The sequence below is a fragment of the Taurulus bubalis genome (assembly GCF_910589615.1).
Source record: "Taurulus bubalis genome assembly, chromosome: 12".
NCBI classification, from domain to species: domain Eukaryota; kingdom Metazoa; phylum Chordata; class Actinopteri; order Perciformes; family Cottidae; genus Taurulus; species Taurulus bubalis.
In genome coordinates, this window is record NC_136600.1 from 20224671 (window position 1) to 20350074 (window position 125404).

At 40.4% G+C, this 125404-nt stretch overlaps 6 protein-coding genes across 7 annotated transcripts in view; 2 read left to right on the forward strand and 4 right to left on the reverse strand.

The window, feature by feature from the left end:
• cyp21a2 (cytochrome P450, family 21, subfamily A, polypeptide 2) overlaps positions 1–651 on the reverse strand; it is a gene marked incomplete at both ends in the record, with an annotated part of 3537 nt that extends 2886 nt beyond the window's left edge. Inside the window, 3 exons of the mRNA XM_079227325.1 lie at positions 1–30; positions 136–324; positions 531–651. The exon at positions 1–30 is cut by the window's left edge and continues 60 nt beyond it. Of these exons, the coding sequence (XP_079083451.1) occupies positions 1–30; positions 136–324; positions 531–651 (340 nt within the window). The remainder of the gene's footprint in view (positions 31–135; positions 325–530) is intronic.
• Positions 652–1048: 397 nt separating this feature from the next.
• Positions 1049–6253, reverse strand: tnxba (tenascin XBa; the record flags this gene model as incomplete). Its single annotated transcript, XM_079227326.1, has 15 exons — positions 1049–1478; positions 1576–1739; positions 1829–1990; positions 2076–2172; positions 2265–2416; positions 2515–2647; positions 2746–2858; positions 2935–3090; positions 3180–3299; positions 3400–3543; positions 3664–3786; positions 3869–4366; positions 4703–5113; positions 5283–5381; positions 5476–6253. 15 exons carry the CDS (start codon positions 6251–6253, stop codon positions 1380–1382), a joined length of 3249 nt encoding a protein of 1082 aa, XP_079083452.1. The 3' UTR covers positions 1049–1379.
• Positions 6254–11732: 5479 nt separating this feature from the next.
• c4b (complement C4B (Chido/Rodgers blood group)) lies at positions 11733–24750 on the reverse strand (the record flags this gene model as incomplete). Its single annotated transcript, XM_079227044.1, has 41 exons — positions 11733–12152; positions 12236–12368; positions 12477–12560; positions 12650–12754; positions 12866–12955; positions 13049–13151; positions 13233–13307; positions 13799–13889; positions 14015–14186; positions 14271–14361; positions 14435–14494; positions 14585–14743; positions 14860–15053; positions 15424–15586; positions 16773–16862; positions 16979–17171; positions 17315–17390; positions 17734–17940; positions 18025–18114; positions 18217–18268; positions 18646–18861; positions 18980–19119; positions 19210–19280; positions 19573–19687; positions 19810–20022; positions 20134–20199; positions 20578–20701; positions 20803–20946; positions 21187–21378; positions 21475–21642; positions 21747–21902; positions 21990–22102; positions 22463–22604; positions 22722–22845; positions 23310–23397; positions 23484–23566; positions 23663–23751; positions 23839–23909; positions 24023–24197; positions 24290–24479; positions 24689–24750. 41 exons carry the CDS (start codon positions 24748–24750, stop codon positions 12011–12013), a joined length of 5112 nt encoding a protein of 1703 aa, XP_079083170.1. The 3' UTR covers positions 11733–12010.
• Positions 24751–32769: 8019 nt separating this feature from the next.
• On the forward strand, positions 32770–41082 carry LOC306744768 (retinoic acid receptor RXR-beta-A-like). 2 transcript variants are annotated; one of them, XM_079227451.1, is made up of 12 exons: positions 32770–32897; positions 34175–34368; positions 34547–34697; positions 34909–35088; positions 35498–35551; positions 36872–37032; positions 37228–37357; positions 38605–38731; positions 38815–38856; positions 38980–39071; positions 39172–39277; positions 39399–41082. In XM_079227451.1, the coding sequence occupies exons 2-12, from the start codon at positions 34228–34230 to the stop codon at positions 39544–39546; spliced, it is 1332 nt and encodes a 443-aa protein (XP_079083577.1). In that variant the 5' UTR covers positions 32770–32897; positions 34175–34227; the 3' UTR covers positions 39547–41082. The 2 variants fall into 2 exon arrangements, with proteins under 2 accessions (XP_079083577.1, XP_079083578.1); XM_079227452.1 differs by lacking the exon at positions 35498–35551.
• A 3182-nt stretch (positions 41083–44264) lies between these two features.
• Positions 44265–118725, reverse strand: fhod3b (formin homology 2 domain containing 3b; the record flags this gene model as incomplete). Its single annotated transcript, XM_079226891.1, has 27 exons — positions 44265–44347; positions 44463–44624; positions 45845–46031; positions 46594–46617; positions 47873–48065; positions 48283–48473; positions 48597–48758; positions 49531–49650; positions 50027–50209; positions 50847–51005; positions 51488–52413; positions 52501–53052; positions 53826–54016; positions 54719–54769; positions 55185–55319; positions 55462–55581; positions 56056–56118; positions 59476–59723; positions 59901–60044; positions 60490–60584; positions 61499–61610; positions 62133–62227; positions 72251–72356; positions 73529–73596; positions 106274–106338; positions 112300–112406; positions 118561–118725. 27 exons carry the CDS (start codon positions 118723–118725, stop codon positions 44265–44267), a joined length of 4707 nt encoding a protein of 1568 aa, XP_079083017.1.
• Positions 118726–120775: 2050 nt separating this feature from the next.
• On the forward strand, positions 120776–124754 carry slc6a19b (solute carrier family 6 member 19b; the record flags this gene model as incomplete). The annotated part of the gene is made up of 12 exons (XM_079227327.1): positions 120776–120974; positions 121830–121970; positions 122052–122189; positions 122278–122459; positions 122544–122654; positions 122989–123101; positions 123170–123298; positions 123403–123559; positions 123684–123888; positions 123969–124128; positions 124296–124458; positions 124587–124754. The coding sequence occupies 12 exons, from the start codon at positions 120776–120778 to the stop codon at positions 124752–124754; spliced, it is 1866 nt and encodes a 621-aa protein (XP_079083453.1).
• Positions 124755–125404: the final 650 nt, after the last annotated feature.

Genomic DNA, 125404 nt, shown 5'->3' on the forward strand with positions numbered 1-125404 from the left:
TGACTTCACTGCTATTAAGTACAACCATGGCTGAAAAAAACACAAAACAAGGTGTTGTACTATCTACAAAAAAGTATTTTTTTTAAGTCAGTGTTTGATATAACAACATCTATAAATCTGAAATGGGATGATTACTTGTGTTTCCACATTTCAGGCGGTAGATGTTTCCGTACCGCTGTGCCAGATTGGTCAGGTGGATGGGCAGATGCTCATGCGTCAGCTCCATCATGTTGCCTATAAGAAAGAGGCTGCGAGGACCCGGGAGGCGAGGAGACGAGGAGCGGGGCAGGAACTGACAGAGATACTGCAGCAGTCCAGATTCAACTATTGAAGGAAGGAGTTAAGTTAAGAAAGACAACGGTAAAACAGAGAGAAAATGAACACTTATCATACAAATCCACTAGTTTTCCATGTGTTGAGAAAATGTCCCATTCATTAGTCATTATATTTTGAATGAAAATATAACACTTGATTGTACAAACAATATGTTTAAATACAGACAACAAATAGATAATTACCTGCAGACTTACTTCCCTTGTGGTCTTCCTGTACAGATTTGTCTCTCTGACCAGAAATGCAAGTCAGTACCATCAACAGCACCACAACTAGGAACACAGCTCCCACAGTGATGAAGGATATTTCTAATGACATTTTGTGTCTTCTCGCTGGTGTCCCCGTTCAGAAAGGTGGTCGGCACACTGCTTGCCCCATTTATAGTCTCCTCATCTGTCTCTTGGCTTGTCGGCTTGTTTTCACTAAAATCAAGGATGTCTAAACATTTTGTAGGTCAACATATCTGATAATAAGATGAATGCACCACATACACATGGCCAGGACTTGCTGAAGGGCATGACAACATTTCACAGTTGACATGACAGTCGGTCGTGGTTTTTCTTTATAGAACAGGGAATGAAGAAACCGTTTTTCGTCAAAGGATTTGGGTGTTTTAATTCACTGTAACAAAACCAAAGAATCGACACTTCAGACCTACATCAGCCACATTTATTCCAATGGAGTGAGACAGTGCATATTCAATGACAGTAGTAGTGGGGTGGCATACCATGCTGGTGCACAAGAACGTAATGGAGTCAATACAAAACTGTGTTGAAATGAAAGGGTCAGGCAGAATATTAGAACAAAATACAAAAAAAGTAACGAAAGACGTTTCTGCTCTCTTTTGGTATATTTCCAGAAAAAAAAAATGTGCTCATTGAATCAAATGTACTGATAGTTGCTGTTATAGCTATCGAAACCACTGTACATGCAATTTCATTTAAACTTGAAAAGTGACATGCATCAACTGATGAGATCCACTGTCTTCTGGATTTCTGGAGCTATAATAGTCTGTCATGAATGAATGAAGGACGACTGATGTAATCTTAGCCATGAGTTGCAGGAGAGAACCTGGACGGTCTGAACTTCATCTCAACGAAGGGAATGGAGGAGTCTTTGCCTTTCCAGTCTATCCAGACTACTCCCTGATTCAAAACAGAGACAGAGAAGTCATGCTATTTGGTTAGTGTGTTGTATCATAGAAGATACAAGTGTTAAATGTCCCAGAGAGGTGAATTGTACCTGATTATTACTGCTGATGCCATACAGGCCATTGAGGTTGGCTTTGTAGCAGTTCTTGTACCACCAGCCTCCCATGTAGGCCTTGGCACAGTGGATCCCCATGGGATCAGTGTCCTTGTCCCGGGCTGAGAATGGGCGTCCATTGTGGTACCTCATGGAGTCACCTGACCGAGAAATAGTGACATTGATGTATGAATTGTCAGACCCTGACAGTAATATCGTATGAACTGCTCATTTCTAGTAGAGTTTTCACCTGCAGTTCCAGTGTAGCCAGACACTGCAAGAGTATAGTGCCTCTCCAGTGAATCAACGGAGAAGTTTGCGTAGTGAGCGTATGTGGTATCATTCCCAGACCGCATATCCACTCTCAGACTCACAGGGCCGACACTGGTCAGGTTGTGAAGGAGATCGTTTCCTAATAGTGATACAGATGAGGCCAATTTATTTAAAATATATGTTTTGTGCAGATGTGATGGTAGTAGAATTTGCTTCAACTGTACCGAGCCAGAAGTCTTCGCTGAGGTTTCCAAAGCCGGCCCTGTATTCACTCCATGTTCTGTAGAAATCTGTCTTCCCGTTCATCCTCCTCTGGAACACCTACAAACACACATCAGATTGGTGTCCATTATCCACAATAATACTGGCATTTTCTCTGTACAACTTTTTCAAATAACAGCAGTTTGTCTTACCGTCCAGCCGCCTCCATCAGTCTCCATGTCACAGTAGACTCTGGCTGCTTGCCCCTCTTTTCCTTGCGGGTAGATATCCAGCTCTCCTGACTGCAGAGCTCCATTCAGCAGCTCCTGAGAGCACTCAGTGGGGAAAGGGAAACGCAGTTTTCCTAAAGGATAAACAAACAAATAAGAATATATGTATTGTGTTCAAAGTATTGGTAGGACAGATTAATGAGCAAACACTGTGTGACATGATATACAACACCTGTAAGGAATTCTGTGGTGACAACAGATGTGTATTGTCCATCTCTCTCGCCTTGTACCAGAACAATATACCGTGACATTGGCAACAGCCCTGTCAGCTTATACTCTGTGATGGACTGGTCCAGGATCACCTCCTAATGTATACACAGAAAACACACACATTTAGGCTATTCTGTAAATGTTGTGACTCTCTTTGTACTGTATGTAATAGTGACGAGGAAATATGAATCACCTTTGTCTCCTCTCCTGCCACCTGGTAGATCAGCCTGTAGCTGTAATAAACAACAGTGGACGTTCTCCATGTGATCACAGCAGAGCGGGTACCCACCTCACTGGCTTTAACCACTGAGGGACACAAGCATGTATTGAGTTCACACACTTTACCACACAAGCTCTATATTTTACTGCAATCTTTACTCACCGTTAGCTGTTGTAAATGTAGTTGAGATGACCATGCTCTGCAGACTGTCCTTCTGGCTCAGGACCTTGACTGTGTACAGGGTGCCTCTCTGCAGGCCTCTCAGCTGGTGCTCCACAGAGTTTCCAGACAGCATCACAGTCACTGTCACATTCGGAGCTGTGGCAAGAAGGGAGAATTAATAACGTAGCGTAGCATAGTCGTTAACGCGTTGTCATTATTTATTAAGGTGATATTGCCACACTCACTCTTGGAGGACTCATAGCTGATGATGAACCGGTCTACCTTCCCCAGACTGGGTGTCCATTGCAGCACAGCCTTAGTATCTGTCACGTTGACAACTTGCAGATGCGTTGGAGGACCGGGCACTGCAGTCGAGACAGAATCCGTAGTGTGTTTCTTGCGGTTTTCACACATTAAGAGAAAACAAGTAGATGTAGACAATAGTACGCTTATCTAACTGTGTACCTGTGGTGATAAGGGATGTGAGAGCATCACTCTGGGCTCTGCCTTGTGTAGTAGTTATAGTGATAATGTAGGAGGATCCAGCAGACAGCTTGGACAGAACCACATAAGATTGCTGCGACTCCACTGTCACAAAGCGGCTCTCCCCTAGCAGGATAACACATCACACATATCACACTGACACAATCAATGCCTCCCAAATTAACATAAAACACTCTAACTGATATGAAGCAAGAGGTGCAGTATAGAGGCAGGCCTTAAACAAACCTGTGACGATGTTGGTGAACATGACCCTGAAGCCAGAGATTGTTGTCTTTGGTTTGGACCAGGAAACAGTGAGAGAAGACTCTGTTACATTGCTGAAAACCATCTCTGTGGCTGGCTCAGGACCTAGTTAGAGAAATCAAAGAGATGTTTATTCAGTTGTGGAGAATATATGCTTTAAAGAAAAATGTAATGCAACTTGAGTTACCTGTAATCGCAGTTGCTCTATGAATCTTTGATCTCCTCTCAGTTGCAGTGCCATACACATAGAGGGCATAGCCTATGTTCGCCCTCAGGTTACTGAACTCCACAGAGCGCACGTTGCCAGGGACCACCATAGAGATCCTCTTTGTTTCAGCTTTGCCTTTAGATCCAACAGCTTTACCGGAGGAGGCAGTCGTGTTGGTGCTCTCACTCTGTACGTGGACTTCAGTTGTGTTCTTAACTGTGGAGGCCTTGTCTCCTTCAAGAGCTTCGTCTTCAAATTCCCCTTGGTCATCTTCGTCACCCCCTGTCCCTGGCTCTCTTCTGATCACCGTGAAGTTCTTGAACATCCCTTGTGGTGCTGACCACGTGACAGTGAAGCTGTAGGAGGAAATGTTCACAATCTTTACAGAACCTAATCCAGTTGCTCCCAGCCTTCTCACGCTCCCAGAACCATGGGTGGTTGTCTTATTCGGCAAAACTCGAGTCTCGACTGACGTTGCTGTAATGGTTGAATTGACCAGATACTGGCTCCGCTGTGTAAGCTTGTCTTTTCCAATTTTTACAGTTTCAGTATTTCTGTTGTTAACAGATTGCACATTTGTAGTATCTGTCTTTACCTTCTTGCTGCGTTTATTTCCAGATGATTGAGTAACGTTTTTTTCAGCCATTGTGGACTGCTCCAAGGTCTCCTTTCCTGTTCTGGTTTTGTTGGTTCCCTCAACTTTTGTCAGAATGGTCAGAATTTTTGCCGTACCACTAGATTTCTTCACATGACTCTGGGTTACATTGGTTTGAGGTTCGTCTTTTAGTTGGTCAGATCTAGGATGTGTTTTACCGGCAGTTCCTTCCTTATCAAGTTTGAAGTCATTTTTTTGGATGCCCTTTTTCGAGATCAGGACTGTTGTTTTGCCTTTACGAGCCTCCTCCTGCTTTCTTCCCTCATGTTTCAACAGAACTTGAGCAACAGTTGGGCGACTGGTCTTTGCGGCACTTGAAGAGTCTTTTGTAGTAATTTTCTTCACAGAGGTTTCTTGTTTTGTTTGTGTCTTAACAACGCCTGCTTTAGCATTAGTTGACACTATGGGTTTGGTGTCAGTTTCTTTGGCGTCAGACCCTTTTTTCTGCTCCTTCTTCTGGAAGAGTGTGTGCTCTACTTTGGTGGTTTTCTCCTGCATGCTTTCCTTGTCTTTGTTCACCTGCAGGGTCACTGTTTCCACGGTTACCTTGACTTTTCCTTTGGCGGTTTCTGAAATTGTAGAGTAGAGGTTACGTTTAAAGTATTAATGAGATATTAGTCAAAGTACAAGTAAAGGATAACTTTATCTCACTTAAAGATATGTGTCTTTAATCACATCCAAAAAACAGTGCAGATTTTCACTTACTTTTATTACACTCAGCTCCTTGTGCACACTTACTGCAGTCTAGACCCGTGAATCCCTGTTGGCAGATACACTTCCCCTTCTCACATTCCCCATTGCCACTGCAGTCATTTTGACAATTTGCAGAACATGGACCTGGGCAGCAACAGAAATACACAAAATTACTAAATCCACATCTCTAATGAGTTGTGTCAAATATAATAATCTGGAGAATATGACAGAATTATACATTTCTCTCTTAAAAAGGACATCTCTTTTTCCAATCGGGCCACACGTCCTTTCAGCGCAGACATGTCGGCCTCACATCCCCCACTGCATCCACCGGGCATCAAGCTGATCTTATGCGTCATCACCAGAGGAGTGCCAGGCTTCAGCTTCAGCTCGTGCTCCTTGGCGTTGCTGGAATCGCAGCCATTACTGATGACCACCTTAATTGGTTGTGCAGGGGCTGCTTTTTCTTTGGTGGTGGTGGTGGCGGCGATGGGAGCTTTGATTACAGCGCTCCGATTTTCAGAGGATGTGACTTTATCTTTGTCGGCTGCAGAACCACCAAGTGTAGCAGTCTTTGCTGGAGTTGACGGAGCAATTTGAACCACTGTGGGGGCAGGCTTGTCTTTAGTGGAGGGAGATTTAGCTACAAGAGTCTGATTCAAGGAGGCCGTGGGCTTGTTTTTGGTGGTTTTAACCCCACTGACGAGAGCAGACTTTGTTGACTGAACATTTAGAACTCCAATGGGGGCAGGCTTGGCTTTGGTAGCCTTCACTTCACTGACTGCAGAAGCCTTTACTGTTGGAGTGGATACAATTGTCTGATTGACTGTGTTTGGCTTTGGGGTTGGGCGAATGGTCTGTTTGGCAAGGGCAGAAGTGGTTTTTGGTTTTGACGGGGTGAAAACAGCATTGGGTTTGGATGCGTCACTTCCTGTGGAGTTTCTCCTCTCATTGGTTGGGGATTGAAAGGAGGGAAATGGGGTGAGAAGGAGGAGAAGTCCCAGAGTAAACAGCATTTTGAGCCAGAAGCAGTAGCCAGCACTGGGATTGCCTTTGGTGGATCTGTATGTATGTTACTGTAGAATTATGAACTCCTTCCTCTGTATTTCTATGACCACTTTATGCCAGGTTTCTCCTAGAAATGAAAAGAAATATGAAAGAGTTGAGTTGTAAACATTTTTTATGCATGACATTTAATTCCAAATCATTTTAGAGCTTTTTATTTTCCCCCCAAGAAAGGCTTTGCTGAGCATACATGCCCTTTCCCTCCAGTTTCACATATTGAGTTCCTATTCACACTTTGATGTTGCCTTTTACAAACTCCTGGCTATTAAGACACTACACTTAGAGCAATGTCAGGCTCCGTGCCTGACTTAAAAGTGTTATTTCAAGACAACCTTCTACCTGACTGAAAGGTTATTGAAATAAGTTTCTTAAACTGAATTAAAAAAGTAAGTAATATGATACAGGTTCCCTAAAAGTGATATGCAGTGATCTGACATTTGAGAAGGTTCACTGTGCAAAATAATTTGTGGACTGATGCATAAAAGCACATCAGAATATTTCTAAGATGCGGTTTTGCATTGGACTACATATACCTGTTTCTTTTATATGACCCTGTTTATTGAACTGTCTTAATTTAAATTTCGAGACGCACCAGTGCAAGACATTGGAAACAAATAGAGAAAGCATCGTGGAACAAATATATTACTGAGCAGAAATATCAAACTAAACACAATATTCATGAAAAAACATTGAACCTTTTTTTCAATTCTAGATGGAAGAATTGCAGCAGTGTTCAAATCAGCCAAAACCAACCAGTAAAAATCTAAATGAGTTGATTCTGAACAGGAAGGAATAAGGTGACTTCAGCAGGAAGTGCAGAGAGTCTGCTGGAGGGACTATGCAGAGAGGCAACAGAGCGTCACTGTATAGAACTGTGGGACACTGTATGTCTTTCACTATGCAGAAGGTTACATAATCCTCTGCACCCACAACTCATAAAACCACTGAAAGAAATAGGCCTAGTCTTTGGTTTCAAACTGCAGAAAATCCAATAAATCATGCAGCATGTAAACAAATTAGGAGGCTTTGCTACACAAGGCAACTTGTTTATGTTGCATTGAAGTTCATGGAATAGCTGCATAATTGGCTCAAGTATTGATTGAATTAACGGCCACTTTTTACTTGTAGAATATACAATGTCATATTAGCAAAGTATTCATTTTGACAGAAGGAAAAATAATTTAAACTAATACAAATTATTGAGGTAAATGATAGCAGGTATAACCATACCACATTATATGTGCAACCTGAAAGTTACACATCATGTCCACCGGTACAGTCCAACTGTTTTGGCCTTTTTAGCAACTAAAACACATTTTTATACAACAACATGACCTTTTTCCACAGTTGTACTTATTCAAAACCCTGAGAATAAATCCAGCCATGTGAAAGAATATCAACGGACACCAAAATGCAGGATATGAGTCCATTCAATAAAATAGTTACCACACTGATTCCAAAATAAATAACATAAAAAAAATTAACTCACCAGAGTAATGATTTAGTTCTTAGCTTTATCTCTTTCTTTGTGTTGCTCCCTCCATCTAGCTGGAAAAGCTCACCCAAATAGCTGGATATGATCAGGGAGGAGAGAGGAGAGAGAAAGGACCACCACTAGAAAGGAGGAGAGTGATAGTCAGCTCCTACTTAAGGACACCCTCCCTCCCCCTTCCTTCCTCCACGCCTAGTGGTCCCACTCTCTCAAACACTATGGAAAATATTTGTATTGGACCAAAAAGTATGGCATTTTTGCAGATGTTGTCTATATGTCTCTATACATTTTGATGGTAAGAATTTAGCCTCAATCATTGATAATGTAAAGCATACATAGTTTGTTGTGTAATATAATGTAATCAGACTCTTTAGTCAGCATACTGAAATTGCAGTTTTGCTCTGAAACTATTCTGCACATGACATTTTTCTTTGTTACTTCATGTAACACAAAAATGCCCCTCATTTTGTAGCTTTGCATGGCTGATGACAGTAATTCCAGTGTCTGCTGTATGTCACTTCACTTATACTGGACATTAACACCTAGACACAGCTTTGATTGAATAAAGCCCTCGTCTGAGAATCATGATTCAGCTGGAATACATAGCATAACACTGCAGGTATTCAGTGCAGACTCTGGGGGACAGGAACCTTCTCGCTATATGAATTGGCTGTTTGTTGGAAGTAATGAGATGTAACTACGCGGGAGTTATGTAAGTGACCAAGTATCCACCAGATTTAAGGAATGCTCTGTGAAGGCTCTGAATCTCTGACCAAATGGCCACCCACCATCCCACCTTTTGTAAACCACATGAAGACAAGCAAATCAAGGTCCAGATCAAACAGGGCACAAGTGACATTTTCCTACTTTTACAGGAGCAAATCATTGAAGCTTTTTATTGTAAGACAAACTGACATTTATTAAGATTCACATATCACACAAAATGTTTTGTATGAGTTGCTCCTGTGTCAGTTAATTCACCAAATGCAAGCCACAATTAATAAAAAAAAAAATTAATCTCTAATAAACAGTTTTTTAAATTAAATATCCAATGAAAAGCTGCACTGATAACAGACAAAAAAAAATGTTACAGCAACTTCAAACATTATTCATGTGTTTTATGAGGACCGTGCCTTTAAGAATACAAAGTGCTTACTAAGATTAACACATTGAAACTGCTCCACAGTAGTGATGGTCACTCACCCAGTATTAGTTATGCATAGCTATTGTTTACAACCCGCTGCCCATTTTGAAATGGCCATAATAAAAACATTTTTAACTACTAGAATATGACTTGAGCATATTTCTAATAAAAAAAAAACAGCACATCAACAACATTTTTTCTCCACATCAATACATTACTGTAATGTAATGTACACATTTCACTGTTGAGTAGTGTTTATGCAGTTCTTTTTTGCATTGTAACTGGTTGAAAACACATTTACTATTGTTTGGCCTGTGACTCCTTGTTTCTGTGTTTGGCATTAAGTATGGCCCACAATCAAAAATAGTTAGGCCACTATTGTCTAATCTATACATGATGAAATACATTAAACCCTCAACTGATTTAGTCACTAAGACCGTGAGCATGTAAAACCATTTTGCATAACAGTTGAGAGACTGTGATCAATGATGAAGAAACCACTCTCTCATAGTCTATTACTGTTACATGAACTCGCTCTATATATGTTACAGTGTCTGTGTGTATATGTAAGAACCCTCACAGTAAAAATATGTATTTACCTGTAGATATTTTTGTTGCAAATGTGTTTTTCTTGGCACGTACACCATGTTCTGATACTGAAAGACAGCTAACCTACAGTGCATTACTGCAGCATTGCAATTTAGTAGACAATAAAGTGGCCACTAGTTATTATGGTTCTTCCAATTGCCAGTCAGCACTATATAACGTACAGCAAAGGGCCTGGTTGCTAATGGCTATAAAAGGGAATGGTATTTGAGGAAGGGTTGTTTTTTACATGTGTAAATGTCTGATTTACACCTGGATTTATGTCAAAGCTTGATTGATTAAATAGTTTGTGGATGCCATTAGAAAAGGACGGAGACAAAAAGTGACATACTGGAAGCATAAAGTGATGCACATCTGGCCATACCAAGGAAACTGCTCTTATCCAGAGGAGTAGCCTTGCATGCATGCACATGCTCAATCCCATACACTCCTTCATTGGGACAGGCTATGTATCTGTATACATTTAGGGCTGAATTCAGGAGGAAAAAAAAGCCACTTCTTATCCTGAAGTGATACTTGCTTCTCTGGCAGAGGCCTTTTTCACAGCAGACATTTTGTCTTGTCATAGGAAAAGCTTTTGTGTTGCTAATTACATTAACCTAACGGTTTTTAAGTGTCTCAGTAATTCCTGACAGTCACAGTGAGCCAGCATGCCAAGACCCTGAAACTGAAGCAGCTAAACGTAACCCAGCCATCATTGTATTAATTATGTCTGGGCTTTTTCTTACTGCGATATCTCTCAGATGTCTTCTGTGAAAAATATCCAAATAAGACCAAGTCACCTTGATATTGAGATCAAACAGTAATTGTTACTGTAGTGTGGACTCCTGAGTGGGTGGTCCTACTCCATCAGTGCCTCCATCTGCTGGCAGCCTCCAGAAACAGCTCCGCCCTCACTCAACTCCTTTCTGCACCTTAGACCACCCTCAAACCACTGACCCTGTGATGGCCTTTGGAAAAATGGCTCAAAACACACCTTCAACAACTAAGGCTACTGCACACCTAACAAAATATCCTCTGGTCGTACAAGCACATTTCACAATTCCCCAGGCAATTTCACAGTTGATGCTCAAGCATATTCCGTGTGTCAGAGTAGGTGAGCCTGTACTCGTGGAATATGTGTGTTTACGGTAAATCCACACATTTAAAGTATAAAACAAAATACCGATGATTCACTCTGTCAATCTGTCTTTGTTGAGAGACTGTAAGTATCATATATTGTTGTGCTGCACAAATAGCCTGAGCAATAACTGTAACTACTGTTGATTGATTCTAATCGAAAGCAGTCTACACTGATTTGTCATGTCAAGCCATTGATTACTTTGAGAAGGTTACAGTAAAAAGAAGACTTTCTCCACTTTAATGTGCTGTTGCTGTTGGCTACCGCCGGGGTACTAAAGTAGATCAAAATGTGTGATGCTGAAGTCTGCATATTTATTTACCCTTTATTGATGCAAATTTAATGAAATGTCTAATAGCAAAGGCTGAAACAGTGCAGGCATTGATCTGGCTGTGATTGAAGTGATGGCCAGTACTCCCATGTTGCTTACTTTGGACCCGGCCTCAGAGATTAGAATAATATAAGCACATAAGCCCTTGCTTGTTCCTTGCCTCTCCACCCATGCCTCTCTCCTCCTCCTGCAGCACTGCTCCCTCCCACTACCCCTCCTTTTCTCCCACAACTTCTCTCTATATCACACAACATGAGTTATATAATTGCACTCTTCTTCAGCAGGTTTCTAAGTGGAGAAAATTTGAGAAGAGGACTGTTTGCTCTTGAGAGCAAATACAAATCTATTATCATTATGAGCTGATGATTGATCCAAATCCTGTCACTGTGTAACTCCACTGGCAGCAAGTCTCATGTGCAGACTGTTATGCCACTTTATGTGTAGTCACTGTGTTGCTAACCCCAAACCACTCCCCTTCTTCCTTACCTTGCAGATGTTAAGTTTGGAGGGGGGTAACTTTGAGGGGGGTTGCATTGAATACAGAGACCCCTCTCAGAGCCGTTACTGCCGGTAAAAGAAGAAAAAAAAACATACAAATATTCAGCAGAAAAGGCTCAATCAAACCAGTACACCCGACTGAATCACACTATTTGGAGTGACATAAAAGAGCAGACGTTTTTTTCTTTCTGTTGCTGTGAAGTTCCATTTTAAAATAATGATACCAACACATACAAAGGTATTAGCAAACATGAATTTATTTAAACACTGTAGCTGTATTGGACATAAAACATGATTAATGGTCCCATTGTAAGTGACGAAAACGTTATACTATAGTGGAGTCAGTCAATCACTTAGTGTCTAGCATGCAATGATGCCTCAGTACTTATGTATCTTCTTATACTATGCTTTCATGATTATAAACGGTAAAAAAAAGTGAGTTTTAAACATCCATGCTGACTGTGCATCCCATGGGAAACTACTACAATGAAAGTTTAATTCAAAGGATTTGTCCGTTTCACTGTCTGCAGCCATCTATCTTGTACTCATCTGTAAACATCGTAAACCCTCTGCAGGCCGCTTTATGTGCAGATTTTTTACATTCTTCTGCAGAAGGCTTTCTTTCAACCCAGGTGTTTGACTCCAACAGATACTGCATCCTACAAAAAAGGGAGAGAGTTAAGATAATGAGAATCAATCTTTGTAAAATAATACTTCCATTAATATTATCAACTACACTTACCTTCCATTAGAGTCCGTTGTGGAGCCATCTTTCCCCATGAAGAGATACTGTTTTCCCACATCTAAATGTCCTTTACACTGACGCCTCTTAGCAAACACTCGAATAGAATTCTCATTCAATTCGATATCTCCATCTGGTAGACAGATGATTGCAATTATATTTATGATAGGTCTTTCAAGCGGAGACATTTAAAAGTCAATGCTACAGCATCTCCTAAGGCTTGTGGTTACAGTTTACTTACTTGATCTGAGTATCTCGTTTACATTAATTTTGTACAGCTCAAAGTTACTCTTCATGGACACATTGAGGACTTCAACCATGTATGCTGAAATAAAACAAAGTGTCATTTATGAAAGTATGGATTGGAGATTTTCAAGGTACTTTACACCATAATGTCTTTTGTGCAGTACTGACCGTAATCTACTGTCGGGAAGAAGCAAGCATGTTGTAAACGGGCATTCTTTGTGATTCCTCGACCACTTTCTGATAGGAATGTATTTTTTATTTTATGACACGGTCCTAAAGAAAAGATCAACATTATGCCATTTTAATTATTTATACAAACCTGATGGGTAACGCTACATTTATTCATGGATGTTTATCTATATGGGTCTTAGTGGAATGGCCTACTTTCTGCACATTGACACACATCCTCTGAGCACAGTTTGGAGACCATGTTGCTCCTTTTGGGGGCGGAGTAGAACACAGTACACTTTCTGTCTGAAAGGAGGCACAAATAATTCAGAAATTCCTGATGAATTAAACAAAGATGTCCCCTTAATCGTGACAAAACATATCAAATAAAAAGCTTACTTGGTTCATAATAATCATAGAACACAGCTGAGGCAGGCTGTAGAAGACCAATTGGTACTCTCTGTATAGCATCAAAACGAATACATTCCTTTGATTCATAGAGCTAGAGTGAGAAAATACATCTGTTAGTACTGAATATGTAAAATCTGTGTGTATTGTGTATGTAAATAGATTTCAGCCTTACCTCATTGAAGTAGATCAGCACTCTTCCATTTGAGACCTCATAATGGGAAATGTATTGCTCAGGTGACTTTGTTAGCTACAAAGAGATAAGATTTTAAGAGTTCAATTTTTTCTTTTTACGATGTCCACTCTTAAATCATACACTTTCATGTTTGTAGGTTAAGAATGAAGGCTCACTAAACGTAGCTTATAGTCATTCTTATGGTCTATTTGAATGGAAAGGGACCATCATTTCTGAATGAACATCATGCTGCTTTAAAAGACTTGAAAATACAGATTGATTGAGATCATAAACTCAATGTTTACTGAGGTAATCAATCAAGAGAGAAGTACGGGCATTTTCTAATAGACTTCGCTGGTCAGAAGAGAGAATGCAAGTTTTAATACACTTCTGCATTGGCTTCACTCAGCAGAACCGGAAGTCCCGCCTCTTTTTATTTGTTTGCATGTGCCAAAAACACTTCCGCAAAGGATACACATATCGCTCATAGATCATTCGGCAAACGTGGCACAACATATTGGGAAGTAAGAAAGACCCAAAGATGAAGTGGAGGTAGAGCCACTAACCGCATCCAGGTCCTCAATTACAGCGTCAAATCCACTCAGAAGTGTGATGTCAGCAATAGACATTCCTGTGAGATTGCTGTTCAGGCTGTAACTGCACATACAAAAACAATGGAAAAACAGGCTGAGAAAGACACTGATTTATGACTTCATGCTCATCTCTCATGTCTCATGGGTACTTATTAAGAGCGAATGTGATGTGAGTCTCATTCAACTAACCTGACACAGACTGTGTAGGTGACATCCTCGTCTGAATTTAAGTTGTTATCGAGGTCTCTTCTGTTTCGGGTGCGAGCATCAAACCACTCAATTGCTGATCGTGGCACACGCACCTCCTTTTCCTCATTGTTTTCATAGTCATCGTAGTATTCATAGTTTTCTATGACCTTAGCTAGGGAGACAGGTTTATGTAAATGAGTAGCTTTTATTTTGAAATACATGTGGTTGTGACTTCTTATCAGTGTCAAAAGCTCACCGGTGTACTTCACTTTCCCCTCCACTGTGACGCTGATAGACACTTGGTCACAAACGTCCTTGGGGTCCAGCAGATAGTAAGCCTTTTCAATCTGCCAAAGAGATTGATGATTTGTTGTAAAATACGGATCCCTTTCAGCATATACGGAAATTAATTAAACTTACTTTAAGCTTGGTTTCGCCTATTCCTGTTAATTCCAACACAATGTTGTTCCCTGAAAATTTCTGGAACAAACAACACAAGAACTGTATCTATAAAAAAAAGATTACATATTTGTGTGTATTTAGTGCAATCTTGATGATGCTTATTGATACCTTAAGGTCTGTTTCCACCTTGTCCTTCTTATTTTCCAATGCAAGTTTCACAATGCCTTGCTTTCCTGGGACTGTGAACTCTGCTATTAGATTTACTTCAGGGCTGACGGCCCTCTTTAGCTCATACTCTGCGAGGGCTTCTAACGCCATGATGGTATCCTTTGCATGGTAATAAAAGATTATTAAGATGTTAATCTGGGCTAAACTGTAAGACATGGGACCAAATAAAGATATTCTTAGGGTTCAACTGATTCTTGATGCAGCATCCTAATCACCTGTGATGATTTGAATCCTCCAAAATAGTTTTCTTGAGTGGTTAACCAGCAGGCTGTTTGGTCTGCCCACTTGGTATGCCCAAGTTCCACTGCTGCTAGGAGGGCATAGGCTGTGGTCTCTACTGTGATGCCATCTGCTTGCGCTTGATTCTGTACGTCTGCATTTGCTGTCCACAGATAACAGCCATTTGTCCCTGATAATTAGAAATAGGCAATATGTAAAAATTGCAAGAACAATAGCAATCTGTGATACACATTTTGGTTGTCTCTTAGGGTTGGGCGATATGTAAATATGAGGTCATATAAATTGATCAACTGACAATCACTCTGCCACATACTGTTAACATCACTTGAATATCTCTAGGTTTATTAGGCATTGCTGTAAATCAATTAGAAGGGCAGCTTTATGGCAACGTTTGATTGTTGCATCAATGCAATTAAATACTTTGCTTTCATTTACCGGATTTACTAAACATAGTCAGTTTCTCAATTGATTATACTCAACTGGCTAAATTACATATTTTATCCATTTCGCCTATGCTTATATGCTTTGATTGGACATGCCTTTAGTAGCCAGTGTTTGAAGCTTTGTCCAGGCAGATGAATGATTTGTTCCCTGTGGCAGGCAAACTGCAAGGCAGTAGGCTGTAATGGCAACAGCAAAGGGATGCTGAAGCCCCTCAAGCTGCGACAGGAGATATGTTGTTGATCTGGCAATGCTTGCTTCCTAGAAAGTAGCATGAGGGCAGTCATTGTTATTTTACATATAATCTTCTTTGCAAATTAGGCATACAGTCAAAGTAGATTCATAATAACAAGGTTAGTCGACATCCACACTAGCAGATCTATGAGGCTGCAGGCACAGCAGTGCTTTATGCTAAATGATAATGTGTTCTCAGGGCATTTTTACCATCTTATTTTAGCTTGTTAGCATGCTAACGTTTGCTGATTTGCACATAGTACAACTAGGCTCCTGGGAATGCCTTTGGTTTTGCAGGTATTTGTATGAGGGCAAATCAATGTCAATAGCCGCAAGAACAAATTAGATCCACACGCATGCATATGTAGAGGTAAAAATTTTTAGTACAATATTTACCTCTGAGAGGTAGTGGAGTAGTGTTTAGAGGCGAATTGTAGACTACCTTTATACCGCCACCTTGCTACTGTGTCGGGAGTAATATCCGGCCAATCCAAAGATTGTAACCAATGAAATCAAGTGGTTGAATGGTGACTGGATCAGCTAACTTAGTGTCTAAAAGAAAAACCACCTGCGAGCAAGCAGTTGGAAGTTTTGCGAGAGGAAGAGCAGTGACAGAAGTCTCACGCAAGGCGAAGCACTTGCAAAGGAAATATGCGTGTGCGGCTGTTTGAGTTGCGCGCGCGGGATCTACACATACGCGTGCGTGGATCAAATTTGTTCTCGCGAATACTGACTTTGATTTTCCATCACATATTTGGTAATAAATCAAAGTATTGAATGAAATTTAACTATAGATTTTGAGCTGATTATGGTGCTCGACAAAAGTCACAGGATCACCATAGTTATTACAATTCATCCTGAGGGTGTTACATAAATATCTGTTTTAAATTTTATAGCAAAATCCACACAAGGATTTTTAGGATAATGTAATTTAGAAACACACATGTTAACTTCACTTTGGCGCTAAAGGAAACGGCAGTTACCCAAAATTGTTAGGATGTATATACAACCCATTAATGTCTGTAAATTTGCGCAATAGGAAAATCATGAGGATGCATCCTTTGGGTAAAAAGTCTGTCTTTACAAAATTGCATGACAATAATGGATATCACTATCTATATAATTTAGTCTGGACCAATGTGTCTCACAAGACTGAAAAACACTGCAAATGTGGCTAAAAACAGTCACCAAGGGCAATAAATCGTTCTCTCACCGCGTTACTTCTCAATTGGGGATCCAGGAATTGAAGCGACCGGTGCAGTGCAAGATTTATGAACGCCGTCATGGATGCACTTTGGTCTTTCTGTTTTGAACAAACAGAGACAATACTGCATTCAAATTACCGCTATTGAGTTTGTTGACACATTTAATATTGTTCTATGTATATGCATGTTCTAACATGAATGCAGTAGAGGTTACCAGAATTTCTCTGTGTAGCACTGGATGTGGGTCACCGAATGACCCGTCAGTCTTCTGGACTGAGAGCAAGAAACTGACTGAGTGCCTGATCTCATCTTCTGGTACAACCACAGCCTTCCTGCCCTGCTGTCCAAAAGCCATTGTCTGACGCTGCGCCACCAACGATAGCACTTTCACTACAAGGGCAGTCACCCTGCGGACAAGAGAATGAAAAACCCAGGAGAAAGGGGTTGGAAAATAAATTGTTTATTATTTGATATACTTGGAAATGGAGAACGTTGATTTACGATGTGAGACATTGAACGAAAATATCATTACAGCATAAAACATACTCACCAATTACTAGATGGCACATAATTCCATGATCCATAAGAACCGTTGGGTTTCTTTTTTGTTAAAATATTTATGTAACCTGACAAAGAAAGTGTTAGCGTTAGCGTTGTTATAAACAAAAATAAATATATAATGTTGTTTGTTAGTGGCCTGTAGATTTGGGTCAGGGTTATACCAGCACTGTGTCCCTGCCTAGGTAGGGGGTTCCTGTACCGATGTGAGGGTTGTGGGATAGAGGATGTCGTATGTGTAGAGATTGTAAAGCCCTCTGAGGCAAATTAGTCAATTTGGCTATGCATGTGTAATGGGAAAATATGTATATGCTGTATTTTGATACACATGTCCTTAGAAATTATGACAGAATTCAGGTTTGGCTAAAAAAAAACATCACTTTCAATTTGTGTGAATTGACCACTTCCTACCTTTCTCGATTTTATCAAGGGCATCGTCTCTGGTACCAGCAGGCATGTCGAACCATTGGTCACTCAGGTCAAGGTAGCGGAGGGCTGCCAATGTCGGGGCCAGTCGTACCATCGTCTGTTCTAAACATCCTTTCGGCAATACAATCAGTTTAGCAACCTTCTGAGGAGAAAGAAGGTTCCTCGCATGTGAACTGCCAAATCCATGCCCTGTCAGATAAGAACATTGAAAGGGTGAGACGCTGTCATTTACAAAGGTCTGTGAATTGTATGTCTGTGTCTAACAAAACATACCTTCCATTGAAATGAACATATTGGAGCTGGAGTCGGGGACTATGTCATCTGGTAAAATGCCGTTAATATTGATAGTTTTTGTGCTCCTCCCTATTAAGATAGAAATAAGTAAATTGATTAAAGTAAATGTGAAAAAAATAAGAATAACGACTGCCATGCAAGTATCACTAAAAAAATACTGAAACAACTCACCATCTAATTTAAACACTTCGGTTTTGTGTACTCTCGTTTCTAGTCCTTCTGCCTACAACCAAATAGATAGCTGATTACTGTGTGTCCCTTGCGTTTCACTTGAAATTATGCAAACGGGAAAGCATTTAAATTTTTAAGTTAACATACATTTGAATGGATACTCATAATCAAGTAAGACAGTAAGCCTTTAACACACAAGCAAATAAATACAAATGCATAACTATTAATAACATAACAAAATACAACTGACTGGCCATTAAGTGAGTTGTGATGAAATGCTGATTTGGGATTTATGGAGGGTTAATACAGGCAAGTGATTTTTACATAGGTTCAGATCCAATATAACTTCCAATATGTCATATGTCCATATATATTTTGTCATTATAAAATAGTTTTGCATGGAAGTCAAATAATATGTTTGTCACTCACCAACACATTCAAAGTCTTTTCAACTGCATCTATTTCCCACTCATTCTCTATGTCATAGAGATATATTTTGATGGGTATTGAGCCGGTTACCATGGGGACAGCAGAGAAGGAGACAAACTGGGAAGACGCTGGCTTCACAGTAATGTTAACAAAAGATGTAGTCGTGGCTGAGCCGGGGGAGCAAAGGCCTTCAGTTTGTCCCATATGAACTGCAACCTATAAAAATGCAGGCGTCCACACAGAAAAAATAACATCAAGAATTTAATTTCAATTTGTACAACAGGTGGTTGCTGTTTTAGTGCCACTTAATGTCAGTCAATAAGGTGATTTCTACCTGTAGATCTTGATTGCCATAGTTGTAGATAACAGGCGAAATGGATAGTTGCTCATATTTCTTCACTGAGTAAGGCAGTCGCAGAGAAACAAATGCCCTCTTAAATGCTTTGATCTCAGACGGCTCAACTACACAGAAACCTGAATGAAACATAGTGTAAGTGAATTGCAGTTATTATTAAAAAAACCCTCAAATTATCCAAAAGCAATTGTGGAGCGGGAAGCATCTACCAGTGGCTGCAGATAAAGTGATGACCTGGATCTCCCATGTGGTGATGGAATCCGGTAGAGTCAAAGGATAGCTAAGGGGTTTCAATTAAGATCAAAAGAATTAACTGATTATAACATGTTTCTGTCTACTTGTAATTTATACAGTAGACTTAAGGTGATGCATTTAACTAGATTAATTTACACTGAACAATAGAAAATGCAGAATTCTCACATTGACAATATTAGAAGCAACAAACAGGAACACATGCAAAGGATACAAACAGAACTATGTCGTAGCAAAGGTTTTAACAGCTGTAACCAGCCACTGTCTTTCACTGGAAAAGAACATATTACATAAAAATATGAAAACTGTCCACTTATTACCTTCCTTTCCCATCTACAGTAAATTCTTTGAATACAAAGCTTGGGGGGAAATATCGTCGAATGTACTGATCAGCAGTGTCCCAGAAGAACTTTTCAAGGTCAGCTAGGTCAGCAGCTAAAAATGAGAAAATGAGACGTTTGTAATTACACCTTCTGAAAATCGTGGCATACTTATTAGACCCTATCTAAGTAGCTGTGTGTAAAGTATTTAATGTTCATATGACAATTTCCTCTCACTCCTGCCAAGTCCATTCTGGGCGTCCTCTTGTATCTTTTTTTGTCTCAGACCCTCTCCTTCAACGCAGCATTTTAAAAAGACGTCTGCACAGGCAGGATTTGCCTCCACCAGTAAGACTCTCTTCTTTCTTTCCTCACATGTTAGTCTCATAGGGATGAGAGAAAACCCGCGAACACAACAGTCTTGCAAATGATCATCGGAAAAGTTTGATTCTGAAAGTGACATTAACAGAAGAATAAACAACCTATTTTTATAGCATATTCTTTGCAGAAGTATCTCACATTAGCTCTGACCAGAGTCATAATGCCAGAATGTTGTCTTACTTAAGGTCATCATTTCTTGTTGAAGGTCCACTGCACGCCTTTGTCGTGCAGCTTGTGAAGCACAGTCTGGAAAAGTAGGATAACAGCATTACAATTCAGCTTGGGATAAGGAAGTGGATAGTCGCTACATTATAATCACCGCCTTGTACTCTTGCTCAATATTCTCTCCTAGACTCCTACTACCTGTAGTAGTATTTACTTTCGGTTGTATTTAGTTTTGGACAAATGCAATATTATTTGGATCCCACTGCAATAGCCTACATCCCATTATATAAAGCTTGGGATATATTAAAGTGCTTTATGTACTGTAAACTTGAGACCATCTTCATTAAATATAGACAAGTGTAATATACTGTATAAGACAATGTAAGCTAGATACATAATGTATTTGTCTTGTTAACATTTTCAAGGATTTAAGGAAGAAAAGTTGTGTTTCTGTCATACTCGCTTTCCACATTGATTGGGACTGGGATACACAAGACAGGCCAGCATCTGTTAGTACAGATGCTGGGTCAGCTCCTCCGCTGTATGAGCAACCAAGGTCATACGACTGCATGGAGGAAAACACCTGAAAAGTTGGAAGAAGATCTTGAATTACTGTGTCATAATGTATGGGTTGAATAGCGTCAGTGTGTTGTAAGAGACAGAGAGTATGTGTAAAGGTGTTACCTGTTTGGCTGTGAGTTTATTATCGGCATTGAGAGCGTAGAAAGCCTTATCTACAGCCAGCAAAGCCACTCTGGCTGTCTGACCATGCAAATCAAATTCTATCCCACACAGTTTTCCAGGTGTGAACGGGCCTTTTGGTTCTACCTAAATATACACATGTAACCACATGAGTTCAGTAGTTGAAACTAAACTAGACAGAAAAATTGTGTTGACAAAAAAGAATGACAATGATAATGATACAACGCCAACCAAAGCAGTGTTTGTTACTTTACAACATTAGTTTGTCGGCCATCCCAAACATGAAGCGTAGCAGGCGACATACAGACTTACTCAAACACAGCAAGCAGAAGTCAGTCTGCACTTGTATCTGTTCTGTTTACTCACCTTGACCTTTAGCCCACATTCATCCTTGACATCTACCCACACCGAGTCCGCAATGATGTTACCACCCTTGTTATGGTAGTAGCCAATCAGACGGAAGGATGGCACCATATCAGATGTTATTTGCAGGTTCTTTGTGACTAAAGTTCCAATTTCGAAAGAGCCCTTTTTTATTAGGATCCCACGACTTAAGACCTACAACATAGTCAATTTAAATTTGTTACAATATATTAAACTGTTGCTTCACTTTGTCAAAATAGACCATGTTGTATTCAATCAGTTATGTCTCACCATGAAGTATATAAACCCAAGTTCTGGGCCATTGACGGTGTGGTACTTTACTTTTAGTTGTTCGTTCACAGAGTACATCTTGTTAGTAATACTCAAGTGAAGGAAGCTGTTACTCGGAGATGAAGCCCTTGGAATGACTTTGCTTTGTTGCAGGCCACCTGCCGACACCTAATGGAGTCAGGGTGTTAGAGAACAAATCAACTGAACCAAAGGAAAATCCAGTGGTTTATCAATTTGATAATACATCGTGTTAGTTGAGTAGGGATACTAACTTCAACAGTAATCTGAGCTGCAGAGAGTAAATTAAAGACAGGAAACACTGCCCCCTCCTGATTGGTGTTTCCTTGCCAAGATTTCTCTGAAGATGGTACATCAACCTTTACTGGCACACCAGCTGCTGGGGACCCATCTGGAAGACGCACGACCATCTATTATGACAAAAAACAAGATATTTTACATGCACAATCATCATTCATTACATATAGCCGTGTGCCCCCTGTTAGTTTCATGCATACCACCACATCTAGCGGGTATCCAGGAAGGAAATGTGAGCGAGTCCGAGAAAGATCCATGGTGTATTTGTGGGCGACGATGGGAAGGTAAACTTCTGCCTCTTGTATTTCACCGCCTGGGTCATAAAATGCAGATATCAGATGTAAAGAAAAATCACAATAGTATCCTCCTCTTCTTCGTATTCTTCTTATACCCGCTCAAATACTAGATGGTGCATCGCATAGTGTTTGTCATTCAATGTTGTGATGAATTATCATTATTAAGAAGTAGTATTAGCATTAATATAGTTGTTTTTATTTTCTTTGTGACAGTACTTTCTAAGATTTGCATAACAAGAAACATAAACATTTAACAGGAGAAAACATCGTACTTTACTGTGCAGAGCACATGCTATTTTAAACATAGCATATATTGTCTCTTTACATATGGTTGTTATTTCAAACATTGGTTTCTAGTGTGACAGAGTGTTCTTTACTTTGGATGTTGGTGACAAATACTCTCAAGTAGAGTTGCGCTCCACTCTGCTGTAACTCGGAGAGGGTTTTCTTCTGCTGTTTTTGGAGGTGCACCATTAAGTCTTCTATCTGAAAAGAAGCTGCTGCAGCTCCATCCTGGACCTGCAAGAAGTGGCATGAATTGTTAATCGTCAAGTACTGTAACAGATGTAAAATATGACCAGATTATCTGATCTCAGATCTTGAAATGACATTTTGTATAGATATCTGTTTCCTCACCGAACCAGTTAACTTCAGCCCCCTGATAAACATGGGCTTCACATCCTGGCTACGGGTTTTATCTTTTTCAATCACTCCAAATTGACAATGGTAAGCCCCTTTAACTTGCTCGCCATATGAATACCTAGAGAGAAAGTTAATACAAAAAGAGAGTCTGAAAATGCAACAGTTATGGTAAAGTTTCAAACAAGCAACCTAAAGATTATAACGTCATGCTGTATTGTAAAATACATGTAAAAAAGCATTACACTTTTCTTCAAAACAGGGATTTTTGCCACTTTAAACTCATTTTGGGGTTTTATGATAATCTATGAAGCTATTGAGTTAAGGGAGGACCTATTATTGACATTGACATGGACATTAATGTATTTGGTTGTCTGACTGCACTTTTTATGGGTTGCGATAGCCTATTTATGTAACATTTTATTTTTGGTTATTTGATGCCGATAAAAAGCTTTGTATGGTTGTGATGTGTTTTCTATAAAATTGGGCAGATTTTTAATTGTATTTAGGCTGAAAACTGTCAATCTGATTAATGCTGTTTTCACACAAAAACTTGGTAGTAGATGAAGAATTAATAACTCTTACCTTGCTGAGATGGAGAAGTTAAACTGTTCTGCCTCCAACAAAATATAGCTCTGCTCCATTGCAATGTTCACCTCAAAACTTGGTAAAACTGTAACAAGGAAAACATTTTTGAGAGGTATAATCTGTTAATATTAAACAAGAAGAAAATGTTAAAATCAAATAAACCTAGTTTACCAAATTGTTGGACTTTGAACTCTCGGGAAGCAGCATTTGCTGCATCATCATCATAGTATGCTGTGATCGTCCATGTGCCCAATCTGTGTAAGCAAAACAAACATGTGTTATTACAGTGTATCAAAGTTGCTTTTGCTGTTATGTAAGAAGCTGTTTTTTGTAAATCTGTGTTGACATACTTCGATACATCAGGTATATGGAAATTGCCTTGGAGTATCCCTCCCTTGGCAGTCTTTAAGGTATGCATTACTCTATTTCCAACAGCATTCTGTAATTAAGTGATAAAAGCATGAATCATGAAATTAAACCATGAAATCATTCATGCAGACCTGCCAAAGTATTTTCAATTACTCACATATACTGCTATATGGAACGCCTCCTCACGAGGCCTCATCGTGTGGTCAAGTGTGAACATCCTGTACCTCACTAGAAGAGAAATAATCAACATAAAATGGCTTTAAAAACAATTCCTTGATTATTTAGTGGAGCATTCTTTCACATGGTTATACCTTTCTTCTGATTTTTTACTTTTCTTTTACCTTTCTGTGCTGGGTTGTAGATTGGCTGATCCGTCTGAATGAAGATATAGCCCCTGTGTTTTGATATCATAACTTTGGTTGTCTTCCTGGTACTGAAGGAGGGGCTCTCTGCCACCAGCAGCAAGTATCTTAGCTCATTATGTCGAGGCAATCTTACCACAATCTCCCTGTCTATCTGTAAAAATGCACATTAGAAGTTTGGGTCAATGACATCTTAGTCCCCTCTAAAATGTATACTTTTGGATGAGTGGGGGAAGTTTCTTATACCATGAGCTCAACCGTTTGGGTCTCCCCTTCTATAGCGCACAGAGTGGTTTTCTTCCCAGACACAACAGTATTGGTACTCTCATGCTCCAGGTAGAGAGTGACAGGACTGTTAAGATAAGAGTTTCCCATCTGGACAAAAACGTTCTCATTAACACCCACATGAAACACACGGGGGGCTGAGATGAAGAATCTGCACAAAAAGAGGAAACATAGCACCTTCATTGCTATATTTTGCATTCATGGACTTCTATGCCTATGCAAATACACATCTGCAATGTTGCATATTGTGTTTGAACTATTACATTATCGCAAAATGATAATAATTTAACATCATGCTAAAAACACATGTTAACTATTACGTGTAATGATCGCAAATATTGTAGCTATTTCTATATTTACCGGCTTGCTGAACACTCCATAGTCAAGATCAGGAACATAAAGGAAAATATATAGCACTCCATTGTGCAGCTTCTATTTCTTTGCCTCCTCCGATAGAGGCTTTTGGTTAACTGGGGTTTTGTTATTTATATACCCCTGTATTTCTCAATCATTTCTCAATAACCTCCCCCTTTTTCCTTTTTTTCCTTTCAAAGATGACTTGGAAAGAAGTATCATTCCTCATATTTATGTTTAATGTATCACATGCTAACTAGCAATACATAAACTGAGAAAATCATCATACTGGCAGACATAACATGTAAACTGATGTGTACAGATGTGTGGACTGACAGATGCTTTTCAGACTACAACGTGTCTGATTTGATAAAAGTCTGTTTTTAATCACTTGGCTGGCTGCATGGAAAGTGTTTGTTTCTGTTTCACAATGTGTACCCATTCCCTCATTGGTTAGTGCAGTCAGCCAGATTTCCCCAAAATCATGTGATTTACAAGAAATCAAGTTTAATCTCATTGGGAGTGGAATGGAGGGAACACTGTTTACTGGTTCAGGAAAGTAGAGCTCCAGTATTTCTGTAAACAATTTCTTCAGTTTAGTGAATGTGATTTTTAGTATATCTTATCAGTAGGTACAAGAGCCTCCTATTTTTCCTACATAAAGGTCCTGGGTAGTTTATTTGTAACTTTATAATTTACATATGTGTGTTAACCAATGAATTGATGAATGTGTTATGATTGGGAAATATTTAGCAGTTTTATGACAACGACACAGACTATATTACCAGGTTGTGATCTCAGCAATGAACAAATATATACAGAGACAAGGTCACTTTATTTTTCTCCACATGAACAACTTGCAGCAACAGTTACAAAAACAATAACTGATCTTTTATTTCAAGTGCAGCAGCATACATTATGCAATTCAAGATTAAACACAGGGATTCAACTGAGAACATCATTATTTTTCTTTTAAATGTACATTTAACATGAATCAAACCTGCATGTAAATGCATCAGCTATGTCAGTATTTATTGATAATTCACTTTATACTCTTGTGTAAATATCCACACCATCAAATACTTAGGTGTTGATTCCAGAAATGTTGCCTCAATTTTTCCAGCCATCATTTCTAATCGTAGATGCAACATGTTTGTGTTTGGAGATTTCATTGGCATTTAAATTCCAACTTATTTGTTGTCAATATTTAACCAATAGTACAAATAACTTTCAACTTACTTCATGATATTCATTAAAAAACCTTTTGAATTGCATTTTCAGAATATCTTCCATGTGTTTCAGATTAAATAATACATAGTTGTACCATCAACATCTACAAGAACTGAAAATACTGGCTCATGTTAAGTTATAATCAAGCTAATACACTTAATGACCCTGTCATGGCCCTGTTTAACCCAACGACCTATTTGGCACATTAAAGAAACATCTGTCAGCCTCCGTTTCACTTCACCAACTACAGGTCATATCATTGTTTGGTTTACTTGTTTCAAAAATATATTATAATATTCACACGTCTACATAACAGCAATTTCAGTTTTTCAAAACTTTACAAAAAATCAACAAAAAAACATTCCTAAAGGGAACTCGTAGAATTGAAAAGGACGGAGTCCGGAAATTCAACGTGAAATAAGACTTGAATAATGTGACTTGATTGAGATTTTTGACTTGATTGAGATTTTTGATTGAGAAGCATATTTGTTAAAAATTGTATTACATTTTAAAATGTTCCTTACAGATCTCAACTTCAACTTCAATAAATAGTTTACGATCCAGTATGAGCCCTTCAAAGTCAAACTCTTTTGTCACAATTAAAATGCAGTCCCTTCTTTGAGCACAGCTACTTGATATGTAATAATTGCAAAGTTGTTTGCTGTATTATCTCAGTAAGAAGAATAGGCAGTGAATGAGAACCGGGGGCAAGATGTCCATGCACAACTCCTGGATATGGAGAAGTAACACAAGAATTGCGTTTGGACAATCAACACCAGACTCTCTGTCAAACTTGAGATGAACAGCCACATAGCCCTGGAGGAACTCCTGCAGAAGATAGTTGGTTTCATAAAATAAATTCTGCAGAAAAAAAGTTGCAGAAATATATACCAGCAAAGTGTTCTAACATTGTTGAAAGTTTGAATGACCTGCCAAAGGAAAGAAGGCCACACATTCAAAAACACAATCAAAGAGTAGCTGTTAAAAAAAGATTATATACAATCCATGTTCTAAAGGTTTGTACCATTAAATGCTTTTAAGAAATGGACAAATTGTTAATCTAACAATTCCCTTAATTTCTCATCTATAGAATGACATATTAGTGAATTGACTTGTACTAACAAGTGAAAAAGTAAATATTCCCATACTTACATCATGCACCATCAATAATACGGTGATAATAGTCCACGATACACAGCTATTAATGCATATGAAATAAGCATATGAAATATCAAACTCTTGCTCATTCTAACTTCTTTAAAATATTGGGAAGTGCACTCTCTGCATCCGTCCTCGTCCGCTGCTTGTTCAGTTTGCCTGTTCATGTCCCCCTCTCTATCTCTTTCCTTCTATCCATCTCATTTCATGCAGGAGTGGGGTTACCTAAGAGACCAGGCCTCAATGGAGAAAATCCCTTTTCTACAATTAACTGTGAAAGTGACAGAAGGAAAGGAAGGGAGGGATCTATGGAGGGGGTGCTCACTCAGAGAAGAGAATGAGAGAGGGTAGGACACAAGTGTGCAAGGCAGGTAGAAAGACGTAAAGTTTAAACCTAATATTTATACTCATTTTTTTTATTTCACCATCAGAAATGACAGAATAGATAACTATAAAGATAATTATATAATTAGTTTTAATGTTTAGGACCCTCAGACAGCAGCCTTTTGCTTCTGCATTTACGTTTTTGATTTAGTAAATACATTCTGCATTGTATTTAGTGAGGCTAATCCTTTATATAATAATAATATAATAATATAATAACTAACATATACATTTTAGGATATATTTTGTGTCATATATTGATAAGATTTTTTCACACACTTTCTAAATAAATACGTACATTTCAGTTTTGGAGCACCTGATACTTGAATTGGGATTAGGCATAATTAGGTTGCATTACACTGATCCCAGTGAAAGTGAATTATGTCCATCACCATAATCTCTAAATATGCAGAGGGAGTGACCACTGGGTTTCCATGGAAAGATGTACACAAAAGGGTGTGGCGTGGGAATGTCCTCAGGGGTCAGGAGTGAGGGTGAAAGGGTCAGAGGCCAGAGCCAGCTGGACAGCACACAAGAGGAGATGAGGGTGAGAAAAGGAGGTGAGGGGGTAGTCCAGAGACCGACTGACTGACTGGACCCAATGGGACATTAACATTGAACTGATGGGAGGCTCACTGACCGAGGCCTATTCAGGGAGAAACTAAGCTATGACACACTCATGTGTAATGGTCCGTGGTAATTGACAAGTGACAAGACCCTCATTGTAGATGCAAAAGCAGTTATCAAAATGCAGTGGTGGATTACAATCTATGCGTACTAGTATTCGGTGGTTATATGGGGTTATTTGATTCAATGATGAAAACATACTCATATACAAAAACCATTTTTACAAGTGATATACATTTTACTAGATAACGTTGAAAGTGTTGAATAATATTAGGGCCACTCCATTCCAAAAAGAGGCCTGTAGGCATATTGGGATATACATATATATATATATATATATATATATATATATATATATATATATATATATATATATATATATAACGTTATCAGTTTGGGGTTTAAAGACTCACTTCAGTATGCGTCAATTATCACCGCTTGTTTTCCAATACTTTTCACTGACAGCAGTCAGAATAGTTTACAGTATTAAAACCAGTTTATTTCCTGTGGTGTGTTATTCTTGACGCAGTTTGTTCTTTTTCCACCTCAAGGAACATAGACTTTAACATGCAAATGATAGTTAAAGTCCATTCATATTTCAAAAAAGAAAGGACATTAAGACTCTATTGTGAAAAGCGAAAAAATGAATGAAAAAATACAAAGGTGACCACATGATGTTTCTCCAAAGATCAGTTCTATGTAACCAGCTGTCTGTTAACAGTAAAAACAACCTATTCACAGATGCATTTTTGTAAATTTGAGATTGACAAATCAGTGAAAATGTTGTACTATTTCTAGTTCCCATGGTTATAGATGCTCCCTGTACTCAAGGGTGCAGACAGGAAGGTGAATGTCTGTGAGCTCTGTCATCCATGTGGCCGCTAGTGAAGGTCAGGTCAGAGAGGGCAGCAGGCAGTCTGGATCGGGGCCACACTCTGGTGGTCCAAAAAAGACAATATTGGGGCCCAACCCAGGGGGTCAACATGCAAATAGTAACCCCTGAGTGAAAGGCATAGAACGGATCAATGTTCTCACATTACTCTTGCTGCCCATGACTGTGAATGTGCACGCCTACACACCACATGAGGTTTTCATATTTAATGAAATTCAGTCTCAACAATAGTGAAGGCAGCTGTATTTCAACAAAGGCAGAAGAAGTATGACGTCATACGTTAGCGTTAAAATAAGCACGTCTTTATTGAAGTTCATCAAAGTCCGCTACCTTGATGCTACCATCGCCAAATAGTATATATTTAATGATGAATCAATAACTGAAAAATATAAATAAAACATTTTTTAGAATTTACAGTGTTACAAAAGCTGCAACAAAATCATAGTCATGTTTGTGACTCTGGCCTTCCACACTCATCCAGTGCATGTGGAGCAGATGAAATTCAGTTGTTCTGTCTCAGGCAAGCCAACCCACTGCTGCCTCCCAGTGGCCTCAATGGCACCTGTAACACCACACTCATATTTCCCTTCAGATCCTTGTCCCGGGGCCCAGTTGTGGTAACAGCCAGAAGTGGACTTCGTCCAGAACCAAAAGTTAAATTTACAAGTGTACCGTAGACCCAGCCAAACATGAGGAGATGTGGCGTTCTTTAATGTTTCAGCCACCTTCCCCTGAATGTCTTTGGTGGTAATGTGAACAAGGTCAATATGGCGGTCCCTGCAGTAACCCATCGCTTCCATCCATGTCATGTTTTCCTGGATTAGTATCAGGTTTTCTTTGAGGAAAACAGAGAAATAGTTCCTCATTCATCATGGAAATATATGCACAATGAACACAAAGGCACGTGGTAATTTGAAACATACCTGAAGGAGTACTTTGGCTGTTTTCAGTGGGTTTTGGAGTTGAGGACGGTGTAGTGGTCTGGGCTGAAGTCCCCATCGGTGTTGTGAGTGTAGAGGTACTGCCTGTTGTCACTTGTGTAGTAGTATTGGGAGGTTGCTGTGTCGGTGTCACAGTTGACATTTCTGTAGTGGCGTTGTTGAGCTCAGTATTTGAGGTACTTGACACAAGAGCTGTGGCATTTGGTGTCGTCGGTTCATTGGCAGTTGTAGCTTCTTCGGTGGTAATATTTGGAGTGTGTGATTCATTGGTAGTAGCCAAAGTAAAATGATATGTTATTACCACTTCTTGAGTTGAAGTGCTTTGAAGGGTTGTCATATTTGCTGCCATCTGCTGTGTACTTGTTTGATGAGTGGTTGTTGGAACTGATTTCCTCGCTGTAAGAGTAAGTAATGAATTAATAAACACAGATAATAAATGCAGCTCTGTTGTGTCTTGTGTAAGGTTACAAAACATAACATTATAATATAACATAAAGATCACTATGCTGACAGAGAAATAAGCGTGTGATAGAGCAACTTACCTCCACGGCAAACACAAAAGCGCTTGCCGCCGCATTGCAGGTCATTCCACTGCCCTTTATCTTTGAATATAGCAGCAGCACAATTCTGCCCAAGATAGTTGTTAGGCTGACTAGGTTTCCAGTAACGAAATGAGGTCTTGCTCCCGTCAGACCACTTCCAGGGATCTTTGAAGAGGCCTATCCACACACTTTGTGATCCAGACACACTACGTACTGCCTCATTCTCTACTGCTGAGTGTATGCTAATGAGCTCCGATAACAAGGCCCTGCAATGATTCTGAGCGTCCCTCCATGATTTGGTGTCATCCACAAAAATTTGACCACTGGTATCGCTGTTGCCTGCAATTCCAAAGATTTGACATTTTAAACACAAAGATCATTGCAACTTCCTGCATTTAAACATGATTTGTGTCATCTGAAATAACTCAGACTTCAATATTACCATTTCACTTACCACGACAAACAAATCTTCTTCGGGTCCCGCAGTCACTTTCAGTCCACTCTCCTCGTTGATCCATTGCTGCGCATGCATCTTTATTCTTCATTTGAGGTTCGCCTACCTTCCAGTTTGTAAAATCCAGTTTCTGATCAGGCCAGGACCAATGCCACATCCACACATCTCCAACCTCCAGGCCTATCCAAGCTCTGGCAATGGTACTTGGAACTAAAGTGATTAAATTATCCATATCAGTTGAGTTGTGAACTGCTGCTAAATCAGTGTACATCTCTCTGCAATAGGTCTTTGCTTCTGTGTAGGTCATGCTCTTGTTAATTAGGTGAAAATCTGTAGATCCCATAGTAAAAGAGCAAAATCCTGTAATAATAAATTATACACAATTATAAAAACAACAATAACAAAAACATTCTTGTTTTCACAAATAGCCGACCGCATCTATGCATTTTAACTATACATTTACAATTATGATACGAGGAAAACATGTAAGGTTCAAACCTGAGATAAAAAGCAGATACAGTGTTTGAGTCCCTTTTCTCACGATCCATCTGTTTTCAGGCATGATCGTAGCAAACCACAACACAAAAAGCAGGTTGTAACTAACTAGTAAGGTGGTACTGCAGCTATATCAGCAGCACAGTGTTTTTTTGTAAGAATGCCACTCGGCTTGTTAAGAGACACTTCTTCAGCAGCTACAGACAAAGCAGTTCTTCCAGATTCTTTCCCCTCTTGCACATACTGTAAGGCACATGGCCTATTGAGATGAAAACAGTTACATTCAACAGGTTGCGTCAAAAATATTACTACATTTCCTGCACTAAAATCACTGATCAGGTCAGGTTATGTAAAAGTGACTGAGTGATTAACCGAACACATTAACCGAACACATATACAGTAATTAAAATTGTCTAATTTGTTGGAGAGCATTTTAATTACTGATATGGGTGGTGGTTCAAGTGTCCATGATCACTACACTGAAAAACGCACCCATATATGTGTATATCATTTGTTTGTGTCTATTCATTACAATATAAAATTAATCCACCTACATTTTGAACAAAATCAATCCGAAAACAAAAACAGTGTTGTGATATTGGGGTGTGTTGGATCCTGTTGACTGGAAAATGTTAACTTTTCAGGAGGCTGCGTCAGACCAAAAGTATCAGACTATGGTGAGAAAAAAATAATATTTTCAAACAATTTAACCATGTGTTAAGAAAAAAAAGAGTAAATGCTGCTAAATAGAAATTGCATTGACATTTCTGTTCCCAGGGGTTTAAAAAGTGTTGCAATTAAATAAAAAAAATCATTCTTCACCCCGAAAACAAGGAAGTTCAACTAGAACACTGTGTGGTTGTAAAAAACATCACTGGAGCATGAACAAGTTGTGCAATACTGTATATTCCCCTCCTGTCAAAGGAAGACGCATTCCTTCTTCTAGGCGTGGCTGTCCAAGAGTTTCATCAAATTAGGTCTGCTCTGCCAAAACGAGTTACCTGGGAGTTTTCCACGTAGGTATCCTGTGTCAGTGTATAATGCACATTTGCTGTACATGTAATTTACCATTACTTCTTCCTGAATGCTTCAGCGATATACTTGCAGCATGTTTGATGCCGTGTGCAGAGCAGATTTTTTTTGGAGGTCCATTTACATAACAATATCGTTACAGCAAACAGTAAATATATTTTGTTTTCGTCATAATTTCCATGCATATGTTTAACTATTTCGCAAAGAACAGAAATCATCGTAGCCACAGAATAAATCCAGACGACCATACACTGCAGTGTGTCATATGACAGCGCTGGTATGGGTTGTGCCATGAGACGTTTTGGCTCAAGGGATCCTGGCACTGAGCCACCATGGCCTGTAAACAACAACAGCGTCAAGTTGAAGTAAACTGGATCTAAGTGTCGGCCTGTTGCCTTCTGGGTCTAACTACGACGAGTACAGTGAAGTTGTGTTCAACAATGCGTCGAAGGTGTGTCTGGTAAGTAATCCCAACCTTCAAACGACCATGAGCTGTTTTGTCATCAACCGCTTCTTCAGACGAGCAACCTGAACCGAGCATTGTGCTAACGTTAGCTACGCTAGCCACGTTAGCTTTAATTGCAGCTCACAAGCTAACGTTAATCTGGGCTCGTAATCACGCAGAAAACACTTCGCTGATTTACTGATGTTGTCCGGTAACCGTCGAGCGAACGAGCCCCGCGTTTCGTGAATATTACCCGGGTATGATTAACGTTATGTCTCAGTTTTAACGAAACGCTACAGAATGTGATACAAGCCAGACAGACGCCAAAAGCTAGCGTTAGCTCGGGGGCTCCGGGTCATTTATGGGTTTGCAGCTAGCTGTTAGCTAGCTGCCCGTAAAAGCAAATGTAGGACATTATGTTTCACGGTCACTCATACGCTGTGCCGATATGCATGTGCATGAAAAGAACCACGGGATCGTGTCCTTTTTTTTATTTTGTGCGGTTTTCGTGAACTAAGCTCATTTCGTTCTCCACGTTACTGCGTGTGGCTACATTTAGTAAACGTGTAACGTTGTTGCGATGCCACCGGGGCTAGCAGACGTTAAAACACCGACTAATGTCTGCATTTGTCGGTGCATTTAATGGATTTGGATTAATGCAAAAAAACGTCGGTACATCTGAATGTGTTTTCCTCCTATTTGACCAGTTTGAATGAGGAGGCACATCTTGTAAAACAGTTTTTATGTTGGGCTTCCTTTTAGCTAACGTTAGCTTAGAAATTGAGAGGTTTCAACCATATTCGATCACCACTTGTGTCATTCAATAAGTGTCACGTTTGTTTTGGGGTCTTGGTTTGGTCGATGTCTTAGCTACAAAAGGTGATCGTTGACGTCACAGTGTCCTAAACTAGGGCTACAACGCACGAGTATTTGTCGGGTAACGTTAATCAATTGGTCGATGAAATGTCAGAAATTAGCGAGAAATACCAATAATATTTCCTGAAGTCCAGGGTGATGTTTTGTCTGACCCCACAGTCTAAAAGATAAGCAAAGATATTCGATTGTTTTACGATTTAAAACGTCCTCTGAGCCAGAGACTGGTGTGCATCTGTGCTTGAAATGTGTCTTAAATTATTGATTTAACAAAATAGTTGACAGGTTAAACTCTGACATTGACATCTCTCGTGCATGTTTTCAGCTCTACTTCCAATCACAACCAGTTACTATAAAGACAGATTTGATTTACAAGTTCGATCACAAAAAAGAATAATGTCCTTTTGTGTCACCCTCAGATTGATATCCTTCAGACGGGACCTCTTCCTCTCCACTGGGTAGCTTACTAGCCATGTCCTCACAGCAACCCAACAGCTCAGCCTCCAACAGCCCCACCAACATATTGGGTTCTCCTTTCTCTGTCATCAGTCCCTCACTTAACTCCCCAGGGGTCTCACCCTCACTCGGATTTGGACCCATCAGCAACAGTCAGGTAACTGACTGCCATAATAGTCTGTGAATTCATGTTATGGTGGATTAATCTGCTGTGTTTGTATGGTATGGGTGCATGGGCAGTGATTTGCAAAAATGGATAATACAAAAGGCAGTGTTGTAATTTAATGACATACAATTAACCAAAGACATTTTTTTGGGTTGCTTTGTGGGTACAGATCTCTTCAGCACCTATATCAGGGATGCACTCAATCAGCAGCTCTGAAGATATCAAGCCTCCATTTGGCCTGAGGCCTATGCCATCGCACAGCCCTGGAATAATGTTGTCTCAGAAACGCATGTGTGTCATCTGTGGAGACCGCTCTTCTGGTGAGTAAGAGCAGGATTAGCAGGAGTGAAACATCAGCTGTCGACAGTGATTTTGCCTGTGTTTCCTCAATATTTTAACTAAATGGATCTCACTCACCGTTGCTAATAAAATTATAAAATGTTTTGTCAAACTGTTACCTTCACTTTGGTGTTTTGTTTGATTTTCCCCAACAGCGATTAACTTTGCTTTTTTTATTTGTGTAATTTACAGGCAAGCACTACGGAGTGTACAGCTGTGAGGGTTGCAAAGGTTTCTTCAAACGAACTGTGCGCAAAGACCTTAGCTATACCTGCAGAGATAACAAAGAGTGCCTGGTCGACAAACGCCAGCGCAATCGCTGCCAGTACTGCCGCTACCAGAAGTGCCTGGCCATGGGCATGAAGAGGGAAGGTATGCAAGGAGCAGGGTTGCATTAGAGGTTAAAGTTCATTTTGAGAGCCTGTTTGGCTATTGAAGGTTTAGGAACATGTTTTGTTGCGAGTTGTCATACATGCAACTATACAAAGGTGACATACATTGGAGTTTTCAGCAACATAGAGTTAATATACATTTTTAGAACGATTTAAACATTGGCAGTCATTTAGATTTCTTAGAGTAACTAATTATGCTAAAGGAAGCCCACTTAAATTGATTAGGTAATATTGGATTACTACTATTTCTGGCATAGGTGAGGGTGGATGCTAGATTAGATGAGATAAAGAGTAGAGACGAGTGTATTGGGGCTGGTTTATATAACTAACCCCTCTCCATCTCTTCTCTTCATTTTCTCCTATTCTACCCTTTCTCCATCTTTCAATAGTGATCAAACATGTAAAGTGGATAAAAGAAGATGGAAAAGATGAGGGATGGATGAGTATGACATGAAATCTTAAAGATACTGTATTTTTATGTTACTTATAGAATTAGCCTGTTGTATTAGACATGCAAAATTGTCGACTGGCAGATTTGTGTGAAAACGTACCCCAGAAATGATGGGCGTGGTGCCTTGTGAGGATAGACTACGCTGTAAAACAAGCAGCCAGGCAGCAGTAATTCTTTGCTGTGTAACTGTATTTTAAATCTGATGGAGTGGATTGGTGTTGAAGCAGCATAAGATGTAATAGATCGTTCTAGTTGAGGCCCCCCACCGGCCACACTGTCAGTTTAAAGTATTTTATGTATTATGAGAAGTGTTGGCTCTTTACTAGGTCTGTGCAGCTCCAGATTTAGGCACATGTAGTTTGTACACTACTTTGCCACCAGTTAAATCACTATGTCAGATTGTAATGGCTGCACTTTGATCAATGTCTGCTCTGTCAGTGAGATTGGTAGATTGTAAATTTTCAAAGAGATTCTGTCAGTGCTGTTGTTTTTTTTTCCTGATTTGATTGAGAGAAGTCAGAATATATTGGATTAAACAACAGCTTCTGTTCTTCCACCTCACTGAGATCAGTCTCCTTTTTGGGTTGCTGTAGACGCCATATAATCTCTTTTCCCCCCCTATTTTTTTTTTTTAAACTGCCATTTAAGTTTTTAACAAACTTCACTTGCTAGTGCCTGTTGTCCTCATTGAGCTTTGTGCTGTTAAGACGGCACCACTCTGGAGTAATGCTGCTATTTCATGTGGAGTGGGAAAAACAATCGATTTTTTTTTTAGATGCATTGGTATTCTGTCTTTAACACTTTAGTATGCATGTTAGCTAACTGGAAGGCATGCTAATAACAAACTCATGCATGTAACTTCAACCTGCCAGCTATACTTCTGTTAATAATGGAAGTACATTCATCTGTCTTTTGTCATGATGGATACTAATTATGCTATTGTGAGTAGTATGGAAATGAAAAATGTTCAAAGATACATAGAGAAACATTTCATAATCAGTTATAAACTCCCTGAATCAGAATGAAATATTGAGGAATGTACCAAAGATTGCCCACACTTCAGTATTAATTGACAGCAATCCACTGAATCTATTTTTGCTGTCATGACTATAATTGTGTCAAGACGGCAGAGGATTTGAATAGGACTTTGTCAATGCAGCAAAAACCCTGCAAAGAGACAGGGTATTTTGCATAATATCCCTCTTTAACCCATAAATTCATCACTTTTCATTTTTTCATTCTTCAGTATTTATCATCATCTCATTTCTTGTATCCCCCCCACCACTGTTTCCTTATGTTTTGTCTGACGCAGCGGTCCAGGAGGAGCGCCAAAGGAACCGAGAGCGTGAAGGCGAGCTGGAGTTCAGTGTTGGAGTGAATGAGGAGATGCCTGTCGAGAAGATTTTAGAGGCAGAAACTGCTGTGGAGCAGAAGACTGAGCTTCACTCTGATGGTGGTTCTGCAGGCAACTCTGTGAGTGGTTACAACATGGCAATCAATAGATTTATATAAGTCACTTTGTCAGTCATCTTGTTTCGCAAAAGCATGGCGGTTTTAGGTCTCATGTCTTTAAAAACATGCTCTTAAGTACAGGCTTACTGTTTATTGCTGGAAGTATTATTTTTGGATGTACAACTTGGGAAAACATGCTCTATTGTTTGATTTCAGCCCCACGATGCAGTGACCAACATCTGTCAGACTGCGGACAAACAGCTGTTTGCCTTGGTGGAGTGGGCAAAGAGAATCCCTCATTTCTCTGAACTGCCCCTTGATGACCAGGTCATCCTTCTGCGTGCAGGTACAATTGAGCAAAAGAATGACCCTTTTGGTACCGGACCTTTTTAAAATCAACATGGCGATCAGCTTCACATTATGTCTTTGCAATTTTATCAGAGACAGATTATCAAAATAGTCTGTTTTCATGTTTTTTGTATAAAGCTCTCATACATTTACACTATCTAAGATTGTTTAGGATGGCTATCGTTAGGATCTTATCAATACCAGTGTATTGCTTATACGTTCGCGTCCTTATCGATTCTCTTATTTTTTGTATTTAAACAAATGGCCATTCTTGAGCAGCAACAACAGCAATGTTTAAAAGACTCACTATTGTAGACTATACAATTTTTTTTTTTTGAAAATGCCAACAACAAATGTAAATAAATAAACAAATATATAAAATACACTATATTCTTAGGTCACCTCTTACATTACCTGTCGTGGACGAGGATGGGCGGCTGCTCGCCAAGTAGTCGAGTACTGCATTTCTGCACATTTATGTTCGGCGCGTTTGCCAAATGTTTCGGTAAATTGCTGGTTTTTGCCTGTCTTGTGAGGGTTTTATTGCATTTGAGACAACAACAGTTATCAGCATATAATCAAGTAAAATGTAGCCACACTTTCAATCTTGCGTGTCTATGTGAAGCACAACTCCAACCCTCGTATAAAGACAGGCACAGAGAGAGGAGGTTTGCACCGCTGCTTTCCCCCCCCTGGCGATCTCATTGCGTAACCTCTAAAGTACCGACAGCAGAACCGTTAACTCCGGACCGTATCGATACCCCGGGTATTTACTACCCTGTCTTATCAGTTCCTGTTTAGAACTGGGTTTCGGTTAATACATTTAATTTGCACATATGGATAACTCAATTCTAAAATTAACCGCAAAGTGTGAAAAGTAAAAACGCAAGGAAATGCATAAATCCTAGCCTGTTGATTAACCTTTTGCTGCCCTTTACATCAATTCTAGCATAGAAAGCAACTACAAAGCAACTTGAGTATTCAGTGAAAACGCCAAGCTATGGTAAAATTGTTAACCTGAATGTTGGTATTTGTGCGTGGATGGGAAAGCCGAAGCCCATGTTAATTAATGCACAGTAAAATATATTTGAAGATGGCAACAGGAGTTCTTTTAAGTTCAGGTTTCAACCAAAGACTTCTCCTTTTTGAAACAGCTTTCCATCGTGAGTGTAATTTCGCCGTAAGAACCACTGAAATGGTTTGACTGATATTATTACATGACAGTTGAATTGTATCTTCTTTCAGGGTGGAATGAGCTCCTCATTGCCTCGTTCTCCCATCGCTCCATCGGTTTGAAGGATGGCGTTCTCCTGGCCTCTGAGCTGCAGCGCGACAATGCACACAGCGCCGGAGTTGGAGCCATTTTTGACAGGTGCAAAACTGAAAACTGCCAGTATACTAAAAATGTTTTCACATGTGTAGTGTCTGTATAATAACTGTATTTATTTAACACAGGGAGAGTGTGCAGAGTGCAGAGGTCGGCGCCATATTTGATAGGTAATCTGACACTTTTGTGATATTTCCATTTCTGTTTGAGTCAACAAAATGTGTGTAATTTTTCCATTAATGCTCGTTGTATTTTACACTCTAAAGCCTTTTCCAAAATGTGTCATCATTTAGGGTTCTTACCGAGCTCGTCAATAAAATGAGAGATATGCAAATGGACAAAACAGAGCTGGGCTGCCTCCGAGCCATCGTCCTGTTCAACCCAGGTTTCTATGCAATGCTGATATCCAAAAAGAAAGCGTTTTTTACAAAATAATATGTATTGTTATGCATCTGATTTAATATATTGTCTATATTTTTATGCAGATGCCAAAGGGCTCTCCAACACCGGTGAGGTCGAGCTCCTTAGAGAAAAGGTCTATGCATCATTGGAAGCCTACTGCAAACAGAAATACCCAGAGCAGCAGGGAAGGTAAATGTCCTCAGCCATCACAAGTCCACTGCACCCATTTGATAATGTTGAATGTCAACGTTAAACATACTTGTTTCATCGTTCATGTTAAACTAAAGGATGCCTTTTTTACTCAATGCAGGTTTGCTAAGCTCCTTCTTCGACTGCCAGCACTGCGATCCATTGGCTTGAAGTGCTTGGAGCATCTTTTCTTTTTCAAGCTGATCGGTGACACACCTATTGACACTTTTCTCATGGAAATGCTTGAAGCTCCCCATCAGTTGTCATAAATAGGAAACGCGTACGGTGGTTTAGGTTTAGATGGCTGAAGTCTGGGACGCTGGAGTGGGACTGGAGTGGCACTTTAAGTTCTTTGAAGATTTGTCAATTTGTCTCACTGCTGTCTGGGTTACACTATTTTAGTGCAGCACAGATTTGCTCTTTCGACCAAACCCGAGGCTTGGCATGATCTACAAGCTGGTGCTATGTGTTGAAATAACTTCATGAGTAACTATGGTTTTAAAAAAAAAAAAAGTATTTTTAAAAATGTAAACATATACATATTTCCCTCACAGGAGCTATAATTTGGGTAAACATTTTTATATGAGCTTTTTAGACAAAGTCTAACATCAATATTCAGTTGTTTCTCCAACTGAACGGATCCCCAAAACCTATTTTTTAAAAGGAAGGCCACCTGAATCATGTGTATGCATTAAGGAAGTAGTCTTCTTTTAATAAGTTTGAATTCAAGCCAGCTCTAAAAGAATATAATTGTACCAAACAGTCACCTTGAACTGTGTCCAACCACAGCGCTGAGTTTACTAGTTTCCATTGCAGAAGATTAAATCCCAACAGTGAGTCTGTGATAGAAGAGAAGTGAGTGGTTGACACCGTCAGGTTTGACTTGTCTGTGTTGATTGAGGATCAGCTTTATGTGTCTGGTAATATACAGTTAGTGTTGTTTACTTCTTTGCCATTTTATAAATCTAATCACTTTGTGGTTAACGATTAAACTGCACTGCACACTTGCTATGTACTATTTCTAAAACACTTTTAAAATATTGCCTGGCCGTTAAATAGTCAGGCGTCTGTATTTTGGTGCTATTTCAGTAATAATTTGACATAATTGCAGATGCACACCAAACCACAAACCTAAGAAAATATGCAAAACTGAAAAATCCCTTTGTTAATCTTTGTTAAAAATGTAGCAATATAAAATGTAAACTGCATAAGAGCTTTCTGCCTGTCAGTCATTCAGGGGTTTTACAAAGTAAATCATGTCTGGTGGAAAGGGAATACTCCATTTTGTAATTTATCTATTCAATTCAAAGGTACTGTGCAAAAGTAATTGTTCAGGGAAAATGTATATTGACAAATTTGAATTATGATCAGGATACAAATTATATAATTCTTAATATGTGCCCTTGTCTTTAGTTATCAGCTAGTATAAAGCAGAACATGTCTTGGGTTGCACTGGATTTGCTGAGACTGTTTCAGCTGATTTTTATTTTTTTGTGCTTTTTTTTTTTTTTATGCTCAATTGTATTTCCCCCCTCCCCCTCCCTTCCCCTTTTTGTAGGTAGCTGTCTTGTTTGTCGTTATGTCTCTGCAATTTATTAAAAGCAAACCATAATCACATTTAGATCCATAACACCTGTGGAAGTATAGGAATTTTAAACAAGACCAAGTGAGGTCTGTATGATGGCCATGCGTAAATCCCAGATGAGCTATATTGGTAAGCTTGTCATCGACCTCTATATGCTCTTGAACATAAAGTGACTTGAAGCATGGGTGGTGTGGACTGAGAATAAAGAGGCTTAAGTTTTCTTTTGTCTACTTTTTTTTTCTTCCCCAACAGTGTTGGATAATTATTGACTAATTTATGCAAATCCATTCAATTCAAAGATGTTTTAATGAGCCTGTTACTGTATTATTATTGTTTCCCCCATTGCTGACAATTTGCCAGTGGATAGGTTTTCCTTGCCATGATATGAACTGAAATTATATTTATTAATTTAGCCTAGGCTTTTTCAAATTGATAGCACATCAATTGTTCAAAAAGGTAAACTGGGAAATCCGAGTGATAAACTGGGAATGTTATTGAATTATATGAATGCTACACGATGACATTATTTTGACAGTTTATGCTTTTTGTGATATACTCTGCCTTTTTTTTTTTAACCTTCTAAAGTTACTTTCTTTGACATGTTATACTACGACTTTTCAAACAAACTAAACAAACTTTTTCCCACATACTACACCATAACCTTTATTGACACGCTATACTAAAATTATGTCATGACTATTTTTTACTTGTTTTAACATCTTGTATATACTATGACTTTATTTTTTTACTTAACCATATATTGCCAAGTTTTTCGACACTAGGCTATTTCTTTGGCCAAAAGTCAAAATTTTTTCAATTATGACTTCTTTGTGAATTTTTATGAAGCTATCCAACGTACCATACTAGATATACTTACAAAATGTCAAAAAGAGGTTTTAATGAGCCTTTTTATTGTATTTGTTACATGTTTTTCTTTTTGCTGTGGGCATAGACACAATAGAAGCCTTGGTTGTAATGTACTTATGTCACGTTCCACAGTGATGTTATGGCACAGGCAGCTAGTGTGTGTGGTTGGCTAATGTTAAATTAGAAGAAGAAGAAAATGCTGAGTGCAATGAAATCAAAGGCTTCTAAGGGATGCCACAGGACTAAAAGGTGAGTTTCATTAATACGTGTTTCACCATGTTTGTTACAGTCTGTGAAGTAAAAAGGTGAAATACCACAAACCCTACTGAGAACCTAAGTGAACCTCCTTTTGTATCAAGCAGAGGAGACACAAAACCATCCATGGCTTAGTTTGCTTAAATTATATTTAGAATAATACTGCTTTTAGTCTATGACACACTATTCTACACATGGAGCAAAAAACAACAGAGAAACACAAAGACATTGTCATGACATGTACATCATTTTTGCAGCATTCCCCCTATATTACTTTACACATCTATTCTGTCTTTGACAGAAATCAGTACAATCTGGGAAACACAATGAGCTCTTCCTCCATAACGTCAGTTCTTAGAAGAGTTGCATGCTACACATAGTCTAAGGTGCTGAATAATTTTCAGTTAATTCGTAACAAAACAAAAAACATACTGCTGGTGTGGTTTTATGTCGCTTTATCGTAATGCTGTGCTAAATTCTGGTTTCTCTCAATGGCCATCTTTCCATCACAGTGGATTTGCAAGTGAATAAGTGTATCTAGCCATGATATAAACTGAAATGATGATCATAAACATAGCCAAGGCCGATGTAAATTAGTAGCACAATGAGTTAATCAACAGTTCAGAAACAGACCAACATAATCAAAACGTTAAACTGTGGGCTCGTCTTCTTCACTACAATACAGATTTACATGTTTTAAAACAGATAATAGTGATTTTATATTTGTCCATATTACTTATTATCATGTAAACCCCGATGTTCTTTATTCATAGTTATGGAATGAAGCTCCACGTCCTGTGAATAACAAACGAAGATCTCCAGTGATGCCAGTTGAACTACACGTTCATTTGGCCTGGTCTATTTTCAACTCCTACATTTGACATAGATCTCGACTAGAGTGGAACAATGCATTTCTATATTCTACAGTAAGACAACACAATACAGCTTATGTGCATGACCAATCCTAAGTTATCATAAATACTTTAAAGCTATCTTCATAACATACTATTTGATCCAAAACATAACATGGGAAAAAAAAAACATCTTTTTGCCAGGACAAGTCTAAAAACACTGGTTAAAAATAAATCACAGCTCTTGAATGATGCACATTGCAGCATTATCCTCTCGCCCCTCAGACTGCACATCTGTAGTAACATTTTCTTGATTATATGTCCCTGAAAACATCTTAATAAATAAATGTCTCTGAAAGGCACTCTGAGATGTGCAGCTCATAGTTTCTAGAAAATAAAACTACTGATCTCTGAAGATTGCTCACTTGTAACGCTGTGCCTTTCCTCTTTAAACCGCCTCCAGCTGTTCAGTCAAGTGGTGAGAATAGGTTGCATGATGCCACTTGTTAAAAAAAAATGCTAATGAGCATTAGTATGAAACGAGTGGTATCACCAGTCTCACACACAATAACTGGACCGTTGACTGTGATCTTTAAAATATGTCTTTGCTACATTTCTTCTCGTCCAGTCAACTAACAGACATTTGACAAAGCTTTTGATGTTCATCAAGCTCGAATGTGTCCACTTTGATTAGACATTACAAACTGTGCAACTATTGATTTGCCGGTTAAACTGTTGAGTATATTTTCAGATGTCAGTGGTTAATCAGTGTCAAGGATTTCAAATTCTTTTACATCCAGTGCAATTGTTCCTTATTTAAGCACCTTCTTGAGCAAAATGAAAATAAACATGAAACTACCACAGTAGTATATAACAGAATAACCCTCTGCACAAAGCCATCTATTCAACAGTTAAGATCTCTTTCTATTGGTCTCTAAAGCTGCAGGGCTGGCACTAAACATAAGCAGCAGAGGGTGGAGCGTCTGGACCACACGTCTTGCCCTGTGGATTCAGTCAAGGCCACTGAGATTGAAGCAAATGCACTGCCAACTGTTTTGATGCCCTCCACCTTTTGCGAGACACTTTAGCGCGGGTGTTTGGATGCGACGTCACGTTCGAAGGATGATTGCGATTTAGCCTTGTGAGGGAACGTCATCGGTGTTCATCCAGCAATAGCAACATTTAGTGGTTTGAATGCACGTTCTGGTTCCGCTCTCTCTGACCATCAGTTCATGAATAAAACCTTTTATCCACTCTCTTCAGGAAGCACTTGTGTCAAGCCTATGTGAACCAAAATGCATGAAGATGAGATCAACTCATCGAAGCTGTGAGGGAATTGTAGTGCCAAGCCAGAGTGAGTTGCCAGTTTGGGTGTAGGCATTGGAGGGGCAGTGAAAGGGCTCTGAGACGTCCTGACAGTGCGTCCGGGTCACACCTGCATCTCTGAACCACTGGACAAGCCGAGAGCATTTGCCTCCTCTGTTGTCAAACCACTCTTCAGTGTCCTCCTCACTGTGCAGCCAGGGAAAAAAAGTGTATTATTACAGTGCTTCCACAGACAGGTGATTATATTGATCTGTGCATGATAATAAATGATGCCACTTGGCCAATAGCTGACGTGACTCACGTGATTTTCGGTTGGCTCGGGACCGTCTCCTCTCCCGAGGTTGCGTCCGCTGGCTGGGCCCCTGAGTGGCTGACCTTACAATCCTCTCCATGATCTCATCCGCTGTGTCATCTGTGCAGTTTACTGGGTCGTCACTGGCAGAGCACCATGGGGCAACACGCCCTAAAACAGTGAGGTCAGAATGAATTTGAAAACGACAGATAAAGTGTATGATAGGGCAGGTTTAAGAAAACAAGACAAAGCTGTGTAAGGGGTTCTGTGAGGTTAACACATTCTCATAATAATTCTCAGATGCTAATATTAATAAGCTATAATGTTACGTTACATGTTCGTGCTTGTTGAACAGATGTATTGATAACATATTTGCCAATTACCCGTGAACGTTTTAATGCAGTAATAAGCGTAGTTTTCAACTCGAGTAACTTTTACTTCCCCTGGTTCACGTCAGTGTCTCCGCCGCAGCCTAGTTGCGTGCATGTGTGTGTGTGTGTGTGTGTGTGTGTGTGTGTGTGTGTGTGTGTGTGTGACTGTGTGACGCTGATGTAATAAATTACACCAAAACATTGAATGTACTAATGAAAAACACCAGTAATGTCGGAGCTTATCAATACTTTGGTCTTTAATATTTTAGCACCAGGGCCCATTTAATACCTGTTGTTTGTACCAATCCCTAACTTTAAATAATATAAAAACGCAAAACGCTCTCGCTAGTTCCAGTTTTCAGTTTCTCCGTTTCTGGGATGCTGTAGAAACATGGCAGGCTACATGATGTTTTTTTTCTAGGCTAACAAAAACATTACAATCTGTAGTTTCAGGGGATTATACACTAAGGAAAACATTAGTTATTAATATTATAACCATTCATATTATATTCCATTTCTGCCAATTAATCCCCCTAAATGTCACAGTGCTCCTTTAATGACAGTTCTTTTCTCTTGTGTTCCCACCTTGTCTATCTGAATTGGATTCATGCAGTGGTCCGAGTAGTTATCACAAACTAAGACTGTTGAATTGTGCTATCTTACAACCAATGTAAGTTCAAGTATTTTGCTGGTGTAATGGCTTGAAGTGGCAATGGCGTTTTATAATCAGGATTCCTGCATATACCCCTGCTCTGTACACAGTTTCACAGCAAAGCATCCTGTACTTGTTAGGATATTTCCGTCTGGCCCAAAGTCTTAAGCAGCCATAAATACAAGTCCTACTGAATGAACTTAAAGGATTCAGGGATTACTTCAGTATAAAACGGAAATACTTGTGCTGTGCTCCTGGAACAACTACTATAACCACACAACAATGTAAAATTGCAGTATACTGGATGGATGGTGATGATATTATAATAAAAAGCTATGTAGGGGTTAAAACATGTTTATGAGACTGACCTCTGGTGCTGCTAGCTCTGGTGCGTGTACGGAGGCCGGGCACAGTGGACGCCACGCTCTCTCCGCCCTGCAAGCTGCTCTTTAGTATGGCCTTCATGCTCTCATGTTCAGCTGCATCTTCAGCATACTGGATACCCTGAGCCTGAATCTCCTGTGGGTCTGATGGGGCACCGCCAAATTTACCACTCTGGAGGGGGAGGACAAAGGATTACATTGTATTAATAGGAGAAAGAGAAACCTGGCTTGTTCTGGAACTTTTAGTATTTAGGAAAACAAGCTTTCAATATGAAACGTCATACAGTTTAATATCTGCTTGTGGAACAGCACTTCTACAGCCTTAATGAAAAACATTTTGAAGAGTTGAAAGTTTCGCATACACATTAAAAGTGCTGTTTACTCTGTGACACACATTTTGCAACAATGCAGACATGCTAGGTTGCAGAGTACAGCTTCCCTTTGGAGGTCCATTCATTTATACCAGGAAGTAGCTGCAACCAGTGAGATTTTCTCAACACTAGCTGACATCATGCGAGCGTCTCCTTTTCTCTCCGTGTCAAAACCGTCAAGCTTTTCTCATTCCAGTAAGGTCATCCCCACATAGAGCCTGTCAGTGTTACAGATGACTTGTCCATTGTTAATTCTCGTAAATACACCCACTTTTGTAAAGTTATGACAGCACAGTCTGGTTGAATGTTAGTCACAACAGGAAGTTCACATGCACTTGTTTGCACACAAATTCACCCCCCTACCTCACTATCATCGTCATCCTCACTCTACAGAGATGAAGGAAATGGAAGAAAAAAAAATGGCAAAAGGATGTGTTGTGAATACAGTATAGTGCTGGTGTCGTGTGAAAACGCTTCATATACAAAGTGACACATTCCTAGGGTTTTCAGATTGATAAACACACAACTGATTTGTCTAAATTAGCTGTTACAACGGTTGTAGCATTTTGTCAAATCACTTTAACTGGTGCAATATAACTAAATTGTATTTTTCTGATTAATATAATATTGCTATTGTGGATTCTTTACTGTTTTACTGTTTACTTATATTACGTGTTTTTTTTAAATGTTACTACTCTTGTGTGCACTTTACCTGTCTGCTGCTGTAATCCTGCAATTTCCCCACTGCGGGACTAATAAAGGTATATCTTATCTTAAATCATAAAGAAGCCTGTAATACTTGATTTAGGTTGTAAACGTCCAACATTTTGGGAACTGAAAGTATTCTGTTCAAAGGCACTAGACCTCATTGACAAATACAGTACAGATAAGTTTTCCTTTCAGTTCAGTTCCCCACTGCAAAATATTCCAGCGCACACTTGAATTTATAATCGTTTTTTCTAGGTGAGCCTTGATTTTAGGTGTCTAAAATACATTTTACTGCTGCAGCCCTCCACAGCAGTACTGCTTTGCTTCCATGCTCGTACTCTTCTCTGCTTCTCCAAACTCGGGGGTCCCGTCCTACCCAGCTATCTACTGTAGGTAATCCACAAACTATAGATACATACCTTATACAACCCACTTCAAATACTCCAAACTCTCCATTTAAGGCGTTGGCCTTGTTATTTCTCCTTCAGGGACATCCAAAGGTTTGAATTTTCACACAGTGATTGAATTAGGGTCCTTTTGAAGAGCGAGGGGCCCCTGCCAAGGCTCGCTGTGGAGTCCGCTCTGAGTAGCAGACTCCTCAGGGTTTAAGGGATTTTAATCATGCAGGGAGGTGTTTGCTCTGGCCTTTCTTAGTCTGCTGCAGCTACAGAACGAGATACACTAAAAACAACTCACTGATTGTTGTTACAGTAACCTATACATGTGATTACCTATGCTGATGTAATTGCAAATGTATGCCATGTCCCTCAGACATACCACGTTTGGTGCTTTGACCAGATTAAGGTTATAACTAGTGTCCAGGGATTTCTCATATTGTCTCATAGAATTGAGAAAGTACAAACTAAACAAAGAGGAGGATCAGGAAATGGAGAAAGTGTACGTGCGACCCTTGCTCGTGGTGAGGAGCACTTACATCTGTTATCATTTTCCCCCTGGTCTTATTCCTCTCTCGGTGGTTGGCCCTCTTCTGTTTCTGTTGTAGCACGCGCTCTCTTGTTGTGCGATACTCCAGGGCAAATTCGCTCAGGATCTTGCTAAAGCGATGAATGCTGACCTCACGTACCGCGTATATCGGATGGCCCAGGAACAGCAGAAAGGCATGAAACCTGCAGATGTTGAGAGAAACATCGCATCACTTTACTGAGATCCTTTGGTGGAAACAAAGTTTAAACATGCCTCAAAAAGTAACAAAAGTCACCATGAATGAACAACATACATTATTGTAAATTCCATTGAAAGAGATACAAATATAAAATAAATGTAGTTTTGAAAAATGCAAGAAATACGTTATCTTATCCAGCATTGTGCTACGCCTGAGCGTACCTGTTGAGTATTCTTCGATGGACAATCTTCAAAATAATGATTCTCTCCGCACAATCTTTAAGGAAGTCGGACATTTTTTGTTTCAACGGTGGTTTCATCTCGTGTTTCGCAATGACCTTGAGGTGGTCCCATGATGCTTTGCACCTTCGCTCCATCTGGGCCAGATTGTCTTGAAGCTGGTCAAAGTCCACCTAACAAAAATATCACAGAATTGTTGTCTCTTCGGTGGATACGACATTTTTCACGTTCTGATACACGTAACAAACTGATGCTTTGGACAAATTGTTTAATGAGTTTTTAAAAAGAAAAACAACCTTGGTCAAGCGGGTGATAGCTCCTATTTCAGAGTAGAGATCAGTGCTGTCTGGAAACTTCTCCACCACGATGGAGCAGGCATGGTGCAGCAGGGACTGCTTATGAACTGTGTCCTTCACCTCCGGCACTTTCTCCAAGTAATTTAGCTCAAAGCCTTTAGCCTAGAGATGCACGGATACACAGCAACACAGTCAGAATGTGGGACGGAAACAACTGTCTGAAATTAAAAATAAAGAGCCCCGAGTCAAGGAGCAAATTGCAGTGAATTTCCTTTTTGGCACAGTCAGAAAAAGGGGCTCAATGGAGTGTGCCAAGCGTAGATTCATTAGGCTGGTGATTATCAAAAACCACAATCTACTTCAGACCTGGCTGATTGTTCTGCAGCGGAGCTAAAAGAAGCCCGGGCATATCATGAAAGACATAATCCCAATAAGATCTCCCTTGTTCTGCTGCCAGTTTTAAATGGCTTACTGCAAAATATAAATGCAGCCATTATTTACGGGAACTTCTTGTTTTGATATTGATGACTTATGTTTTCCCTGTTGCATTTTTGGCTCTCAAATCCCATTGACATACAGACAAAACCTCCATCGCAAAGTAGAACAACAAAAAAAGTTCACACGCAAGCAACCAAACACACACTGTCAGAAACACACAACCCCCCCTTCATTTAGTTCTTCTCCCAGACAGACAGAGCCAGGTTCAGCAGAGGCCTTGATGAGCGTTTTTACTGTAGAAGGACAGTGTCTGGTGCAGACAGTCAGGCAGCACATTCTTCTACACATAGAGAGTCTACTGTTATCCATTCCAAATAAATATGTGCGGGGGAGTTTGAGAGGGTGGGGGGGAATGGAGGAAGTGAGTAAAAGACAGAGGGAGAGAAAGTGAAAAAACTGGAGCCTCTGAGCCATATATGTCTTGAGGCTTACTCACATTAGTGCCGTTGAGGAAGTTGCCAATGGCCAACAATGTGGTCAAGATGTAGCGGAGTGTCTTGTTTTTCTCTAACTGGTCCATCCCTTCCTTGAGGTCCTGCAGAGGCTCTGCCACTTCCTAAAAGAGCATGGCAATGAAGTCAAGAATGATGTTGTCTACTTTGGCCTGTTCAGGTTTCTGTCAATTGATTCTGCTCTTCTTTACCCCTGATAACAATGTACAATAAACTATATATATATATATATATATATATATATATATATATATATATATATACATAATCACATGTATAAATATGTCTGTTTCCCACTGTTCCCAATCGGTATGCTAAATTAAGCTAAGCAGCTGCTGGCTGTAGCATTATAACTATTGTACAGGCATGACGGTGTACAACTATTCCTTTAACACCTTTAAAAGTAAAAAAAAATAAAAATGTTTGACTGTAATTCCATAAGGTGTGCTCGTGATTGAAATAGACAGGGATGTGTCTGACCTTCTCAATAAGCTCATAGTCCATCTTGAATGCCCACAGCTGCAGGCGAGCAGACAGCTCTGTGATGGAGGAGAGGGTGAGAAGGAACTGCTCAGCACTGCCCAGGGGGATATCAGGGTTGACCAGCTGAGCCTCCTGGATCCTCTGCTTCTCTTCTTCCGTGGGGATCATTGTCAAGATTTTCTAGGAGAGTGAAGAAGAAACCAGAGAAGGCGACGGGAAAGGATCAAGGCTTATATAGAGGATCATTCATCAAGTAAACCTATCAGCAGTTTGTTGTATTTCGGGGAGTTAATCATAGGCGGGGATATGAAAGAAATTGATTCTGACATTTCTCGCTCTGTTTATATATGATGTTCCCAATTTTCCCCCAAAACTTGTATGACATCTGAACTTTCAACCTCATTTTTGTTGTCTGGCTGGAGAGATCTCATGAGAGACAAAAGGTGGAGAGGAATACTCCTTTTTGCTGAGAATGAACTCAAGGTGAAGCTCTGGAAACTACATGTTATATAACCCCAAAGGGATGCAATATTAAACATTATCTGCTGAAAAGCCTGAAAATATGCATGTGGAGCTAATCTTAAATCATAACTGTGATTGATTACATAAGAACCGCCAAAAAGCCAGCCATGAAATCACATGAAATGTCAACACTGGGGGCCATCCCATCTACAAGTCTCTCTTGTTTGTGGAAGTGTATTTTGTTGTGCTGCTGAGTAGATATCATTCATAATTTTTGTATTTTTATTTTGGACCCAGTGAGCTTAAATACTTTATTTGATAGACTATACAGGATGTATCTTTAAAAAAAGCTTACCTCAATGCCTTCCTTGTTCAGTGCGTACTCATCAAAGTTGAGAATAGCGGTCTTAATGGTGCGAGGAGGAGGCAAGACAGTCAAGCCAATGTTTATGGCATTGCTGCGTTTTGAGTCCAGGACTATGATTTCTTGTCGTTTACCATCAACAGATGCTTTCTATAAGAGAAACAAATCATAATTAGATTATGTTGTTTTGTGTAGTGGAATCAGCTCTTACAGGGTTAAAGATGCACAACACAAAATATATCAGCCTTTATCATAAAGTAAAAAAAGATATGACCGAGAGCACCTTGCAGCCTATTCCCCACAATAAAGCTGCTATAGGTCTACAGACTAGCTGCTAGCTGCTATAGGCGTACAGACTGTAAAGCCCTCTTTGGGCTATACTAAATAAATGTAATGTAATTTAATTGGGTATTTCGCCGAAATGATTCATGGACAGGACGTGATTAAACTAAACAGAAGATTTTCTCCTCTCACTCACAAAATGACCCATTCTTATATGATATCGGATAGGAAGAAAACCTGAGCCGTGGGGGAAAAAACCAAGGCAAATTAGGACTGCAAAATAAACCCTTTCAATAGTATACAGTAATACTGAATGGTTCTACTGTAACGGCAGCACAACACTAAGTTACCTTCGTGACAGCCAGCTCCTTGGATTTGGACTCAAACAGCTGCTCTAGCTTGGATGTGTCCAGTTTAACCGGATCCAGCTTGGACCAGAGAGACTCCTTACAGAATTTATGACTCTTACAGTGCCAGTCCACGGGACGCACTTCGTTCCAGAAGAGTCGGATGGTCTTCTTTTTTTTTTGGAAGAGAGGCATCTCTCCTCGACTCAGCTGAGGGGAGGGCGGAGGAATGGGGGCCATGAATGGTGGGGCTGGGGGCATCATTTTACCAAGGATGGGAAGAGGAGGAGGAGGAGGGCACCCAAACAGGGGCGGGGGTGGTGGCAGTGCAGCATTACATGGCAGAGGTGGAGGTGGTGGTATGAGGTCACCCGACCCCAGTACACTGTCCATATCTAAAATGTCCATGTCATCTTCATCCCTCAGGTCCGTGAAGTCCATTTCTCTGATCCTCAGCTCTCTAGGTTTGGCCATCAGCTGATCCCAAATATAGTCAGACTCTTTCTTAGGAGGTAAGGTTGATGGGGCAGCGATGGATGATTTGTCAGTATGCTGCTGCTCTTTTGAGGCCTCGACCTCAGTAGGAGGCGTTAGGCCTTTGACCAAATCTCCAAACTTCTCTGCCACTGCTCGGACACTGCCCTGGTTATCCAGATGTCCCACCTCCATTTTTTTCACATTTTCTTCTCTGGCCTGTCGGTGAGCCTCCAATGTGGAGATCCTGCTGGCCAAGCTAGCTACAGAGGAGTCATTGATCTCTGCATCCTTCTCACATTTACAGTTTTCTTTCTCCGTTTCTGCTACATTCCCTTCATCCTTGCCGGTTGTCGCCTGAGCATAGAGCATGTCCAGCATGAAGCGCTTGCTGTTGAGTATTTTGTTGCACTGGTCGTTCACATCTGCGTCTTTAATGCACTGTGTCCATTGGCCTGTTGATACGGAAAGAATTTTGACATTGACAAAAATATACATAGTTGATTATCAAAGTAGGTGAGTACAATTAGCATCCATCATACCTGCTTCAATGTCATTGGTGAGTTTCTCCTCCCGCTCCTCCCTCTCCAGAGTGCTACTCGTGGAGGAGATGCTGGATGCAGAGCAGTTGTCCTTTTCATTCACTTCCTCGTTCTGTTTCTCCTTCTCACTCAGCAGTACACCGTCTTCGACGTCCCTTTCCGGCTGCTCCTTCTCAAACTCCTCCTCTAACTCCACATTCACCTCCACATCTGGCTCTCCCACTTCTGCTACATCTGCTACCTCTGCCTCCTCTACCTGCCTTTCCACTTCTACATTGTCCACGGGCTGTTTCTGTTCCTCGATCTTCTCCTGCTCTTGCCTCTCTTCCGTCTCCATGCCTGGCTGTTCATCCGATGCTGGCTCTGCCACTACATTCTGGTCGTCCTGAGTCTCGGCAACATCCTCTGTCTCTGCAGGCGACTCTGTCTCAGTCTGCGGCTTGTCTGGTTTGGAGGGAGGTGTGGGGGAAGGTTCTGATTCTGTTAAGTCTGGCGCTGGACTTTTGGTTCTGGTCTGTGGGTCAAGGTTTGGCTCTGAGACGTGTTCTGTTCCTGGAAGAGAAATAAAAACAACGCAGCTAAATTGTTACTTGAAGTACTTAGGTTATGTGTGTTTATATTATCTGATAGTCTTCAGAAACATTCTTTGTTTATAATTAAAACAGACTTAAATTGCTTCCTGACATGTCCTTAATTGCACTGAGTGTACATTTCCAGACTGTAGAAATCATTCACAAAGCAATCATCAAATTCTGAAACCATAGCTCATGCTCACACACACACACACACACACACACACACACACACACACACACACACACACACCTACACACACACACACACACACACACACACACACACACACACACACACAGAAGAAAAACTAGTTCAAACTATTGAAGTATGTTTTACAAAAATAACTTACTGTCCAATAGTATTGAGAGAAACGGCCCGTTTGATTGCAAGCTAGCTTTAAATCACTGAAGCTGCTTAATCAACCTATTTAGATACAACACATACGTTTAGATAAAACATCAACCTATCTATTTTCCTCAAATCTTACTATACCACTTATACATTTTAAAACACATACATAAGTCAAGTAGTTATTTTCAATAATTCCTTTCAGCAGAAGTGCAGCTGAATCTAATTTCTGTGCGATAAATCACTCGTCAATTGTTCATACCAAGCCCAGTGTGTGGGACAGGTGCACTGGCAGCAGCCAGTATAGTCTCTGCCAGCTCTACAAGCCAACATTACAGTATATTAATGCTCATATCACTCTGGTACTAATGATGAATAAATGGTTGGAAAATACCAGTTACCCGATGTCTGGTGTGCAGTGGTGACTGTGTCTTCCTGTGAGATGATGGATGAAGGTGTGACACAGCGGGACACCGAGCGGCCGGCAGGGTTGGGACTCAAACACAGCGTGATCTCTGTCCGTCCTCTTGTTGGCACCCTGGGGCGCTCTCGCTCAAACTCCTCTGCGGCTAGCCTCTCCACAGCCTTGTACCTGTAATAACGGAATGCATCTTTTAGAAGTCTGTACCTTTAGGTTTCGATGCATGCTGATTGGTTGTAAAAGCTGTTTACAAACTGGCCATAGTTGTGATATAATCACATAGAAACATACATGCAAAGAATTGCAAATCATAATTTGACTATATTTTCTTCGGGTGAAAATGTTACTAAAAGTTGTCTTTTAGGGGTGGATAAATATATGAATTCAAACCCCTGAAAATATGACATGCTAGAGATATTAAGGCCACATCAAACAGTGATGAAAACGTCAGTTAAGTTTTAGTGAATAATAGCCATTATGTCAATATTTTAGCTGTGAACACATATGTCATATTTGTCTTGATTCTCAGTATTTATAGAAACATTGAGCTGTAATCCCATTACTCAGGGAGTCAAATGATGATAAATGACTGATCTCCAATCACAGATTCTTTTACAGGGGTAAAAAATGCAACGGAAAAAGAATGAGATATACATTATTATACAACCGGACCACATTCATGCCAAAAGGGCATTACACACTGGTCCTGTTTGGGATGTCTTAATGGGGAGCAAGGAGCTCTAACACCTATAATTTACATCTGTTATTGATGTTACAATAGAAATAGGGATATTTACAAACCTCCTTATCTTTATCTTATTGGCAGCATTATTGTCTGATCCACGTGAACCCATGAACTAAAAGTAAACTCACCTTTCCTCTCTGGCTTGCCTTGCTTCCTCCCTCTTGTCAACATAATCTCGACTGAAATAGAAATACAGAAACAGAGTCAGAATTTAGTGCATGTACTCACAGTCTGTGTAATGTCATATTTCAATTGCTGAACTGAAATTGATATATGGTGAGTGCAAATAAAGCAAACTGAGCATCATAACAAGGTATGACAAGACATCAGAGTAGAACATATGCTTTTGCAGATTCTTCCTGCCATGATTCGGTATTTCTCATAATCATCATAAAGAAAGACAGCCCAGCTTTTATCTGACTCACTGGGGATTTGTGAACATCACTCCAGAGTGAAAACTGTAAGCACCTGTTTCAAAAAAATACCAGCATGTCTTTATTGGCTGTACAGCTCCCTACAAATTAAACAAAAACTACATTCTCTCTGACATGAGGTCATATAGTGTTTTTGTCCGATTCGTTGGGTGAGACTAACTTGAAGCGGTTCCTCTCTTCTCTTTCGATTCTCTGCAGACGCTCTTCTCTTTCCATGCGTCTCCTCTCTCTCTCCGCAGACAGAGACTCCTGATGCTGTCTGTACGATGAAGTAAGCAAGCCTCCTAGAGCAGGTCTAAATGTCAAAGAGAAAACACTGATGTGAGTGATTGGTTTGTATTTTGATTTTGGCATTTTTTTTAAATGGGAGCTTTACATATGATCAACTATGTAGACAAAATGTTCCGCATCAGCTGTGGAAGAGTTGAGATGCCAACCTGTCAACTGGTTTGGACTCTGGTGTGGAGGTTGCTGAGGTTGCTGAAGTCGTGAAGCGATGCATGGGTAATGTCGAAGCCTTGTGCCTGCCAGGGTATGGACTGCCATTGCCACTGATTCTGTTAAAAGAAGGAGAAATAAATGCTTTGTTCTCCCATAAAACATTTTCCACTGAAAGACAGAGAAGAACAATGGAGAACACTTCAAGAATCTGTGATGTGAATTCCAATGTCATACTGCTGGACAGCTGACACTAAGACATGACTGTGTTGAGTGCTCTTAAGCACTTCCCCCTCTTCCTGTGAGGAAAGCATCAAGCTATCAAAGTCTAAAGGTATCTGAAGGTGCATTGCTCATCCACGTCTGTGCATGTAGACACTCTTTCTTAAAATGTCTTTTTACTAGACCTGCTCTTTTCTTTGAGGCCTTGTATTTATTGAAAATGTACTTGTGTTCAACAATAAACCTTTCAGGCAGGTGGAATTATGTGCACATCTCCCTGAGATGAATGTAAACCACAAGGCCTCAGAGCCATCATACATACGGTCCCTGCACACTCTTGTTACTCTTGACCTGTTGACACCTGGCCTTACCTTTCAGCCCAGCAGGGCTTTCTAGCTGTGTAAGATGTAGGAGAGTTGTTTATATCTGTCAGACTGAAGATGGAAGTCAGAAAAAAGAGAGTAACAGTCAGATCAGACACTCCAAAGATCAAATAATGATATGTTAGTCATACAAACAAGACAGTGAGAAAGCAGTGAAAGGTTGGAGGGCTGCAAGACCACACGACAACAGAGCCGATGGGGGCAAGACATTATCTCTGACTGTCTTACCTATTTAGAAGGGACTAAGACTGCCGTAAAATGATAATAAATACAACTATTTTAGAGGCTTTTATTTACTGTCAACTGCATTGAGAAAAGGTCATAATTTATGCTGAGATGGCATTCAGCATACAATGCTAAGGAACTGCTAAGTCATTCCAGCTTTGGTTAACTATCATGTTTCCATTGCTACAGAAACACGAACAGCTAAGAGACAGTGACTCATGTTGGAAACTTGTAATTCCTTAATGCTTTGAATGAATTGTTTAACTTGTCTGTGGTGCAAAGCCACAATGGAAGACAGGTGAGTAGTAAATGTCAGCAAACATAATGCAACTTAAAAAAGAAAGTAATTATGACTTTCCTTTTTCTGGTACAATATGTCTTTGTAGATGGCAGATCATGCAACATAAATCCCATTTGAGGGGTAATAAAGGCAACTATGATCAAGAATTTTGTTTTCAAAGGATGAAGAAGGTAGAGAGGAACTAAGCCACAGCATCTCTTACACAAATAACCTGCTGGGGCGCAATATAGAATAACCTATTTTTAAGAAAGCATTTTTTAGAATGACTACATTTGCTTTTTTCATTTATGGTGCTTGCATGTGTCTTTACTGAGTGTACAGTGAGCTACAAAGAGACACAGACACCAGTAATGGGCATGATGGTGTGTTTCCTCGTTAGGCTTAGGGGTAGGGAAGAGGGGGTGAGGCTGGGGTAGTCTGACAATAACGGTGTGCTGAGCCTGGCACTCCACTCAGAGCAACACGGACGACACAGTCAGGTGGCCGGGGAGGAACCCACCAAGGACTAAAGGTCCTCTTTTTAGGTGCAACGGACACAGGAGACGATATCCTGCTCTTGACGCTGAGATATTCTCTCTGCCCTGGCTGGTCACTGGCTTTAGGGAAGACGTTGCCCATACACTTTAAGTTCAAACACATGTTAGGAGTGTCTGCTACAGCCGGGGCCACACTAGGATGACAAAATACAACAGAATAGGAGTCCAAATGGAAGAAAAACTAGGGAGAAACTGTATGAGGAAAAGGGGAATCACGCTTGGAACCAGTTGGCCTAAAATACCTGTGAATGCCCTGTCTAGAGGACTCAGAGACTGGATGACTTTCATAATCTGCCTCGTCCTCCTCATCCTCCTCCTCCTCCTCCTCCTCTTCCTCCTCCTCCTCCTCCTTCACTCCTTCCTCCTCTTCTTCCTCGTCCTCATCTCTGTGGCGAGAGAAGGGATCAAGGGTAGAAAGGAGGAAAGGGAGGATGTAGGCAGGCAGGCAAGAGAAACGAGAAAATGGACAGAGACAATGAAAACACAGAGCAGAGGAAAGCCCGGGCGACACAACACACAAACATGACAAACACCAAAACCATTAGAAGTAGAACAACAGAGACACACACATTGAAAGGTGTGCAAAAGGGTTAGTAGGTTTTGACAACAGTCGAAAAATTCTTAAAATTTTAGAAACAGATATGCATTTACAGTTACAACAATTTAAGTGTAATTCCTATGGCAGCATTAAATAAATAAATATGGAGAGATACCTTTTTTAAACTAAATTGGTCGTGTATTGAGCGAGAACGCTGCAGATGTCAGCTGCTAAACAGGCTGCAATGTAATTGCTCCGATCAATTCTTCACCATTAGTTTGAATGTCTAACAAAATTATGGAAACCGAAGGAGAAATACAAATACATTCTTTACCTTTTGTTGGATTCTGTCTGTTTGTTATTGTGTCTTGTGAACAGTGGAAATGAGACTGAGCGTTGTACAGGAGAGCTGTCGTCAGAGTTTATTGTGTTGGAGTACACAAAACGGAGCTTAGTGTTTTCAAAATATATTTTTGTCATGGCTGAATATTTAGCTGATTTTGACGAATCAGAATGAAACTTCTCCTTGAGCAAGACTCTGTTAGACACAATACAAACAGGCTGCATCAATCGAAAGGTTAAGAAAACTTGATTTCCATTTTAGTTTCCTGAGCAATTATATTGCAGACTATTTAGCAGCGGCCGTCTGCAGCTGCTAAATACACTGGAAAAAACACTGGACCAGTTTAAAGAAATGTGGGAAAATGTGTTAAATTGGAAACATACCTAAATTACCCTTTAATCAAAACAATCTCCTTGTGATTTTAATTGAGAAATTGAATAACAAGTGTTGGGGATGTGGACGATATGTTGTTTGCTTGAGCAGATACTCTGGGATACATTGTCATTCACAAGTCTGTGGCCACTTTGCTTCTGGATCCGTCTCGGATGTCTGGATTTCATTAACAATATGGAAAATGGTGATCTTCAAAGGCAGCTTGGATTTCCTGTGGTGGACTGGAAGAAGCTAGTCCAGTAAGGCGGTATCATATGACCTGCTGGACTGAATTTAAGTCTACCTGAAGACCTGGGTGCGACCAAGAGTATTATGGGATATGCTCCACGACAAACAATTCCTAGTTCAAAATTCAAGCCTAATTTTTATCTTCACATGTATGGCTTATAACAAAAAGGTGAAATAAAGGGTTGACATGACTTCCAAGAAAAGTCATTGTCTGACTAAGTTTTTCTGGTGCTTTTATAGGGCATAGTCCAAGCTACTGCCAAATTAAACAAGATTGCAATTTTCTTCTTGCCTGAATCACCAGTTATGGTTTCTCTAAGTGTGTGTAGTCAGAAAGGTTTGCTGTATAAAAAACAGATGGCATTGTGTATTATTTTGAGTTAAATGCACTCTCACTGAAGGAAGCATGACTTGAGACAGAGCAGATAGTTCATATCATGTGTGTACTGAAGCTTCCAATGTCCATCTGAGGGAGGGGAATGTCTTGACAGTGGGGAAATTAATTCAAATGTCACTTTGCAGCAACGGTCTCCTCTCTGCCGCTCTTTAAATTACTATATAATAGATTATCTGCTTTGGCTCTGGACAGAATAGACGCATATCTCTCCAAAGCTAAAAATATAATACAACATTGCAGTCAAGCTGTTTCCTGTGAAACAGAGTAAAACTCCATGGATTTGTGATTCCATTTTAGCTGCAGCTATCTCTCAGGGCTTCAAATATACCAGATCAAAACAAGCCCTCCTGGCTGAACTTTAAAAACAAGGATCGGATCAAGTTCACACTAAAATGGAAGCAAGGATTACGTTTCCTTTTCCATTTTTGTGTCCTCCGCCGGCCTCACCTCTCACTGATGTCTTCAACACGTTGGCCACCGAAGGGCAGGAAGCTGCTCGCACGAGAGTGAGCGCTGCTCGGTGACGCCGGGGCAGAAGCGTGGCCTCTGCTATTCTGGAGCGAATGTCTTCGGCTGCGTCTTCTCTCCAGGCCTCGCCTCTCGTTGGTGCCACCGACGCTGGCCCTTCTGCGGTCCTTACGGACGCTGGGAGGCAACTGGGTTTCATCGTCTCCGTCCTCATGTCGGAGAGTCATCTGGATCAAAGGCATCGCGGAGAAACTGAGTAAATAAACTCCAACCTTGGTCCACACTTGATTGCTCGCTGTCGTATGAGCGCGTGAGAAGTCATGTGACCTCAGTCGATTGTGAGACACACATGCCCAAAAAAATACATTAAGGCTAGTGGCAGATAATGTGGTATGTTTTCTGACCTCGTAGATGTTGAACTGTTCTACGAGGTCGAGGTCAGTGCCTTTCCTGCTCAGGTGTCTCTGGGCCATGGCTTCAATGCCCTGCTCCTCGAGACAGTCCACCATGTCGTAGTATGAGTCCTGGTCTGGGAGGCCTGCCAGGGTCTGAAACACAAATGCATTCAATAACAAAAACACAATAAGAGTTCTAACCTGTCTATGCAACATTCTTTATTAATTGTGAAAGAAAAAATGTATTGAAACAATAAAGAAAGATCGCCTGAGAGAATGAAAGGAAGTACAATTTCTTCTAAAGTTGTTTTGTTTCGACCTCGTATTGAAATGTACAAGACAGGTTCTTTATACACATGATACTGTACAATCCATTCCTATTTTTAATTGAATATGTTGTTGCTGCTGCAATAAGGGGAAGCAAAAGGAGTGATAATGAGTCAGATGCTACTGAAGTCCTTTGAAAAGCTCAATCTGACAAAGGGTCTGGCAGATCAGATAAAATGTTGGAAACAATGCAGATACAACAATTGGGTTTGAAAGATAGAGACAAAGAGAGGAGCCAGTTGTGAGTCCGAGATGGTATTCTTTCACTGACCTTATTGATGAGTGTCATTGCATACACCAGCAGCTCTGTATCCACTCCATCCTTCTCATCTAGGATCTCCATGATGTTTGACCACAGTTTGGTTTCTGCAGCAGGAAAAGGCATGCAACACATTTTATATCAAAAGACAAACTATAACTCAGGTTAAAGTAAAGTCGTATTGGTCCATTTGCTGATCTTAGTGCGTAAAAAAAAAACAGTTGCAACCTTGCAGCTCCATCAGAGTTCAGAAATCAAAACAAAAATAGTTTTGTCATCTCACGGCTCCATTCAGAGAAATGCAGCCATAGCATTTTTCCTCTTGAAAAAGTGGCAGTGGAAAAAAACAGAGCAAGGGCGAGTTTATCACCGGAGCAGCCGCGTGCCTCAGACACGAGCGTCAAGTCCATCTCCTTCTCATCAGGAGTCGGAGGATCAGGTTCAGTCGTCTTACGCAACAGCAGAAGTGACAGGATAAGGGAGCTGAGACAGAGGGATACCCGACTCCTGCACGGCTGATGCTCAAGCGCCTGTATGTAACAGTACAATGTGGAGCCTTGAGAGAGGCAGGTAACTGAACCCTGCTGCAGACAGGAGCTACGGTCTTTCTCAATAAGCCTCGTTCCATGCATAGCTCGGGAGCTGCCCAGGACAACTGATCTGACTACTGTGAAACGGTGCTCTGCGGTCAGCTGAGCAGCACTACAGCCCGTACATGATTTGTTTAGAAGAACTGAAGGAGAAATCCATCCGAAATTACATTTTACATCATTTTGTGTTTACATTATTTACATTAATCGTGTAATATTACACTGCTGTTTCGCTTGAGAAGTTGAGGAACAGAGAATTACAACTGATATAATGTGAACGTTATTTTACAGGTATGGAGGTATCTCTTATTAGCTGGAAAAAAAAGCTACTCAGGTAAAACTCATTTGGTTTAATACCTCATGCGATGACTCTGTCAAGCTCTCGATGCCCTGACAGTTTCTTCTTTCTCCCAAATCTCTGCAATGCCTACCTCTTTTGGCATCCACAACGTTCACAGCCTTTATGAGCAGGGCGGTGTTAGACTCGGTGTACTCCACAAACACCAGCAGCAGCTTTAGGGCTGTCTTCACCACAAGACGAAACTACACACAGAGAAAAATACACAGAAATCACAAAGTGACACCAGCCCTTAAATCCAAGCACATAACACACAAACCACTTAATTTCAACTGTAAATGTAATGTTTTTGCTCAAACAAGTGGATCAGCTCAACATGGATGATGTGCCTGTGTACCTACACCTATTACTGGTATCCTATTTAATCAGAGTTAAGGCTAAACATCTGAACAGCTGCCACATCAGCACTACTCTTGGACAAGTGACAGCCCAATGATTATCGTCAAAATTAACACTGACAGTGGAAATTTGCTATATAAAGTTATTGGGAAAAACAAAGGTTTTGATAAAAAAAAAAGAGTTCCCTACTCTGCTGCAAATATGCTGCACATTACAAAACCTAGCCACTAGAGGGCCAAGGGGACCACAATAATAGAGGAAAGTCTGTGAGGACTATGTGATTATTTTAATGATGCCAGTGCACAGATGGGGTTACTGAGTTGATTGTGTAGAGTATATCTACTGTGTTTAATGTTCACAATCCTTACCTTGGATCCAACCAGTGTGTAAAGCCACTGGACTGTTTCATTGTGAGATATGAGGCCGTTCATCCCATCCACATACAGCATTATCTGACCAAGAGCTGGAGAGAGAGAGAGAGAGAGAGAGAGAGAGAGAGAGAGAGAGAGAGAGAGAGAGAGAGAGAGAGAGAGAGAGATAGATAGATGGGGTTTGGTTAATCATCTGCCATTCACATTTGTTCTTCTTTTCCCTAAAAACTGCCCACATTTGTCCTGTTCTGCACCCTAAAGAACTAAGAGAACAGTTCATGTTTGCTCTACATGTTTGGTGTCTGTCATAAACACTTTAACAACGTCTCATCTCGTTGGCCTTAGAGTCCTAGAGACGCCTGAAAAATTCCCCTCTAGCTTTTGTTTTTAGCTAATTGTGAAGCGTTTATTTATATAATGATACCGCTTTTGTACAACTCACAGTGTAATGCAAAAAAATCATAAAAACATGAACATCCAGATGATAAATACCAGGAACTGGGAAAAAAAGCATGTATAAGATGTAAAAAATAGACAGAAAAAAATAAATCTCACAGTGTGCCCTAACATGTTGGTCCGTAAACAGGACCTACACATTGTGTGTGAGCAATAGATTATTAAGAATGTTCTGTGGCTGTCACATATGCACGTACAAACAACCACACAGATACCAATAAAACAGGTTTTGTTAGTATAAAGGGTTAACAATATTCATCTCCTCTTCATGATTAAAGTGATTAGAGCTGCTGTAGAGATAAAAACCAAAACAATTGGTTCAGGACATAAAACAAAAAAAGCGGCACTCGTCCCTCAAGTTAGTGGACGAAAATGGAGGGAAATATTTGAGCGCCTTGAGTGCCTCACTGGATGCTGACATGACTTCCATCTGTAACCGGATACATAAATAAGAACATAATAAGAGCCAAGGGATCTCTATGGGGGGCAGTACAAGTGTAGGGCATCTGTTAGAGACGGAAATGGGGGGAGGGAGACAAACACTGCTGGAAAGAAGTGGAACAGACAAAAGCTTCTTTTAAATATGTAGCTTTCTTTTAAATGTTTTTTTTTTATTTATTTTTTTACAGCATCTCAGTGGCCATCCACAGGGAGTTAATGCATTCACATAGAAGACCACAGCAACAGGATGAGCTCAGCTTGAACCCACTGCAACTTCAGGTGATACATTAGCTGACATGTGGAAAAAAAATGATTAGTTGTATAAACACGTGAAGACATTGAAAGTGGAACATTTTTGGAAGGCCTGGTTGACTATTTCTTGGCAGAAGCTGAATAGCTTTGAGGGTAATACCGAAGAGAATTTGGGGGAAAAAGTCATGAAATTCCTGTCTTTTTCTAATGTGACAAAAGGTGATGAGCGTGCGCTGACCAAGTACAGAAATGTGTGAGTATCTGGAGACTCCTTCATGGGCTGCAAAGCTGACACACCAGGTGTTTGAACTGTTAAAAATACCATGACAAACTGTCAGAGTTCGATCTTTGACCAACAACTAGATAAAATACTTAAACAGACTTATTGAGGGCTCTTAAACAGAATACCATGTAATCTCCTCTCGCCATGTTTCCTCAGACATGTTATGTTGAGATTCTGTCATATTATTTTCCTCTCCTCTTCTCTAGGGGGGCATGAAAATCATGAATATGCTGTAGATAAGCCAAAATTCCCAGGTGCAGCTGCTGTGTGTGCATGGTGTGTGAGAGTGTGTGGGTGGACGCATGAGTGCATGAGCATGTGTGTGTGTGTGTGTGTGTGTGTGTGTGTGTGCATGCTGACGGGCCACCGCTGCAGCAGCAGGGGCAGTTCATCTTTTATCAATCAGGGTTAATTACTCACAACATGTCAGGCCAGAGCATTCCTCACAGTCCTCTCCCGCCGCGTGTCACAGCAGTCAGCGGCTCGGACAACATGGCGAACCAAAAGCGGACCACATCAGAGTGTGTTTATGAAAACATGATTAACCTCCTCAGTCAGCACGGGCCAGAGTGTCACCCTCTCCTGTGACTTCCCCCTCTTTGTATGAGATCACTGCTGACAGACGAGTGACAGCAGTACTGACATGACCTACAGCTGGTCTATTGAGTCCAGAATGGATTCCTATGGTTAAAAAAAAAGATCGAACTAGCATGTAAGAAGTGGCTACACTAACTATCAACAGTAACTCTTTATACACAGATGCAAACGGCTGTGAGTTTTGCTGAATGAGTAATGAACTACTTTTTCAAATTGGTAGCCGATGTCTGACCTGCAATATCATCACTACGCTGACTTTTATCTCTGGTGTGCACCTGTGTACAGTATCTGGTGAGGTTTTGAGGAATGTCCCGTTGAAAACACGGGTGAGAAAAGATAAGTGGCCTTAATGAGGCTTTTTAAAGTGTCATTACGCAACATGAACGTTCAGCTGCTGACAGATGAGACGTAACTGATTGTTCCCAAAAGTCAACCACAAAATCAAATGACTTTTAGACCATTCTGACATGTTATCATAAGACGTTATTTAAAGATATCTCAGAAAGGTTTTGGGCTTTTTTTCTTCTTTTTTTTTACTTGCATGTAGCCAAGTAAAATAATAAGTGAATATCTATATCATATGTTCATCTAATTTAGTGAACAGTTGAGAAACGTTCAAACACGCCAGAAAGCACAAATCTATTAACTTTTCTCTCAGATTCATTAAAACTGCAGCTTTTTGGAATTATTCAATGCCAGCTGCCATTTATGTACAACTTTGAGTTACAGAAACCACATGGACTGCAGTTACTTTGTGAAACGTTAGGTAAAACGAGACTATAACTGTTAAAAAAAAAAGGTACCTTTCATTATGGGAAACTGCAAACTTAAGGGTCAGGTCAGAAACAGTTTAAAGGAAACATCTAATTACTTTTAAAGCAATCGCCTTTTGTGAACTTCAAATGGAACATATTTCCACACACTTGTGAGTAAATTAGTCGTGAAACTGCTCCGGAAAATGGAAAGTTACCTGTGTGTTGCAGTTTAGGCTTTGAAAGTAAGATCAAATCATTCTACTATGATGTACTTTCCCAGCCTTGTACCTTTCTGAATGAGTGTGGGTCCAGAACATAACATTTGTTTGTTTGTCATCAATAACATTGGAAAAAGGTTAATAAGAAGAGCATGTGAGTGTTGAATCTGTACAGGACAGCCTCAACTTCAACTGGTCCGGGGCCAAAAATGTGGGCCTCCATTCGAGTAATCATGAGCAGCTCTATAATAACTCACACAAAGTGCAACAATAACATCGCTAAGTCCCTTTGCATGTATGTCACGTAATGAGATGCTGGCAGACAACGAGCTCCCTTCAAAGCTCAGTGATTAGAATATAAATGCGAGCCATTATGGGAAAGGATAGCCGAGGAAGAAAGATTTAGCTAAAAAGAAACTTGGAAGTGTTCAATGAGCAGCCTCGCCCTCTCACACTTCATTTATTTTAATACTTTAACTTATATGAGTAAAGAGAGCCCTTTAATGATATGGAGCTGCAGAAGGGAAGCACAGACACACTGCGTTGAAGAGACAGTCCTTGTTCCTGTGTCTGAACCAGAACTCTGAGAGGACTAAAAACTAATGCAACTGAGGTCTGGTGGAAGAGTTTCTTCAGGGCCTCTCCCTCTCATAAACCACAGCAATTATCTTCCACAGCCCCAGGAATGTGCAGGAAGGGCTGCTCCCTGACCACTGCCGAGGTGAGAAGCACTCTGAGGTCTGGGTGGCAGCGCCAACATGAGCCAGCTGACTTGGGAAAAAAGAAAAGAAAAGACACTTATCTATGAAGTTGCAAGAAATCAACTCAACAGCTTCCCCTCTGTAGAACTGTTCACCCCCTCTCCACTCACCACTCTGCCCTTTGGTTTGATTTACATTTTGGAATTCATCAAAACTGGGTCAGCCAAACGGTCTGTCAGCGTGCAACATTTATTTTACAAGGACTTTGGGAAAGGGACCAAATCTCCATCCAATTCAGTGAAACTTAGAGCCTCTTATCTTATTATGCTCATTAGCAGGGAGCTGCGCTCTAAAGCGTGTCTCCCTGTGCCCATCTGAGCTAATTGTGGTTTGGAAAATATAACTTTTAATGTTATATTGTTCCATTGTGGCACCATATTTACAGTCAATTATTTTTAATTTCAAGAGGAACACACGAAGAGACACGCAGACACTTCACTGGTAGTCAAAATTGACTGAGCAAGTCATGGAAACTACAGATAAGTCATTAAAAAAATTGTTAATATAAGAAAGCGAAAATCGGACAGATTTTCTTTATACTGACATTTAACATGACTGCATTGTTGCCTCGAGCTAGTTCCTCATTCAGAGCCTGTCTACCATAAAAAGACAAGTTAATAATCATGACAATTATTAACTGAATAAAAGATGTTCATAGTACGTTCCAATTGTTTTTCAGCTAATGACCCAGACCATTAGAGCCAGACAAACTGCCTCTGCCAGACCAATTCAGAGCTGACTGCCAGACTTACATTGAGCTCCATACAGTAAAACAACAGGGGGATGTTTCCATTTTCAGTCCTGAATATATGTCTGCCAGTATTTGACACAATTTACTGTGGGCCTAAGCCAAAACAAATTCCCTACAGACAAACAAACAAACCTCATGGAACAATAGCATGGCGTAAGGCAGCGGAGCCTTTCCAGTATTTGGTTGAGCAAGCTCGGCACGAACCGCAGTGCTGAGCATGGCACAGCGAGCCGAGTAGACTACAACACTGTAAGGAAAATAAAAAGGCTAATACATGTGATATCTCTCCATTTCCTCTGCATTCAAAATAGTATAAAGCTGATAGATTTCAGTTCATACAGTACTGCATTTCAGAAAATCCGGTTAGGACAATGAACAACTGGAGAGCCCAAGAGATGAGTTTTGTGGGGCAGACTTTGGAGAAAAGCTACTGCATGACATCCACCCACTTGTAGAGTGATCTGAAAGATGAGCTGCGGTACATTCTTACAACTCTTGAGAGAGTTGTGATGTGATTCGCCCTGGTTCTGGCCAGCCACATGCTGAATTCAGTCCCAAAAAACAGTCAGCTCAAAGGAATCAGCCGTAAAACCCACTCTAGTGCTGGCGTTCAGTCTATCTGCCTGTGTGCTACTTTACTGCAAAAGATTTATTTATTTTCCAAATTACAGTTTATGTATCTTAGACGGCTAGGTCAAAGATGATAAAATAAGAGCTTTAGAAATGAACCGAATCAAACATCCGTATAATATAATTGGCTTGTGTACGTACTTATGTTACAGTAAAACATGCTGCAGCGCAGCGCTGTGATTCCGCTGCCAGGGGGTTCGTAACGCTGAAAACTTCTACAGATGAAGGGAGGAGAACAAGGGGAAGGCAGAATATAGGTCAGGCAGGTGGGGTTGAATTGGGTTCAGATGCAAGTTGGCTGCTCAAGTGAGGGGGATTTAAAGGGGGCTGTGGGGGTCTGCAGGAAGAGGGCACGGTGGGACTAAGCCTAACCAAAAACATGACAACAGCATACGTGTTGTTTTCTATAGAGAGCGGCTGTGCTGGAAAACGAAGACAACGTGTTGCCAGTGGAGCAAAGACAGGCGGAAACCATGTGAAGCCCTCAGTTCCTAAATGTCCTCTGACCAAATTAAGTTATTTCTGTAATCCCAAAAGAGAGACATCTCAGACAGGTAAAATGCTAAATTATAGATGAAAATATAATTAATTTTCTCTTTGAAAGTCATGATTTCTGGGAAATTCTTTTCTCGAGTTGGTTTGGTTTAGTGGTTAAAAGTGTGCTTTTATGATGACGTAAATGAATCAAAAACAAACAAGCCACTGTCTCCCTGTCAGGTGACCTTTAGATCATAACCTTCACATTGCAACACAAGCGTGGATGAATGAACCTTTAAATGTAAGCACAAGAGCGTTATCACGGATGAGTGAGTGTAGGTGAGTGTTTTTCAGATTGAAATGTGGCTGCAAGGCGTTGCAGCCAATGGGAGTTGCAGGAGATCGGGTATAAAACATGCATGTGTTCCCATGGGATCGTATTACCAACCAGGAGTTCGAGTTTCGATTGGTATGACAAGGGCATTCCTGGAGAGCTCCTTCTCGCTCCAAACACAGGGCATGAACGTATATGTGTGTCAGCGGTTCCTGTGTTTTCCGTCTCAAATGTCCTTTTATCCTAGATCCCTGAAACAAGGAAAGGATTACACCTATAATGACCGGCATATACGCTGATACGTTTGCACGAAGCCTCTCAACCCAGCCCAGACAGAATGGAAATGTTTATCCTGACAACGGGCCATAGGGAAGGTCTCCCCCCGTCTAGAACAGACGAGCTATAACACAGCCAGACAACACAACACACACTGTTTCCAACAAGAGCTTCCAACATCACCGTTAGCCCAACTATGCCTGGATTTCCACTTAATGCTCAGCGAAATGGTCAAACCAGCGACGGGAGAATTCAGTTACGCTGTTAAATATTTAAAGAAATTGGGTCAGAGTGCAATAAAAAAGCAATGATACCAATTCTAAATCAAGAGAAATACAATGTCACTCAAGTATGAAATGGTACATTGGATTTTTTTTTTTATGGAAATATCTGAGTAGTAGAGACATTAGCTCCATGACATCACTTCTATCTGCACAGATGTTCTCTCTGCCACATGTAACATGTAATTCCACCACACGGAGACACACTATAGAGAAAAACAACAATTTAAACAAAAGGGTCTTGTTGTTCAGGTGCACTTGTAAAAGTGTGTGACACTAAAAGCTGGACTCTGTGTTTGGAGCAGTGTTCCAGGTCCCAGACAGTTTAAGAGGCAATGAAATACTTGACTAGAGCACATCTCCCTTCCCCACCAAGGCCCTCTGAGCAGCTCCCTCTGGAAACAAGGAAGTCAAGGAGCTGTAACTTATGGCATCATAACTGTCATGTCATCAAAAACAGAGGATCTGAAAATAGTAGCAGGTGAGAGGGAGATACGCAGATAGAAAGACAAAATGAAATATGGGCATGATATATTTGATACGCCCATTTCTGTGGATGCTATAAATTCACCAATATAACATATAGCGTGTAACCCTATGTACAGTATATACAATTTGACAGCATGTACGGCCCTCTGGGTAATTTATGTAATGTTTAAGAATGTATTTTTCCAATTTTGTTTCCAAGATTGCTTTGAAAGGTGTAAAAAAAACTAATTTGCAACAGATTAAAAACTTACGCTTAACTTTCAACTTGGTTCCATTGAGACTTAGCTGGTGTTTTGTAAACAACAGTGTGCAGACAGAAATGGCATGGCCTTGAGGGAGTGCAAACAGAGAAAGCGTTGCTAAAAACATGGCTTACCGTGATGAATGTCAACAGTGAACATTTCAAAGCAGGGAATAATTGCTTCAAGTTGACCGTAATTGGTTTATTCTGTAATCTGCCCTCTCTCTGCTTCTCCATTTTACAGATACCAATTAAACAAAGCTGTTACTTTTGTTACAGCTCTTTCTGTAAATGCTATAAGTGGAACAATGATCCAGGAAAAACCTTGTTATTTGTTCTTCCACCGCGTCTCCCTGTTTTGCTCATGGTAATAAGTACCATAGGGACCTTTTTCTTACCACAGTGAACATGTTTGAGTTCAGAGCAGAAACTTCTTTGACCTTTTGCACAATCTGCTTTCATTTTAGGGCAGTTGGAGTACTTATTGTGCTGTCAACACTTATGTGTTATGTGTGACAACATATGTATTTATTTATTTTCTGCTGGCATGGCTGTAAAGACATTTTTCTTTATTTGTTTTTTATATTTTGACTTTGATGAAAGGTAGCATACGTTTTGAAAAAAAAGATGAAGGGGCAACTTAAAATGTATACATAAATGGTAATAGAGAGAAAAATAAATATCACTTTACAACCTCATGAGATCTCTGCCGTTTGAAAGGCAACATTCAATTCAAACTTAAAACGAAAATCAAAAAGATGTATGACTTCAAAAACTATTTTAAAAAGATTATAAATGGACATCAATGTTCTGTGTTGAATTGAACCTCAAATGCTTATTTCAAAATGAAGAATATCCTTAATGAGCCCTTCATTACCTTTTTGGCTCTGGCATGTTTGCAGCACTTCACGGTGACTGAGTGTAAGGCATACAGGAGGACCAGATGGCTTAGGCACCTCTGAAACTGTGACCTCACACCCTTTCCCACTGATGGGGTGATAAAGGCATACAGGCTTTCCCCTGGGCCAAAAATGCACCCCTCCAAGGAGCTAAGTCCAGCCCTGGAAGCCCTTCGAGCCAGGTGTGAGGGGCCCTCTACGGGGCCCTCACACCCAGAAAATACCCACATCACTGATGGAGCACTGACTGGCCACAGACACCTCCAGGGCTTTGAGAAGAAGGAATGAAAAAGTGAGTAAAATGAAAGACGTGAGATGGTGTGGATTGCTGGGAGGAACCACCATTTACAATGACGGCAATGTTCCAATGTTTAGAGCACACCAGACTCATTCATTTGTTTTACTGGCCTCAACTTGAAAGACATTATAATAAAAACAAAAGAATGTAAGGAGTGATCAATGTTTGCTACCAAATAAATTACTTTTTTTGCTTCTCTGTCTCTCTCTGCATGTGTTAAAATGTCATGCATTTAATATATTTGCCTCCTGGGAATCTTTATGATATCGCTGCTCTTGGAAGTTATCAACAGTAAAGCAGCCAGATCTACAGTATATACATTTTGGACATGTGCATATCCAGCACATGCTCGACTCACGAGGGAGCGTGATCTGCTTTTCCACATTTCCTCATCTGGTCAGGAGAAATTAGGGCAGGAGTTGAAACAGGTTAAACAGGCTTTTGGGAGAATGGTAGCTTGGTTCAGTCTCTCATGGTGATGTAGAGATACATGAGGGGAAACTGCAGAGTCTGCAGAGCGGAAGTGATACATTAGCACATCAAAGTTTAAAGAGAGTCCCAGAGAAATACACTGACACAGATGTTGTCTCTGAAATCTCTGGGAGGTAAAGGGAAAACAGGACAGCACAATAAGGAGGAGTGAAACAGTATGAGAAGTGGCCTCATCACTCAGAGCACAATGACACTAACAACTCTTACATGTGGTCAAGTTTCCAAACGCCTGTCATTCTCATCCTCCTTTTAGCCTTTTACCCCGTGCGGTTTATTTGAGTTAGGGACCAGGCCAAGTTCAGATGAAGCAACAAACATTACACTTTTTTTTTCAATAACAGAAAAGGTCAACTAGAAACAGGTTGAAGAATTTGAGAGCAAGCATTTCCAAAGATGCATCATAACTGAATAAACAGGAAGTGAGATAACATCTGATTTAAATGAGGGCCAAGTACACTGTCACGCCTTTGAATGACTGATTATGAAGAAACAACAACAGAGGTGTCTAGAGTATGAAATAGTTTAACCTTTAACCACAAAAGTTGGATCAACTGCACATAAAAAAATAAATAACTGATGATTTTCTGGCTCAAGTTTCTTGACAGAAGTGCAACAAATTGTCATGAAAAGATGATGGAACATGGAGAAAAATATAAACAGAAGAAATACAAAAATAAAATAAGAGGAAAGGAAATTTGTTTTATGAATTGCAATATCCTGCCAGAACTTTTATTAGCCACTTAAGCATGTGTGACCTGCCCCCTCACAGCAGGCTGTTAAATGGTAGTGACCTTGCAGCGAGCGCTATGAATCCCTTGGTCCTCCAGTATCCCCGAACAAGCTGGCTCCGCCCCTCCCCGACCTTGACACACATGACCTTTCACCTTACCGACATGGGAAGGATAAATTAACCAGCTGCCAAACTTGGCTGAACTTCCATTATCTGTGTCGCACATTTGAGCTTGTTTATACACCTGAGGTGTGTGAGTGTGAGAAGGTGAACAATCGCGATCATCAATTTACATGCTGTATGTAAACACATGTGGTTCTGGATAGGTTTATGGAAAGAAAAGTGTTGCAGGATTGATTGATAACATCCTCGATTAGCATGTGTTGTAAATTGAGGTGTGAGAAAGTAGAGCAGAGGGAAGTAGTTTATTGGTGAAAGGGAACAGATGACTTACCCCTGAGGATGTAATTCTGGTAGTTCTGGTCCGCTTCTGCGCCCACTTTTATCAAACACGTCAGTCCTTCCTCCACCACAAACTCGTGCACCAGGTCCTTGTCATCCTGGGAAGAGGTCAAGGAGAAACACGGGAATATTCAGAGCTATCATAAACTTTAAAGGTTATTTATATTAAACAATTAAATGTGATAGATTTAGTTCCGGCTCCCACCGCAGAGCAGCCATTACTTAAATAAGTACATGTATGTAGGTTGCAAATCACTGGCCAAGAATGATAGAGCATGCAGAGAAATTAGGGTCTGGGAAGTGTTGTTTAACAGCTCACGCAACACTTTCCGATTACTGAAAAGAGTTTTACGTGAAAAGAAATAAATCAACCTCCAAAACCATCCAGGAACTGTTGATACACAATACAAACACATTATATGTATGTTTAATGCACAAAAGGGACACATTAGAACAGGTGCTCAAACTTCTTAATGCGATTTAGCATTAAGAGGCAAATCCTCTATTTATTTGCATTCAGTTATAGCAAGTGTACGTGGAATGAGCAATGCACTCCTGTTGCTTAGGCCTGCCCTCTTCATTCCATATTTTGTCTTCCATGACGACAAAACCACCTGCATCTCTCACACCCGCTGATGCCTCTAGTCTAAGACTCTGTTATGGAACACAATAACATGTACAATGCACGGAGAGAAATAAAACTGATTTCAGGCCAGGTGGATATTTTATTCCAAAACAACAATAATCCATATACTCTTAAATGGAATCCCCACATAGCCCTCACAACGTATAAAGTGAGATATTCTAATCTATTCTGGGCCTGCGTCAACGTCTGTTGCTCCCTTTTCCATCAAATTGTCGGTTAACCCTCCCCCTCTATGGCCGGCTGCCCGCCAGGCCAGCCCAGCCCAGTGTGTGAAGTATGACCAGACCTGAACACTCCACAGCTGCCACGAAGGCAGACTCGAAGCAACACAACTCAAGAAAACAATGCTGTGTCCAAGTGTGAGTGTGCATGTGTGCACGGATGCATGTGTGCACGCTACGTACAGTTCTTGCATGTTAATGTGTGCGAACATTCAAAGGCATGAACCAAAACTATGTCAGAAAATACTTCACATGCTGACAAATACTGCAAATAAAAACAAAGCCTAAGAGATCATGATAAACACAAAACACGGTGGAATTCACTCGATTTGTGCGCTGGAGATTGTAAAAATATGTTTAAAAAAAATATTAAGATTTGATATAGTCTAGAATATATAATTACCTGAAAAATCTGCTTGAGGGAAAAGAGGGCTCTCCGTAGCTCCCGTCCAGTTGAGTTGTAGAGTTTTTCTGTGAGAGAGAAATGGAAAAGTGGAAAAATCAGCTGACAGTCAAATACATGGTATCTTTCGACGATGTTGTCATACAAAAAGTGAATAAATTAAATTGACAAGTCATTGATAAACATTGTAACTTTCCTAAGAAATTGAAGTTCCTGTCAACAAGTGTTTTAGTGTTTTACTTGCATCACACATAATGTGTTCTCATTGAACGACACATTTCTCTCTCAAAATCCCTTCCTCATGTCTGTGTCATGCACACATCATTTGCAGCAATTATCCCCAATAACTGAATGTGAAAATGTCCTGCAAGAGGAATAGTGAGAGCAAAAGAACAGTAGGAACAACTCAGAGCACATCTGTGGAGAGTTAGTGAATAGTGGATGTTTCCTGCTGACAAAGCCATATCTGAAGCTTACCATAATACAAAGTCAAGGCAGAAACTTAAGCCAATAGCCACCACAATGGCTAAGAAACAATACACCCATTAATCAGTTATGGAAACACCACAGATCACTAAAGGAGAGGTATGATGGATGACAGATGCATGTGATTGAGGCGAACATCTCCTGCAACTACTTTGACGATCCTTCACCCTGTGTGCAGTGTGCAGAGTCTGCCAGGGAGTGGCAGTGTTGAGCTCAATCCTGGTAGCTCACTCATCACTGTTGTGTGAACTCTCTCTGACTCAGCAAAACCTGCTGCCTCTTTACTGCCGCAGATAAAGCAGCATACAGTACAGTTCAGGACAGAGCAGACTGCTTCTCTCTCAGGGATTTATTTTCATTTACCCACTGCTTTTTATTGGGATTTAAGGCCCTTTGACAGACACTTTCTTAGTCAGCTAAGATCTGACAGGAGACGTGCATGCATACAAAGATTGTAGTCTCTCTCTCTCTCTCTCTCTCTCTCACACACACACACACACACACACACACACACACACTCTCTCTCTCTCTCTCTCACACACACACACACACACACACACCCTTCATAAAGTACTACTGTTTATCACTGCAAAAATCAACCATTCTGTGAAAAACTATGTCAGAGATAGCATGACAACACCGTAGTTATTAAAATATAACGATTTAATATGTCTCAATTTGTCTTAATAATGCTAAATATGAGTCAAACATGGGTTGAAATGTCTGTTTAACATTCCTGTGACTTGCTGCTATATGTTCCAGGACATGTCATCGCAGGGTAAGATTGTGCACAATAGTGTAACTCTAAACACTTATTACACACATACATTATTAGTGTAATCCATTCTACTTCAGACAGACAAGACATTGGAGATGCATCTGTAATGCAGACAACCTGGTACTGGGCCATATGTGGTTAAAAGGCTCCCATTTGATGAGGTTGCATATTGCAATCAAACAGTTCCAGCAAAGTTCCTTATCTTTAGACGATGTCTTGTTTCAAATTTATGACTGTAATGGTATTCGGTACGAGTGCAGCCGAGTTCTTCAAATGTTTTGTGCACTCAGTACCGTACATGGGTCGGATGTAAAATTAGCAGATGAGTATTGGTCTTTTACGAAAGCGGCCCAGCCCGTCACTGGCAACATCCACAAGGAATAAGTCATCCAGAGGTATTATGAGGAGAAGCTGTGCGATGTTGGTGATTTCAGTCTGACATAAAGGAACTGTGAGCAGGCATATCTCAGGGTTACCGAGTTGCCATCATCTTATAAAACTCCTCTCAAAACTGACATCCAATAGTACTTTCTTGTTTTTTTCACTCCTTTTTTAAACTTCTGATTCTGTTTTATAATCATCATCATTCTGGTAAAACACTCTGTAACTTTATTGATAAAAGTGATACGTGATATATTAACAAATAATAATAATTTAATGTAACAATACCCCCGAAGAGCTAAACAAAACCATGTACTTTATATACGTGCTGTGCTTTTATAAGCAGAAGGTTGATTGCTCTTCTCCGTCATTTCTAAATAGTCAACACAGATTCATGTATTTAGTCTGAACCTTCATCTGTAAAAAGCAGCTGAAGCTTTTTAACTCCTGCACCCTCCCCTGCAGGTCAAGGTACGACCACATCCATTGCCCTCTACCTCAGGAAGATGACTCGGAGTTTAGATTAAGGATCTCTAAACAGACAAGCTCTCTGATCACCGGAGAGGAAGACACTTTGGGTTACTCATCACAACTTCACCATACAAAGCCAGCTTGATTTGTGGTTCTACTTCAACCCACGTATTGAATCAGTGTGCTCTTCCTCTCAAAGCTGTAACTGCACTTCCTCTTGTTAATCAGTAAACAGATAAATTACACCCAGCACTGCTGAACGACCATTGAAGCCCAGACCACAGTACTACAGCAGTGATGCATCAGCAGCCGGGCTGCCAGTGGGTTTGAATAGAGCCGAGGAGCATGTTTTGTGTGTGTGTGTGTGAGAGAGTTTGTGTGTGTCAATCAGCAACAGCATGGCAGTGAAAATTCTTCCATGCAGAGTTCCACTGCCATTCACCTCAATAAAACTGTCAAAAAGTTATTCCTGCCCCAACACATAAATGAAGCCCATCTGCAGGAACAGATCTCCTCCCTCCGTGTCCCTGTTCACAGTCCATACAGCGATGCACCTCCTGGAGGCCCATCTCTAATGAGAAATAGCTCAGTGGAGATTAGTTCCATACCATTTGGCTCAGATATGCAACCCGAAAGTATGGTCCCTCTGCATTTCTCTCTTCAGGAAAAGGACCTAGGCACATATTTATTCAGAGGAAATGTTTGTGAACTTCAACTCTCTGTTATTGAGCATGGACGTTATAATGGATAACACACAGTGTGAGCACTGAAAAACATTCTAGGCACTTATATCCTTTTAATATCACAAAATTAGTTCACAAAGAGCCATCCAACCATGTTGTCAATTACTCTACATACTGCAAAACAAGATATGCTTCAAATAAAAAATGCATGAGTGCAGCTGAGGACAAGCAGCCCAGCTTTTATTGACAAGATCCTGACAGGGAAATGACTCAACAGAGTGTGGGTTTTGTTTTTTATGCCTTATATTGATGTACAGCTGTTTTTTCCTTTTGAATTGCAATACACAGTCACGTTTTCTCAGCTGGAATAGCTACAGGGATGTAATGGTCTCGTAATTATAACAATCATGAAGGTAGTAGCGGAATTTCTATAATCATCAGGAATGTGCTCAACTACCCGGAGTAGAGGAGCGAAGAGCAAACCTGCTGTGGGGCTTGGTGCATTCAGGCAGGCCAGGACTTCACAGATAGTTTTTTTTTTTTGCTTTTGCTGGGAAGACAACTTTTAGAAGCAAATCTGTCTTGTGCTTTTTCGGACACCTTTGGATTCTATGTGTCAGTGCCAGTACATTCCAGTAATGCTTTTTTCGCACTTTTTATTTAACTCTGCATGCTAATCTCAACCCAAGACCCGTCCCCACTATTCACTGGTGGACAGTTAACACATTATTTGCAATACAATTTGCCAATAAAGCCACTAACCATTCTTTTTTTCCATCTGCACACACATCTAGTATGCTCATCTGTTCGCATGCATTTGTTTCCAGAAAGTGCCATAAAATGTAAAGGATGACTACCACTGCTCATGCTTCGCACCGCGGGCGGAACACATAAACCACATCCAAAGCACAGCCAGGAAACCCACAAGGACCCCTACTGGGCAGGACAACCCTGCACACACCACTGTAAATTTAACTGTGTTTGCTTCAGGAGTGGAGCTGTCAGACAAGAAGCTGGAGGGGAGGATCCATAGCATCACATTGGTGATTGTCGATAAAACCGTCTTACAATGCGCAATCAAATCAAAAACTTTCATGTAGGATGCAGAGATGCTAAGGTTCAAAAGAATGCAGTACGGTATGATATCATGGTTTTACTAACTAGAAAACTAGCATAAGTAAAAAACTAAAACACTGAGAGTTTCTTTGGAGGACATCGGGGAGATAGAAGCTAAACAATGGTACAGTATCGCAACATTTGATGTATTAAATGCCAATGCTTTATCTTGGTAATGATCAAACATAAAATATAGTACTACACACTATCAATCCCATCTGTGGAGACATTGGTACAGCTGTCTATTTATAAAGCATTGGTAGGTCTATGTATTTTAATTGTGCTTTTGTATGAATTCTATTCTATTTAATGTCCTTAGTATTATCTGGACCTTGAGTCTGAAATACAAATGTTATTGATTGATTGATTGATACCACCAACAACCACCTTTCCTCTCACCCTGTCACTATCTCAAGCATGGTTGAAGTGCAGCTCTGAGTAGAATTGGGAGTGATGATAATTTACTTTCCTGCCTGGATAAAACAGGTGGATTCTGGGTTGGATGTGTTTTTGTGTAGCTTTGCCGGGAATAAAAGTCAGGCTGTGCAGCAAAGCTCTGGTCTGGTTAAAGCTGAACCGTGGACCTCAGTCCCAGCCAGCGCCTTGCCCACGTCTGAATTTAGCCGTCTCTCCGAGAGCCCGGTGCCCGTTGCACTGGTCAGTAAAGGCCACAGACTCTGTGAGAGGTGACGGCGGTCAGACTGAGCTCAGACAAACTATAGCCATCTGTGAGACCAGAGTCATGTGTGTGCCAGCACCGCCACATCACTGCCTGCCATGTGTAAGGATACAGGGACCCATCTGACCCATTTTTGTCCCCTGGTAAGCCTTTGAGTTTACAGTATGCGTAATGGCCATCTGCAGTCACGGAACACAGCAGCACAACAACATCAACAGTACCTCCTTCTCATTTTCCCCCTTTCTCCTTCCTCACTCTGTAAGGGAAAGCTCCTGTTCCAACATTTATGAAGAGAAAACACAAGTAATTAAAGGTGAAAGACCTCCCAACATGTGCATCGGCTTGTAACATGCTACTTGGTGGATTTGGGTTTCTTTTGCTCATTTTTATCCCTTTCTCCCTGAACAAAAACACAAGGTGAATGATGGGTCAATAAAAGCAGATTATAGTTCTCAGGTGGAAATCATTAAGCGGGAATGCAGGTAGGAGTAGGATCACTTTTGTGTTTGGGTTTTGAGTGCAATAAAAAATTGGATCGAGACAATTACATGGACAACGTGTGTGTCTGTATATGAACATGCACATGCACATGCACAGCACACACTCACACAGGCAATTTACAAAGCGCACAGAGGAATAAAGACATTGATTAATTTGTTCCTGTTGCCTGGAGTTAATCCAAATGCGAAGGAAGTTGTGATGGGAGACATATGGAAATGATGGTTTCGATTAGAGAAAACAGAGTCGGGCCACACAGACTACAGAAGACTTTATCATTGGGAGCAGGCCTCACAGGAAGGCCTGGATAGACCCAAAGGGCGTGAAAGTCTCTGAGAAGACACACAGCTAAGGCATGGGACAAGATCAAAATCAGCCAAATAACTCATAAATCTTGGTTTAACAGAGAAACCAGAAACAAGTTAAGATACAGCGCAGGACTGTACACATTTAGTTTGAATGTGTTCTCCCTTTATGTGTTTCGCTATTATTGATATAGATAATTTCCATACAAGGCACACAATAAAATATGTATAAACACACGTCCTTTCAACGACATTAGTGTTAGGAACATGCAAATAAACCAAGCTAATTCATTGTGATTTGATTTCCTTCACGGATGTTGTACCTGGACTTCCTCTGCACATCATGCACAGAGCCCGGTGTCTAAAATCTCACGGGAGCAGTGAAGAGATCAGGTTTCTGGGCTGCGACACTCTAACCTGGCAGAGACATTTGATACCGAGGCATACCACAGTTTAGTTCCAATAAACACTCAACCTGGTCCGCAGAGCTCAACGGCATTCATTGTCCCTCCATTTAAAATGGGAAATTGGATTGTTGTGTTTATTTATGTGTTTACATCAGACTTTCAGTGAAAGTTTATGATTTTGTCAGTCACAATAATTATTCTGGAAGGCAGCAGTGGCATTTTTCTTTTACCTTGGAGTCGTTAGTTTGGAGCAAAACTCCTGCTCTTTAGCCTCATACATCTTTTCATTATTCTTGAGAAGCTGAAAATGTTTCTGCAGAGCATTTAAAGGGCATCGCAGGCTAATTATCTCCTTGTAAGTCTCTTCAATAAAATGTACACTAACTAGCCGTCAAGATATTATCTGATACTGTCAAAGCGAAACAGTAGAGGAAAGTGAGAGTGGAATCTGCAGAATTCCAGATGAGGAGAGAGACATGACAGCAAGGCCAATGTGAGGACAGACAAATCTTTCATTAGTGCCCGCCTGTCTAATGAGTCATTCCTTAGCTACCAGGTGGGGTGACCCTCACTACCCCACTCCCCCCAGTAAATACCCACCTTTTCTTCTCTTGCTTTTTTTGTAGCCCACTGCCTCCATTTCACCTCCTCAGCAGGGTTTCCCCACTGACACCGATAGGTAGTGGAGCGGAGAGCAGGGTAAAGGCATGAACTCATTCAGCAGACCAGACAAAAGCCTGACACAGATATAAACTATAGGGGCTCGACAATTGAAGTGGGTCTAGTTGGGGGTGGGCAGCTGTAACACAGTCAAAAAACAAGTCACTATGTTGACAGCGGGGAAGCTGGTCATTATGCCCCGCTAATAATCTCTGTATATGAGTTGGAAGAGGTTGGGTCGAGGTCCTTCCCCATGTGTTGCTTGGCAGAAGCTTCAGCCAGATAGCTTTTCTTTCTGCGGTAAAAAAAACAGCCATAGATGCAGGACCAGATGCTTGAAGAGTTGGATTTTATATCCCAGTTGATATATTCACATGTGTGCATGTATAGTTATTTTTTTCATTTTGTGAATTTGGATCTTTTTATCTATAAAAGACCGGTCCACAAAGCCAATTTCTTAATTTAAACTTTATGATCCTACGTTTCACTTCATGTGCTGCAAATAATTGAGAATTTTTAAGGATTTCTTAAACACTAAAATAGAGTTGGAAAATATTCTCACCAATGACCTCAGTGACTCTCGCCTAACCCACTTCATTCCCCTCTTACTCCTCTTGGCTTTCTTTCTGCCTCTGACTTACTCTGCTCACTCCTATTCTTAACAACTTGACACGTGCAAATGCAACAGTGAAAACTCTGTCCAATAAACACAGTTGTGCTGAGACCACATCTATTTCAGATTCTGCTCTCGGAATAGGAAGCAGATCGATGTAGAAGCACTCACATCTGTGACAGTACACCACTGCCTTTCCATACTGGCCACACTGTGACTGTACTTAATGGGAAAGAGATGGAAAAAGGCTCTCCCATCTTATAGTCTTTCTGTCAAAAACACCTAGTTTGGGCACATATGGGAACCATTGCAGTCTCCAATTCCCTTTTTTTGTTACAACAATTTCTGCCAGGGTAAGATGTGTTTCCTCCTCAGAGAGTTAGAAGAGGACCTCTGGCACCATGTCTGTCAGTGGTTTAGGTAAAGACACAATCTAGTTAACCTGACATCCAGTCCCGTCAGCAGCCCGCTGTCATCAGTGTTGCTCCCAACCCATAATGACCCAAGGTAATTACTTCCACCTGCCAGAGAAAGATGGACGCTTAAAAACATATTTGACATCAAAGAGGAGTCCGGTGAAAACCATATAATTCCACATTTGGGGATTTTTTTATTTTTCACATAAACTGAATAATTGAGTGTTCTTATGACACAAGACCATATTCTACCTTTTAGGTCAAATGCAAAAACCCATGTTTGTTGAAAACAAGGCTGTAGCCCATGAAAAAAGCTTTTGGAAATGCATGGTTTTCACAGAACAGCAACGAAAATCGATATATAAATGTATGACTTGCTCTCAACATGTGACCAGCATCATGCAACGAGAACATGCAATATTTGCTTGATTTGAAAGCATGTGGAAGCTAACTCAACTGGCTACTCAACTAAATGAAGCCTTTACTGAAAACCTGAAAGAACAGGGCTCCAAGTATTCCAGAAATAAAGTATGTATGGGGAAGATGGAGCACAGGATTGTTCAAGTATGGACAATCCTCGGAGACAATCATTCTCTCACGTACTGAGTAATATCTTCAAACACTACTCATTCCTTGGCTGTGTGAAATGAATGCATTATCTTTGATCCAGATCCGCAATCAGACTGGCACAGCCGTTACCTCGAGTACAATCATCAAACAAGTTAGCGCATGAGTTGGTTTTCATAGTGTGTGCGAGCTTTCCCTGTAGGATCTGGCCTTCAAAGTCTTAGTCATAGTGCGGTGATTTCTAATGAATCCACGGAGGATGACAATGAGGAATGAGCTTCATCAAAACGTTGCCCAGCTTTAACCTTTTAGATATGGGTCGATTCAATTGGGGCACAAATGATATTCTAGTGATCTATGATCGTGAACACATAGTTAGACTATATTGGTGATGCTTGGGTGCTCTGCCATGTCAGATTGTTGCACCTTGGCACTGGTTGGGCTAAGGCTTAAGCCGAGCTGGGTGTGAAGTATGATCTGACTGCTGACAGGTGGCAGAGTGGAGAAAGGTTAAGTCAGCTTATTGTTGACAACCAAAAAGGCAAGATACAATGGACTTAAATAAAAATCATACTTTAATTAGAGAGGAATGATATTTGTGCTTATGATAGACTTAGTTCTGACATTTTAAATATCAAACATGAGATGTGTTTACATTCCAATCCAAATAGTTATAAGACTTGATTAATTTCTAATAGATCAGAGGAGACAGCTTCATCTTGAATTGTTATCATCTCTGCAGTTGAGGTGTTTTGTTTGGATACTGCTTCATACTGAGGTGTCATTGGCATGAATTTAATCCGTCAAATGACTAAGAGACATGTTTTGTCCTCTGGGCCCACCTGTTTGCCCAACTGGAACTAATTCACAATCAACATGACTGACTGCCCTCTATTTAAAATCCGACTTGACAATGCCAAATGACTGATGCGTCCGCTGTTTTATTCCTCATGGATCGTATCAGACATTTCTCAATCGTGTTAGCGCTGGCAGATAAGGATTTCATATTTGCTTGGTAAGCCAAATGAGTACAGTTAACGTCCGCCTATTTGCGTGATAACAATGTTGTTTTTGACAAGCACCGTTGCTCAATATGTACTTTGACTCTTGGCATGAAAAAGTGATTTCTACAGCTACATTTTAATACCTCAATACGAAGGATGAATGCCATGAGAGGTACGCTAAGCTACCGAATCAACGAGAACACAATGTTTGTTTCTCTTTAAGGTACATTGCTAAGGCGAATTGAGCAATATCTCAAATATTCAAGCATGTTTTCCTCCCTGTCACCTTATTGGGCATGGTCAACCGTCATATTTCTCCATTGTCACTGGGCCTCATATCCCGCCTCACATAATTGGAATGGTCTGAATAAATACGGTAAAACAGTACCGTGGATCGCTGCACCAAATCGGCCTGTCTCTGAGAGGAAAGCCCACATCTTTCAAACTCACACTCACAACAGCCATTAATCCAAATCACGATGAAAGGAGATACAGAGTGACTCCTCAAATTTTTAGATAAAACACAATAGATGTTTGATTTTCCCTGGGTAACAGGGAAAATCCGGTAAGGTTGAGTTTAGTTTGCAGTTATGTTGATGAAAAACATTTTAGAGTAAATTAACTGAATATTTATGGTGCTTTGGTTATTGTTTTCTCAGTATAACAAACTAACCAACGTCTTCCCAGAATGACTAACTTAAAAAATATGCTTGCTTGGAAAATCAAAACAAGCCCCATATCTTCAATACAAAACAAAGGGGTAGATTACTGCCGCAATGAAAAGGGAGAGGGAAGAAAGTCTGCTTTGCCGGCAACTGCTGCCCACTTTGAAGAGAGACATACCTGGCTTTCAGCAAACATGCCCTGGCAATATAAATCAAACTAAGAGATTTTGAAAACCACCATTAAGAGCCAGTCATGCATCCCTATAGCATGACAGTGTCAAGGTGGAGAGGGATTGGCTGGCACACCTAAAGCCCTCTCAATTTCTGATTGGATAAAAAGGCGTTTTGGCTCACGGCACTACAGAGGATCAGCCGTCTTTTGGCAAGGAAGAATGTTAAGTGTTCTCTTGCCTTATTTAGCCAAAGCCAGCCATCATATCACAGATTGTGCAATGGAATGAACGGAGAGACATTGCCAAGATCCGAAACTATAAAAAACTATGTCAACAAAACATACCTTAAAGTAATTGAAATATATTTGTGGTATGAGGATGACAAGAGGCGTGCCCTCACATTAATCAGGGAGGAACCACATGCTGTGGGATGAGAACGGCTCCATAACATTTATTTTGTAGGAAAGGGATGGGTGAATATATGGCAACTCTTGTTACTCCAAAATTACAGAATAGTGCAATCTGCTACTAAGAGCATAAATCTGACATTGTCAAACAAGACACAGAAGGTTTACCTTGGCCACTTTCTTATTTCCCAGCTAATGATATATTAGACTAGATTTCCAAAAATGGCTAAAACAACCATACTCCCACTACTGACACTCTGATATACAGCGAGTTTATTATCTTATCAATGTATTGTATCCACTTGCATTGAGTTATTATATATATATATATATATATATATATATATATATATATATATATATATATATATATATATATATATATACATTATACTTTTTTGCAGGACTTCCAAATGTGTGTGTGTGTGTGTGTGTGTGTGTGTGTGTGTGTGTGTGTGCGCGTGCGTGTGAGTCTCTTTCAGGATGATAGAGGTAAGAGATTCCTGGCAGTCAGTACAAGGGAAAGTACTGACACATGGGACCGGGAGACATGTTAGAGAAAATGAAATGAAATAGAGGTTATTCAATAAAAGCTAGACATAAATGGCTTTTAAAGTACCAGCAGCGGAGTAATACTTTGGTTAAGGTTCATGACTAATCTGCGTAAAGTGGGTGTCTTTACCATCCTAACCCCTAGAGGTCTCTGTCTGGTATTTTTCCAAGCTTCACTGTGTTTGCATGAGAAGTAGAGTTAACAGGTTTAACTATTCCAACAAGACGGGGAGGCCAGTGTAATAAAGCCGGAGGAAAAAGAGAGAGAAGAACCTTGCTCCCTGCTCAGCAGGGGGTAAGATTTACGCATGGCTGGACCTATGGAGACACAAATGTGAAGAAAAAAAGCTCTTGCATAATTTTGGTCAATGTGATGACATTATAGTTTTGGTCTGTTCCCCCACAAAAAGTAAAGCCCAAAATATTGACTATTGGCAAATATTGGCTTGTATACTGTTAGCTGCATACATACTGTACATAAACAGATAAGCAGATATAAAAAATGCAGTAGATATATGTTTCATGGGCTGCATTCTTTTACCATTATTGTATTCAATTTTCTCTAATCATTTTGCTCTATGTACTTTGATGAAAAATAATAACGTGAATTGTCACAACTCTGAATTGCTGTTGTGCCAATTAGGATTAAGATACTGCAAAACCCTCCTTTTTCTCCAGAATGGCTCCATTGTGTTGTTGTACATGTAATGATAATGTTTTCCCTCAAACAATGTCACTGAACAACAATTGTTTAACACAAAATAACGTAATGCTCAAATAAGCCACAAAAGCTGTCTGTGATATGCGGTGCATGACCACACATACCTTTGCAGTATGGTTTGCATGAGGATGTGGGTGTACTGCAGGGTGTAGCCATGATGCCTTTCAAAACAGTGGATTACATAGTTGGGAAAGTGCTTTTTTTTTTTGCCCCATTGGGCTTGTTGTACAGAGACCCTGATGGATTGTAAATCTTAGAGCTCACCTTATTTGTCTTTCATCTTGATTGACCACGGCCTACCCGTAAAATCAGCCCGATTTAGGAGCCAAATCTTGAACATAATATGCATGACTTCCCACATGTATGCCTGTTGATCTACCCTCCTTCTCCTAAAAAAAGGCAAAGAAATGCATGATCATACCATAACAAGTTCAGACACCTTAACCTAACACTGTGGTACCAGATTCAAACCGTTTGATGTTTTCACATTAAGCAACTCCATTCCTCTGGTACTCACCCCTCTTCCGCACCCCTCCAACTTCCACCCGGTATTCACCTTGTGCCAGTTTCACCAAAATCTTTTCAAGCACACCTGGTAGTGATTAGACTCAAAAACAGCATAAAGCTCCTGAGCGCTGCTGCAGAAGACAAGACGAACTTGACAAAAAGCTTAATCTAAGCTGTATACTGTCTTTCATCGTGGAGTTAGATAGGTGTAAGTTAATAAACTTGGCATTGAATGCTTATTTTTAGACATCTAACATTTCATGGAGTCTGGAAGTGTCATCTAGTGTAGGAATGCAGATCTATCATTTCCTATTTTACAGAACTTCTGTTAGAAATGTTAGCCCTAAAATAGATTTGACCCACATTCAGAGGTTAGTGTTTTGTGACAAAGATAAACAGGACTTGGTCATGAAGCACGGGCGAGGTTCTCGTAAAATGTTGCCACACCTGCTGAGGAGTGTTTGAGAGTTAAAGTACTTTGCCATAGTTGGAGTCAGGATGTGCAGAGCACTGCACTGCACTGCAGTGGTGTGTGTGTGTGCGTGTGTGAGTGCGTGTGTGTGTGTGTGTGTGTGTGTGTGTGTGTGTGTGTGTGTAGCATTGAGGTCACATTTACCACCTGGTGCATCAAAGCTTTAATGGATGGTGCAACTTCACTGATTTAGATCAAATTTCACTGTTTAGTAGATTCACAATGTGTCTTAATACAGATTCCAGGAACCTCACTCACCACATCACTGGCTTGTATCAGTAGGTACACAACTGGATTAAAAACAACTTTGTGATCCCAGTGTTTAATCTATACAACTGATTCATGTTCTTGAACAATCCTGGCTGTTCTCTAGGCTGCAGTGGGTGTCTGACTGGACTATGCTTGGCTCTGCTCTGCTTCAGATGCATGTGGAACTTTGGAAAAATGCTGGACCAAGCCAGCTGGATTCCATAAAGGCCTCAAAGCGGCCTTTGCACTCTCTATAAAAGCCACAGGATTTAAGCAACGACAATGTAACCTCTATATATTCTAAATACTACATGATTAGAAAGAGGGGAAGTTAGATAAGCAGAGCAGAATATACCAAACAATTACAGACTTACAAATACAAGCTGTGTTTGAACTGAGAACAATGGCGGCTTGTAAATAAATGCTATGATTGATATACTATTGAAGTATGAAGAGGAAGAAAGAACATATTTAGCTCAATGACTAAACAAACATTGAAACATTTCTAATGGCATCCAGAGGGTGAAACAGACTTGTTTGTTTGCTATGTCAGGGTAATGGTCTCAGTCAAGTGGACTAGTGTTGATATGTTCTTTCTTCTATTATTACTTTTCTACATTTTAGAGGATTGGATCGAGAGAGAGTTTGATAACGGCATTATAATACAGCCCATTACTACCTCCTTACACAAGTTGTAGCCTAGTTAATTTCAAAATAAAAGCGTCAACAATATTTTGAATTTGGCTTGGTGATATTTTCAGGTCTCAGTACCTGCTGTGGTTGAAGCTGTGATCTGTACGTTGACAGGAAGCAGTCATTGCTGTGGTGTTTGTGTGCCACTTCCCACAAATAATGTAGTAATCAAACAGTGTAACTATGCAGGGGAGAAGCATCTTTGTTTTGATTTCCACAGCTTCTGTCATTTCAACGATCTAGTTTTTGTGTAATCAGATAGTTGTATTAAATCTGAAATATATTGCAACATTTAGTCCCAATGGCAAAACAGCTGTGCATCATCCTTGACTTATGACTTTTATGTTCATAGCTGGGGGAAAAACACTATCAAATACAAGAAATACGGTTTGTGAATGAAGAAAGGTCAAAATGATCTTCTCATTTTGAACTATGAACTGAATCATGTGTCATTAATATATTGACAATTAACAAACTATCAGCATCTGGTACCGATTCAAATAAGCTTAGCACATAAATAATAATAAAACCTTATAATGTCTTCCCACTGGAGGAGCAGGTCCATACACTGGCTTGTTTTGCTTCAAACTGTGACCATTGACTCCCTGATATCAACAGCTCCTGGTGCTGGGCAGCCTCATCAAGCGCTAATGGTCTCTTTTAAGAAAATACACTATGTCTGAGGATCTACTGGGGGAGGAACACCTCAAGCCCAGTGCAAGTCATTTGTTACCAATCATGTTAGCAAGCTCTAAGCCCCCCACATCTTTTTCTCAACACTTTAAAGGATTGACTGATATAGCTTTTGATTGAGACATTTCATTCACCAAATGTCTAATTCAGAGACAGACAAAAGTGTAGTTCTGCAGTCCAACATTTTTAGTTGGTGCACAACGTGGACCAGAACATCTCATCTAATACTGGCCCAAAGTGCTCTGCAGGCAAGAAATTGCAACATCATGTCAACCTCTTATTTAGAAACAATTCAGGTGTCAAAAATAGCTGTATTTACAAAGGTCATAGACTTTAAATCTGATCTGAAACTGGAGGAGTGTCAGGAGCATTCCTGAGACTGGTGGGTTTGAATTTGAGAGACTCATTCTGGACGGCTGGCTTGCATGTGCCCTCTCTTTCCTTGTCGTCTCAATGCAATCATCAGGAAGATTGTGTGTGCTTTACATGATCTAATATACTGTATCTACATGGTTGACGCTTGACATGAATGATTTGTTCTTCTACCCTTTCATCCTAATGTTAACACAGCTACTTGAAGCCACAAATGTCTCTACATCATGAGACTTTCCCTACAACAAGCGGTAACGCATTTAAAAAAAACTGTCTCCCCTGCTGTCCATGTCAAAATGTGTATAATTGCAGCAGAGTGAACATGTCGTGTTTGCATTGTGGGAGAGCAAGTCTGTACTTAGCATGTTGTTTTTAGCTGGTTCTATTGTCTTCCATGTCTGGGCCCATTTGTCTCTGGTCTGACTGGTCCACATCAGTAGGGAACGAAGCGGAGCAAAGTGTGTGTGACAGCTGCAGGCCCGGTTCACAGGACCACTGTGGCCCACTCTGTCACACCAGCCAACTGAACCCTCAACTGCAATGAGGAGATCCATGGTGAGACTTTTGTTTTTTGCTCCTTTTTCTTGTCTATGTAACATAAATATTAACGCAAACATGTGCAGCAAGTACCAGAAAAAAAAGACAGAAAAGATGCAACTTTGTAAACGTAAGAGAGAACGAGGAGCAGTCGGGTGTGGTGGCCACAGAGTGGGCTGGAAGTGCTCACTGGAGTTTGAGGTGATCCCTGTCAGTGTTTGACAGTGAGGTCAGGCTGAGTCCTCCACTGTTTATCCAAACTGCCAAGCTGAGAGTTGGTACAGGTGATTGTCTGACCCTTGGACCGAAAACTCTTCATTTGCCTGCTTCCTTCTCCCCTGTTTACTGATACTGGGCGATATCTTAAAACCTTTCATTGAATTCATAGTTGCTAGTAGTTATAATGCAGATGTATTGTATTTACCACACTCTGCTTACACAGTAGAGCATAGTATAGTCTTCAAACAAACCGTTATCTATCCTTTTATTTTAGTATTTTGCTCATCTTGTTCAAAGTGGGCTGTATTCAATCCCAGAATGCACTGGGTGAGAAGAAGTGAAATACCCCGGACAGGTCGCGAGTCCATCTCTATCTAAGTCAGTAAGAAAAATAGAGTTATACCCACATCCATACCTGTGAGTTTCCTGTTCATCTGACCCATGCAGTATATCTGCTCCCAGAGGAGATCCACATAAACACTGTGATTATCATTTATGTTGTAAATACTACCAATGTCTGTACATAACATGGATGGAAATCACCATCGTGGGTTGCTTTATTAGGTGACGGTTTTCTCATCATGACATTCAATATGATGTGAATACAGGCTAACCACTGAGTCAGTGTGAAAATCCCCAAAAAGCCAACACAACAAATAGAAAGCTGTCCTGCTAATATTATATGAACCAAAATGGGAGTCTATTAAATTTGTCCGTTGTGTCGCATAGATGTGAATGTCCAGCATGATAAAACATCAGAAAATTAGACATTGAAAGTGAAAATAAGAATACAATTGTTAAAGGATAAATATGTATATTAGTTTGACAAGATTATACTGTTTATAAGAATACCCAACAGAGATCAAGAGAAAATGACAGCGTGGTGGTGTATTATTCAGTGCATGGAAACATACCAAATGTATCCACCCCGGCAATATGTGACTATAGTAAATATCATATTCATTACTGACCCCAAAAAACAGCAATAAACTACAAGGGAACTAAGCAAATATGTGAATTCACTTTCGTGTGAATTTACTTGTTGGTGGATGTACTGGTTGCCAAAATTGGCCTTCGTACCATATCATTCTTTCTTACAGAGCTGTAGACATGTTTGCTTTTCATACTGTTATCTCCCAACAACAAATAATCAACTTATAAGTCACTTATTTTGTTTAAATTCAAGCGATTTAAGTGTTTAAGGGATCTTTGAGAACTGTTTTTACGCGGCAATGATGGGTGTGGCGTCTAGGTCTGTGTCCCATTGTCTCCCTACTTGACAACACAAACTTTTCCAAACAGCTGTATTAGTTCATAAGATAAAGGTCTCTTATAATACTGCGAGCCATGGGACACCATCTGATTCTGCTGACCACTATTTTTGTGTTGTTGCATCGTTTTGTCCCTAAACTGAAATGCAGGGGTGGGGTAATTTGTTTCTGTGTGTTCATTTGTTCATATTCACATCTATCCATCACAAACAAAACCTCAGACACCACTGATTTGAGTTTGAATGGGAATTTCTCATCACTGCAGTGCTACAAATACAAATGAAGGTGATATATTTGGGACCGGCTGGCCCAGAGGTGGACTGCATCATTCGGTGAAGGCATGTTCACTTTTACCTGCTGTTGTTCCTGTAGTCAAGGTGAATCACAACATGGAAAGGACGTTACCTTTGAAGTAACTAAATTACAGTTATAAAGGTAGCTACAAAGGGAATGCCAATTACAAGTGTGTGTCAGCAAGAGCAAGAAGTCTGACTTACAGCACTTTAATGTGTGAGTTTTTTAAGCACCTCAGAGGTGCGTTCAAAATGAAATTAGTATCAGTCACTAACCAGCCCAAATTAGCTGCTTTTGTTGCCAATTATTTAAGAGGAATGTTCAAAGTCATGAGTCAAACATCGAAGCAGCCTTAGCATAGATGGAAATTTAATATGATAGTTGATTAAAGGTAAAGTCTAAAATTAGCAGTTTCCAAACAAAAACTGTCATCAACTTTTCAAAGATGATATTCACAGCTGCATTGGCATTTGGAAATCACTCATTGGAGGCCTGTATCCAAACTTAACACGCGATGACATAAACGCTGGCACCACAGAATCCTGGAAAAAGTTATATGGTGCGATAAGTCGTTTTCACCTACATGTCGACCAGCATGGTGTATCTGTAGCCACCCCATGCCAGGCATTATGGTCTGTTGTTACCTTCGCATAGCAGTGCAATGCCAAGATGTATGAATGGTTTTCACAGGACCAGGTGCACCTTTAGATGCATTGTTCGCTCAGTGTGTTCAGAGATGGCAAAGCCCCCATTCACACAGCTAAACAAATTCAATAGTGGTTTCAGGAACACCAGGGTGAATTCCAACACCTTCACGGTCAAATCTCCTCATCCACATGGCTCGGGACTTGCATTACAGCATTCCTCTGAGAATTGAAGATGTTAGAAAGGCTGAAAATGGCTCCAGTCCTTCTGAGGTAATTGATACTAGTAGGTTCTTTTGTTGTTGTTCTCTGACTGTAGTATCAGTGTAGAAAATAATCAAAACGTTATTGTGTAGGGAGAAACACACCTCCACTTTTGAATAGCCCACAGGCCTCATCGAAGCAGAGTCCTGAACAAAAAAGTGAAATAAAACCAGGGGTTCTTACAAAACCTGGAAAAGGTGAACGCAATGTGTTAGTGTTAAGCACAGCTGCCATATGTAGACATTATATGCTAAATTAAAGACAGGTCTCGACTGCTTTTCCCTGCTCTCCTCTTTTTCTGAGCTTTACCGAGAATGACCGAAATTCCTCGGACATCCTGTAAAGCCATCAACCTGATTTCCCCTCATGTCAAAATGTAATGGGTTGTGGAATACTGTAGCATAGCACATCCAGGCACTGAGAAAACACTACCTCACTTAAGGCATGAATAGCAGTGTAAGCAACTTTGTGCTACACCTTGGCAAAAGTAAGAGTGGAGACACACGCTGCGTTACGTAATACTGAAATGAACCAAAAAGTTCATCTTTAAGCGGCAAGATGAGGACCGACACTATAGAGCAATGGATTGGAGGAAATAAACATTGACGCCATGACATCACACCTCCTTCCATTTGTATAACATCTTATAAATGGGTTTGTGCAGCTCTGCGTGATCTATTATTGGTGAAATCACTAAACATAGAGCATGCTACTAAACTATCAGTTGGAGGGAGCTAACACAGCTGGGCCATGTGCTACGTGAGAGGAAAGTGAGACCTGTCTTCACCCAGAATATATGTGTGTGTTAGATCAAAAAATAAATTAGCACCGTTGCAAACACTCTTAATGAGTCACCAGCTGGGAAGTTAAAACAGACGGGGGTTACGCTAAATATAAGCACAAGACCATGAGATAAAAATACAGTATGTTGCGTTAGACTGTGAAACGAGACCAGTGGTGAAGCCTCCAAACCACAATCCTCCCTGCTGATGCTCAGCTCTTCCCGAAAAGCCAAATAACGAATGACAAAGCCCCTCTGTCACAATATTCAGGTCACTCTTTCATTACCATCCTTTATCTATCTGAGAATATCTACTGTATCATGAGCACAGCTGATGTGATATTTTTGTCATGCAAGCAGATCAAGTAACAGAGCGCTTGGTCTTGTGATGATAAGAATAATAATCACATTTAATTGCCTACGTCTAGCATTTCAAATAACTCATCCAGGGAAAGAGGAATCCTTGTTACATTAATGGACAGTGTTGCAAATAGATGTAGCCCCATTTATTTACATGTATGAATGGTTTTTATTAGATATACAGTATGACATTACAAGTTCACTTCAATTGAGTATCTTTGAGGTTTTATTTAAATTGAGTACTTGAGCATCACTTCGTCATCTGTCAATTACTAGTTTGAATTTGTCAGTATTTTTCAACTACATCAAAATGTGCAAACTTGTCATAGATCCCGATTACTGTATGAAAAGCAGAAGGAATACATTCACTGTCTCAGTTTGTATTACTTGATATTTCATTGCCAGAGAAACTTAGATATATATACAGTACAAATATGTACTTTGACATTAAAAAGTTATGTAATATCTTAATTGTATGGCAAGGCAATATGTGATAAAACCGATACATGATAAGTTAAGATAACAATAAAATATTCATGTCTGTATTGCCTGGGGTAGAAACCGATCTGTCACTTGAGAGTTAAATATAGAAGACAGGGTATTACACATTGTACTATGGTTTACTTAATTCAACAGTGTATTTTCATCTGGTTCCAAACGGGATGCACAGTCATATGGTAAGAAAGTATGAAATTGTGTAATAATAATGAGATAAACTCTTGCTTGAAAAGAAAACAGTAGTTCTGATGAGAAATTGTCCCTGCCTGAAAGCCTTATGAATGTCCCATGATAGAAGAGCCATCTGTTTGCCAAGTCAGGAAATGGCCATGCTGTTTTGATGAGACAAACATCCATAGAAATTCAGCATTTCTGCAGGGTGCTAATTTGTCATGCCCCGCCACAACATGCACAATGTATAGGAGGCGATCCAATCTCCTGCCGGCTCCTGGGGTCATTATGAAAGGAAAGATCACAGCAATATAGACATGGAGAATGAGGTGGATTCCTGCATTAAGTGGATGAGGCCCTCCACACTACAGCACTTGGGTTACACTACAGCCTACTACACATATGGAGCTCTTTGTCCCACATTCTCTCAGTTTTTTTATGACAAAAAAAAAAGAAACTGACTGTGTCAGCAAAAAACTACGTCCAATCATGGACCATGTAGCTCTCATTGTCAGAGAGCGCTCATCATGACATGATGCCCAACGGTCTTCGTTGATTGTTGGGCGCAGTCAAATAACTCTGCAGGAAATGTTTTCTCTCTGCTCCAACAGTATAGATAGTCCTAAAAATAATTCCAACGGCTTTCCTCAACTCATCATCATTCTGGTGCAGCACAATGTCTCCATCTTTCCTTCGCAGTGGTGATCCCGGGACGTCTAGCTGACACTGGACTCCATGCGCTGCCTGGGTTTCTGTGGACTCGACATTTTCCAAAGATAACATGGGCCAAAGATTTCCACTCACGGGCAGGCTGAGGCCCTGCTGAGGCAGCCTGCCTCATGTGGAACAGACAAAAAAGAGTTGGCTCAAGACGTCTACTAAGATCCATAGCGCTGTACTGTGTGATATGCCTGGAAGGTCTATAGTTATTTACTGTAGAGATAAACAGTGTTCTTAACTGCACTTACAGGATAAAGAACCAGACACAGGATGCTTTGCTGGCTTGATAACATGACACCGTAGGTGAAGGCTAATAAGGATGTTATCAAATACAAAGAAAATACAAAACCAAGTGCATTTATGTCCATTTCCTCATCTGAGTATAACTCTTTACTAATTGCAACTGTTCCCCAATAACTCCTTGTTTCACATAGACGTACATGCCGGTGATATATTGTCCCTTTTCTATTCTATTCAGAGGTTAATTGAGATTTCCAGGGAAGACGTGTCCCTCTGAGAGGGCCTGGAAAGCCCGGCCTGGCGGTGTGCACAGTCATACACCACATGACGTCCTAGCAGGGGAACATTCCTCCATGTCTTTTTCTCTCCCTCCAAAACCATCTTTCTCGATTTAGAAACGGGAAAGTAGTTTTGCACAAAAATACGGGGCAGCAGATTAATTCAAAGTCAAGCCATAAAAAACCTGATGCATGTGAAGTGTCCCAGACTGGGAATAAAGTATCATTTGTCCTACTCAGGAACTTTCCACAGGACGAAACACATGAGACTGAATTCCACTTAACCTCTTTCTCCTGTGTGCCAATGAAAAATATAATTTAAAAAATGGTTGAAAGTTTAACATTGCCATACAATACCATTACCATTACCGAACAGAATATATCTAAAAAGAGTAGTTATCTACAGTATGTCCAAAAGTAGTGTCTTGGAAGAATCAAGCCAACTAATGCCAACTAAACAGCCTTTTTTAATGATTTTATTTTCAGCTATGCCCTAGTAAACATCACAGAGGAGAGCAGAGGACTGGAATGATGTCATGCTTTTAGCATTCAATGAGGATACAGGAGCTGGGATTGTGTCTCTTCTCCATAAATCATTTAATGTTGACAGGAGGTGGTCCTTTAGTCCCTCAGCCCGCCCCCGCCGGCTGACCTCAGGGGTGACAGCTTCCCTCAAGTGTCAACCCAAACAAAAACGGGGTGCAGCCAGCCCCCTTAGCCGGAGCTATAGAGGTCACACAGGCCTGTGCCAAACCAGCCCTTTCATCCTATAGCATTTACAGGATCAGCATCCGAGAACACAGGCATCAAAGACAGAGAGACAGAGTGTGTATGTGTGTGAAGGAGAGAGAAACAGAGACAGACATGACCTCTATTGCCCTTAATATGTGTGCAACTCATGTGTAGGAGGGTGTGGGATAATCCTGGTAAACTGTGCGGTGGGGGTCTCCAGGTGGCCCAGAGGGTTAGCCAGGGTTAACCCCAGTTGACCCTGGCTCTCTGCTGTCAGAAGTAAGAGATCAAACCTTAGCTTGTCAAGGAAACCAGGACAATGTGGCATGTCCCTCATGTAATACAGTCTCTCAAAGGAGCTGAAATAGGATATCTTTTCATTATGTAAACGAGCATCAGGAATACATAAAATCCTAGACTTTGTTATGAAAGCAAGTAGTTGTGAGAGCTCTCCTCTGTTTCTGCAAGTATAAAATGGCATGAAGGCAATATGGGATCATGCCCAAACTAACTCTTATCATTGTATGCCAAGTTTGAAGAAAACACCAGTTGTATTTGTTCCAATAAAGTGAAATGATAGTGTCTGTCTTAGGACAAGTCTCGGCAGAGGCACATGTCTGGTTGGCAGGTTGAGCTTTAACACTTCCTCTAAATGCTGAGACACAAAAGTGTCAGATGGCAGCACATGGCAGGGTGCTATAGTGTCGTTTTAGGTGGAGTCTAGATGACTGTTTGGGAGTTAGAGGTCACAGTCTAGTTGTACTGATCAGTAGGAAGTGGAGAAAACATATCTTGAAACTATGTAAATGTTTTGTTTTGGTCAGACATCCAGGAGAGGACTTAAGACACTGAAAATGTGGATGTTGTCTGAAAATATGATATAAGTATGAGTTTGTATGTTGTGTTTTTTACTTAATGTCCAGGCTCTGAAATTTGACAATTGGGAGAAATTAAGGGATTGCGAGTAAAAGCTTTCCTAGCACCATAAACATGTTCATTCACGCGTCTCCCTGGAATCTGGCTAGTCTGATTAAAATGTGGTAAATGTGTTTTTGTATGCAAAGAAGTCTGACCTCTCACCTGCAACAGGGTCCCTTAGGGACAAAGCACAGCAGACGACAGCTGTCAGAAAGCAGGTATTTACACAGATTTAGCATGCGTAGACAGCCATGTTGTGTCAATTACAAAAAAGTTCACATGCCTAATGACAGTCTGATGTTTCTCTGAATCTAGTGGTCTGATGTTTCTCTTTCTCATAAACAGATGAACAGAAGAAACCATACTCTTCGTCCTCCGTGACTCTGTTCCAACACAGCTGCTCCTGTTGCCGGCACTCAGCTGCAGGAGTGGAAAGTTGGAAGGGAGTCTGGGACATATATGGTTCATGATTTTTTTGCCAAAACAATTGCTCACCATCTTTGCCACATATGGCCCAGTGGTCTACTGCATAAAGGCTATGAATGGATTCTGCACTCCCTGCATCTCTTGAGAGAAAAATAAAAAGTGCCTCTGCCATTGCCTCTACCATAACACATCCAGCATCATGTTTGATGATTGTCAGCAGACATTCTGGATCTGAAACCTTTTTTTCTCAAATTAGTACTGGATTTAGGAATACGGGTAACAGAACGCTCACCCTAGGTTTCTTGTTATGCCACTGGTCCAGACTCAAAATGTTATATTATATATATATATATGTTTTATATTAATGTTTATGTTAATTAGATTGTTAGAATTTGTGGAGTGGCCTTGAATCTTGTTACTTGCATTTATCATCCTCACTCAGCGTCAACTTGTGACTCCTCCTCCTCTTAGAGACCAGGCTCTAAAAATCTTACACATGACCATTTTAATTAGTTTACAGTTTCTGAGGCCAAATCACCTTGGATGCAAATCTATAGAGCCAAGCTGGAAATACTATAAAAGGTATTTGCACATGCAGTTGCATATGGAAAGTTACTTTTCATTTGCCGTTTCTTATTCAAGTTTTTTTTCTTTACAGTTTAGAGAGTGAAAATAATAAAACCTGTAAAAAAAGATGCTACTTTTGTAAAAGCTCATTTCTGTTGTGTCAGTAAGCTCTTGATTGGGGCTTTTGATTGTGGTGGCATTTCAATGCATTGCATGATATTTAAAGGTTGCCCCGTTTACTTGCTCACCCCCATCTCTGAAAAGTTGATATCATATTCAAGAGCATAATGTAATCCATGTTATTGAACAGATGTTTGTATATTGTATCCACCCCCTGCATGTAGTATTAATGTGTGTGTGAATGGTAAAAACTGAATGAAGCACATTACTGCCTCTCTTTGCTTTGTGTTGCAACTTGCCGATACAAAAGGCATTCATCAGAGAACAGCCACTGATGTCATTGAATTCTGAGGTCCAGACACTGGGAGAGATTCAAACATTTTTCACATATCCAAACGCAGAGATTAAAGGTTTATACTCAGGCTTTTATCTTATAAACAAGAGGCCTAAGCAAAACATGTTAGTGCTTTGTGTGTTCAATGATCCTTAAGTGACACTGAGAAAACCACCATACAGCACATATGAATAGATCTGAATGGATCACAACAGTGTCTGACATATTGACTGAAAGACACGATTTAGCTTTAACCACAACAATGATGTAAACATGGCTCACAACTTCAGGATCACTTTTTGTTTATACCAATAGAGGTTTTCACTCCTCTTTATAACACAGACTAAGCAAAAGCAGACAATGTTTATTTTACTCTCACCACAGAGTAAGATTGGGTAAACTGCTTGTTCAATTGTAATTAGTTTGGAGTTTTTCACCACAGAATTTGACAATTCCTTGTTGAATTTGGGAACGTTCTCCACTTGCAAATTACCGCTGCTGCAGCTATGTCATTTGTGATAAAAAAAATGCACCCTAAATTCACACGTTCATATGCTTTTCCTGAGCGTTCTGCATTGGTAAGAAGCTTCACTACTGTGTGCGACATGCGTTTCATATAACCTCAGTTTTAGATAGTCATCCCAACTGCCCGACATGCCTGAACCGATTAAGTAGGCTCTTAGTCGACATGCACACAAGGCATTGAGGCCTCTTCTCTTTTCCCCCCTATCTACTGTATGGCTTTTTTCTTCTGCTTCAAAGAACATCACAAAGGTTGTCCAATCTTCTCCTGCTACGGCCGCTCTAAGTGGTCCCCTTCAGAGTCATGGTGGGCTGCAAGAAGAGATTCTCCTGGTGCTTGAGCTCTGTATTTCAAAGGGCTCTCCAATCACCCAACAACGTCTGGAATGGAGGTGGAAGTATTTCAGCTTCAGTTGCGCCCTTAATTAAAAGCCAAGTGAGAACACTATGTCTACTTTTGTAAATTTGATTGCATAAAATGCATCAAAACGTGGTTTAATTGCACCGCAACAGACAGAATCCTTCATTGTGATCTTTATGTTTGCCAAGATAAGTCTTAATATCTGTCATATATATATATATATATATATATATATATATATATATATATATATATATATATATATATATATATATATATATATATATACATATACATATTTCTTTATTTAACGTTGCTGTTTCATCATTTTTAACTGCATTGTTTTTAACTGCAATGTTTGGAAAAAGGTGAATATAAATGAAATGACAGTGAAAAGGCTATCATGTTTCATTAAAGGCCACAGTATAAATATTACTCATCTCACTTACACTAGCTCTAAAAATAACAACTGCAGTTTTTACTTGGCCTTGAACATGTTTGAAGCTGAAAAAGAGAAACAGATACCGGATGACCTCGCTAATATTTACAGTGGATCACAATATGGTAGAATATCCATAATCGTTCCACAGCTGTTTATCGTGCCTCCCCCCATCTGGGCGTCGACACTGTTGCGAACTAGACCACGAGTAGACGGCCTTCAAATCATTAGCACATCACCACAAATTGCCACAGACTTTCTACCTTTGCCAATGGCTCATGATGGATATGCCTGACGTTCCTGTTGGCCCACAGTCACCACAACACAATGTGAAGCATGGGAATCCAGAGCTACAGCACAGAATGGAGGCATAGAGAGACTAAAAAAGGAGATTGTTGCTCTGTTTCAAATCCTAAATTGAAGCAGCTACTTTTTACCTGATGAAATAGAAACATGAAATATGCAAGGCATGGGAAAGCAGAATGAGGTGGAAGACACAGGGATACTACTCGCCCCATGTCTTTCCTTTAGTGAAATAAGAGAGGGAGACAGCAAGGAGAGCATGGAAGCTACCACAATTGTGACAGTCCCTCCCCACAAAGTTAATGCCATGAACAAAGTATCTCCACCAGTTATGAGTGAGTACAAGAGTCCAGTGTCCAATTCCTACACTGCAAAAAATGACTGTCACATCCCCCTAAACAGGTCATGTCAATCTTTACTTTTCCAGCTGATGTCAGCCCAAAGACTAAATTGATCCCAGCACATGGACGTGACAGAAAATCCAATAAATTCTCCTTCAAGGCAAAACAGCCATTATACACGATGATTCAAAGCTAGCCAGCTGTGGCAACACTACTTGATCCAAGGTGCGAGAAGAAATAACAGCGCTGTGTCATAGAACATTGGATGAGTGACAGCTACTGTAACGACAAACAGAGAAGATATGAAGTGTTTGTGTTCTCTTCAGTATTTCTCATATTTTCCTGATAGATGCGCAGAGGGAAGGAGATGTTTCCTTACAAAGACACTGACATCAAAGCTGAAGGAAAAGAAAAGGAGCCTGCATGACATGTGAGATGGAATTCCATGGCACGCCGTGATTTGGCTGAAGGCCACAGGGTTTACTGAGTTGTTGTTTTTTTTGTCAATACTGGCACTTAAATGCCCATATAGCAGAACCGCAGACCCCAAAGTCAAATATGACAAAGATGATGAATTATGCATCTGAAACTCTGCTAAAAGTTCAGAGACAGATGATAGTCCACTTAAAGCATAAAGGCCACATTCCGTAAAGCATAAGAGACAAAACTAACAACTAGTTTAGTGCTTAAAATCTGATCAACACAAAATAATAGACTGTTTTGATAATTGATTTTTTTCTCTACTTGAATCTACAATGAATCAATTAATCATGAAAACAATTGTCAGATTAATTGAAGAAAAATAAGTGTTAAATATAAGTGTTAAATATTTGAGATAAATGAAAATAACTTTATCTATGTGCTTTCTTAGTCTGCTCTTCTCTGTCCTCTCTCCACTAAGGATACACAGAGAGAGCAAACACCGGCTGTGAAGAGGCACCTCAAACCTCAGCTCTAAACCATCATAGACCCCTGTGTAAATACAAAATAAACAGTTCTCTGCAGACATCAAATAAATGTTGGCTTAAATGAAAACAAACTCAGATTCCTTCCAAATTGTCCTTCCTCCAAGCAGTCAGCTGTTTAAAGTCTGTGGCTACTGAGGTTACACACCTGTCCACTTCAACAAAGCCTGCTCCAGTCTCACAGCAGTGGTAAACCCCACAGTGGTCTGGTTCACATGGCATCCACTCTTAGCGTTTCAACTCATATGTCATGATGTGCCACTTTGAAAAACGATATTTTGTGATAAGCTGACTGTAAAATGTATGTTAAACCAATTTTGAACCAATCACAGGATTGTTCTGAATAGTTTGGCTGGTTGTCAGAAGAAATAATATCATTATTTACTGCACTGAAACTCAATCACGAGGCAATAGGACCCCCTTGTTATCCACAGGAATACAGTTGTGTCCATGCTAACATTTCTCCCTCTATCCTGTAAACACAGCGAGAAAAAGAAATACTCCCCTCTTGGATAAAAACATAGACAGCTCTCTTCTTATTTGGACGGGTGAGGAGCAGCAATGAGGGGCCTTCCAACTGGAACCAGATGGCTCCTTAATATGTGCATGCCTTTGCATGAGTGTGTGCATGTGAACGCGAGCATGTGAGTGTGCTTACAAGAAGTCATGTCGTAGTAGTCTCTAAACGTGTGCAGTATGGGAAGCATTGGAAATGGAAATGGAAAAAGTAGCATTTTAGTTGTGAGGGCACAGGGACAAAATGAGGGGAAACATTGTCCTTTACTGTTGCCCATGAATGAAGCATTATCCTAAACTACGTTGTAATCTCTCTGCATGGGGTTGTTGGGTTCACGGCCAACAGAGAGTATATAAGGAGAGAGGGTAAGTGTGAGGTGAGTGATGCCATCAAACACTGATCTAGTTTTGCTGTCAGCTGTGATTTGAAAAGCAAGACCCACTCCACTACGCTTCTCTTCCTGGGATGTGAGCTGCTTCAGATTTCTCTTATTTGGCACAGTGGTGTTTACGTTGGCCTCCCGGGGTGACTCTTAGTCCATGATCCCATTTTGGAGTCTCTTTATTGGAAGTCAGATCTTCCTCTGTGTCTCATAGGATAATTAGTCCCTGCTTGCTTGGCACCCTACAGTAAAAAAAACATGACTAGAAATGTGATTCGATTGCTTTAATGTGTGTGATAAAAACTGCGGTGCAGCATTGATGATTCTAATTAGGTTCTCTAATCCTGAGGTGCATTGTGACAGTGTTCATACAGATAATAATAACCAGATAATAATGTCAAATACATGTTTTTCACATTTCCCCAGAATAATTGTTTAACTGATGAAGAGAACTGGATATGAGCCAGAACCTTGGGTAACTCTGTTGACTCTTTACAAAATGATAGCAGGCATGTCAAGCTGTTCTTCTTTTTACTAGGTAAGTTAACTACTGGAATTGTTTGTTTTTTATGTGTATTCACAAAACTGCAGATGGCTTTGTACAGATCTGGCAGAGTGTGTGGAAAAGACAGACACTGTGGTTGTGAGCACCACGATAACCCGCAGGTGATCTTATCCTCTAAAGTCAATGTGTTGACATACTACACAAGCATACAGTACACACATACACACACACGCACACACACACACACACACACACACACACACACACACACACACACACACACACACACACACACACACACACACACACACAATACACAAATTAGATAAACAAACATTAAATGATCCACACTTAACAGATTCTCCAACACAGTTTCCAGAGGGAGTATTTACTGCTCATCATCTTTCATCTTAACAACCACAGAGTTTTCAGTTGTCAACCTGAAGATCAAAACTACCAATTTGACCAAATAATATCACAAAAAAAGACACACAAGTCAACAGCAGTCACAATGGATCATGTGCTGAGCCCAGATTATAAGAGGTTGTCAAAGACAAGGCAGATGATCCACTAAGAATGTGTCACCTTTTATTGCAGCTGTCACTTCTCAGCTGAGATCAACGTGGTGACAGATGAACCTGCTCTCAAAGGGGAATAGCAACAAATGTTAGCTTTCAAATGTATGATTTTTACGTGTTTTTAAATGTTTGTAATTTTACGTGTTTTTAAATGTTTGTGATTTATATACATTTGGCTCCAGATAAAAGGAGTTGTATGACTCTGGGAGAGTTCAAGATGGTTTTCTGGAGAAGGACAATGTTATGGGTTAGAGTGGATTTACCACATCAAATGTTAGCCTAGCACTACATACATGTCATTCATTTCCAGAGGAGCAGCATCTGACTGGACATCTGTAATTAACTAAAGAAAAGCTTGTTTGGTGTCCATATTTTGCAAGAGCTTAAAAAACACATATGTCATTTGTCAATTCTTAACTTTAAACATTCACACTATGGTCTCTCTCTGGTTCTCCTCCTGTCTTCAAATCATTCATACCATCACATCACGGCAGCTCAGGCAGCCTCAAAAACAAAACGCATATAAAAAGAGGACCTACTGTACTGTACTTGCGGACAACACTAAAATAAGCACAGGACTGCTTTAATCAGGCCCTGGATACCACATCTAGTCAACCGACAACAATACAGCCCAACCACTTCAACCGTCTGTGGCCAACGCTGACATGCAGAGAGGGATGAGTTGAGTTTATTCTCTAAATCCCAGGCTGGTCAAACAAATATAAACAAAGATCCAACCATTACCGCCACTCGTCTCCTAAATGGCAAAAACACATCCATTCAAAAGTCATTTTCTTTTTCTCCACAAAAGGACTGAAGCATCAATCAAGTAATGTGTATAGCATACAGACAAACACCCGAGGAGCTTCATACTAATGAGACTGCTCTCTGCAGAACACCCAGACATAAACATTTGTATGGTGCCTGATCTGCACTTTTAGTACACAAAGAGTCTGGACTGCTTCCCTGTGTGGTGAAAACAAATCACTGCGCCAGAGGAAGATCGGTACACAGCACCTTATTAGACTATTAGCTCTTTGGGTCAGCACTTTTCTTCCTCCACTGACTCGGATGCAGAGATGTATGCAGAACCATATGTATGTGACAGCTAATGACTATGATTAGGCAAGCCTGGATTAGGTCTGCTGTGGCTCAAGACACATGCACACAGACACACACAGACACACACAGACACACAAACAAACTGAAAACCAGCCCTGTGATGTGAATATTTAGAGAAACCACCAAAACCCGATGACATAAACAAAGTTATGTACTTCTTAATTAAACCTTCAAATACATGCAATGGGAAAACCACATAATAGTGCTACATGACAGAGATTACATACATGATTATAACCAACTCATCACTCATGTTAATGGAGTGCGTAAAAAGGAAATATCTTGACAACGTGGGTGTGCTAACTTGGCACCCAATTTTAAATGAGGATACTGTCAAAATGTCAAATTAAACAAATTACATTCAAACAGCACGGGAAATGTTGAAACAAGTAAGCACCCTTTGGCCTAAAGCTAACACAAGAGTGGTGCTATTAGTTCAAACATGGCAGACTCAAACAAAAGGAGCATCTCTCAGGGATTTCCAGAATCTCTGGAAATCCCTGCGTTAAAGTTAATCTGAACATTTTGTGCTGGCTATTCTCCAAAGGCACTTTATTATAACAGCTTTTTTTGTCATTTCATCACATCTCTTCATTGTTGAAAGACAAAAACCTATGTCCACTGCCAGTAAAAATAAATTAAAAAAACACGGACAATATAGGAGCTTATCTTTGAAGACATTTTGGCCTTTATGAGTTGACAGCATGGACGCGCTCAATCCCTTAATGCAGAGCAAGAGCACAGCCTAAAGACTACCATGCCATTTGTCATTGGAAGACTAACAAATTATCTCCTGTGTGGAGCAGGAAAATCACCCAGTAATTCTCCACTCATGGGCTACAAGGTAAGCCCTCTAGTCAGATAAAATTAGGATCAAATGTCTGGACAAGTTAACAGTAACAGTGACCACCTCGCCTAGAGGAAATAAATCAGCAAGCCACGCGGGCAGTCACTGAGGGAAGCTAAAGAAAGAGCAACAGGTGGCTGTCAACTTATAGAGAAAGAGGGTCATCATCCACTTAGAGAAGAGCAGCAAGTCTGTCTGCCCCTCCACAGGCTCCACTAAGCTAAGCCAAGCAGCAGCAGGAGGAGAGAATAAGGTGAAGCCAGTTCAGAGTACAGTATGTGTGGACAAGGTTCAGCCATATTCAGCATGGGATTGGACATTTCGGGATCTAGCTTTATAAAATCAGGGCGCATCTCCCAACAATAGTATTGACAATAAGAACACAGAAATACAGTCGGAGTAAAACAGACATTTTCGTTTTATGTGTACCGTTGCCACTGCCACTGCAACTAAGGGTGATGTTTTACAGTAATGCATAAAACAAGCAGTAAAGTGGTAGCAATTCAAAGTAAAGGGAGCCAGAGTAAATTAGTAGGCATTTCAAAATGAACGCTTCATCCATACACTCTTTTCACAGCAAAGGAAAGCACACTGCTATTGCCAGATGAGTGACACATTTGTTTGGTTTATTTTCTATAACCAGTGTAACATTAAAGCATCGTGGAATTAGCAAACTGGCTAGCTGGCTAGATGACTAGCATACAGCCGAGAGACTACCCGGGTAACAAGCTAGCCATCCAGCTGCATCAACCCTCTTGCTAGCAAGCCTATTCCATTTCTATAAAGAGAAATGTTGTAAAGTTTGAAAATCAGTCTCAGTTATAGTGTCAAGAACATCAAAGATAAATCCTCTTTGTGATCAACCTGTGCTTAGTAGGCTTCTCTTTCCTATTTAGTCTCACCAATAGTTTAATGAACTGTCATGACTGAACAATATCCGAACCTTTCCATAACATACATCAGCAAGAATAAATAACCATGTATGACTATCAGAGATAGCTCTCAGAGTGACTTCATTCAAATAAAAAATGTCTGGGACTTTGGGTTACTTCTACTGCAATAGAGGAATACAGCCCAATTTAAAATCTGACAATTTACAGCCTGATAGCTTTTCCAGGCATTGGGTTATTTTTACACTGTAGAAGAGGCACTGTGTGTCTTTGTGGAGGAATGCGTGCTTCTCCACGTTTTGCTACTGACAGCCACAGTGCTCTTTGTTAACAAACTCTACAAGTCACTGGGAAATTACTTTTAAAGGGCTTGTATATTGCCCTTACATTATACGCACATTAAACAAGGTGTTAGAACAATTAACACCTATTTATCAGTAACATCTCACCAGAAAGATATGTCAAAATGTCCAGAAATCCAAATCTATATCCGAGTTAAATGTAGCTCAGGCACTTAGCATAGTTTGATCAAAACCCAACCTCTGATAAGCACATTGTGTGTGCAGGCGTGTGTGTGTGTGTGTGTGTGTGTGTGTGTGTGTGTGTGTGTGTGTGTGTGTGTTCGCAAGCATGCCACGTGCATGCATGTTTGCATATGTTTTCACTCAGCTCTTTGTGCTAGTTGCCTCACATTACTCAAAGACACCAGGAGGCCCAATAAAGCGAAGTGACAGAACACAGCAACTCCAAAAAACATTAAATGTGTTCAGGCGTCGCTCCGTGCCAGTGGTCTGTTTCTCAGAGTGTTGTTAAAATGCTGTTAATTCTGACTCAAATTAGAATTCTAGGCCATTTCCCAAAACTGCCACTGTGCAAGTTAAACAAGGACCTCAATAAAACAATCCATTGGTAATAGAGGTAATTAAAGCTCATACCTCATTGGTCACAGAGACAGAGGAAGACAAATTGACCATCATAAAGTTGGAAATGACAAATGTACAACTTAGATGAAAGTACAGTTTACTACCCACCAATGCAGGCATGAACTCTGACGGACAGCTGTGTTCGGAGAATAACGCTGTGCTTCTTGCCCCTCCTGTGAAGAAAGAAAGACAAATGGAGAAAAAGAGAATTGTTACAGGACATTGAGTCATGTGCGATTATTTAAATTTGCATGTGTGCGTGTATGTGTGCTTTTGTTTATCTAATTTAAGGCAGCCTTCAATATGCCAGAGGCAAGCAAGTGCTGAGAAGAAAATGGAACCAAATAGCTACTGTGCAAAGGTGCAACATGACGACAAATTATACCATTCAGTCTTAATCAAACCCTTCAATATTTGCAGTTTGAAGAGCAGAACTGAGGAGCAGAACTGGGGAAAGGTTTCCAAAGGTGAAAATGAAGGATGGGAGCAGCTAAGAGGTCAACTCCTCCCCCAGGGTTAATGGAGACATGCTAAAACCCTATCACCGTCCTGTCAACTGCTTACAATGTCTGAATGACAATCCAAAACAAAGACGTCAACAATGCAACCCAATTCTATTCAATCGTGAAAGTGAATGTGAGGGCATTTGTATTCATGCAAAGAATAATTTGGCTACTTTTTGTACAAAGTTTGGTGTAAAATTGGCCATTTTAAAGTATAAGGCTGGCATTATTCAATGTTTATTTTTAGTTGCATGAAAAGACCAAAACCAACGATGTGTTAGTCCGTCTCTCAGGATTGCCATACTTCCCTACCTCGTCTGTGGCAGCCAGTCTCAAGCTCAATACTCGATACTACTGAAGAGGTGAATTAAACAGTGGATTATAATGAATATATTGCTGTGTTAATGGGTGTATGTCAGTAGGACAGTGTATATGGTATTGATTCGAACCTCACCACATGGTAATGAAGACACAAGTTACCCAGTGCAACACGGTGACTCATTGATGTGTTTTTAATAGTTTTTGCATCTCAAATGTGAACAAACCTATGACAACATTAGAGGAAGATAATGACTCAGATGTTGTTGTTGTTGTGTCGTCTCAATTAATCTTACATGTTTAGTATTTTGGTGGTGCGGGCCAAGCTTTTGTTTACATTTTGGATCACAGATTGTGCCTTCAACCTCCCGACTAGCTAGAGAAGCACACAACAAACCCAGAAGACACAACTGTGGACAAGAGCACAGCAGGTAGAGTTTCACAGCAACCCCCCTTCTAATTCGTCCCTCTGACAAATAGGCTTTTATGCCGCCTGCACAAAGGCTGTGTGATTGTTCAGACTGGCACAGCGCCAGTGACAATCAGGCAGCAGTGGGTATGACACAAAGAGAAAAAGCCCATCAGCAAAGAAGGCAGATCATACTGCAGCCTCACCATAAACCAGCAGCATCACTGCATAACCATCCCAGACAGACATACATGACATCTCTCTTGCCTTCATCAGTTAGTGGAAGACTGCACTGACACACAAGCAGATTACATGGCAGAGGAAATCTGTATATGCTCACTGTTTATCACATATATTATCCACAACAAGCAGAGGTGACACAGGAGCAACATCTGTCAACATGGACCTTGAGTGGTGAGATGAGACAGCAAACAGGAACTTAATCCTCTGTGATGCTGTTGAGGCGAATGGGTAACCAGATCCATTTTGTCACGAAAGTCTGCTTTCTCTCAGCTGGGCTGCAACAGTATCCTCGTGCTTAACCAAGACCTGAGGCTGCACAGGCCAACATGCTCATTATCAAATTAAACAAACATGCATGGTATATAAGTGAGGTTTCAGACCCCCCTCACCAATTAAACATGAAAATTGGACACTCCTTCAGACAGTGCTGCAGGCCCATAAAGGGTGGAGCCCATAGTTAGAGGAATAATAATAACTATAAAGAATGTCAGCCGAATAACAAATTGGCTACATGGTGGGATATAATACTGACTGAATTCCCTGGTTTCCTTTTGGTCTCATGTGCCAGAATGATCTGGTTTCTTCTAGCGGTGGTACTGTATAATCAACTCAAGCCAAATGCAAATTTAATCAGATCCATCATGTGTAACATCATGCTTCTGAAATACCTTTGTTGCTACCATTTGAATAACCATGACAATTCTTAATAATCTCATGAAATGAATAAACTTGACCATTCCCCAGTCTTACTTCCCGACCATTAGCAAGAGCGATTGTTCTAAATTAGATGGCTTTATAAAAGATTAAATAAAAACATATGGTCATTTTTAGTTATTCTCTACATGAAAAGGCAGTGCACTATAAATCTTTCTATTTAATAGCATAAATCTGTTATTCATCATCATCACTTATCAAATGCTGCAAACAGGAATGCAGTTGTGGAAACGTAACAACTATACCTGCCAATTAGATACCCCATATTATTCTCCAATCTCCCGTCACTGCTCTGCTCAACAGCACCCTCATAAAGCCCCGTCTTAATCCTAATACCCAGAGCAGCTGCAACTGGACCAGTGGATACCTGCCAGCTCCTTGCTCTCTGGCTTTATCTAAGGGGGCATTACTGGCGCTGTTTATAAAACAACTCAAAATGTGTACCCACAGAAGGTGAACACACATACTTAGGATACAGAAAAGGTGGTACCTCTCCTCGAAGACCAATTAATGCCAGACAAGAAGGCCCCACGGAGGTCTACTGACTCAGCACTTCTTGATGAACACCCCTGCTTGAGATACTCCTGCAACAATTTCTACAGAGGGACCTGCAGAGTGTGAGTGAGCCAGTCGAAGTAAGGAGGGTGATGAATCTATCTCCTGGCCTGCTTCACTGACCATTGACCAAGTCTCACACTCAAGTCATGCACACATGCACACACAACCACATACACACCGAGCAATCCCCATTCTGTTAATAATACCCGTAAACTGCTCCACAAACACAGAAGGGCAATTGGTATTTTATTTCCCTCCTTGAAGTGGAGGCTATACTGTTAGTCCACTGTTTTTTCCTCAAGTGAACAGCTTGTGTGAGTGTCTAACAAACATGTGCAAGTGGGTCAGGAAAAAATAGAAATATTGAAAACGTAGCTGTTCTAAGAGAGATGAAATAAGACGATCAGAAACTCTGAATAGTTGAGGCAAGAACAGTTGGATTTTAATAGGCTTGACTTCTGACTGGTTGGTGAACACATCAAGAACACTCAATAAAACAAAGAAAGGCATATTCAGCACACAACTGTTGGCTTTCAGATGTGCTTTATATGTACCAGGGTAGGGAAATGCTAATAAAGTGTCTTCTTCTGTGCTGGAGGTCAGCTACACTTTTCACATGCTGAATCAATTATGACAATTGTAACAGCACTTCATGTTATCTTCTCAAGACGAGTCAGGGAATATGTCCTTCAGGACTTACAACTTTACTAATTATCTGCCAATAAATGTCCCACATTTGAGCAAAAGTGACATCAAGCCCAATGCATAACTCCACACATGAGTTCGTTAAACAGTAAAAATGTTCCTACAACGTCAGACCCTCATTCTTCAATCCATGTAATCCACAAAAATATTCAAGGGCTGTAAATACCGGGCCATCTGATCCTTATACGTCCCCCGTATCTCGGTTCAGGGCTACAAATACAGGAAATTGTGTGTGCAGGGTCAATCAATCTATCACGGCTAGAAAACTAAATGACACACTGACTACCTTAAACTGTGCAGATATGTCTGAGCACATGCCTGGGCAATATGGCCAGTTTATAACTAAGTGAGACTGTATCAGAGATGCGACAGGGGATTTATGAGTCACAATCGCCTATAGCTGGGCTTCAAACAAGGTGTGGAAGTGATTATGGCCCTTAAGCTCCCGTGACATGGATATCTCCTGGCTCTGCAGCGCTCTGTCAGAGGATCATACTTTAATCTGTTTGTAAAGACACTAGGTATGACACAGGCGCCTCAGGAATGTAACCTGTCATTAATATCAATTACAGATGGATTTAATGGCCAATGATCAGGAACTCAGGCAGTATACTGTATGAATATAGTGCTATTCTCTTTACAAAGAAAGTGGCTGGGCTTGAAGCAAAAATAAGTATTACAACATTTTGCTTGTTAACTGGAGTTAGTGCAACAGAGTTATGTTGAGATCTACTTGTAAAACTCAGACAAAAACTGGGAAATGTTCTGTGGATTAAATGTTTTGGAGTTGGAGACGGCTGTTGACAGATTTTCAGTATAAAAGGTGGGTGAAAAAGTACAATGAAACGAGTAAAGGTGAAATGCCTCATCAGACCTTTTATTAGCTCAATAATCATCAAATCAACAACACCGAGCAGTGGGGGAGGTAATCCTGAGCACATCAGCACCATAAAAAGCCAGCGAGCAGAACTGCCCTATTTTTACAAAATAATTGGCTAACCACCTTCACCCCCAGCCTCCTCAGACAACACTGTGTGGGATTAATGACATACATCCATACCAGCCTGTGCCAGCTGGCACGACACCGGCCCTGGCAGGCTCAGTCCTCGACGAGAGAAGAAGTGGACCACTTTAACCTCACAGCTCTCAATAGCCTCCCTTAAGCTCCTAACAATTTCAGATGGAACTGGGAAAGAACGGCACGCTCATCGTCCAATAGAAACACAGAGCCAGAGAGCAGCTTATGAATTCCAAGTTAGGCAAATAAATCCATACGTGTTTGTGGTCCAGCCGACCAGGAGCTCTCATGTTGGTTCATGATCATCTAAAATGGGCGGCACATGAATGATCACTCCACAGTTCGTGAACAAACATATGGAGTCAATAAAGTAACTAGCCAAAGAACATGTATGAAACCGAAATGAAGCTAACACTATTTTAAACTCATTATTTCATCCAGGGCTAGGAGGGATTTCAAGACAAAGCCTCATTTAACTACATATTGCCAGTAAAACAATGCAGCTACATTAGAAGTTGAGAGTGTATGGTGGCGGGTGTACAATTGTAGTTTGGCCACTTCTAATGAGAGCACTTACGTAACATCTAATTGAGACGAGGGCGATTGCTCATGAGACGCGTCTACACCTCATAAGTGGTTTAGATGACATCACTTCTGTCACCGGGCCAGGGAGGCCAGGTATTTTAAGAGGCATGAATGGATGAATGCAATGAAAACTCCAAGACATAGAACTGATCAAATATATCGAGGCCTAATTTTCATCTATACAACTAAGATCAGCATAACCCATGCATAAACATAGGCTTTCTTTCTGAAAAATAGAACAAATATTACAATCTATAAATTACACTGTTTAGATATTTGGTGCCTGGTTCACAGATGAATTTGTGCCGTTAATTATTAAAAGAGAGGTCTGAAACTGAGAGCCACTAAAATGAGGCAAAGCCTGTCCCCTCGTTTGTTCGACAGACCCAAACACCTACTGAGAGCAGCTGAGAGCGGGAGAGCTCAATCAGCTGAGGAACAGATTGGGTATCATTCTTTTTTTATATATATATATAATCAAATCATATATAATATGATCAAATTGCCAAATGAATATATATATATATATATATATATATATATATATATATATATATATATATATATATATATATATATATATATATATATATATATATATACTTATACTGCATACATCCCCATAGCAAGTGTTTAAATAAAGACTGTAAAATGTGCCTCTTGTCTTGCCTAAATGTGTATATGTCCCTCAAAGAAGAAGAACAAATTATATTGATAAAGTCAGGCTTTTAAGGCAGATAAATATGTTGGGTGTTTTTAAAAAGAGTGAGTTACTCTTGAATAATAAATTTTTATTTCTGGTTCAAAACAGCAAATTTGACTACTACAACATGAACAATCTAGTCCTGGACAATCTAGTCCTGGTGAGTTACGTCCATTATCAACCTGCAGTGTCATGCTTCTTATGTTTTCAATCTGAATCTCGAAGTGAAAAGAATATATGACCAACTTTAGTGCAGTGACAGAGAATGTGTTTTTCTTCATTTCAGCATGTTGTGTACATGCCATTGTTTGCTTTTGTTTGGTGATCGTGATGAAAAAGATGAGAGATTGAGAGAGTCAGAGGTGATCGCTATCTTACCCTCCTTCCTCCTGAAAACCCTCCAGTTCATCTCTCTGCTCGGCCAGCGTAGACTCCAGGTCCAGGTAGCTTCCATTATGGGACAGCTGAAGGGCGCAGTCATCCGGCTAGATCAGAAGGAGACAAAGTCAAAACACTGATCTGTCTTCAACCCTCTAAAGATCATGTAATTTACACTTCACACATGTAAATAATGCTACACATTGAGTAAGTATTTTAACAGATTCATGAGTTCATGGTCAGCTGAGGCTGAGAGCCAATGGCCTGCTATACCACATGCTGCACCCACATGCTGATCAGTCCAGAACCGACACATCGGCTAAACAAGGTAAAAAAAAGGCAGATTTAGAAATATTGCTCTGGAAAGGTTGGTTTGCTGCTTCTGTGAAACAGAAGAATTACAGTGTTGAATGTCTATTTTTCAAGCAACATATTAGTTCATAACCACATGCGTAACAATCACGATGGAGGAAGACTTTGATTCTTTAAATTACAACTTCAGCTGCAACAACAACACTGCTCATTTCTGAAAAATACATTTTTAGTTATGGTTGTATACAAAACATAACAACTTTGTTCTCTTGTATGGGCCAATCGGTAAATGCACAGTGTATTTGAGGTTCTGTGGGCCATAGAAAGTTATTTTATCAGCTCCAGTCAGCACTCTACAATGACAACCGGGTGAGGTGGGAAAGCAGTCATGCAGATTTGTTTGCCTCTTATCTGTCTGCTCTCCCGTCTGATAAACTGTCACGATACAAGAGGATTCTGAAGAGGAGGAATGATTTGTCTGGTCGTGAATGGTTGTCAACAGCTGACTGTGGTCCAGGAGATGAGGAATTAGTTCTGTGTCTGTTCACTTGTCTGGCTGACCTCCAAATTGGAGATATTAACCTATTTATATTCAGAGTCTGTCAGCTCCACGGAACAGCGGCTCCAACAGTGAAGCAGAGGACGGGAAAACAAACACCATTACGGGAGGGCAAACATATGACTTCAGTGAGGAGAGTGGCACTGCTCTGCTCCATCAGCAGCCAGGGTATCTAAAACAACCTCATGTTGAACAGTCCTGGAAATATACTGAGCACATAGAACATTCGTCTTCTCTTGTCAGCTCACATTGAGGGCTTTGTAAGATAGCAAAGGCTATGATACACTGCCAAAATCAGTTTGCTAGATTATCTCCTCTTAAAAGAAGAGCAACGCATGAAGACATATACGTAACATGTGATTTTTACATTTGAGCGGTTATTGCCTGGTCTGATGCAGTTCAGTTTCCTCCCACATATGACAGTAACTTAATTGAACGTGAAGGAAAAGGGATGGAAAAGACATTATGGGTCTGATGGCTTTGATCTGTTAAGCCACTCTGTTTGTATTACTGCACTACAGCGCTCAAGGACTGTCATGTTTGAGAAGTGAAACAAAACATGTGGTCGGTTAGGATAACTCTTACTCTTTCTCCCAACTCCCTGACTATGATCTGTCGGGTTGGTTTCCCATGCATGGTAAACCAAATGATTATTGGTAATTTAATAGTTGGGGAGATTATAGGGCTGAATATCTTCATTTTGAGAGACCAGAGAGGAAGCGAAGCACAAGGCCTCTGCAGTACACAGATAACTTAAATTGCTTAGTAAATCCTATTGTATATAAGACAGTGATGAGCTTTAGTTAGGTCGTTGTTGATGTTCTTGCAGTAAGGCGGACTGACGGATACGAAGAGACAGATCGAGAGAAAGGTAGAAACAAACAAAGCTATACTGTACACATGCAGAGGAGGAAGGAAAGTGCTTCTTTAGATTGAAGGACAGATTCTGGACAGACACGAGGAACAAAGTTAGGCCCACTATTGTTATGTCAACGGACTGAGGTGCCTTTAAAAAACAGAATGGGTGTGACAGTAATATTACATGTAGCATGAAGGAGAAGACACACTAATGCATATACTCTGAAATCATTACTGAATGTCTGCTTTCTGTCTTGCTAATGTCTAAATCAGAAAAATGATTGTCCTTAATGTCCAACATGGTAATGGATTAATATGTTTATTTGTTCAACCATTTTTCACTTGCTTGATGTTGCATTGTTGTTGTTTTTCATTTATCATATATTGTGGTGTTAATTAGTGATATGTTTGTTATTATTATTATTTCACTGTGGCTTTATTGGCATGTTTGCTAAAGCATCAAAATAAATCAAAGTAAATCATATAAAATGTGTGATGTACTGCACTTTCTTGTCAATTTAACCATCTGGAACAATTTTTATTTGAAGCAATCTAAGATTTATAGTCACTAATCTTTAGTTTGTTTATTCAAGGTTCTCCATCACTGCTATTTCTAACCATTCACTTCTTCCTTTTTTGTGTTTATTCCAAATAAAACTCTGTTGCTGCTTACCACAAAAAACATACCACCAAAAATATATTTAAATGTTTTATGGATTGAGAGCACATGCTGTAACTTTACGCAGAAAATCGAATTTATCATTACAGTATATTTTTTTACGTTTCACAATTCCTTAAATTCTACTTTAAGCACTGTTGGAGTAAAAGGGGGGGACAATGTGTGTTCTCTTTAAGCTATACGATCTGTATCACAACCTGAAATAGACAAAACATCGGGCTGAATTTGAATCCGTAACCAGTAATTAGCTGTGGAACCATGAAATGCCTTTCCCCATACGAGGTTTTGCAGGCCAAACGCGGATAAATCAAGTCTGCCATTAATCAGTCCCTATCTGTACAGCCATCAACTCATCCATGTATTCACATATCTATCCTCTAACCAGTGGCTCTTCAGGTTGTCATTGAATAATCAACCTGGATGACTGATTACCAGTCTTGTCCTGTAAAACTGTGCCAGGTTAATGCAAAAAAAATGACCTTTAATCCAGGAACAGTGAGTGCTACCAGATTATCAGTAGCAGAGGCTTTCTTAGCTGTCCCCCGCCTAGGACTTGAACCCACAGTGGCCTGTGGCGGCCAAGTCCAGAGAGGTAGCCACAAGTGCTCTGCTCACACACTGAGGTCTGGCCTCTCCCTTCCACCACCATGTGGTCCACTGACCAGGGAAACAGAAAGAGCTAAAAATAAACACCATGCAATTTCCAATTTTAAACTGTTATCTCACTAAATTTCTTTGTAATGAGAAAATGTATACTGTGTGTAAGTTCCACATTGGAAACCCAATAGCCTAACACCATTGCCTTTTAGATAGTTTTACAAATGCTAACCTCGGGTTAGCTAAACTTACACATGGTGTCTGTTAACTGCAGCGGGCTCTAAATGAAACAAGATGAATTACACTGAAAAGGTTAAAGTTTGTTCGATAAAGGTGAAGATGGTATCTGTGGTCTTTCTCTGAAGGCAAGTGATTTAAAACATATTAAAACACACTTGATGCATGACAGAGAAACCACAACAGTAATCCTCTGTCAAGCATGCGGAAGATGAGTCTGTCCACCGACGCTGCATTCTTCTGAAAGGAGCCCCTCTGCGGAGACATCCCTTCAAAATGCAGAGACCAACAAAACCTCAACTCTGCATAACAATGTGCAAAAGAATGCAAAGGAGCTCTGACAGGCAAGGAGGAACCTGCATTTTACAGCATTTAACATAACTTCTCGTTATGGGAGTCTGTAATTTTTTTTAAGAAAGAAATGTGGCCCAACAATTGAAATCGGTGAAGTGAGAGAGTCCATTCTCCAAGACTTGACCACATTTTCCCTCCCTTGACCACTGCTTTGCAATCAGATGCCGGGCCTCATGGCCACCAACCCGCAAACTACAAAACATTGCCAGAGAAGAAAGCATACGAAGGACTATTGATCTATTGATTTACGATGACATTACAAGTAGGTCTGGAATAACTCCAGCACATTTTGAAAAGCATGGTCACTTTTGCATCTGACAAGGACGATGCATTATTTATGACAGAAGAGACCAGGTCAGGTCACCTGAGTCAGGTGATGACTCGTCATACTTTCTATTCACAGGAGAAACAGAGATGTTTGGATATTTTAATTACCAGTAGAGCCCTCAAAATATTCAATAGTGCTACTTTAATTACATAAATCACATACTGCATCCATATGCATGGTGGCAGCGCATTTTCCGAGAAAAAAAAAACTGACTTCAAAGTGTGTCTGCTGTCCTGACAAATCTGTTGTTGCTACACAACAAGCATTCATGGTTTAAATCATTGTTGCCATAAAATGTAATCCTTGGTCATAATGGCTTTTGATGTTTAAACCTCTCAAACAGTTAATGGTAATTGATGTTTGACTTTGAACAGCAACATAGCCCATATGCCATCCCATGTACAAACCAGTCCAACACACATAAACAAAAACCACTCACACACACGCACAGATCACCCCTCTTGAGACTGCAGAGACTGAAACTGACAGGAACAGCCCAGAGACAGCATATGCTAGCTGTTTTGACTCCCTGGACACCATGTGTTAGCAGCGTGCTATTTATACCAGATTGACCCGCACCATAGAGACGGAGCTCTAAAAGACAACACATTTGCTATCGAATGCATGTACGTGGACAGAGTCCCGCCTGTCACTTCTTCAAACTTGTGAATCAGAGAAGTCAATGTCGCCACAGTCTTGTCATCCACCTGAATGTTATTCTAAATAAAAAGCACAAGAGCTGCTCCTTCAAGTTTCAGCTTCATGTGACCAAATCCCACAAACCCGGCGCTGCTGAGCCGATACCACTGGTACTCCCTCTCTGTCTAGTTTGTGGTCCAGCTGGCCTCCTGCTAAACTGAGACCAGTCGACTGTGTAGAGTACATCAGCTCTTTGTTTGTGTTTTTAATTCTGCCCGCTTCCCTCTCGTCTCTCAAACAGTGGAAAGCGCTCCCATCCCATCCTGCTGGTCAGAATGAGTTGGCTGCAGAATGAGAGCCAGGCTTGTGGTGATCCACAGCATCCTGAGGCTTCCGTGACTTATCTTACCAGTTCTACTCAAACAGGATGGAGTACTATTGATCTGACAGAATGAAGAAAGACCCTAATTAACTTTCTATTTACGTGACTTCCCAACCAGACTAAGATGAATGCTTAATATAAGACTCAACCTCAGATCCTATGGCCCCATTTGCTTTGTTTAAATGTGAAGGTCAGTAGATGAGGCCTTGAGAAAATGTGTATAGATGCACACAGTGTAATCAGAAGGCAGACACTGGCATTTCTCAAAAGAATTGGTCTTCAGAGGCCTTTAAAAGAAAAATAATTGAAAATGGGCTTCAGGTTTACATTATTTGTCACTGGATTTCTTTAGGAAACATAAACAGGGCAATTTACACCATACAAAAGAGGAACATTCAGTTATTTTGAGCTGCTTAAAACTGGCTGTGCAGTTGTGGATTTTGGGAAGGCTAACTCTTGCAAACCAAAACAGACATATTGCAGCGGATCAAATACAACAAGGTAGCGGTACTGCAAAAGGCATTCTGCTTCTGACTAAGGAAATAAGAGAATATCCCATAGCTTCCAAATACAAATGTGTTGTGTTTTCACACAGTTTCAGAAGTTGCGTTGAGATCAGAGAGTTTGCAAATTTAAATATCCAAATCTAGGACAATCCGGGAGGGAATTACCTTCTCCGATCCCTCAACAACTGACCAGCTGGGCATTTGACCCCCCCCCCCCTACTCTATTTGGGGCTTTGTAGAGACAATAGCAGAAGTGGTTTCCTATATAGACTTCAAGCTCATAGTTAAGCCAAGAGACACCCGATTGAAAGTTGATGGAAGGTTAAAAGTGGAAAAACAATGATAATTCGTATTTTGAGTAAACCACCGTTATATTATCTGTTTCCCTTTTTGTTTCTTTTCTCTGACACAAAACAACTGGAACAAAAGTGTTTAAAGATCTCTCTAAATCTAGCTAATGGGTAGTAAAACAACTGGTCAAACTGAGCTGGTGTTGTGGTTGAGGTAAACACTAACAGATCAGGCCAAATAATGGGTGCCTAAATCATTCCAATATCACTTACTGCCATAATAGCATATAGGCCTATCTTCCTGTCACAGTGCATGCAATAACTGTTTAAAGCATGTTGATGCTCCATCAGTTACTGGCACTATCAACGGCCCAATAGGTTTGTTTAGTAGTAACCCCACCAACATGCTCAAGCTAATAATTAATTTAGGATTTTTGTCGGTGTTAACTTTTTTTTCCTGAGCTCATTTAAAGAGACATGAACAAAACATCACCCAGAGATGAATAAGCATACTGCATACCTTCTGCGGGGCTTTAAGCAGCCTGTGGACTCCAGCAATCTGATTTATCAGAGGAATATCTTCCCTGAAAGTGTACAGAGGTGGCCTGGTGGGCTCGGGGAAGTTGGTGCTGTTAAATGGGTCAGTGTCATCTAGGAACTGTACCCTGCATATAACCGTAGCCATGATGTATCCATGCAAGGCGATGCTGGAGGATGAAAACAGTGGATGCGACACCGCCGCCTCTGACAGACAGGCAGCACCCCGGGCAGCGAACTACCGGCAGGTCTCCTGCAGTAGCAAAACCCTGCACCCTCTGTTATCCTTGGACCTTCTCCATTCGCGTCACGCAGCGCAGAGGGTCGGGACGGTCCAGAAGTAAAGATCCAGGGTGCCTCGTGGAGAGATACGGGTTAGTCAGTGCGGTGCGGCAGTATCCAAGGGCATTGCGGGCGTTAGAGGTGCTGAGGCAGACTGCGGACGGGACTGCTCCACTTGGCGCCTGGTCTGTGAGAGCGATGGGAAGAGAGCTCCCTCCTCAAGCGTAAACTCTGCCAGACCTCAGCCGCGGCAGACTCGGCTCATGTTACAGGCGCAATGGCGACCTCCAGCGGGGAGAATGAGAAGTACACGCAAAGAAACGCTGCACCGAACTGGCAGGGACTCAACGATGCAGCGAGCGATACAATAATCAACTAACACTGACAAACATACTATATGTAGCTATATAGATAGATGGCAGAACATGGAACATATACAGACCGTCTTTACAGCTGGAAAAAAAAGAAAATTTAGACCGACAGACAGGTAGATATTTAAATATTTAAATACACATGTCACTTTAACATTACACTTTATCATACACCTACAGTACACATGTTTACAGGACTGTTATCTGTTTGTCTGTGCACTTTATTTCATATTTTATATTCTATTGTACATTTAATATGTTTCTATTGCACTGTGTTGATTGTTGTTGTTTGTTTAATGCATGCACCACCCGCCAAGACACATACCTTGTATGTGTAACATACCTGGCAAATAAATGGTTCTGATTCTGATAGTCAAACACTTTATCCTGCAAAGGCTGACCAAATGCCATCATTATAACGATTTTGATAATATCACAATGAATGCATAACAACTACCTGTTTCCTTCCTTTCTGTTTCTGTGTACCAAAAGATTACAATTATGCAGCAGGCTGTGCAACACCAGCCAATGCACATCTTAGAAGAAGTATATAAACAGCTAACAATGTGTTAATAACACGCCACAATGTCGTTGTAAGAAGATATAAGAACATCTCTGAGTGTTTATGCATTTGTCAAAAACTATATGGCCCAACTGTTCTTGTAAAGCATCCATAAACAGTTAATGAATGATTGACAATGTAATTGTTTGAATATGAAATGTGAATGTAACCATCCCTGTCACCCTACGAGTATCGGGCAGCACAAAGAGGGCAACACACCGTAGTTTGCAGGTCCGTAACAAGCTTTATTTTTGACAGGTAAAGTGCAGGTATGTCTGGATTGTCGTTTCCTCGACTGTCAGCCGTTCCACCGTCTTTGCTACCTGTCTAACCGCCCCCACCCACCCACACACACACACACACACACACACACACACACACACACACACACACACACACACACACACACACACACACACACACACACACACAAACAATTGCACCCAGCTGAGGCTGATCACACCTCATCCCGGCACCTGTTTCCTGAGTCGCTTCTCCCCTCCCCCTCTGCAGCTGAGCTAACCACGCCCCTGCCACCACAGTGAAATATTATATTTATTCTATGTATTAATTAACTGTGTAATAATAAATACTCATGACAAATGATCAAAGTCCATCTTCTAATGAAGACCATAAAGGCTGACAGCTTTCAAAGTTATTGTCACACACTGTTTACTGTTTTTTCAATCATTCTTTAACTCTACACCACACAATACATCCTATAAAACATATTTTTCTCCAGTAAATCTCAAAAGAACAGTGATTTTGGTGTATTGACCCTTCCTCATCAGATAAGTCACTTAACTGTGTGCTGTCAGCTTACGTTTCAAAGGCTCCACACCTCTGATGCTCTGTCATCACAGCCTAGTCAATATATTACAGAGGTCCAGTACATATTGAAGGATCTCCTGGTGTCAGCCACAATGTGCATTCCAGCACTATCCGCTAGCCTATCATTACGATACTACAGTGTCTAACTGATCATGAAGTTTAAACTGCCCAATCCCGGCCTGGAGGACAGGATATTGTCCCATCAGCAGCTGGACCAGCTGGAGGAAGAAGAAGCCGGAGACAGGCCGAAATGGGACAACAAGGCGCAGTACATGCTGACCTGTGTTGGGTTTTGCGTGGGCCTTGGAAATGTTTGGCGCTTCCCCTACCTGTGTCAGAGTCATGGAGGAGGCAAGTGATGCTTTGATGGTTTACTGCAATTATTCCAAATGTTTCTATTTTCAATAACACTGGCAGAAGAAAACCAACTGGAAGCGTTCAGGAGTACGTGTACTCCCATACGTCTTTATGATCATTTCATCAGGCAGGTATCTGTCTGTCTGCTACGTCATCAAGAATGCATTTTAGATGACCTGTTGAAAAAGGTTTGGTTTATTCCTGAAGCCAAAAAAACTGTGATAAAAAGGGAAAGCCATTTTACTTTGTGCCTGAATACACCTGTCTTATTGGGAACTGTTGGTCAGCCATGGATTTGTCCCCTTTTCCTTCTATTTGCATTTATTTTTATGAGCATATTTTGTATTTTCACATTGTTTTGATATGTGAATGAATTGTTTGCCGATTTTATGTTTGCCACAATCTTCTACAGGGCCAGTGATTCTGGATCACTGTGTATGGTAATGGGGTCTATATATACAGTTGGACAATAGTTGACACCCTTCTCTAAGTTGTAGTTATAAAAAGTTATACTTAACAATATCACAATGCCCCTGCTCCGGCAATTACTATATCCTTATAATATATTTCAGACACTAGCTTAGATCACATAAATTCACATCAGCATTCTAGTCTCATTAAGATGTCTTGTAACTGATCTCTGAGATAAGAAAGATAAGAAAGACATCATATGCCCTTCGACTGCCAGGAAGTCCTTGTAAAGGGCTCACTTCAAAGGCGTGAATTGGTTGCATTATGAAGTTACTCTGACGTTAGCACTGCATGTGCTGACATGCCTCCTAAATGATTAACATCAAGTGATTTATCGTGACCATAACTCCATTAAAAGTTCCTTCGGTTTTTTTCCAGGTGCATTTATGATACCATTTCTGATCCTGCTGGTTCTTGAGGGAATCCCACTTCTACATCTCGAGTTTGCAATTGGTCAACGTCTAAGAAGAGGCGGTTTGGGAGTGTGGGCTTCAATTCATCCCTATTTGACTGGCATCGGTGAGAAACGTTGTGTATAATGTTTGCTACAACTGGTGAAAGGGTGCCTTCAAAGAAACGCTTTTCAAACATGAATTGCAGGTATTGCTTCCATGGGTGTATCTCTGACGATCAGTCTCTACTACAACACCATCATTGCCTGGATTCTGTGGTACTTCTTTAACTCGTTTCAAGAGCCTCTGCCTTGGAGTCAATGTCCCATGAATGCCAATTTAACAGGTACAACTATACTGTATTTCTGCAGAACCAACTCTTGATTTTGGCGTCGCAAAACAAGCTGTTAATTCTGTTGTTAAATTCTGTCTAGACATCGTCTCCGATTGTAAGAGGAGCTCCCCTGTGGATTATTTCTGGTACAGGGAGACCCTGAACACAACCCCAACGATTGAAGAGGATGGCGGTCTGCAGTGGTGGATGGTGTTGTGTCACATTTGTGCGTGGTCTGTGCTCTACATCTGCATCATTCGTGGTATTGAGACAACTGGGAAGGTACAGCACATTCCTTACTACAACAGGAGAGAAGATTTGAACTCAGCTAAACAGTAATTGTTTGAATACTTTTTTTCCCCCGAGGCTGTGTATGTGACGTCGACTCTTCCCTACGTGGTACTGACAATATTTCTGATCAGAGGTTTGACCCTGAAGGGCTCTTTGAATGGAGTTAAGTTCCTCTTCACACCAGATGTGAGTTGCATTTCAGTTAAATTCATTTTAGCGGTCACACTGATCTTGTCGCATATAACAAATCAGAATGCATTAAATTGTTCATTAAAAAAAAATGTTTTAATGCTGTTTGGATATTATGGGGGTAAGATTTTATGCTGAGATATTTTTAGTAAGGATACAAAAAAATAATGAAAAAATCAGTTTGGAGCTCTCCACCAGTTTCCCTCATGTATGTGATATGTTATCAAATGTCTCATCCTCATATTATGACCCTCATTAGAGGTAGAATATAGCTCATGCAGAGCAATAACTAGTTGATCCATAATTGTCCACTGTACTAATTTTTTTTCAGGTAGCAGAGCTGGCGAATCCATCAACATGGCTCGATGCAGGCGCTCAAGTTTTCTATTCCTTCTCTCTGGCTTTTGGTGGCCTTATTTCCTTTTCCAGCTACAACTCAGTACAGTAAGTTATTTAGTTTGAACTGGTGTCATTTAAAGTTAAATCAAAGTTAAATGTAATTCTTCTTTCAGCAACAACTGTGAACAGGATGCAGTGATCATCTCTATCATCAATGGTGTCACCTCCGTCTATGCTGCAACGGTCATTTACACTATAATCGGCTTCAGAGCAACCGAGAGATTTGACAACTGTCTTTCTGGGTACTTTTTCCACTAAATTATACATTTAAACAGCTCATATATTTGTTTTCTTCAGCAGTACATTGACTGTGAAAACATTTCTTCCCAAAAACCTTATGTTTTAGAAACATCCTGACATTACTAAATGTCTTTGAGCTTCCTGAGGGTGACATCACTGACAGCAACTACAATCAGGTTGTTCAGCGTCTTAATGAAACACACCCTGAGGTGTTTCGGGATCTGGATCTCAGCACCTGCGACTTAAACACTTTTCTCAGTGAGGTGAGATTATCATGCACCAGGACTTTTCCACTAACAAAGAAGCTGCTCCTAGTTGGTGGACAATAAACCAATGTTTAGTTTGAAATGATCCCTGCTTATAATGCTGTGCTTTGTTTGGGTCTAGGGAGTTGAAGGAACAGGTTTAGCCTTCATTGTGTTCACTGAGGCTATCACAAAGATGCCCGTCTCCCCGGTGTGGTCCATCCTTTTCTTCATAATGCTCTTCTGTCTCGGCCTGTCCTCTATGTTTGGTAACATTGAGGGAATTCTAGTGCCACTGCAAGACCTCAAAGTCTTCCCTAAAACATGGCCAAAAGAAGCCTTCACTGGTAACTCCCACAACTATTCTTTCAGTTTATATTAATAGAGATTTCTAGGATATTTTCACACCTTTTTGTGTTTCCTTTAGGTGTAACGTGCACGGTCTGCTGTCTAGTGGGTCTGATATTTCTCCAAGGCTCAGGGAACTATTGGCTTTCCCTCTTTGACACCTACGGAGGATCCATCCCTCTGCTAGTCGTTGCATTCTGCGAGATGTTCTCGGTTGTGTACATATATGGAATAGACAGGTGAAAGAAAACAATATTACTGTTTGTCAATTAAAAGATGAGAGAATAAATGATCGTGGTATCACAAGCATCCCACACTATTATTGCACCGCCTGTATTAAAGGAGGCTTGTTATCTGTTTGTCTACACACTCTTGGACAATGGACTATGTCTCACTTTCTTCTTAGGTTCAATGATGATATCAAGTTTATGATTGGACATAAGCCAAACTTCTTCTGGCAGGCAACATGGAGAGTCATCAGCCCACTCATTATGCTTTTCATCTTGGTCTTTTACTTCATCACTAAAGTGTCTGAACAGCTCCTTTACAAAACCTGGGATCCTGAATCGGTAAATATGAAGACATTTTTGCATTTTGAGATGATCAAAATTGTTAGAATTATGGATATTGCTCTTTTAAAACACATCGTCATGAACCATTGAAAACTCAAAATACGGCATTTGCTCTGTCTTTGCAGGATAAATTCCCGACACTGGACGAAAAGCAATACCCAGTCTGGATCAATGTGGTCATCTTCATATTGGCAGGGGTGCCCAGTCTCGCTGTGCCTTTAGTTTGTGTCTGGAAATGTGTAAAGGCAAAAAAGAAGAATAAGTCACATCTCAAAATAACTCTGGCGAAATGAACAAAGAAAGCAAAAAAATCCCCCCAAAAACGTTTTCAAGAAGATTAAGGTAATTGTTATCATGGTTTGATCAACTCACTTTTAAAATAGGAGGCACAGCGCTCCGTTTCCTCAGCCACTTCAGGGGACAACATTTTAGACTTTCCCTTCTTAGCAGTGACTCAGGTGACCATATGAAAAGCTGTCAAATTCAAAAGACACAGTAACATTTTTTTGAATTTAGGGTTAGTCTATTTCCGGTTAATTCAAGGACTTAGTAGTGATGTGGCTTTCTGCAAACCAGTCAAAAGAACATCTTGCCATCCTAAAAACATTGTAAACTATGGCATCAAACAACCATGTTATTTAGTGAAGTTAAAGCCATATCTCATTATTATTAGCTCCGGAAAAAAAAAGCAATTGTTTTCTTATGTGTAAATAGGTGGCATTCTATTGTACAGTGTGTTGATGAAGTTGTGGATATCATCTGTCTGCTTTCAGGAGCATGGTATGTACCGTTAGGCACATTATTTGAAGTGAAATTACGCCCCGTCTTGGGTTGATCCTTCAGTGGGATTAACTGAGATTTGACAGTCACAGTCTGTGATTAAACAATTAGACACAGAGGTGCTGTCCCAGAAAGAAGCTGACGTTGAGCCATGTGACCAATG

Bases quoted from the DNA above. Each gene is read 5' to 3' on its own strand.
- LOC306744768 (XM_079227451.1), top strand. From the start codon at position 34,228: ATGTCCTCACAGCAACCCAACAGCTCAGCCTCCAACAGCCCCACCAAC. The intron at 34,369-34,546 runs GTAACTGACTGC...TTGTGGGTACAG, and splicing joins GACCCATCAGCAACAGTCAG to ATCTCTTCAGCACCTATATC. The intron at 39,278-39,398 runs GTAAATGTCCTC...TACTCAATGCAG, and splicing joins TACCCAGAGCAGCAGGGAAG to GTTTGCTAAGCTCCTTCTTC.